The sequence below is a fragment of the Filicampus tigris genome, chromosome 10 (genome assembly GCF_054856515.1).
Source record: "Filicampus tigris isolate MCC_2025a chromosome 10, RoL_Ftig_1.0, whole genome shotgun sequence".
Classification (NCBI taxonomy): Eukaryota; Metazoa; Chordata; class Actinopteri; order Syngnathiformes; family Syngnathidae; genus Filicampus; species Filicampus tigris.
Genome location: NC_141226.1, coordinates 13,002,073 through 13,123,968, shown reverse-complemented (window position 1 = coordinate 13,123,968; position 121,896 = coordinate 13,002,073). Strand labels below are relative to the sequence as shown.

Below are 121,896 nucleotides of genomic sequence, written 5' to 3'. Positions count from 1 at the left end.
AATTTTTTTTGTTGGATATTTGGGGACGCTAACAGATAAATGGGAATTCCATTCATTTCATTCTGAATTGCTGATTTGAGATATGATTGTCTTGAGTTACGATCATGTTTACAGAACGAATTTGAGTTGTATCTCAAGGCACCAACGCACATTGTTTACTTTTAAGCAGATAAAATTCTGCCAGTTGATTTTTGACAGATTCAACTGACTGCAGAAGAACTCATAGCTTTAATTATACTCCAAATTCATTTTGGTGCAGTTGACCATGCCGACAATTCATCTCGCATAACTTAATCTAGAGCCCCCAATTATCCGGGTTGGTTTTGTCTTTTTTCTGCCAATTTAGCTAGCCTTACAAACGGCCGCATAGTTTTAGCCAGAAATCTGGGTTCATTTTTATTTTTAGGAGATCAAATTTACTATGCAGAGGGTGGCATAACTTTATCCTAAACTTGCATTTATTTGGGATATTTACATTTTTTTGACAGATTCCACTGACCACAGTGCATTCAGAAAGAAGTCACAGTGCTTGACTTTTTCCACATTTTGTTACAGCCTCATTCCAAAATACAAGAAATTATTTTTTTTCCTCAAAATTCTACGCACAAGCACCCCATACTGACGTGAAAAAGGTGTTTTGTTTTAATTTTTGCTCATTTATTAAGTATAAGATATAAGAAATCATATACCTAAGTATTCACAAGTTTTGCCACAAAGCTCAAAATTGAGCTCAGCTGCATCATGTTTTCACTGATCGTCCTTGAGTGGTTCACACAGCTTAACTCGAGTGTACTTGTGGTAAATTCAGTTGATTGGACATGTTTTGGAAAGGCGCACACCTCTCTCTACAAGGTCCCAACAGGAATTGTCTGTAGATGTCAGAGACAGGATTGTCTTGAGGTACAAATCTCTGGGGCTGGGTACAGAAAATGTTCTGCTGCTTTAAAGGTTCCAATGACCACATTATTCTCAATCATCCTTAAATGGAAGAAGTTCTGAACCACCAGGACTCTTCCTCGAGCTGGCTGCCCATCTTAACTGAGCAATCAGTGGAGAAGGGAAGTGACCAAGAAAACTATGGTCAGAGCTCCAGTGGTCCTCTGTGGAGATAGGAGAACCTTCCATAAGGACAAACATCAAATTGTGTGTCTGCAGCACTGCACAAAACAGGCCTGTGTGGCAAAGTGACCTGATGGAAGCCACTCCTTAATAAAAGCAGCCCACCTGAAGTTTGCCAAAAGGCACCTGAAAGACCCTCAGACCATGAGAAAAAAAATTCTTTGGTCTGATGAGACAAAAATTCAATTCTTTGGTGAGAATGCCCTCCCTATCCCTACAGTGAAGCATGGTAATGGCAGCATTGTGCTTTGATGATGCTTTTCAGCGGTAGGAACTGGGAGACTAGTCAGGATTGAGGGAAAGATGAATGCAGCAATGTACAGAGACATCCTGGATGAAAACCTGCTCCAGAGTGCTCGGGACCTTTGACACAGTCAAGGCAACAAAGGAGTAGCTTCAGGACAACTCAGTGAATGTCTTTGATTGGCCCAGACTTGAATCCGATTGAACGTCTGTGGTGGGATCTGAAAATGGCTGTGCACCGACGCTCCCCATCCAACCTGATGGAGCTTCAAAGGTGCTGTAAGTAGGAATGGGCAAAACTGCCCAAAGATATTGTAGGTGTGCAAAGCTTGTGGCATCATCTACAAAAGGACTTCAGGTTGTACGTACTGCCAAAGGTGCATCAATAAAGTATTGAGCACGGGTTGTTAATACTTAACTACGTACATTCAACTGACTATTTGGATAGCCGCATCGGTTTATCCATATCCCGCACTTATCTGGGATATATATATTTTTTTTTTACCAATTCAGTGGACTATGTGACCAGCCGCATAGCTTTATCTTCATCATAAACTGACTACAGTATGTGCCTACAAAGTTTTTCCAGCCTAATAGACTAAATTTGAGTAAATAAAGTAAACTGTCAATTGACTTTAGTGTTATTGTTGTCGGTCATGTATATTTGCATGTCTGCCATTGTGTCGGCCATTTTAGCAGCATTCAGCGTTGCAAAAAAAAAAAAGTAATGATGAGCATCTCCCTTTTGCAGCGCTCATCCTTGACGCGTTGACGTGTGAAAGTTGCGCCCACACGCACACACACACACAGAGTGTCAATATTGTTTGAGAGAATCATAGATCCTGGCTGCCGCTCTGCTCTTCAAGTGCTATTTACATTGGTGAGCTCTGGTCCCTCAAACAGATGGTGCCTGCCCCCCCTGTGCAGTTTTATTCTAATGGCACCAACATTCGGTGGTCAGGGTCACACGAAAGCAGCTGCATGTTTTATTATTTTCGATGAAAGGTTGTCTCGGTTATGTGCAGTTCCTCACCTATATAATGCATTACGGCAGCCTTCGCATGTGAGACTCAATGTTTATTTGGATGTTGGTTTTGTGTGCTTTAAGCTGGGTAACTGCAGTGTGTGGTGGATGGTGGGGAAACACAAGTTCCAGAAATTATTTCAAAAAGTTAAAAAAACAAACAAACAAAAAAAAAATCATATTAAAAATGTGGCGTGATATTCATATTAAAATATATTTGTTTTCTTTTTTTATCCATCCATCCATTTTCCCACCCGCTTATCCTTACTTGGGTCACGGGCGATCTGGAGCCTATCCCATATATAAAGATACTGTATGCGTTTGCCTTTGTTTTTTGGTTACATTGTGTCCTCTATTATTATTCAAAAAGGGGAGGTGTGCGATATACATTGAAAATAGATTACAAATGCATTATTTCTATTTACATGTTTAATGATGATTATTTCTTTAATTAAATAAAATTTCAATGTATTTCAAAAATATTACATACATGCTGTATCGGCATTAAACATGCATTTTTATCATGTGCTTATTTTTGTAAGTTTTTTTTAATGCATTGTGTTAAATGTAAATACAAAAATATAAAATTCAAAATATTTACATATATATGTCCACAAAATGATACATTTGGGGATTTTTTTTTACGTTTTATTTGCTTATACCTTCTATACTCTGAATACAACCTTTTCCATAATATAACCCCTTTAAAAGAGCATACGCTTTCATAACATACATGCTGTGTATCAATTTTTTATCCTTACAGGCTTGGCTGCATGATTTACACACATCACTTTGTCATGCTAATACAGGTATGTGAATCTTTATTATCACTTTAATTAATATGAAGTTGTATTAGAGCGTCATTCGGTATAAAAAACACCTTTCATGTTTATGTAAGCTCAAACAAAGCATCATATAATCAACATGAAGCCATTATTATTATATTTGTCATTTATAGTCAATTAACACCATCAAAGCTCCCATTGACAGCAGAAGGATGCCAATTGTCCTTATTAGTTTTATGAGTCATTTGAATATTACCAAGCAAGTAAATATAACTTCTTATATCTTCCACATTGGAAAGTAGAATGGGTTGTAATACAGTCATTTTGGACATTTTTTTTTTAATGGAGCACACTGATGTTAGAACTTGGCGGCTAGCAATTATCTTAATTGTACTAACATACAGGTAATTGCACTTAAATACAAAATTCCACCAGCCAATAATGTAAGAAATGGGCTGTTAACTACAAGAGACAGCTAGCTAATGCTAGCAGCAAACATCGCGGCCGTTGTTAGTTTATAGCGTACCATAAATCAGCTTCTATTATTTATATAAATATAAGGGTATCCCAAAAGTCACAGGTTTTTAATAACTTCCGTAATTTTACAGAAAGATACATGAAATTTTGAAATTATTTATAGAACCAGGATCCTTGTCACATATACATTCCTAATGGAGAATCACATCTTTGAAAGGGTGTCCATTTTCTGCTTTCATAATGTGCTCCATAACAGCTGCAAGGTTGTCAGGTACCACTTCCCTTATATTTTTTATTTTGTATTTTTTTATTGATGTTCTTTTTCACTTGCTCCAGGGTCTCTGGTTTGTTGACATAAACTCTCTCCTTCAGGTACCCCCATAATTGAAGAAGTCAAGTCGGCCAGTTGACATTGCCGTAATGGGAGATTATTCTCCCTCCAAAGCACAAGAACTACATTCTCTCTCTTGCGGTTTGAGCAATTGGCCCATCTTGCTGGAATCACAAGATCATAGTCGTCCAAGTCTGAATGGCTGGGGTCAAAAAGTTCTTTAAAAAAAATGTAATTTTCCATCCAAAATGTATTTGTGTTACAAGGACTGACTCATGCAAAATAATTTCCATTCCGCTCTTTTAATTGTGTCAAAATCGCATCCGTAAAATTCTGCATGTTTTTCAAACTGTAAAAAAAAAAAAAAATATATATATATATATATATATATATATATATATATAAATAAATACACACACACACTTCTCATCTTATTTCTTCTGGAACACACCACAATGGATTTTAAATAAAATGAACAAAATGTGCTTTATCTGCAGACTTTTATGTTTAGTGTGAGGGTATTTACATCTACTGTAAATCAGGTGAACGGTGTAGGAATTACAGCAGTTTAAAAGTACTGTATACCTCCCACTTTTCAGGGGACTAAGATTAATGGGACAAATTAACAATCATAAATTAAACTTTCACTTTTTAATACTTAGTTGCAAATCCTTTGCAGTCAATACAGCCTAAAGTCTGAAACACATAAACATCACCAGATGCGAGATTGGTGCTCTGCCAGGCCTCTCTGTAAACGTCTTCACTTACTACTGGTTCTTGGCATGTTTTTCCATCAGTTTTGTCTTCAGTGAGTAAAATGTATGCTCAATTGGATTCAGTTGAGGTGATTCATTCACTGCCAAAGACAAATGTATTTGTCTTTTCACAGTCCAGCCATTCAATACCAGGAACCTATTTATATATGTTTTTCAAATGTTAGACTAAAAGAGGTTCTGAAAATGTCTGGCAGTGAATGAGTTAACCAGCCCATTGCATGACATTCCACTTCTTTGCATTTTAAAAATGAATTGGTTGCTTTTGCAATGTGCTTCAGATCATTGTCCATCTGCACTGTGAAGCACCATCCACTGAGAAGCATTTGGCTGAATATGAGCAGATAATATTTCCCAAAACACTTCAGAATTCATCCTGCTGCTTTTTTCAACTGTCAGATCAATAAATACAAGGGAACCACAATCAGTTCCATTGGCAGTCCTACGTGTGCACGCCATTAGCTGCTAACTTCAACTGGCTTTCGTACACATGGCAAGCAAACGCTTAATAAATGGATGGGTGGGTTTTTTGGGTTGTTTTTATTTTAGCACATGACTGAAAATACACGATGCAACAATGATGACAGTAGCTAGCTGGTATAAGCTGCTAGCGTTACAGCTAGTCATCAAAGCAGCAGCAGCGTCTATTTTCAGTTTTAGCCGTTTCCCTTCATCTAAAAATGAAAACAAAAACGAAGAACAATACGCTAGCTGATTATGAAAAATAGCTGACACTAGCCACTGACTTACTAGCATCCTCAGCTAAGTCATTGTGGCAGCAATGTGTATTTTGTTTTTAGTCGTATCCCTAAAAATGAAAACCGTTTAAAAAATAAATAAAAAAACACTGTACCCGAGCTGCTTGTGAAAGCTTTTGCATTAGCAGCTGTCATCAAAGCAGTGGAAATATTTTAGGTTTTAGTCATGTCCCGAATAGGAAAACAAAACAACAAAATATCAGCACAGCTTTTCAACAGTCATTAACACAGCTGCGGTAACCATGATAATGTGGGTTTGATTTTGATCAATGCTAATTAGCAACACCTGCTAACAAGAAGCAAACAGTCTTAAAAGTAGCATACCATTGGCTATTTTCTTCTTTCCAGTATTATTGCTGTAACTAGGTGGCAGAACTTGTACTAAGTTAACAGTGCTGATCTCATTCTTTGGTTATATGTCTGTGTCCAGGTTTCATTCTTTAGTTATTGTGCTTTACTACGTTTCTGTGGCCTGCGGGCAATGAACATCTGTAGTAAATTCACTTTGTGCGATATTGTATAGACCGCGTGGCCTTGGCTGTTTTTTTTTTTTTTTAACCATTCCGTCAATAAGTGTGATATGTCTCTAGGCAACCGGTGCTAAGTGACAAACTGCCTCTCTCACAAAGAGCAGGATCCATGCTATCATTTTATTTTCATACATTCATAACAAAACCATAAAAATGTTTATCCTTAACATGAGTAAAGATGCACTTTAGCTTCCCTAACTAAGTTTGTCTCATTTTAAATACCGGTAGTCCTGTGGGGCAGTTTCGTGTGAGTGCTACGAATTTTGCGTAGCAACGAGCTATGGTTGTATCTGCCAGCTACAATTGTGCTTATAAGTTTACATACCCTGGCAGAATTTGTAAGATATGTACCACTATTTAAAGAAAGCATTAGTGATCAGGCAAAACACATTTATTGTACTTTTAGGGGAAATAAAATCAATCCAAAGGCATTTGAGAAGAGCACCATCCTTAAACAATAGCAATAGCAACAAAGAAAGGGCTGATAAAAGCAAACATGCTGCATTCATGTTGCCATCAATTTTGATTACATTCCCTGTACCTTTGTTCATGCATAACCAAAACATCTGAGATGTACCTCTATGTTTCACAGTAGTGATGGTATACTTTTTGTCATAGGCTTTGTTGACTCCTCTCCCAACAGCGTTTATGGTTGTGACCATAAAGTTCCACTTTGGTCTCATCACTCCAAATGACTTTGTTCCAGACGTTCTGAGGCCGCTAACTGCTGTTTGGCATATTGTAAGTGAGCTACTTTATGACATTGGCGCAATAATGTTTTTTTTTTCTGGCAACTCAACTGTGCAGCTCATTTTTGTTTAAGCACTTCCTAATTGTGCATCTTATATAACAGCCACACAGCTTTTTTTTTTTTTTTTTCTTTTTCAGAGAATCTTCTATTGCAGCTGAAGTTTCACGGTGGGTTTTCTTTTCATCTCTAACAATCTTCTTGGCCGTTTTCTGCTGAATTCTTTGTTGGACTACATAAGAGTGGCTTGGTATCAGGTGCAGTTTTGTTTTGTGGGGGGGGGGCTCTGGCGACTCAGAAAACCTGTCAGTACGGTACGGAAACGGGCTTCCGTTAGCGTTTCCATCAACAAAACTCCACCTTACAGAGTGTCCTTTTATTGTGGGCAGTCTAAAGCACACCTGTGCACTAATCATGGTGTCTAATCAGCATCTTGATATGGCACACCTGTGAGTAGGATGGATTATCTCGGCAAAGGAGAAGTGCTCACTATCACATATTTAGACTGGTTTGTGAACAATATTTGAGAGAAATGGTGATATTGTGTAAATATGTAAGACCTTTGAGTTCATCTTATAAAAAATGGGAGCAAAAACAAAAGTGTTGCATTTATATTTTGTTGACTATATTTTATAACAGCTGGCCCGCACGCAGCGCGAGAGCCGTACGAGACAATATAGGTGCTCCACCAACTGTTTCTCATTTATTTATGTGACATAATTTACACTCAAATATACTCACAACTGAATTTGAATCAACACGGGATCTTTATAAGACCGTCAAGCAGCAAGTAATAATCATTTTAGTCACTGACCTTATTGCCAGAGTGCAACAAAGCGCAACCCATCAAAATGACTGCTCTCGTCGTTCCAATAGTTTCAACATTTTGGTAGTGTTAGTGTAAAAGATATTAAAGTGATAAACACTATGAAAAAATAAAATACTAAGATGCAAATGCCCCAGGTTAGCTTGTGTTAAAGGGGTACTCCCCGCCAAATCTATTTTTTTATTTTTTTGCAGATAAACTGTATAAATGGGTGTCTGTAATGCTGTCTTCATGTCCTGATCATTATTTTTGACATTTTAGGGCATGTTTCTAGAAATTTTTAATTTAGGGCAAAAACCGTCTGTGTGGAGCCATCTTCCGGTTAAACGTTGCATGTACTGTATGTGAATTTGGCTTTCTGTCCTCTGATTATGCTAGCAGAGAATTTGACTTAGTCACTCTACGACCGTGAGGTATAAGCAGCTCGGGCTTGCCGTTTGCAAACATCTTTATATCATTTGTCAGGTTAGTGATTTATTAGCATCGTATTTGGTTAGTTTATTTAGCAAAGTTTGTCGTAGTAGAGAAATTATTTAGGTCATAGTTTGTCAATGCTGCTGTCAATCACAGCCAGACCACGCCCAACTCTCTCCCCCTTCGCAAGTCCAGTTTTCCTCCATGCAACGCCCTCTTTGAGTACCTTTTTCAAATCTTAGTGAGGGGTGGGTCAAGAGTCTGCTAGGGGGGTGAATGCCCCTTTAAATACCAGCGCGAATAAATGTCTTTTTCAGAAGGACTTAAAACACTCAATACTGTAGATGAAGCAGAGCGAATACTCAGAGAGAGCTCATTCCAAAGTTTAGGTCAAGCGACTGCATATATTTCAAATAAGGTCAAATTAACTTTTGGTTTTGAATATTTGTTTTCCATCTTTTAATTGTTCCTATGAGTACCACACTGTTAACAATGTGATAACAAGAAAAACAAAAGAATATTTATATGGTCCAGTTCATTGTTGTTGGGTTATTGTTGTTTTTTTGCAAATCTCTCTTTTTCAAAATATTGTTTTTAAAGAGTTAGGCAGGACTGGACACACCACCTATGTGACAGACCGGCCCACCTACCCGCCTATGATGTACGCCCATTTTGTGCGCGATAAACCAAAGATGGAAAACTTTTAAAAATGGTCGGACCATTTTTTTCCCGTCTATGTCGTATGTGCATCGTCTATTTTCGTATGTGTGATAAAGAATGTTTATTGGTGATAGAAAGACAAACAGATTACCATGTGCATGGTCACTGGAGGCACCGAACGTCCAAAGCTATTTTGAATTTTGAGCATAACGTTTGCACCGGGTGAATCTTCTCCGGTGATTTGTCGCAATGCAAGCACATTAGCACAAAGTTCAATGCGAGTGTTTCACCGTGCTCTTTGTCCACAACGTGAAAAGAGCACAGGTACAACGTTGAGGTTGTCTTTACAAACGAAGACTCAAAATGTTCTGTGATCCTCCTCCCTGGGAAGGCGCTGGAAACTAGCGGTTATCACAACAACACCCTCTCCCTCACGTCTGGAGTGCCCGTTCATTCATTGAGCTGTAGTCACAGATTCAACTTCTGCTTGTTGGTACAACCGCCAACAGCGCAACAAGTTCCCAACCTGTGTAAGACATGTTTCAATGCAATGGGGGCGAATGATTGATTAGAAAAGGGGGTGAGCTTCAAATAAATCTCTGTGAAACGAAACCTACTGTAGCAAGTACCAAAAAAAAGTACCACATACCGGAGGTGTCTTACAGGAAGTCGCCTACATAATTGTTTCTCCATGTGAGCCCTCAGGAATAAAGTTTTCTTTTTTTTCAGCGCAGCACCCTTAAAGCTACGACCCAGAGGTGGAAGTCTTTTGTTCTCCTCCTAATTGTTCTCCTCCTAAAATAACATTGCATTGTTTTGCAATATGTTTTTTTTTGTTGCAAAATAACGCAATTAAAAACTGAAAACTTATTGCGTTATTTTGCAAAAAAATAATTATTGCAACAAAGGCAATGTTATTTTAAGAGTAGAATGAAAAGCTTCTGGGTCATAGGTTTAAGTGTACTGCGCTGACATGGATGACGGATTGGAAAGATTTTTACCCTCTTTGTCCCAGACAAGAACATACTTCACATGCAAAGGGATAAGGTATGTACTAAATGTTAACATTTAGTTAACAAAACAAAATTGCTATATGACAGAAAATGGGCGTCCTGTGGCGTAATCCATGGTATTACATGTGCTGAACCACTAGAGGTTATGTTACTGCAGATCTCGAACAAGAAAACGAAAAAAAAAAGTGACTCCAGTGTTGTGCAGGCAATTAATAAAGGCGGCTCCATGGTATCGCAGAAGAGAACAGTGGTCTTTTGTTTTAAAAGAACCCAACACAACACGTCATTCGGTACTTGACCCTGTTAGGGATGATTACAGATTACTTTAATCAAAGTTACTAATTACGAAAGTATGTTGCTCTTCTATAATAGGCTGCTGTTTAAAAGAAAAAAAAGCAAGGCTACGTGTTTAAACAGATTTAAGATGTTACATGCCTTAAGATAAGATATCTTACACAGCTACATTGGGTTTATAACGCAAAACTTACATTAAAATGTGAAACTTATGTTAAAACATAAAAAGACATCAAAGGTGAAATCACATTATAACGTGATTGCCAACTTTTTATCTGGTATAGCAGCAATACTCTCCCGTTTACAGTACAGTATAATACAATATATAAAGTGTGTTGTTGTCAAGCCGGTGATGACGTCATTGGAGCATGAGCGCTTAAGCAAACTGCACACTGAGCCACGTTCACTTCACCAGCTTCTTCTCCTTCTCCACAGCAATAAGCCTCAAACATTATTGCGAATCATTTTATTAGCGTTTTCATTTATTCTTCGTCAGCTTTGCATTTGCATCAACTTTTTGGAAAGCTGGGACAACAAAGGTAAGGTCGTGTTGATGCTGTGGTGTGGTGCCTATTCAGTAATTCGTTTTTGCCTTTTTTGTCGCCAAAGTGTATGAAATGCCCATTTTTATTTTCATTCATTCTCATTCGTTCTCCCCTATACCGTCGCGTACACGTCTTTAAAGACGCGATAAATGCATAGCAGAATTTCTACAGATAATTATTTCTGCTCATATTCTCGCAAATAGAGACCATCCATGTTTTTTTACTGTCGTAAATGTCTTCAAAAAGCGTTTTTCCTTTAAATTTGAGCGCACCTTTTCCGCCATAAGGTTCCCCTCTTATATCGTAGAATTGTCTTTAAAACCCATTCTTTTTTTCTCGCAAGAATAATCATTTTTACCCTCAAGAGTGCCAAGATCTCAGTATTTTTACGTTAAGTCGCTCAAAAATATATTGCAATTAAATTTAAGGATTATTTTTGCCGCTAAATATAACACTGAAGACCACATATTAATGAAGCCATTCCATGCCATTAAAACTCATGTAATTTCTATTTGTACGGTCATAAAACGTCATTCAAACTAATTAGTTTTCCTTATATTGGTCGTGAATTTGGGATCCATTTGATATCCAAAAACTGCTTTTTATCTACGCTTGACACACGTCGTAATTATTTGCATAGAAGTAGATGCAGCTTATTTTTGCTTATCTTCAATTGCAATTCATTTAACTCGTGGTGCTTTTATTGTGGTAAACACCTCTAAATGCCTTTGTGGATGCTTTTATTGTGGTAAAATTAAAAAAAAAAAAAGCCAGCGATAAGAACGCATTTCCATGGAGACCGGCGTGGTGCACATCCATCGAGGAGGAGGGCCCGAGGACTTGTGTCCCTGGGACGGCGAGGGGGAGGCGGCGCCGGGGGGTTGCACCTGGCCGACTTCTGCCGCCTCCTCCTCGGTCTTGGAAGCCTTCAACGGGACGTTGGAGAGCGAGGCCCATGATGCCGAGCCTATGTCGCCCATCATCCCCGTCATCGTGGCCGTGTACTCGCTGGTGTTTGTGGTGGGCCTGGTGGGCAACTGCCTGGTCATGTACGTCATCATCAGGTAAGATCATTTTGCAATTGTACCTTTTTAATGGGTGATACAATATTATTATAAGTCGCTCTGATTTCTTGAACAATTTAATTGCTGTACATGACTTTTGAAATACAAAAGAAAGTTTACAAAATTAAAGTGAGAAGTGTCATTCAGTTTTCGCCACTAGATGGCAGTCTTGTAAAATCCTGTCAGATTAATACTGATGAGCATGCATGTGCTCAACCTGAAAGAGCCGTAAATAATGAATCCAAAGTCGAATTTTGGAGGTCAGTCAGGCCACATGTGGTTATACTGTAATATACAAAACAAAATGTCCTTTTCATTCATAACAGCAAAAACTGTTGTGAATTCAAAACCACTATACAACCGTGCTGCCTACTTTCATAACATTGTTTTTGAAAACTGTCAACATGTAAGACATTGGCTCATGTTGATAAAGAGTGAACATGGGGGTAAAATAGGACAAATTAAGTTTATGAAGGCAACCATTTATAACATCTCCAGCACACACGCGCGCACTGCCCCCCCCCCCCACACACACACTTCTTAACAAGAAAGAAAGGTTAATCTGAAGCAAGAAAGGGTGACAAGAAAAAGGAAATTGGTGAGCTCGAGACAAATCATGATAGGAGGTGGATGTTTTATAACAATATGGATATAAAGAGAAGAAAGAAAATGAGTGGTGCATTGATAGAAAAAAGGAAAGAAAGAAGAAGCATGAGAAAAAACAAGAGAATGGATGGATGATTGATGAGAAGAAAGGAGGAACAAAAATGCATGATGGTGGAAAGAGAAAAATACAATTTATACGTTTAATCAAATGCAGTCGGGTTACGAGTACTGTATGTTTGTTTTATATGCGCGTCAGGTACACGAAGATGAAGACGGCCACTAACATCTACATCCTGAACTTGGCGGTGGCGGACGCGCTGGTGACCAGCACCATGCCCTTTCAGAGCACCGACTACCTGCTCAACTCGTGGCCTTTTGGCCAGGTGGCGTGCAAGGTGTTCATCTCCATTGACTACTACAACATGTTCACCAGCATCTTCACGCTCACCATGATGAGCGTGGACCGTTACGTGGCCGTGTGCCACCCTGTCAAGGCGCTCGACTTCCGCACACCTGTCAAGGCCAAAGTCATCAACGTGCTCATCTGGGTGCTGTCATCCGCCGCCGGCGTGCCTGCTATGATCCTGGGCAGCACCAAGACCAACAATGGTAGATAAATCAAATGTTTGGAGAGTTTGGACGCGCTTTTCACTGGCGGGTTAGGACACATAGCAGGCTTTACATTTTTTTATTTTTTTTAAAAAATGATAACCGATCACCTATCCAGTCAGAAGACGTATCAATCCAGCTTTAAAGCAACACCGGGTAAATATTCGACATTAATAAAATATTTTCATAACGCTTTTGGGTGGAAACACGGTTCGAAACCAAAGTTAAACATTCATTTTCAACATCGTTGCATTTTATTGTTTAGACACAATTAGATTTGCATTTGCCATTGATTCCAAACACAGCCACTGGAAACAGAAATGCAATTCAGTACAACTGCAGGCGAGTGAGGGCTCAGGATTTCACGTCAGTACGACACTATGTGTCGCTCATGGGAAATGCGGTTGACTTCAGGAAAAATACTACCGTTTTTGTCCAAATGGTGCCACCATAATCAACGAAAACTGAAAACTTACCCGGTGTTGCTTTAAACTTGTTCATTTACTGCCGCTATTAGTGGGGGATTCAGAGCGGCCCAGTCCACAAATTTCCACAAAATTCGAGTATAATTATATCATAATACTGGTGTTTTTTACCAACATCTCTTGGTCAGCAATTCTCTATCAGGATCAACAATTTAGTCAGTTACAAACTCTATGCTAAAATACATGCAATTGTCTAATAGAAAGGCACCGTTAGCAGATACCACAGTATCTCCGAAAAGTGGAGCAACTGTACATCTCATATTGTTGTTTCTGACCACCAGGGACAACAGAATGCACTCTCCAGTTCCCAGAGCCGTACAGTTACTGGGACACGCTGATGAAAATCTGCGTGTTCATCTTTGCCTTCGTGGTTCCCGTCATCATCATCAGCGTGTGCTACACGCTGATGATCCTGCGCCTCAAGAGCGTCCGCCTGTTGTCCGGCTCACGCGAGAAGGACCGCAACCTGCGCCGCATCGCCCGCCTGGTTCTGGTGGTGGTGGCTGTCTTCGTAGTGTGCTGGACCCCCATCCACATCTTCATCCTGGTCAAGGCCCTGTCGCCCCACGTGCCCGAGACCACGCCCGTCATGGCCGCCTACTTCTTCTGCGTGGCGCTGGGCTACACTAACAGCAGCCTCAACCCCATTCTCTACGCATTCCTGGACGAGAACTTTAAGAGATGCTTCCGGGACTTTTGCTGCCACGGCACCCGGAGGGACTGCCAGGGGGTGAGCCGGGTCAGGAGCACCCTGAGGGACCACTCGTGTCCCCAGGGCAACCGCGGCGACTCCGGGCAAGCCAGGCCCGTATGACTAGCCATGGACATGTCCACCGTGCCGGGATTGGAGGACTCCAACGAATTGTGCTTGACGCAAGTCACTACCGCTGTCTGAACCTCATCCTTGGCGTGCGAAACCTGTGAAGGCACATTGTGGTTTGCTTGTGATGACACAATGGTCGTTATGTCACCATGGTGGTCCACAAATTGTCATATCAACATGGTGGTGGCGTGGCCATGGTGGTCCACCAATTGTGATGTCACCATAGCAGTGATGTCACTATGGCAGTCTGCAATGGTGGTTCACAAGCTATGAGATCACCATGATGGTCCGCGCCTTGTGATGTCACCATCCGTAACTAGTGATGTAACACCGTGGTGGTCCAAAGCTTCGGTATGAACTGTGGTGGTCCACCTGTGATGTCACATCAGTGGGCCGCTTGTGATGTCATCGAGCAGTCTGTTTGCGATGACACCATGGTGGTCATCAACTTGTAATGTCAACCATGCTGGTCCGCTTGTGGCGTTGCTGCAGCGGTCCGCCAATTGTGATGTCACCATTTTGGTCCGCAACTGGTGATGTCATCATAGTGGCGATGTGACTATGAATTCGGTTGAACACAAACGGTACAGCGGCACATGTAGGCAGACAATATAACAGTAACCACATATATTCTACATATACGTGCAAAATGACCCTAAGTAGAACAGCAAATTTTAATGCCATACTGATGAGCTGAGAGGAATTGAGACATCTCAATGATCAGCATATCCATCTGTCGGACACTGCCCCAGCTGGCCAAGGCGGGTGCACCATAAGTAGCAGCACAATGGCCGTTCACTCGATGCAGTGTGGCGAAAAACGGTATAATTCCTTTTAATGCAAGCTAATCACGTTATTCGGTATGTTTTTATAAAGTACAATATTATGGAGTACTATTTTTCCATTATTAAAATACACATTGTAATAATTATTGTTGTTTTTTTGGGGGGGGGGGGCAGAACAGATTAATGGCATTTCCATTCATTTCAGTGAGAAAAGATAATTTTAGATATGAGTGTTTTGCATTTATGAGGGTGGGCACCAAACAAATTGAAAGAGTCTGCATTAAAGCACTTCATGACTGCTGCATGGTCTCGTACATACTGTAAATGAGCTTCGGACCAGATCATTATGCTTCCATTGGTTTGTAATGTAATACAAAAGTATTGATTCCTCATGATGTGTTTCATATTGTGACATATTATAAGATGAATTGTGAGCGTATATATTAAACTCATTGCTGTATCAATTTGAGTGTGCCAATATGCGTATTGTGACTGCTTCTTTCATGGTCACCAACAAGTCGACTTTGAACCACGCGGCTCGTTCATCGTCACTGATCGAGCAATGCTATTCACCTGAGACACAAAGACGCAGCGTTTCCACAGCGACGCCACTGTGAAAAGCACTTTTCGCATGCTATTTCTTAAATGGAACCCCATATCATTTGGCCTTGTAGAGGAAACCACAAGGATGTGCTTGAGTTAATGATGATGATGATGATGATGACACTTGTTAAATGAATCATAAACCAAATCCAAAAGTTCACCTAAGCCCTTTTTACATTGCCTGTAAAACACGTTTTCTTTTTCTCGCAGAACCTTTTTGCAGAGAACAAAATCTCCAAAACGGAAGATTATTACTTTATTTTTAATTCAGACTTTATTATTATTGTTATTAATTATATAATACATTTCTAGAATATATACTTTTCTAAAGGAATTTGGGTAGAAATTGTGTGTGTGTGTGTGTGTATATATTTCAAAAAGTATTATAATGGACTACAATAATTTGATTATATTTTAATCTAGGACGTAGTAAAATATTAAATAACGTCGGGTAAGGGTAATTATTTCGTAAGATGAAAATATTTTTAAATAATGCAACTTTATGATGTTCGTGTGAGGAATATATGTACCAAGAGCAAAGAACAATGTCCTTTGAGCTGTTATGTTGTCAAACAAAGCGAATGGGAACAGAAGCGAAGGGAAGCTGCAATACTGAAACGTACCTAACCCGCTCATTGGCTGGCTCTGTTCACGTCGACCAATCGCAATCGTTCACCACTTCTGCTTACTTCCGGTTGTCTTCAATTGAGAAATCTTTTCACTTTTAACGGGAGATATTGTGGGTTTTGAAGCGAAAATAACGCTTTGTCCCCCAGTAAAAAAAAAAAAAAATGAACAGACTTTTCGGACGCAGTAAAACAAGAGGACCTGCTCCGGATCTTTCGGAGTGTATCGGCAATGTGAGTAGTAACTGGCAACCTCAGACATATTGTTTATGCCTTCCGTTAATTTTCTCGGGGCGACAACTCGCCGTGCTATTTATAATTGTTTAAAGTATTTAATCGCAATTAACATCCAACATCTATTTATGTGTTTTGGGGGTTATTTAAACGTGCTCTGACCACCCTGAAGACTAATGATAATCAGTGCCTGAGAGTGGGGAAGCCATTTTAGTCTATATCAAGGCGTCCCAGTAGACATAAGTTTATGGGGAGGGTAAAATTCACGCTATATGACGTTTCAGGTGGACGCCAGGGGCGAGTCTGTCGAGAAGAAGATCAGCATGTTGGACGCGGAGCTCGTTAAGTACAAGGATCAGATGAAGAAGATGAAGGATGGACCCTCCAAGGTGGAAAATACTAAATGGTGATCCATAAAAGCTAAAATACACCAGTCGTGGACTTTTTTTAATTTTCCTTTGTTTTTGTAGAACATGGTGAAACAGAAGGCCATGCGAGTGCTGAAGCAGAAGAAGATGTGAGTACACACAGAAACTTTGACACTCAGACACTTTAATAAATAAATACATAAATAAACAGACGAATAAAATTCCTGGGGTGGACTGAACTAGAGATGTTCCATACCATTTTTTCCAGACTGATGCCTGGTACCGATACCAAGTCACTGATACCACTAGTACTTTTGATACTAAACATTTCTGTTACTCCAATAACAGATAATTCTAAAGAAAGACTTTTGTTTAGTTCTGACAAATGGCAGAACATTCACGCCGCAACTGAGAAATTAAGTCCAAAATAAAACACAAACAACTCTGAATTTAAGATTAAAACAAAAGTTCAAAATAAAACTGATAAGTCATTGGATTTTTGTGTCTGTTCAAAATAAATTGGAGTGCAAAATAATACAGGTTCAACTGACATTATGAAGTTGGCAATAAGTGAGTCCTGTACAGCGCACTATATAAAACGCAGAAGTAAAAGCTCAATGTTGCCTGTACTGCATTCAGCAGGAAAAAATAGAACATTGCATAGACATTTTAATGCACTGAACGGAGAAGCCTGACAGCGCTTACAGCCCTTTTTTTTCCTTTTTATGACAGCCACATGAATAGAATACATGACCAAAACAACTCAATACTTGCATGGGACGTAGGGTTTGGGATATCGGGTGGGGACACATGTAACAGCTCAGACACAGCTGCAGCCTTTCAAGGCATCCACAGGGCACGTCGACTGTCACTCGGGGGAGGAGAATGGTTGGGGAAGGAAGCTGACGAAAAGGAATTGATGATAGGGTTGTGTTTTGTTTTATGTGATCATATGAGTGTGTGTGTGTGTAAGTGTGTGTCGTTGGTCCCAGCCAGCAGCCAGAAACATATCGTCTCATTGCCACGGAAACGATCTCACTGGCTCCTAACAGGCAGAGGTGGACATTCTGTCAATACTGATGAAAGGTCTGTCAGTCTGTCACTGACTGACACCCGTTTTGATGACGAGTGATGGAAAAATAAAAAATAAAGAAAATAAAAAATGCCGGACTGATTACTGACAGAAGTGGCTTCTCGTCCATCAATGTAATTATCACCAACTGGGTCGCCACATTTCCAGTCCGTCACTAACGGACTCCAGTTTCGCTGACGACTGACAAACATGCGCCACCTGTCTCAAGTTTTTTTTGCCTTCTGATAGAATTTATATTAGAGCTGTCGGCCCGGACTTTTAGCTCAGCGCTCCGAGCTTGCAAACCGGAGGCGCGGTTTCGATCCTCGAGTTGGGTGGATGCCGCAACAGTAAAAATGCCACCGCCCATTAAAAGGTTGTTACCTCTCTTGTTCATCGTGGCTTCATATTATTAATTTGGCAATACTGTACCACTAAACGTCATTGGATCCGGGACGCTGTTGCGTACACACAGACATTAGAGCTTCAACCACTGAGCCTGCATGCGAGCTCGTCGCCAACCAAAACAGCAGCACCGACCGAGCCATGTGAACAATTTCCAATCCAGTGTTTTTAACGCGGTACTTGTTGTTTGCTGTCACTCAGGTATGAGAGTCAGCGAGAGCAGCTGGCTCAGCAGTCTTTCAACATGGAGCAGGCCAACTACACCCTGCAGACGCTCAAGGACACCAAGTCAACCGTAAGATTTGCTGCCTTCTGTTTATGGGTGCAATCATTTCTCTTCCTACCTTGTAGATGAGGATCACCCTTGTTGTTCTTTGGCCAGGTGGACGCTATGAAGCTTGGTGCCAAGGAAATGAAAAGGGCATACAAAGAAGTCAAAGTGGACCAGATTGATGTATGTATGTCTATCTATCTGCATCCATCCAAACTTCCAAAGTCGTCACTAATTTGCAAAAGTTCAAGTCGACGTCGACAAGGCGCTGATTATGTCATTGTTGTCATTTGTTCAGTACGGTACTATTATAATCAAATAAAAAAATCGTATTTCACATGCTAAACGTCATTGTGGAGAAGTTAAGTTGGCAAATCGACTTGTCTGTACAGGCCCTATCTATATCTATCAATCTTGTGTCTGTTCATCCATTCATCAGTTCATTTATCCATCTACACAATTAATCAATCCATCAGCTATCCATATACCCGTCTGTTTACCTCACCATCTATTTATCCATCTTCCCATCCATAATTATCAGTATCCATATCTTTCGATTTCTGTCTACCTACGTATCGATCTACCTGTTCATCTATCTTCCAGGACCTGCAGGACCAACTGGAGGACCTGATGGAGGACGCCAACGAGGTTCAGGAGGCCATGAGTCGCAGCTACGGCACTCCTGACATTGACGAGGAGGATCTGGAAGCAGGTATGCTTCAGCGGTAGCTCAGCAACTCATGCGGTTTGACGCCTCATTTGATGTCATTTTATGTAATTTATTACTCTACATGTTTTGTCAAAATTTTACTTGTTTTATGTAAAGAAAAAATATCTATATTTCTATTATTTCTGTGTAAAATGATGCAAGTTAATGCTGGGGGAAAAAAAAACGTTTCAAAGTTTGTCTGTTATCAGGAGAAATCCAGAGGGGGGAAAAAAAGTGAAACTTGTTTTGAATTCTGTAATCTTCTGCATAGATGCAGTTAATTATTTACAATTTCTCACATTTTTTCTGGGGGGGGGGGCAACAGCCATTATACACTGACTCACCATTCACTTTTTTTGTACTCTTTCTAAAATGCTCTCATCTATCACAAGATAGCGCCAAAGTCTAAATGGAAATTGATGTGAAGGAAGTGAAGTGACCTCAACCGAGAGACAAACTTTGTATGTCAGGGAGGAGCTACGTTTTGCCTGGGTTAATAATGGAAGTTCCAGAGACATTGCCACCTGTACAGTATGCGCGTTGCAGTTGCTTTCTTAGACCATATATATCATATAACAATACGCCCAGTGTCCGAGGCGTGTATTCTTTATCCTCTGCAAGGCACGACTAATATTACGGTTGTACTGAGAAGCCAAGAGAGAAGCTGAGCCTCCAGTGTAGTACAGGAGATCCATATGTCTTTCTTTCATTGCCTCAAGGTGGCCAAAGTGCTCACACTAGAATGAGCAGCACAATTGAAGGTGAAGTGACAGAGACGGTGTAAATCTTTTTTTATTTTACTTAACTGTCATTATTATGCATATGGGATTTTATTAAAGTCATGAATGAGTCTTTTTTTTTTGGTGTGTTTTCAGAGCTGGACGCACTGGGTGATGAGCTGCTGCAGGACGAAGACACCTCTTACCTGGACGATGCTTCGACTGCTCCCTCCATCCCGGAGGGCATGCCTGGAGAAAGCAAGACAGACAAGGTAGAGTCACCAAATGTCTACGACTCATTTTTGGATTATTTCTATATACCGGGTAGATATTTTTTAACAAAACTCATATCTTTCTTGCGTTTGCAGGATGGCGTCTTGGTGGATGAGTTCGGCCTCCCGCAGATTCCGGCCACTTAAATGCACGTGTCAGCTGCACTCAGGCTGAAAACTCTTAATATTTATTTATTTATTTATTTTTTATCATACTGTAGATTAACACAAATACATGTGATCGGCGACTACTACTACGTCCAGCCACGTAACATGTTTTTATTCCATTCAAAAACATAATTTCAGATCATGTTTGGCAGTTAGCTAAGGTACCGTATTGATTTCTCAGTATTGTTGAGTTTTGAATTCTCAGTATTGTTGTTTTTGTTTTGTGATGGTGTCAGGGAAGTCCACTCGGAAGACCGAGACAAGCCTAATAGAGGACTGTAAAAAGGAGACTATGTGGGTGAGGTCAACAAACGGTCACCCCAGGACATTCAAGGAAATGAAACTTTTAACATGATATTAATGTAATTGTTGATTTCTCTCACAGATGGGAATTGAGAGCGTCCGCAGATTTGAATGTTTGAATTAAATCTTGATTTGTTGGTTATTATGCCTCACCTGTGTCCATTATTTTAATTGGAGGAGTTATGTAGGAGAAATTTCCAAAATGTTTTGGGATCAGGGGTGCCATACGACTCGCTCCGTCCTTTAATCTGGCCCAATTTGCATTTACGTCCTATTTTTATTGCATTCATTTCATAGTTTCTCCCGCTTAACTTTTGTTTTTTTTAAATACACATTCGATTTTTATATATATCATTCAATAATTTGGTAACTGATTCATTTTAAGTTGATTGATAAAATACAAATATAAAAAAATGTTTTTTGTATGGTACACATACAGCGTATAGTCTATTAAGTACTTGGTGTATGTATTGTAATATATATGGTACATATAACATATATTTTATTAGGTAATTGGTGTATTTACTGTACATAAAGTGTTAGAAAATAATACAGTATAAAAACATGCAGTTCTTAATTTTATTAAGTTAGTTAATTGATTAAAAATAACAGTAAAATAATGTATATGTATTGTATGTTTAACATGCATTTATTTTGTTAAATAATTGATCTGATTTATTGTAAATCTTAACAAATATTAGGCAAGGCAAGGCTGCTTACATAGCAATTCATGGTAACTCATTGTGCTTGACATAATTAAAAGTACAACGTTTAAAAGCGTTTATAAACAAGAGTTAGATATTTAAAAGCAAAGCAAAGGAATCAAAATTATCTTACTAAAATTACAAAAACAACATACAGTGCGAGAAATACCAAGGACCAAAACTGCCAAAATAAAAGCAAAATCAATTATAAAAAAAATGTCATTGAAAAAAATAAAAGATGACTAAATTGACATTTAATTGCATTTATATATTTTTGTATTTCCATATTTTACTATTTTTAATGTTTTGATTTTTTTGGTATTTATTTTTACTTTTATTTTGTATTATATATTTTTGTTGTTCTTATTGCCATATATAAAATAAACTAGTTTACGTATACAGTTAAGATCGATTTCTTTATTAAATTACTGTGCATTGCATTGTATAGTAAAATACAAATTCAAGGATTAAATATATTAGTAATACTGTAGTCAAATTGCATACAAAACATCCTGAAATAATTTGCAATGTTGAATTATTTGTAATGATGAATAATAAAACTTGGTTCTTAAAGTTAGTTTGCCCATCAATGCCTTTGAAGAATTACTAAGTGTGCATTCAAGTTGTTTATCAAAACTCGACTCTGGTGGGACTCGAACCCACAACCTTTGAATTACTTCACCAGTGTTTTGCTAGAAGTCCAATGCGCTATCCATTGCGCCACAGAGCCCTTGCAACTAGGAAAAGTACAATATATTGTATCAATAAAATAGTTTAAATATGTGAGTTAACTTACTTATCTAACTTTGCCATTGTTTCCAACTGAATAAAACAATGCTTGTGTTGTGAAAGTAAATCGAACGTTAGCTATGGGACTGTATTTTTAAACGTAATCGAATTATTTTATGGTCATTATTATATATAAATAATAGTGCAATACTGCAATATTTATAGGGATGTTATTTAGGAAATATTGTTCTTAGTATTATTTAAATAAAATTCCGTTTTCGTTAAAGGGGTTAAATGAACTGCTTCTGGTGTTACCCGGAAGTAGCTAGCTTGTTATTAGCTTTTAGCATTCATGCCACGATTAACGTAAACGACGATAATTAAACATGTCGGCGCAAGCTATCAGCGTTGTAGTCGCTTACGGTAATATTATGATTTTGCAATTGTTGAAAGATATTTGAAAGAAATAATTATGCTTAATTTAATGTCGTGGGTGAATTACAGTCGCCGGAAATAAATGGCTTGCTAGCGTGTTTGCTATAGGGGTAAACATTAAAAGGGCATTAATAGCTTTGTAGTACAGTGGGAATGCTGGTCTACTTAATTACACAGTGACCACCGTCTTCAATGGGCTGTTTTGTTGTTTATTTAAGGGGGTACATTTCAACTGCTTCATTTGAAAAGAATCTCATGCTAGTCTGTGGGTGTCATTTGATTCTGCAAAGCATGTGGCACACCGGCACCATGGTCGACTAGTGATTATCACATCTGCCTCACAGTTCTGAGTTTATGGCGAGCGTTTTTACCTAATATTTTTGCATTATTTTTTAATCTTTGTGTGTGTTATTGCTATTATTTTTCTATTTTTCCTATAATGTAAATATTAACGTTTTATTTTGCGACATTTGTTCCAACATTTGTACACCCCCACCTTTTTGTATATATTTTCTTTGTTTCAATTTTATTTCTGGCGATTGTGTATTTTTCCATCCAAGATATTTGAGTATTATTTATTTTGTTTAATAGTTTTGTATTTTCCACATTAACATTTTTGTATTTTTGTAATATTCGTTTTCCCCAAATATTTGTGTACCTTTTCAATATTTTTGTATTTTTTTAATCAAATTCTTGCATCTTTTCAGATTTTTTTTGTATTTCTCTACCAATGTAGTTCTTTCTTTTCCCCTCGCATTTCTTTTTACTTTTTGTATTTTTCCCCCCTTCCTTCCTATTTTTATGTAATGTTTGTTTATTTTCTAGTATTTTTTAAAGTTTTCTTTTCATTACCCCCTTTTACTAATTGCTACATTTTTATCTAATATTATGTGCATCATTTTCAAATCTTATTTTCCAAATATATTTTTTATATTTAATATTTTAGCTTTAACTTCTTAACTTAATTTTTGTGTAGTATTTTCTAATATATATATATTTATATATATTTATTTCCCCTGTAATGTTTTTTTCACTTTGGCAGTGAGGCAATCTAGCTATTAGCACATCTGTCTGGCAGTTGAGAAGTTCTGGTTTGTAATCTCAGCTCTGGCTTTCCATTATGGAGTTTGCACGTTCTCCGTGTGCTTTTGTGTTTTTCTCCAGCTTCCTTCCACATACATGCATGTTCTTTGGACACTCTAAATTGTCCGTAGGAAGGCATTTGATTGTGAATGGTTTGGCTGTACGCAGTCTCTCGCAAAATAAATATTATAGAAATCATATGAGTCAGCTGGCATCGGTTCACGGCACGCTCATCTCCTGGTTTCTAATATTGACAATTGCTATGCAAATAGTGCAAGGATATACGTTTATTAATATTGCCAATTCCCCACTCCAGGTTCGACAAAGCACAACATCACGGTGACCAGTCAGGAAGATGGCAAGAGTCCCACTGTCAAAGACCTGTCAGATTGTCTTACCGAGGTCACCGGAGTCCCTCCGGCCTCTCAGAAGCTCATCTTCAAAGGTAAGAGTCGCTTTTGGACGGCTGTCGCTATGATCGTTTCCCCTCATTTGAATTCTGCTGACGTTACAGGGAAGTCACTGAAGGACATGGAGCAGACACTGTCCAGCTACGGGATAAAGAATGGATGCAAGCTCATGATGATTGGAAAGAGGGTGAGACTTTCAAACTTTCCGTATGTGTGTGTGAGATGGTGTATAAAGGCGTATTGTGCCAACAGAACAGTCCCGAGGAGGAAGCTGAGCTGAAGAAGCTGAAAGATATTGAAAAGTCGGTGGAGCAGATGGCAAAAAAGCTGGAGAAGGTTGACGGAGAGTTGACTGGACTCAAAAATGTACGTTCTTGTGTCTTTCCTTGCATCCCCTTTGTTCTGTTTTTGTCAGATTTAGCATGAAAGTATCAAGAAGTATTAACATTCCGCTCAAAATACAAAACGTACAGTAATTACATAATTTAATAGAATTAAAAATAATTAAACAGTGTTTGTAACCCTACATAAATAGATTCGCCATTGTGTAGTTCCTTCTGATATACCTACCTTGACCATGGGGGGGCAGTATAAACAGACATACACATACTGTTCATTGAGATGTCTCAACTCCTCTCAGTTCATCAGTACGGCACCAATATTAGTCATTGCTCACAAAGGATGAAGAATATATAGCTGAGTACTGTTTTATATGATCTCTCCATGTGTTATGCTGCACCATATGTGTCCAATCCGTTGCTTAAAGGGAAACTTAACATATATACGCTACTTGCAGCAGGAAAAAGTTCATATTTTGTCTATAATGAATTTGATAACTTGATTAGTTTCCATGATTGATGATTATTGTTTCGTTTGATGCAGGTAAGTTTGCTGCCTGATTCATGTAGTTTACATCAGGCATGTTTTTGGTCCGCTAATGGTTCCTAACAGTGTGCCGCGTGACGTCAGGGTCACACCATAGGCTATTGACAATAATATATGCGCGCTTGCAGACAACTCCTGTTAGTGCTGCTTGTATTCTGCACCTTTACACTGCTCCTATGGAACTTGCAGAAACAACTCCAGACACTACAACCATCCACATATGAAGGGTGTATTCTTTTTTCGTTTCCCAAAGCCAAAAACTCAGAGCAATATACGTGAATGATGGGTGCGGACGTCCGTTTAAAATCATAGGCGGTCCGGCCCATAAGCGGGTTCTATTTTTTCCGGCCGGACAAAATGGCAGATAAATGGATGGCGGAAGGGTACCCCGGCGATAAACCTTCAAATTTTTGAGTAAAATGCCCAGCTCTGCTCATTTGCCAACTACACAAGCATGGACAATGCCGGAATGAATACAATATGTCCTCCTATCTTATGATGAACAGAGTGCTGCTTTGGCCCGGTGTCTCAGCGGCTTAATTTACGAGCGCGGCTCTGCTCCCATTGTGGACATAACCGCCCACAAGCCGCCGCCTGCGGGGATTGTGAAGGGTTGAGACTCAGAGGAAGCACAGATCCTCCCTTGCGCAGGTCAGCCCGCCCATGGTTCGTTAAAAATACCCAGCACGGCGTTGGTTTTTAATTTCTGTCACCTGCGTGGCGGGTCCCCTCTCAAACTGTAAACAACTCCTCTTGGCTGAAATGTTCACTGCACACACACGCGCGTGCCTGCCTCTCCTTTTGCACACGGGGGCTCTGCAAAACCTGTGCAAGTACGCTTTTTGTGGAATAACATGCCAGTGTGCACCTTGTTTGCTGTTTCTGGTCGACCCCTTTGCGAATATTTGCAATGCATCATGGTGTTGCTTTTCTTTGTGTCCTCCTCGTTGGCCATTGAGCGTCTATTGTCCAGCAGTAAATTACACACATTACGTCTCGTTGAACCCATCACGGTCGTACCCATGCGTTGACAATGTTGCCATAAATGTGAAATATATCAATATGGAGGTGTGTTTTTCAGCTCGTGTGTGTTTTTTGTCCAAGCTAAGCTAATTAATTACTACCAATCAAGCCACACATGTAAAATGAATGAAGCCTTCCTTTGAGGAGTTATAACCCCGCTACATAGATGCTATTTACTGTTAGCATTGAGCTAGCAGACTGGAAGGCTAAACTATGTGTTTGTTTGTGGTTGTTTGAAATACACAAAGTGTAGTTCTGTTTGTGTCAATAAATATCTGTAAGCTCCTTTTTTTACATCGTTTTATTATTGCATACAGTACCGGTACTCGTATCTCATGTTTGCATTCGCAAGACAAAGCAAAAAATCTTTAAAATCTGAAAAACACCACTACATAAAGTGTTTAAAAAAAAAAAAAAAAAAAAAAAGTCATTCTCATGAAAAATTATTTGTATTTAAAAAAAAAAAAAGAAGCTATTTTCACAGGGAAAAAAATGTCTTATATTTTAAAGTTTAAAAGTACCAAATGTATATTTCCAGGGCAAATTTTAAATGTTATGGGAACATGGTTGTGCTGGTCAGTGTATTTTCAGAGGCAACATTATAACATAAAAAAAAAAGTTTCCCAGAAAAACTTACAGTGGCTGAGGAAGAAAATGTCTGTGTCTAGAGATGGATTCATACCCAACTTTCGTTTCTCAAATGCACTCGTTTTGTTCTCGGAAGATTTTGACTTTAATCTGTATCTTCTTTCTTTCTTCTTTTCAGCGTAGCCCCAAATTCTCCCTTGTATAAAATACTCTTTCAAATCTTTTTATTTTATTTATTTTTAATAAACCAGGGCTTCCTGGCCAAAGATCTTCAGGCTGACGCTCTGGGCAAACTGGACCACAGAGTGAAAGTCGCGGCCGAACAGTTCATGAAGATCCTGGAGCAGATCGATAGTCTGGTAACCTCTTTCACCCTTACAAATGAATCCATTAAAAAAATAATTGTATAGTGTTGCTTTGACTTGTGAGTTTATTACGGGCCCGTGGCCACGTTCATGACCTCAACCTCATTTCGCGTCATTCCTCTGAGCGTGGAGGAGCTCCCCTTGGGTACTTTTTTCTCTTATGGTTTCTCTGTGCCCTGCCATGTCTCTTTTTCCAGTTATATGTGTGTGCCTGTGTGTAAGTGCCGGTGTGCTTGTGGATGTCTGTCTTTGTGTATATTGTGAGGGGCGAGGGAAGGCGGGAGCGAGTTCTCCTTTTTATGTTGTATTTTGATATTTTTAGTGCACAGCACTTTGAGTTGCATTTTGTTCATTTGTATGAAAAGTGCTATACAAAACAAATTTGATTTGATAACTAAAAACACTTATATATCTCTAAACTTCTTTCCCCACTGAAATAAATATACAGTAAATCTGTTACAGTTCATCATGAAGCACGACATAGTTTTTGTAATGTGTTTTTTAGCAAGAAAAAAACATCCCTCTGCAGTATTGTACTTGATAAAAACATAGTATTAACACGATTGGCAACAGGCGGCATAAAATACAGTGTCCGCGTAACTAAGTCTTTTTTTTTTTGCAACCTTAATTAACGATTGAACATTATTTCAGGGCGTCATTGTGTTGTTGTCGTCGGTAATGAGAGTTTTTGACGGCAAACGGCAGCAAACGGAGTTTGGAAGACGAGACAAGTCAAGTTTTTGAACAATTGTCTGCTTCTACTAAATGACACCGTCAGCACACTGACATGAAAGCTAGTGCTTGTAACTCAGGTTTTTTACTTGCAACTCAAGACTGCGCATACATCGAAAACCTCGCACGTCAGGTCACTAGTTGGTTGAGGTGCAGTTGTAATAACAAAAGTGGCTTTGAGCAACCTCAGAGGCAAGTGTTTCCTGAGAATTTGTTTCCAATTTCCGATTGTGTACTAAAGTTTGTGACTTTGTTGCCCTCAGAGCGTCCCAGAGAACTTCAATGACTGCCGGCAGAAGAAAAAGGGCCTCGTGAAGACGGTGCAGGTTAGTGCTCGACTCCCATTTCCTCTACTATCCAATGAACCTCGTCAGAAAACTACCAGTGTTGCTCACAAGATGTTTCGCGTCAGGACTTCTTGGCCCAGTGTGACAAGATGGAGGCTTGCATATCAGACCACCTGACAAAGATCCAGTCTAAAAATCTGGCCCTGGCAGATTGAAGACATACTGTTTTAATACTGTTGTTATTGCTCTGTGAGCAACTACTATGCTGTGTACAGAGAGCACCTCCCTTATCTCTATTTATTACTACAGTGGCACCTTGAGATACGAGTGACCCGACTTACAAGTTGTTGAAATACGAGCTGTCATGAAGACAATTCCGTTTTTGCTTTGACTTGTGAGGGCAAACTTGCAATACGAGTGCTGTATGGTGGCAATGAACACAACTCACCTCACATCAACAATAACATCATAGTTTAGCTTTTCGTCCGCTAGCTTAATGCTAATGCCAACACATGATGGGGGGGGGACATATCGCTGCCGTCGGGCAGAATCCTTATACCTCCAAAATCCTCACTTTTCAGGAGACCCCAAAAATGTTTAACAATTACATCATTACATATTACATCGTTGAAGAGAGCAAGCCATTTTCAACGCTTTAGATCGGTCAGTAATTTGTAAAAATAACACCCACATGTGTGGACTGACCAGTTGCATAGATAAGTGGAAAAATATGTGGAATTTACCGAATTTTGACATAGGAGCGCTCGGCTTGACACCAGCCGTATAAACAGTGCAGCAAGACATTTACACATTCAACGTACTGTAACAGTACTCCCAGTCATATATTCTTCATCCTCTGCAAAGAGCCAAGAAGTCTATTCCCCATTTGCAGTTGTTCATGTACAAATCACAGCACAGTGGCCATTCAACTGAAGCAAAAAAGGTGGCAAAAATGGTTTGGTTCTGGTTAATTCAATAATGTGTAGAGGTGCGATGAACAACTAATCTATTATTCAATTAATAAAGTTTTTATAATATTATTTGATATATATTAAGCATTTAGAGACCTTTTTTTAAAGATTGTCGAAGTCCTCTGAATTTCAACCTCTCAACCGTATTAGAGGTGCAACAAAAAACAGTTTGAATCCTAAAATCGGTTTTGATTTAAAAGATGCGAGTGTATCAAATCGAATTGAATCATTGCACTTAAAATTCAACCGTCCTTGAATCGTATCGCACCCCAAATATCGAGATACGTATCAAATCGTAATTTATTGGAAGGATGCGCACGCCTAGTAAATATTCTCAGTAAAAGGAAGGAAATTAAAAGTTTTTTTTAATCCGATTCATTGCTTGATTGCCAAAATAATCGACTGATTAATTTATCATTGAAATAATCGTTATTTGCCGGCTGCAGCACTAATTATGTCATTAATGTATGTTTTTATAAAGTACAATATTATAGACTGCTTTTTTTTTCCATTAAAAAAGCACATGACAAAACATTTAGTTTTGGGGGCGTAGGCTGGAATGGATTCATAGCATTTCCGTTCATTTCAATGGTGAAAGATGATTTGAGGTTTGAGTGATTAGAGTTATGAGTGTGTTCACAGAACAAATTAACTCGGAACTCATATCTCAAAGTGCCACGGTAGCGTGCTTGGTCCTTTAGTTTTGAATGATTGTAGTGTACTTTACGTCCACATGATTTTCATCATGGTCTCATCCCAGCTTCAACGTGTGTGTCATATTGCCGTGAATGTGATACTCAAGACAACGGAGCGTTTTTGATTAAAATATATTCAAATGCTCTGAAGCGGTAGTTAACTTATTTTTACTCTTGTATGAGTTGAAACATTACCTAAAATATTGTCACGATTATGACACTAAGTCTAAAACAAAATCAAAGGAATTCAGTAGTTTTATTTTACATTTTATTTTGAAGAATTCAATTGCAATAGCAGACATTTTTTCATATTTAGTAAAAAAAAAAGAAATTTTTTTTTTTTGCAGTTTAAAGCTAATATTTTTTTTATTTAGAGTAAGTTAATCACTTAAGCAATTAATATGCTAATTTGGGGGGAAAAAACTTAATTTTTATGGAATTAGTCTTTATCATTTCATTTCAAAACCAGACAATTACAACAAACAGAACAAAATTGAATTTTCAAATATATAAATTACACTGGAAATGGTAATTACTAGGTTTACTTTACGTTTTACAGCCTGCTGCAAATAGTGAAACTCAATGAGTAATAACCCCCAGGTTTGTAGTTGCATATAGATACCACAAGATGCATGCAAAGCACTACTTTGGTCGGAATGAAGCTGCTCAACTCAGTTTACTTTAGAAAACATGGCCTGTACGTTACTATGGTGACAGCTTGAGCCTGCAACAATAACAAATCATTCAGTAGTTTTATTTTATAGTGGTTTAACTTATTTTTGCATGATTTAAGTAAAAATCTTAATTGCTGTTAATAAAGGTTTTACAGTAAAAAGATATCTTTTTTGGCCTGGAATGAAGTAATTAAGTAGTTTTACTTTATTTCAACTATGTTATGTAGTGGTTGATAACTCAAATATACTTTTTTTTTTTTTTTTGCTTTATCATTTGCCTGAGAGTTGAAATGTTGAAAATATCTCCTGCAGCTGCTTTATGTTTTTATTTATCTAGGTAAGGCAATTGAGAATATCCTCACTTGCAATGCCCATCTGGCTGCAGACATCAGCAGAGTAAACCAAAAATAATGCTTCTATAATGGTGACAGTTTGAGCGTGAAATCAGTTAAGTCAGTAGTTTTTTTTTTCATTTTAGTTCAAATTTTCAGTCACTTTTTTACACTTGTATGATGTTACTTAAAAAAACATTTTGTTTTTTGTTTTGCAACAATGAATTTTTTTTTACACTTAAATGACAGGTAAAATATTACTTCAAAACATTGTTGTAGATTCGGGGCAACAGTTTGCAGCTGAAACAAAATAAGTCAAGATATTTACTTTATTCTCATTATATATTAACCATTAACGCAAGTATGTAAAAAAATTAAGACTTCTTTTTTATCTCATGGGAAAATTCAGGTGTTAAAGCAGTTTAATTTTTTTTTAATGTAACTGAAAACACGTTTTATGAGAGTGACTGTCTAAACCTGAAGCAGACACTAATACTGAGCATTTTTTATTTTTTAACACTTGTATGACAATTAAAATATGGTGACAGTTTAATAAGCCTGTAAAAAAAAAAAAAAATCAGTTTGTATAGGTGTGGCAAAGTTCCGCTTCTGCTGGCATAAATGCCTAATTGTATCAAGGTCATCGCTAACTAATAATAGTCACAGTAACATGCAGAGTTTTTAACATGCATGACATATGTTCAAGTTTATACAGCTTCTTAGTAATGTGCAAATGAGCAGGAAGCAGCTACAGTACATGACAACCTTCCAGTGGGCTATACAAAACACATAACGGTCATATACACAGGAAAACTCCTCCAATGTTTGGTTGGGTGGGTGGCCTAATCGTCTTTGTCCTTGGCGCCGTGCTTGAGGATACGGGTGAACGCCATGTAGTTGAAATTGCCCTTCTTGTCGATGGGCGCCTCCCGGAAGAGCTCGTCCACCTCCTCGTCCGTGAACCTGTCGCCCATGGTTGTCAGAAGCTCACGCAGCTGTTCCTCCTGGATCATACCTGCAGTATCCACAAGGGAACACCTTGTTACACTCAGTCTTGAATTGTGAGTGCAAATACTTTTTCCCCCCCCTTATTATTTGTTGTTGTAACTGTACTTCAGTCGAATTTTCCTGTAACGTCCTTTATAATTCTGGCAACTTACACTTTAACTCCGTTACATTGCCGCCTAAATGAAATGTGGTGCCTTGAGATATGAGTTTCATTTGTTCTGCGACCACACAGTTAATTCAAAACGCCTACATCTCAAATTAGCTTTCACCATTGAGATGAATGAAAATGCCATGAATTTGTTCTACCCCCCACCCATGTTTGTTTTTGTAATAAGGAAACTATTCATTCTATTAACATTGTACATAATAGAAACAGACATACCATAATTAAATAAAATGTAAAGAATTAAACAGTTTGTGCATTATGATTTAATGCTTCAATGCAATTCATCAATTCATTATGCTGTTCCTTCTGGCCTTGGCTCCTTTGCTCCTTTTATTAAATGTGAAATTATTTACTCCTGGTCATGCTTAGTGCTTCGTGAGTCTGCAGTGAGTCAATGTGGAAAAAATATTCACAGAAAAATTCCACAATGTAGCAAATAATGTGTGATATAAGTACGATGAAAAAAATGCAATGCCGTATAAGTACAACTGTGGTATGGTGAGAACTTGGAATGACTAATGTGATTACAAATCAATGACTGTACTAACGCACTCATACAAAACACAAAACTTATTAACGCCAGCAATACATTGTAAACACCACTAGGTGACAGTATCGCTTTGTAAATAGTAAAAACCTTCCTTACATTCATTATCCGAACCACTTATCCTCACAAGGCCGTGCTGGAGCCTATCCCAGCTGCCTCGGGCAGTAGGCCGAATACACCCTGAACTGTTTGCCAACCAATCACAGGGAACAAAGAGACAAACAAACATTCACACTCACAATCACACCTAGGGGTAATTTAGAGTGTCCGTCCAATTAACTCACCATGCATGTTTTTGGAATGTGGGAGAAAACCGGAGTACCTGGAGAAAACCCATGCAGGCTCAGGGAGAACATGCAAACTCCACACAGTGAGGCGGACGTGCTAACCAGTTGACCACCGTGCCGAAATTGAATACCTTCCTGTTCATTTTTATTAGCAACAGTCCTAAGGGTAAGTACTCCTCCACCTTTGACTGTTAGGAATGTTAAGCATCAGGGTCACGCCTGAAACAAATAGGTAATTCTACTTCATTGTGGGATTGATACAGGTTATCTAAACTAATGCTTGTCTCCCTGATGGGATTTCTGGTGGGCAGCGCTAACCTATAAAGAGAGAAACAAGGACCAAAGAAGTTTCACTTAAAGAAATGAGATTGGCCCAATAACTGATCTGTACTGCAACTATTTTTGGTAACACTCTGTTGAGGGGTACAGGTCAGAGCATTAGACGTATGACTTCAATCGCGCTCACCAGTGCCTTCCTCATCAAAGCAGGCGAATGCATTACGGATGACGTCCTCTGGGTCAGTGCCATTCAGCTTCTCCCCGAACATGGTGAGGAACATGGTGAAGTTGATGGGTCCCGGGGCTTCGTTCATCATGGCCTCTAGGTAGTCATCAGTGGGGTTTTTACCTGAAGAAAAACAGTGCGTTAGCTAGTCATAAAGTTCTGTTGTTTGTGTTGTTTACGGTCTACCTAGAGAGGCCAACATGTCGTGCAGGTCCTCCTTGTCGATGAAGCCATCCCTGTTCTGGTCGATCATGTTGAAGGCCTCCTTGAACTCCTGGATCTGGGACTGGTCGAACATGGCAAACACGTTGGAGGTGGCGCGCTGAGGGCGCTTCTTGGTGTTCTTTCCCTTGGCCCTTTTGCTCGACATGTTGGCGACTGAAAAGTCCCTTCCTCCTCCTCCTGGAACGAACATATCCACAAAATGCATAACTCATACACAACAACAGCACCAAAAATTGAGTTCTTCCAGTTTTGCACTCATGCACGCTGTGACTATTTTATGCTTCATGCAGTTATATCTCTCTTTGAACTGTTCAAAGCGATCACAGAATGGTTGAGCGATTCATCTTCATTCATTACGCTACACACCATCATCACAGTATGTTCGCTAGCTACGCTGACCTATTTAAACCACCGATGACACTAGGAAAAACGCGCACAATTAGAATTGCGATTAAATTACTTAAATGAGTAATATTTGTAAATCAAGCCACGCACCTTGGAATACTGACGCGTAGTTATAAGTCACGCACAGATGTCTGCACTCTGCATGCAATCGTCGTACCTGGCTGCTAATGTCGAAGGGCGGAACTGGCAGTGCACTTCCTGTTTATCAAACGGACCAATCAGAAACGCGTCTAGCTGTGTTTAACTTCCTATTTGCGAAACCGACCATTCAGAGACGAACCGAAAGTACCCTCCGATCGGATTTTTTTTCTCCTTCTTGTCAAACACAGATGATACAAAATTAGAAAATAAGGTGCAATTATAGTAACCACTACAAATACAAGAACAACGTGAACAATCAGTCAAGATGACCGGGAGTTTTCTGTGTAGCTCACAGGGAGGCTTCATACGTCACCATACCATATCAGAAATTCCATCCTGGATTGCGCGCTCGAAAATTATTTGTCTAAACAGAACGTTACTACAAGTCGTATTTTACAAATATATCCAATGACTTGTCCGAAAGTAACAAAGTTGGTGAGGTATGCTCCCACAAAATGTATATATCTCTATATCCAATGATGTGACCAAAAGTAACAAAATAAACTAGTCCATCTGTGTGGACTGTTCTATGTAGCTGACCCTCGTTGCATGCCTGTTTTATTTGTCAGATTCAATGTAAATATGTAATTTTCCGTGATGTATACCGATAATTTTTGTGGGGTTTTTTTGTGTACAGTCTGTGGAAACGAATTTCCACACGGGGATCAATAAATCTAAATCTTGTCACACGACATTCCTCGGTAACTATGTGATTCACCAAAAAGACGTATGTGTCCAAAAATGAACTTTTCCGATCATCTTTTCCTTGACATTCTCCGTGTAACACTGCATTGCTTTGAGGGGCGCTATTGCACATTTAAGATGGCATTGGAGTTTGAAAGAAACCGTCAACGGGGAACGAAGAAGTACTGTAGTCACTTTCGCCAAAAGACAGCGGTTCCAAGTTTAGGTAGTCTTGGCCGATTAGTCACGGTCAAACATTTCGTTCGTCTGATTATTATTATTATTGTTGTTAACGAAATAATACTGCTTAATTTATTTAAATAATATGCGTGCCTACCATCTTGAAAACCGACTAGAGCACGAGTGAAAACAATTCAAATAGCCACAATAGTTTCCATACGCACTTTCCAAATTTTTTTTTCGTGGCGGCCCCCTCAAATAAATGATTAAAAATATATTATTTATGTTACGCTTATTTTTAGGGCAACAATGTGTATAACGTACAGAAGTTTCAGCGACCCAACACTTCCTCTATAAAGTTAGAGGGTGGTGGTTTAACCCAAGGAGCTCTCCTTCTCCTTGTGATCTAAATTTAAATGTATCCCAGCCTTAAAAGGTCCTGAGGGTGTCTTGTGCGTTCTGCAGAGTGGCAGCATTATTTTTGGTCTGTGGACCACTCTCTTTTGTCCACTGGCCTTCATCCCTGCTTGCCTTCCCTCGTCCTGGATTTGCTTGATTTAATAATACTTTTAACACTTCATATTTATCCATTGTTGGATTTCTGGAGACTTGGTTGTGGTAAGTCCTGTATATCTATTGTATTAACAAGTCGTTTGTGTGCTAGGTAGTGTAATATATAAATTAGAAGGCCCCTCTAGCTAGTTAGTCATGTTATATTTTTACTACTGTATTGGGAATGTTAACATGCTACCTTGTTTATGTAAGAACGAGGCTGCATGTGTCATTGTTTTGAAATGACATTGACAATAATGAAATACTGTATTAAATTACTGTACTTATGATTGATTTATGCAAAAGTGAACTGATACATAAACGGGCACAACAGAAATCCATATGAATATGAATACCACAATGATCTAATTCTGGAGATTGCTAAGCATGGAAACAGGGATAGTTGAAGTTGATAGTTGAAGCAGGAAATGATTTGTGTAGCTGACAACTTTATACCCATAAAAGTGGCAACATCTTGCTTTTTTTTTTTTCATTATTCCATTATGTGTATATATTAGGGCTGTCAAAGTTAAAGCATTAACTATGGAGATTAATTAAAATTTTATAATGCACTAAAAAAATTAACTCAGTTAACTCAGTTTTATTTACTTCCTGCAGCAGCTGACCTCTGATCACTGTGCAGCCAAACTTAGAGGAGAGTCACAGTCGCAAGGACGGACGTTTACTTTAAAAAGTTGTAGTTTTACTTTAAAAAGTTTTATTTTTTGACTTTATTGTTATGTATTTATGTTTAAACTAGCATCATCTCTTCAATTATTTTATCTTATATACTTATGTATATAAGCCATAAACAGGCATGTGTTTCATCATTTGTATAGTTGTACATTAATTGAAATAATGCTGTTTATTTTATTGTATACCATATATATATATATATATATATATATATATATATATATATATATATATATATATATACATATTAGTAGATATATATATATACATATTAGTAGATACATATATATATTTTTTTTTTAAACATGCACCATTTTAAAATGTGTTTTTACCTATTATATTAATTTTCCTTAAACACTCGACATTATTTATTAGAATTTATATTTGTGAATGTATACGTGCATTATTTGTTTTTATATTTTCTTAAAATTGATTTCCAAGTTGAAATTGTTATTTTATTAATTTTCTTGCTTGTAATAAGACACTTATATTTTCTATTTTGTGTTGTCTATTTTTATGACATTTTTGTTTATTTTGTTGTTTCTTTTTTCCCCTTCTTTTTGGGAATAATTTTCTCCCACTAATTAGAGTTTAAAGTACTTTTAGCATGATGTAATAAGTACTAGTCACCCCTTCGAACACCTGCAAGATAACACGCTGACGTCACAAATACAAATACAACTACAGTATAAGACAACCTATGTGGTCATAAATCAATATACAATGGTCATACATCATTCATACAAAGGTCATATATCCATCCTTGGTGCTAACAATGATGTTTTTATTTGCAGAGCTGGTCCAGACGTAAAGTGTGTGACGTTGCGGAGCGGCCTACAAGATGTCAGGATCAGTGCAAGTGTCACAGAAGGAGCAACAGCTTCAACATCGCACGGAGCAGCATAAGAAGGAGCTTAATCACCATCATCATCATCATCATCATCATCATCATCGACAGCAGCAGCATCAGCAGCATCAGCAGCATCACTATGAGAGCAGCAGTCACTTGAGCGCCAAGTCAACTGTCAGCAAACAGTCCTTCTCCACGTACAAGACCACTACCCGTCGGTAAGGGTCAGAAATATCAATTTGAGAGGGTCCTGATGTTGTTTAGTGGGATTTTTATTAGCGATGCATGCTTTTCAATAGGAACCATATACAGTGGTGCTTTAATTTATCAGGGCCGTAAGAACACCCTAGTACTTTTGAGTCATCCACAAACCTTGGGGACAGGTTCTGCAGCTCTGATAATTATCCGATATCAGTCAGCTGTGTGAACCATCAATGGCCTGCCATTCTTCAATAGCAGACAAGTGCTCATGTTTTATCTCCAATTTTTCATTTTCTGGCATTTTCATCAGGTAGTGTTAACTAAAAAAAAACTCTCATGGTAAAATCTCCAGTTTAGCAGCTGCAGCATCATCATCGTTAGGTGTGTCCAAGCACGTGTGGACCTGTGTCTCACACAACACAAGTCAATACAACACAAGTCACCATGTATTGTCGTGTTTCACTGTCTCTATAAAGAGGTCAGAGAAGGAATTTGAGCTGGAGTTGAGCGCTGCCGGATACATTCATGACCAGCTGGGCTATTTGTGAAGGCTGACTCGGACACTTTACTGTATGGCACTGAAGGGACCTAGCTTCCCTGAAGTTTGATAACACTGGTCAAATGCACATTTTAATCAAAGATGGCATTATGTGTCCCTAAAAGTAGTTTTGATGCTGATTTGGAAAAAAAAAAAATGTGTGTACTTTTTTTTCCCTAGCACATCACATTGGGATATTTTCATTTTTGTCTTAAAGTTTTGGCATAAGTGGTAAGTTTGTTTATGTACCCAATGAAGTGGGAACCAAGCTAGCTCACAAAATACCAGAAAGAAATGTTGTGCTTGTTTAGAAAGACGACACGGAAGCGGAGAAGAGGAAGCCCCTCCTCTTTTCCGTTATGGCGCGGCGCGAGAGCAAATATTTCACATCCGTTCTGGATATAGTATTAGGGTCTGCAGAATTAGAACCTTGTAGTTACAGGAGCTATTTTACTGGCTCTGTCAAAAGACCTACCTCCGTAGCAGGGTCTTTTTACAAGTTGGTAGTACTTTCAAAAAGGTCCAGGGACCTTTGTAATGATGTCTGCAGCACCGAACATATTCCACTGGAAACTCTTTGGTCCAGAGGCCTTTTTTGTCTCGAGGTATTTTATCTGGGCAAAAAGTAGAATCTCATATTTTGGAGAGGTTCCTGGAACCTTTGGGGTACTCTCTGGAGAGGCAGATCCGTATTGTTCCAGAATATTTCTTTGTCAGGAGGTCACTAGCAGTCATTTTGGCAGAAAAGCTGCGAGACATGGAATATAGAATTAATTGCTTGAACTCTAGTACTAAACAAAACAGCAGCTAGTAAACTGTAATTTTGATTAATTTAAGTTTATAATCTTGTATGTTATGAACAAATTCCCTGTGCAGTATTAAAATAGAGTAAATATTTATTGAAAAAAAAAGAAAGATCCTGCCCCTAACAGATGCCTGGTACAGCCCTGGCCACTTGTAGAAGAAATACATTTCTTTGTGCTATCCTGTTATGTATTTATAAACCCATAACCAAATGGTGTCCGGGGTCAGGCTTAGGTGGACTGAAATACATCTTTCATTTTTACATTCAGTGCCAAAAGATACACTACATGCATGCCAGAACCTCTAAAATAAACACATGCACATTTCAGTCATTCTAACAAAGACACAGACACAGGCAACACGAAGCAAATGGTGTGTATGTATAACAGGTGATCTTGAGTCAATCCCAGCGAAGCCTGAACTTCACAATTGTGAACCACATGTGCTCAACCCTAGCGCCCCGTGCAGCATATTATGTATAAATAAATTACAGTGGTGGCTTGAGCTAGCTTTGTCTTGGGAAAGTTTGCTTAGCTTAATATAACAATGCAAAGTCCTGCCCCTGACATGCTAATGGTTAGCAATCATTAGCATCGCATTTTTGTTTTGTGGTGGAGCGGGGCTGGATTTGAGATATGAGCGCTTTGAGGAAACGCGTGTGTACGTAATAAATTAAACTCGAATATCACGGCACCGCAGTGTAATGTTTTCCGTCTTACTTTCAAGCGTGAAAACCACTGTGAAGAGCGAGAAGAAGGGTCTGGAGCAGGTGGTCAAGTCATTGAGTCCGCTACCCAAGCGAGCCAAGCGCACCTACCTGGCCACCGACTTGGATAAGGAAGTCATCGGCTATGTGATACCGATTTTCAGAGCCAAGTGAGTGCCGACCATCATACACCACTCACAAGAAGTTAGCGATATTTTTGGGAGGAATTTCAGAATGACCCTAAAATGCACTATAACCTTTACAGGCAAATTTAATTTGACCTCCTCTAAACTTCTGGATGCACAACACAGTTCTATTTGCACAACTTGCTGTTCTCCAACAAGATGCTGAAGGCAAAATTCTTCCTGAAATTTCACCCAAAAGCTCAATAGTCCAAACTTTTTGTGACCCGTGTAATTGAGCCGTGTCTCAGGATTTGTGTGAAAATGATGTTTTCATTGTAAAGCCATGAAGAGGTGCGCGGGTTAATGGAGGCCCGCGAGGACGACCTGACAGAGGAGGGCATCAACTATGTTGCCATGAGGAACCTGTTCGTCCGCGAGGCCAGGGAGGTGATGGAGGTCAGGGTAGAGAAAAAGACCAGGACCACGCAAATCCGAGAGTCGGCCGAGCGTGTGCAACTGAATAGGACTGTAAGTAATCCTTTGTCCCATTTTTTAAAAGAAATCTATCACATTCAATATCCTAATGCAAATCTCTATGTGTGGCCACAGTTGGATGAGTGGACGGAGTTCCGCAAGAAAATGAACCCGGATAGCCTAACGCACCCCCCGGAGATGACCACTAAGCCCCGCGGACAGACCGTGTGGGAGGGCCAGACCATCAGGCTGCACTGCACCGTGGCTGGGTGGCCCAGACCAAGGATTGCCTGGTAATGGTAGTATTTTGTGTATTAAAGCTACAGATGTTCAATATCCCTTTTTTCAGGCCGATACCAGTACACATATTTAGTTTTGAGTGGTCACCGACACCAAGTGCAGATACTTCCAGTACTTCTGACATGTAAAATTTCAATCAACACAATGAAAGACCATTATGAACAAACACCTTTCTATCTTTCGGACGCACATCATGATTGGCCGATGTGTCAAAATGTCTTACTGTACCACCAAACCACTGGAGAGTAGGTCTTCTTCAGTGTCAGAGTTTTAGGCTTTACGTATCAGTAGCTGGTGACGACAGCCTTCACGAGTACCCGATACCTTGGAATAAGGCCGGTAGGGGCTGATACTGAAATCTGGTATTAACTAACTTATTGCCAGCCAGGGGACTGCAGATGACAAAGAGCCTTTTGGCAAATTCTGGCTTTTTTTTAAACTATGATTTTTCATGTGTTATGTGAAAGAGCACTGTGCACTGTATATCCCTCCGTCAAGAACTACTTTTTTACTTTTGCTTGAGTAATATTTTTTAAAAGCAACAGTAGTCTTACTTCAGCCCAATTTTTGGCTATTCTGCCTACCTCTGGTGCTGTTTTATAGGTTATGTTGTAATTAACTGAAGTGTTATGAGTAGGGTTGCCAACTGTCCCGTATTAGCCGGGACGTCCCGTATATTGGGCTAATTTAAATAAATGAACTCTTGCAAATACGGAAAACTGCAATCTACTGATCGTGTAATATAAGATGCTTTTAGTAAAGCTTTGGATGGCGATCGATTGTCAATAACGACGGACACAGACGGTTGGCAGCTCAATGTCTTTTACTTGTATACTTGCTCGAACATATATTGCTGGTTCTTAAACAGTGATAGCACATTACAGCGCTCCTAATGGAGACTCGCGGTACTACACATGACAGATCCTAGATCAAAGCGTCAATCTCAGAACAAGCGTCAATCACTCCACCTGTCATGTAAGGGCTTTTCTCTGGCTGCGCAAAAGGATAGAAGACTGCTCGAGTCAGTCAAAAGCAGCCAGAAGTATCCATGGAAAAAATAAATTTGGTGAGTGACACTCCTCTTTTACATTTCAGATTTCTTACACCCGTTTTTTGATGAAAAGAGCCAAGTTGTGGTTTCATATGAGGTTTCATATGAGGTGACATATCGTCCTGTGAAAAACACTGTCCATTTTTTTCATTTGTTTCTTATTTTTACGTGAATGTGGTTTCCGCATTAACGTGAAAATTAGAAGAAAATCCCAAATTCATACACCGTGGCACCGTGCACCTGTCCCTTATTTAGGAGTGAGAAAGTTGACAACCCTAGTTATGAGACTTTCAGTTAGCTGGTTGCTAACTACCAAACAGGAAGTGGAGCAGCAATGTTGATTTTTCACAAAAAGCCCTGACTTTGATTTTACTGAAGAAGATTAGGAGGAGACAACAAGCGTCCGCCTGACATTTGGTATGAATGCATCTCATTTTAAAGGTGCGGCAGGATCTTAAGGAGTTCAAGTTTGTCTGTGAGCTACAGCTATCAGATTACAGGCTCGGCTAGAGGATTGTTGTGTATGATGTTACCTTGAAGTTTTGTTGGCACATTGTTTCCTGAAAATGGTCTGACTTTGAGTGTTCTGCTGAATAATTGAAACATATGTGTGTGTGTGTGTGTGTGTTTGTGCTACATTCAAGGTACAAAAACAACGTGCTGATCGACGCCAAGGCACACCCTGAGAAATACATTGTGGAGAGCAATTACAACATGCACTATCTGGAGATCAAGAAGTAGGTAATCACCAAGCCTCGTTGACACGGGCCCAAAAAGTCACATTTGTGTTCATGTAGCATGAAGCTGAATGTGTTCCACCCCCCCCCCCCTCCCCCAGCTGCGACTTCCTTGACACTGCCGCATATCGGGTGTCTGCTCTCAACGTGAAAGGAGAAATGTCCTGCGTGGCCACTGTGGTTGTCAAACGTAAGTAAATTGCAGTCTAGGCTATTTTTTTTTTTTTTGCAGTAATTTAGCTGAACAACCCTAACGCCCCTACACACACACACACACATGGGCAATTGGTTTATTAAAAAAAAAAGATTTATTTATATATCAAATAAAAATATTTGTTTTATATTAAAAAATATTTGTATTCCTTGATATTTAAAAAAAAAGATATATATATTTTTTAAGTCAAACTGTTTTTATATACCTTTAAACATTCAAAGAAATGAGAATCACGTTTTGTTTCACTTTAAAATAAACGTTTTTAACATTTTTAAAGCATTTTATTTTTTTGATAAATATTAATTTCATATATTTTATTATTATATTTTATTAATTATAATAATTTAAATAGTTAAATTTGTAATTGAAATTCATTACACAAACAACGTCAGTTATACATAGCATTTAAAAATGAAAACGAAAAATGATAGGAATGATTGAAAATTATAGATTGATAATTAAAATAAGCTTAACATATTTTTACACTCAATGTTTGTTTATTAAAAAACTACTACTATTTTTTAGCTGACCCATTTGTCCAATTTAACAATCAAATATGTCACTCGGGCACAAAATTTTGCCCACCCCTCCTTTGTAGTGTTTAACTTTTAATTAAGTATGGCTATTTTTTCCTCTGCAGGCTTCCATGATGAAGAAAGAGGTCTGATTGTGACCCAACCTCGTGAGTTAATCTGAGTAACATCTTAATAATGATTACCATAACTTTGGGAAAGACCATTGCATGAAAACCATTATTATCTTTACGGACGTGTGAGGTAGAAGGGTGCATTAACTTTCTGTAGATGTAGAAGGGAAAAAGATCTGCAAAAGAAGAAGGGAAAAGCTTGTTAACTTTAATTGTGTTTGAGTTCGATAAAGTTGTGTGCCCACACTGTCAGGTTGTCAAAGGGGTTGCGTGGCTTGAAAGGTTTCCGTGTGTGTTTGTGAAAGCATCTCCTGTTTCGCAGGCGGCTTCAGCTCTGAGCACGGCGTCACATTTGAGACCACCATCCTGGACAAATTCAAAGTGGCATTTGGTCGCGAGGGTGAGACGCTGAGCCTGGGTTGCACCGTTATCGTGTATCCCACCGTCAAGAACTACAAGCCCGAAGTGGTGTGGTACAGAAACGGTGAGTTGACCCACTTTCGAGACAATGTTACCCACCTGTTATGAGCGTTGAATCTAAAATCTTTTGACTTTCCCCACCCACAGGTGTACCCCTGAAGGCATCGCAATGGGTGCACTCGCAGTGGGCCGGACAGCGTGCCACCCTTACTCTGGTCAGCCTCAATAAGGAAGACGAGGGCATGTACACCATGCGTGTCATCACCAAGTCTGGCTATGACACCTACTCTGCCTATGTGTTTGTCAGAGGTAAAAGAACCAACACCAGTATATAACAATTTAGATCATGCTAAACTGGGTCTAAAACAATTTAAAAATGTCAATTTTGGAGAAATGCATATGGGGAAAAAGAAGTGTGAAATATGTTCCCAGCAGGCCCACTAGTTGAAACACGGCATTCTGATTAATTTTGCGTTTGTGGAATATAAATTAAGCAGCAAAATGCACTCGTTTTTAGACATCCATGGGGGCGGCCATTTTGTCTTCTGTCGACTGAAAATGACATCACAACTGGTCACAACGACCAATCACGGCTGACCTGTTTTCTGAATCTTAGCCGTGATTGGTCGTTGTGAGCAGTTGTGATGTCATTTTCAGTCGACAGAAGACAAAATGGCCGCTCACAGAGATGGCTAAAAACGAGTGGATTAACACTTATTCCACAAACGCAATATCTATCAGAATGCCCTGTTTCAACTAGTGGGCTTGCATAGAATATATTCTTGAAAAAAATGTGTTTGCGTTGACCTCTTAAAGTTGATGATGCACCCGGCGTTAATCGGGGAACAGTCTATGTTTTTAGGGCAACTACAGGAAGTGAAAACAACAAAAAGTAACATTTGTCTTAGGATTTATTTTCCCGATGGTCAGAGCTCTAGTCATATTCTTCCTCACCAAGTATCCAGAACTTGAATAATTAAGGAGGGTAGCCGAGTCATCGATTAAGCCCGTATCTCACTGAGCGGCTAAGACTTGCAATTGTTTGCAAAAGTGGCGAATGTTCTTTTTTCCCTGATGAAAAAACAAAATTCAGGCCGTGCGCAAACACTCGCAAACCTTCTCTGCTCAGTGAGATCCTGGCTTTAGGATTTGTGTGCCAAGACATTTGTCCAGAAAGCATACACTAGTCTACACTGAGTTTGAAAAAGTAGGTCAGATAGTGGATACTGAGTGCGTAATAGAAACCAGACAGATTTAGAAACATGACTGCTCACATATGTGTGTGTGTTTTCACCATGCCAGATGCTGAAGTGGAGGTGGAGGGGGTCCCTGTAGCCCCCTTGGATGTGCGCTGCCACGATGTCAACAAAGACTACGTGGTGGTGACCTGGAAGCAGCCCGCCGTGGAGGGCAGTAGCCCCATCCTGGGCTACTACATCGATAGGTAAGACCTCCCCTCGGTTACAGTGCCTTGAGATATGAGTGACCCGACCAATGGCACGAGCCATCATTTGGCAGATATTTTGATTTATTTATTTATTTTCGCTTTGATTTGCAAGCACAAACTTGAGATACAAGCACTGTATGTTGACAGTGAACTCACTTCACAATAAGTAGCAGTTTGGAAAATACGAGTGAACAATTAATTGAAAAAAAAGAGCTTCAAGTTGTTTAAAGCGGAAGTCAACCCAAACTTATTTTTTTCAAGAATATGTTCCCAGAAGGCCCATTAGTTGAAACACGGCATTCTGATTAATTTTGCCTTTATGGAATGTAAGTTAAGCAGCAAAATTCACTCGTTTAGCCATCTCCGGGGGCGGCCATTTTGTCTTCTGTCGACTGAAAATGACATCACAACTGCTCACAACGACCAATCACGGCTGACCTGTTTTCTGAATTTAAAAACACAAACACAACTTTTTTGGACAATGGGGGGTGGCTGGAACGGATCATTGGTATTTCCATTCATTTCAGTGGGGAAATATGATTTGAGATACGAGTGTTTTAGAGTGACAATCGTGGTCAAGGATTGAATTAAACTCGCATCTGTATTAAAACCCAACTGCTGTGTTGTGGTAGGTGTGAGGTGGGAACGCACCACTGGGCGCAGTGTAACGACACACCGGTGAAGTACGCCCGCTTCCCCGTCACGGGCCTGGTGGAGGGCCGCTCGTACGTGTTCAGGGTGACGGCCCTGAACAAGGCAGGGGTGAGCCGTGCGTCACGCATCTCCGACGCGGTGGTCGCCATGGATCCGTTCGACAGGGCCCGTCTCCTTGGTGAGGAACAATATAGGAGGTTCTAACACTAAAAAAAAAAAAAAGTGAACTTCTCAAACTATTCGTGGCCTTTTTTTCTGCCACCCTGCAGGACCTTCTGCTCCTTGGACTGGCATGATCAAGTTCACGGAGGAGGATCACACTGGTATTATCTTACTTACTCATAGACAGTGCATCTAGAAAGGCTTCACTTTTTCCACATTTTATTCGCCAATGGCTAAAATCTGCGAGTAATTGATGCCTCCCCTGCTCTTAAAAATGATTTATAATTACATACTTCTAGATGCCAGAAGATGGATTCACTGTATATTTTTCTTAGATTAATATATACCTTGTCAAAGTGTATTCCATCATCATCATCATCATCGTCTTCTCACCACAGCTGGAGTGGTGCCCGGAGAACCCACTGAAGTCGTGGTTACCGAGGCGACCAAGAGCTACGTGGTGCTTGCCTGGAAGCCGCCTGTCCAAAGAGGTCACGAAGGAGTGATGTATTACATTGAGAAGGTGAGAAGTGCTCGATGAACCGCCAAAAAAAAGTCAGCATTTAGTCGTATTATGAGAATAAAGTCATGATTTTTAGAGAAACGTCACAACAATAAAATAGTTGTAGTCCCACCAGACTAGATGTAATTTCACCAGGATAAAATTGTACTATTACAAATTGTATTCTTTTGGGGGGCGGGGGAGGGGTTGTTATCTACTGAGAAGTAGTCGAATTAAGTGACAATCATTCATGAATGAATTTGTATTTTGAAGGGGGTTCAAATCTTAAGAAAATGAAGTTGGATTTTTCAGTACAAAAAGTCCAAATCTGAAGAAAATAGTCATAGTTTTATTTGAATAAAGTTTTAATTTTCAAAGTTTATATGAGATTAAAGTCCTAATTTTTGTAACAGAGTAATGTCTTTGGTTTAAAAAAAAAAAAAAAATTCCCTGAGAAATTAAGAAAAAATGTTCATAATTTTATCAACATTCCAATATTAAAAGAATAATATGATTTCATATGAATAACATAATAGTTTTTCAGGAAAAACATTGTACTGTAGAAAAATTGTGAGAGAAATTTCATGAAAATAAAGTTGTATTTTACAAGCATATGTTGTAATTTCACTACAATCTTCCTCAATTTACTGGAACAAATTTGTAAGATTACATTAATAATTTCCCAAAAATAAGATTCTTCATTTTATGAGATTAAATTGAGTTTAAATTGGATCTGCACTGCATAATTTGCACGTTTACATTTAATTCAAAATGGTATTAAAAATATCTGTTGGCTGCTATTTGCGTCAGTGCGTTTCAGGCTCCGACACGTGGCAGAGGGTGAACACCAGCATGCCCGTCAAGTCTCCTCGCTTTGCCCTGTTCGATCTGTCCGAAGGCAAATCGTACAGCTTCCGCGTGCGCTGTTGCAACTCCGCGGGCGTGGGCGAGGCCTCCGAAGCCACTGGCGACATCACTGTGGGAGACGTTCTCGGTGAGAGGGCCCGACATTACGTAAAGCTTTCATATTTATTGAAATGAACATCACAGTTGCCTTTGCTCTGCTTCTGGACAGACTTGCCTTCTTCTACGGGCACGCCCGTGGCAACCAGGAACACCAGCACCTCCATGGTGGTCTCCTGGGGCGCCTCTAAGGATGTCAAGAACCTGGTGGGCTACTACATTGAATACAGTGTGGTGGGCACCGACGTCTGGATCCCGTGCAACAACAAGCCTATCAAGGAGACCAGGTAAAACACTTTGGCAATGGGGAATTTAGCACAAATTATATAGTCTGCTGTGTATTATTTGGATAAAGGTATTCGGACACCTGACCCCTATTTAATATATCTTGGCTACAAATGGAAGGCGGGAGCTTTACAATATTTGAAGTAATTCATTTCTATATAATGAACTTAAGTTATGTAAAGTAAAACAAAAACAAAGTAAAAGTACAGTATTTTCCCTTTGAACACGATAGCAGTTGTAATTTTACGATTAAAAGGCACATTCCCCAAGGCAATAACGTAACCTTCGTAAAATATTTACAATTTCATGAGAATAGTGGTTCAGAAAATGGATGAATGGATAGTTTTGTTGGTCAAGAAAGTTTTTTACAGAAATATTTCCCTTTCTTTATTATAACTTTAGTATAAAAATTTTGAATTTGACTAGAATTGAGTTAAGAAAATGTATATTTTCAACCAAAAAGATGTATTCCGGTGAGAAAAAGTCAAGTTTTGACTCAATAAAAAAGTTTCAGTAGAATAAACTTGTAATAATATGAGGACAAAACTGACATTTTTGAGAATAAAGCGTATTATTTGAAAATTAAGTCAGAGTTTTTTGGGACTAAATTATAATGTAGGAAGATTTGATCAAAAAAGTACTAATCTTACAAGATTGTTTGATGTGCATTTTTTTTTAAGACTGAAATATGTAAAATTGCAAGAATAAAGTTGTAATTTCATGGGAAAAAAGGGCCACAATTTTACAAGATTCAAGTCATAGAGTAAAGAGAATTAATTCACTTCATTCCAGAAAAGAATTCAGGAAAAATAATGGTAATTTGGGGGAAATAGAGTGGTAATTTTAAGAAAACATTGCATTTTTTCTATGCAAATAAAGTTGGATATTTTAACAAATATGAGAATATTATAGTAGTAGTTGCATGAATCAAGTCACAATTTTATCAAATTGAAATTGTGCTATAGTCCTATTAAAAAAAAAAAAGAAAAAAGTCATATTACCCAAAAAGTGTTAAATTAACAAAAAAAGTAAAAGTAAATCATTTGAGGTTGAAGTTGTATTTTTTAAGAAAAAAATTATAATCAATCAATCAATTATAATTTTACAGGTATAAAATTGGAACATTGTAATGAATAATGAAAGAGCTGCACTGCCTTAATCTCACGATATAATCTCACTAATTCCTGTTTGATGGTTATCATCCCGCTTTCCCTGCATTGGTATTCCGCATGTTGACAAAAAAAAAATTCCCCCCAAAAAAACAAGATGATGATGATGAATTCCAAATTGCAGCACTTGAGTCTCCTGTTGTATGAGTAAATAGATAGCATGTTAGCCCCATATCACCACCGCTGTGCCACACCTTAGAATTGCAGTTCGTAATGTATAATGCAACAACAACAAAACTCACTTCAAAATCCTTCTTTTGTGGCTCGTGTTTAGGTTCGTGTGTCATGGCCTCACCAGTGAGACGACGTGCGTTTTCCGAGTGAAGGCAGTCAATGCCGCCGGCTACAGCTTGAGTTCGACAGCTTCGCAGCCAGAGCTGGTGCGAGCGGCCATTTGTGAGTCTCCTCGCCGCCATTTTTTTTTTTTTTTTTTTTTGGATTGGCGTTTAGTCTTTCTCTCTCTCACCACCTGCACTCCAACTTCATCAACTTTTAATATACTCCTTAGAACACATTCTTTCCTTTTTAAGTTCATGTGCTTTTACTGTCCTCCTTCTGTTTTTTATCACTGGGTGGAAAGCTTTACTTTTTTTTTTCAATTTTTCACCAACCTTGTTGTCTTCAACTTCTTTTTCCTCCCTTAATGTGGTCTGGCTGGGCATGTTTGGCTTGCTTCTTCTCTTTAAGGGGACATATTAAGGAAAATGAATGCTATAATGGCTTGTATCCCAATAGTTGGGTCGCTGCCTGCCCACTCGTCCATTGTGAAATTAAACATTAAGAATGAAAACAAGCTTTGTTGGTTGCAAAGATTAGTGTTAGCTTCTTATAAGCAACACTAGCATCTAAGTCTTATAATATGTTCTATGTGCACCTACGAGTGTAAGCACGGCATTCAGATTAAATTGAGTTTGTGGAATATGAATTATTTAGCAAGATCCACCCATTTTGATGCATCTCACCGGGCGGCCATTTTGTCAGTTGCCATCAACTGAAAATGACATCACAGTGCCTAAGGTATCAGGTAACGACCAATCACGGCTCACCTCTTATCTGGGTTTGAGGCGTGGTTTTTTGTTACCACACCACTAGTTCCGAATCTAGAACCTTAGTAAAATAAATTAAAAATTTTCAAGAACAGAGCTGCAATTTTAGGAGAAAAAAACAACAATCTTCTAAACATAGAGTGCTAATTTGATGGTAAAACACAATTGTATGAGCAAAATGAAGTCAGAATCTTACGAGTGGGTGGGTGGGGTGAACTGTGGTTGTCACGCGCTGAAAAAAAAAATTGGTGGAGGGGGGTTGTGGCTTGGGAGAGGGTGATGTGTGGCCGTCATGCGCTGAAAAGTTGTCGTAGATGGGCTGTCATGCGGCGAAACATAGTCGGCGATGGTGTGCGGCCGTTTGGGAAAATTCACATATTTTTCCCAAATTCATTTTATATATATATATATATATATATATGATCTACATTTTTTATCCTTGGGGTATTTTGACAAAAACAGTCATGTTATTAAGACACCTGGGAGCTTTTTTAAATTGTGAAAAGAAATGCTTAATATGTCTCCTTTGAAAATAGTGCCTGCTGACTAATGTGCATGCGCAACCCTAGAACCTGTCCTTTTTTTTTTTTTTTTATTTTGGGCCAATTTCTGTGTGGTGTCAATGTTGACGTAGCTGTGTGCTAACTCTTCAGGAGGCCTGGTTGGTGCATGGACAAGGTGAAAAAGGCTAAAAACATACTTAAAGAGCATGAAGCTTATGAGTCAAGCTCCTGTGTAAGTACTTTATCCATTATAATGGCCCCTTAAAAAGTGTGTGTGTGTGTGTGTGTGTGTGTGTGTGTGTGTGTGTGTGTGTGTGTGTGCTCAAAGCATGTTGTCTGTTAAAGCTGTAGTAGACCATTGACAAACAAACAAACAAAAAAAAGTAATTTGTGAGGAAGAAACTTCTTACAAGAGTGACAAACTTCTTTAGAAGCCACCCTTATAAACATATAAGGGCATGAGAATGTAACGGGTATATACCGGTATATATATTACGAAAGAATAATAGGGTCAATGAAAATGAATAAAAATAATAATTTCTGTACAAAAACAGAGTCTTAATTTTATGTCAAAGTAGTAATATTGCAAAAATATTTTTTTTCTTTGTGAAGAAAGTACTGTGTGAATAAAGTGTCTTTTTTTAAAAAAGAAAAAGTTGCAATGAGAAGAATATTTGTAAGTGAAAGAGTAGAACATTTATGAAGTCATTTTTTTTCTCAAGAAAAAGTCATTAAGGGAATAAAATGAGAATAAAGTTGTATCTATTCGCATAATTCATATGTATAACATAGCAATAAAATCATAACCTTCTGTGAAAAAAATCTACGAGTATAAAGTTGGATTATTTTTCCCAAGAAAATAATTCAAATTTTATGGGAATAAAATCATTATTTTACATGAAAAGCAATTTAAAGGGGACAAAAACAACAAAAGGTAGTAGTTTTATGAGAATGATGTCATATTTATTTTATATTTAATTCACATCATCATATGGAGTCTTACAACGATAACCTTTTTTCAAGAAATAAATTAATAACATCAATATAAAACACAATACTTTAAGAATAATTTTCTTTAGGTAGTCATCACAAAAATCAAAGTCATATACTTTGTATTTATGAGAATAAACTGACCAAAATAAAAAGTTTTATTGTGAAAATCAAGTTGAATTTATTTGTATGGTTCTCTTAATCTTGCGACAATAAAATGAGAATTTTGCAAGAGAATAGGATCATAATTTTATGTGAGAAAAGCCAGATTCTTTGCCGATACACATATGAAATATACAAATGTAAAAATATATAAAAGATATTTACGAGAATAACATTTTTATTTTTCAATAGAGAGGCAATCTTACGAGAAGGAAGTTGTAATTTTATGAGACTGAAGCAAGAAAAAAAAATCAATCTCACGGGGATGAAATCATCATTTTTCTTGTAACATACCAACTTTATCATCACAAAATAAAAATCCTTTTCAACGTGGCCCAGCTACTCCATAATATATTTATACAAAAACAATTATTTTACAGTTGTGTAGGCATTGGTCAGCATTCAAAAGAGAGGCTAACAAAAGTAATCGTGACAATATACAAAAACAAATTTGAACTGCATGTGAGTGAAATCCGCTGGCCCATCACTCCGGGTTAATTTGTAAGCTCTCGTAAATAAAGAGTGTCCTGTACATCTGTAATATGTCTCAGCCGTCCCTGCGATGCCAACCGATGTGCACCTGCTGGAGGCTCACAGGGACACCATGGTACTGGGCTGGAGTGAGCCCACCAACACGGGAGGAGCTGACATCAGAGGATACTTTGTGGACTACAGGACCGTGAAGGGGCGCGTGGTCAGCAAGTGGCATGAGCTCAACCTCCACGCCTTGACCACCACCTCCTATAAGGTGAGCTCAAGTCCAAACCCGTTTTTCTCTTTGTCTCTTTTCGTGCTGAACTCATCTGCATCTGTTTTTGCTCAGGTGGAGAACTTGAAGGAGAATGTAGTTTACCAGTTCCAAGTCCGTGCCATGAACATGGCTGGTGTGAGCGATGGCTCGGTGCCCAGTGCAGCTTTGAAGTGCCAAGAGTGGACCCTTACTGTGCCAGGTAGCGTACCAAGGGGGCGCTATTAAAAAAAAAAAAAAAAAAAAAATTCCCTTGCTTTTTAAATTGCCAGTTTTAAAGATAATTATAGAGTAATTCAACATTTTATTAACATACATTTCTTTCATTCATTTCAAACATTTTTATTCAACAGTACAACAAATGCAGGACGATATAAAAGAACACAGTGAGCTAGTAAAAATCGACCCTTCACGAATAATGAGTACCCCTTAAAATTTAAACATCATTTAATGTGTTAAAATTATCATCCTACATACGGCGTTAGCATCATTGCTAGTTGCAAATGTGCATGATCAAAAGAGGACTCGATTGATTGCTGCTTTTATCCAGTGGGTGGCGGCTAGTTATTAGCAGCTAATTTTTGCGTGGGCATTCTGTACAAACGCTGCTCGCATTTGCATGCTTTCCAATTGGGTGCTACTTGTTCAAATAAATCAACAGGTTCGTTAAGATAAGATAAGATAAACTTTATTGTCCCAAATGGGAAATTTGACTTGGGCTTACTGCCCACAGCTGCCAGTACAATACAGAACACACATTTGCCTTGTTTTGCCTTACACAACTGCTGCCTCCATGTCGCTCTGGAGATACCGTCACAAAAGTGATGGGAAGGTACTTTTCTTGTCAAAATAGCTTCATCGTCGGATATTTACGCCACTGCCATTGTTACTATTGCTTTCCGTTTACTGCTTCTTCTTTCATTTATTAGCAGATTCTGTTTACTTCAACAATGCAAACCAAAGTTAGAAGGAAAAGCTGGACTCGCAGCAGTCACGCTCATTTCCGCCTCGTTTAATGGAGTAAATATGCTCACAGCTCACAACTGGTCACGTGATATCACGATTCTCAATCATATAATCACCCAGCCCTACTTGTATTGCTCTTTGGAAGGTAATCAGCGGGTTGGGCAGTTGGCTGACTCTCAAATGAAAAAATTAAAAATAAAAAGGGCCGCGGATCCGTACCAGTGGTTGGGGATCATTGCTCTAAATTGTCTTACGGAACTGACAATGTTAGGTGCGTTGAAGACTAAATTGTCTTGTGTTCACAAAAACACACGTCATTGAAGACTTTAATTTGTCTTTGATATTTAAGAAAAGTGTACGTTAAGTTCATTGTAGATTCTAAATTGTTAACAAAAACATACATTATATTCATTGTCGACTCAACATTTCTTCCAATCGTTATGAAAACGTGAATGGGAAGTTCTCTGAAGACTTCAAGTTGTCTTTAATGTCTCCAAAAAAAATGGTGCATCGAGCACTAAATTGACTTCAATATTTAGGAAAATGCACATTAGGTTTAAAGAGTCATAATTGTCTTTGCAATACAAACGATCAGGCTCATTGAAGATTGTAATTTTCTTTGAAAATGGATGACTGTCTCCATGCAAAGTGTCCTTAAAATGCCCACCACTGGTTTCCTCATCCAAGGTGCTCCCGTTGGTCTTCACGTTCTGGAGGTCCGGGACTCCTCCATGGTGGTCCTGTGGGAGCCACCTTCATTCGATGGCCGCTCTCCCGTCAATGGCTACTATTTGGACTTTAAGGAGGCATCAGCCGGGGAAGAAGGCTGGACGGCTGCCCACGAGAAGGCCAACAAGTCCACGTTCATGAAAGTGAGGAGCACTTTTTTGAAGTGAAAAGAGAGAACCTCCTTATGACTGTTGTTGTTGATTTAGGTGACCGGGCTACAGGCTGCCACATCCTATGTCTTCCGTGTGCGTGCTCAAAACATCGCAGGTGTGGGGAATCCCTCCGCGGTCTTGGGTCCCATCCTGGCCGAGAGTCGCCCCGGTGAGTGCATTTGTTACGTCCGGAGAATCTAAAAAAAAATCCCAAATCTTTTGTACACTAAAAAAAATGTAACTACATATTTTATTACCAAATTAAAAACGACACTAAACATCCAATTAAATTACAAAATTACGTCCACAGAAAAATAATACAAAAAAAAATTAAACATTTAATTTAATTAAAAAAATGAATGTTTTAAAATAAAATATGTGACCGTATTTAAAATTACAATAAAAGTTTGTTCATAAATTAAACATCACACAACACGGTAATTTAAAAAGGTAATTCAAACTTTTTCAAAATGAAAAAAATATAACTGAACACGTTATTAAATCAGTGCTTCTGAAATAGTTAGGTGGACCCCCTTGGGGGGGCACGGTGCGATGCCAGTTGGCGGCGCGTGTGACCTCGGGGAAAATAATTTTGTTTTGTTTTTTGGGTCGTACTAGAATAAAGTGTAATGGCACATCCATTACAGTAGAAAGCAGTGCTGCTATCATTTATATATTTATTTATTTATTTGTTTTTTATTCCAGACAAATTGATTCACTATAAATTACACCCTAAATTTTTATTTAATTACAAACAACAAGGATTCTATTGAAAATTTCACTACATTTTTAATTATGTATTTAAAATTACACAACAGAGTAAATCGTAATGTTATTAATTTAAGAATTATATGAAATGTTAAACTAAAAATGGAATAAAACGTTTAATAAAATAAAATACACTTAATGTAATTGAAATAAAAATGTAAAAAACAACATTTTATTACATTGTAAATTACAGAACAAAATCTCACCCACAAATTAAAAATTTAAATACTGTGGAGTAAATAAAAAATTATAAACGAATTGAAAACAAGTATACTGAATTAAAAATGACACAAAAATAGATTGAAAATTTAATGGAACAAAGATTAAATACAAATGTAATGAAATAAAAAATGACACACAAATGAATAAATCATTGTATTACAAAAAAAAAAAATGACAATAATAATTGCAAGTTTAAATAAACTTGAAAGTACGCCCAAAAAATGACACTACAGCTCGATAGTCTTTCCATTTACTGTTCCCTTAGGCACCAAGGAGATGTACGTGGATGTGGACGACGACGGCGTGATCTCCATGGTCTTGGAGTGCCCCGAGATGAGTGAAGGCTGCGAGTTTGTTTGGTCTAAGAACTACGAGGCCATCACAGACACCTCCAGTTTGACCATCATCAACGAAAAGGGCAGGTAGGCATCAATTTCTACATCTGAAAGGTGTTCTGCAGGGTTCTATACTTGGTCCATCAATTTATGGCACCGGACCGAAGTGTACCGTGGTGGAAACATGGCTAAAGATCAATCGCGGGGTATCTCTCATCAGCTTCTTTTTTGGTGCCCTCAATTTTCCAGGTCCAGAGCTATCTTGAACAACCCCTCCCTGGAGGATCTGGGCATTATCTCCTGCGTAGTCACCAACATGGAGGGCGTCTCGTCCAGCTACCAGCTCACAGAGGAAGGTGAGCCGTGTCCTTAAATGCACTTTGTGCTCTGTTGGGCATGTGGAAAGATGCTTTGTAACTGATACACACAATTCCCAGCTGCCAGACAAATGGAAAGTGGCACTCTGTTGCAATGAGGAAAATGCTGAGGTCGTGACAATCACCTCTTTGTTCTGCTCTTGATGTTGTTGACAGGTCTTATGCATCTGCTGGACATCAGCCACGACCACAAGTTCCCTGGTGAATATGCCGCACCATCAATAACACAGGCTTCATCCCTTTTCACTCATCACATTCTCAACACATTGCATCATTCTTTGACATTGATCAAAACAAAATACTTTCATGTATTCATTTATTTAATTAGTTATTTTTACTTGTATCTATTTATGTATACATAGTTATTTTAAAATTTTAGCAGTCTTTTTCTCTTCATTTATTCACCGGTATTTATTTATTTATTTTATCTGTTTCTTTTTAGCAGTTTTTATCAATGTGTTCCATTTGTTTTATTTATCAATTTGATTTGTATTTATTCAGTTGTATTTTCAAAATCTGATTTTATTTTTTCCTTTTTTATTTTGTATGTATTTTGCATTTATAAGTTATTGTTGTTTTTATTGTTTCTCTCCCTTATATATTTATTTTAACAATTTCACATTCAGACCAGTTACATTTGGAATTTGTTCCATTGTCCAAACCGTCACCGTCATAAAACCTTTAATAACTGTACAGAAATAGTTTGTACACAAGAATAATGTCGGCTACAATACCGGTAGTTAAGTTGAACAACTCAAATATTCACTTGTTAAAAACAATAAGACATTCTTCAACATCTGTCAAATGAAATCAACCACTAATGTAATTTTAAGCATGCACATACTACACTCTACCTTTTTAGCACTATTGGCTAGCATGAGATGCTAACGTCTCCGCCCATGTCTTCACTTAATAAACGGATGCACTCAAATGCGTGGCAGCAGTCACAGAATAAACCCACACAACTTAATGTAAAGTAGAAAGCTAAGATACCCTATCAAAATCAGTAAAAAGGTACAACTGTTTACAAGAACTATGTGTCCAAGCATGCTGTGTGTCTGCTAGTGAGTTCTCTCTTTGTTGGTCCTCAGTTATTCCCTTTAAGAACGAAATGGCCATGGAATTGCAAGAGAAGGGCCGTGTGCGCTTTTGGACTCAGGTGGAGAAGTTCAGCAAGGACTGTCAAGTAGAGTACATTTTTAACGACACCATCATTAATCAAGGAGAGGTAAGAGCCAACCCTACTTGTGCATTTTCTTCCCCATCTCTTCCACAAACTGGAGGAGTCAGTTTTTTTTTTTTTTTTTGCTGGTCTCTAAGAAATACACCATGAACTTTGACAAGACTACCGGCATCATCGAAATGTTCATGGACTCCCTGGAAGTCCCCGACGAGGGCACGTTCACCTTCAATTTGGTAGATGGCAAAGCAAAGGGCGCCACCAGCCTGGTGCTCATTGGCGAAGGTACAACCCACGGGAAATGTGAAAATGTGATTTTTTTTTTTTTGGTAGGAATTGAGATACGCGTATAGTGGCAGTGAGCTCAATTCAATTCACTTCACAAAAAGCAGTAGTTTGACAAATATTTGCGAATTAATCAAAGTGCCACTGCTAATTGAAGTTTACTGTCAAACTAAACATAAAACAAAAAGAATTACGCATGACGTAGGAATATCTGCACACGGACATACGGGCACAGATAATATAACAACACTCACAGGCATATATTCTTGATCATGAAATGACTTACAGTATGTTGTAGTATCTTACTGAGTCCTTTACAGTAGTAGTGTTAGTATTCCTACGAGTACTTTGTTTTTTTCAACATGACTTTACAGTTATACTGCCTCCTGGTAGAAACAACACAATGGAAAAAATTGAATTAAATCACATTGCACAAAGTGTTTAATTCCTTAACAGTCTTTTTGATTATGTTCATGCGCTATGTTTTTGTAAAGTGCAATATTATAGAGGGCTATTTGTCTTTATTCAAAAAAAGGTCAAATTAATGGCATTTCTATTCTTTTCAATGGGGAAATATGATTTGAGATACAAGTGTTTTGAGTTACAAGCTTAGTAACGGAACGAAGTGAAGTCATATCTCAAGGCGCCACCGTACATGTCACGACTACGTGACTGTTCGTCTAACCAGTTACTCATAAACAGAACGGCTAGAAATAACCCACAGTCAGAAAAACTGCAGTAATCCAGCATTGAGTAATGAAGCAATAGCCCACCGAAACGGGTACATTGTAGGGTTGAGCGATTTATTGTTTTGAGATGTAAATCGTGATCTCGGACAACATGATTTCGTGATTGTCATACCTGCGGTATGATAAAGCGCCCTTAACCTCCCAAGATCACCGATCAGACAGGGCATGCAACTCTTGGGAAGGTCACACTAACCTATTAGCTCCGAGCTGGCTATATGTTTTTGTTTTTTTTTCTAAATTGATTTCATTAAATAAAAGAAAAGGCAGACATGTTTATATGAAAATGCAAAAGGGGACTGAAAAGAAGTAGAGAAGAATATATATGATACTTTCTGATTTATTTGAATATTTACCTTTCACGTTTAAATCACCCATTCAGAAATACACACTCACCATTACTGTGAAGGGATTTTTTATAATTAATCAATACCATGATACGAATTTCAGGCCATATTGCTAAGACCTCAGTCTCCATTTGAAGCACTTTGGTGTTTGACAGAAATATGGAAAAAAATATTTACAAATAATCTTACATTTATGTACAAAGAACATGTACATTTCTGAATTTACACTTTTTTTTGATAGGTAAAAATGTATTTTTTTTACAATACACAATTGCATATATTTGCATATGTATACATGTATGACAGCAAGCGGTAGGACCTGCTTTATTTTTGAAAAACCTTGAAAAATGATTACCTTCCTCACATAGCGTTATCTTTAGTGTCTGTGAATTATTAGCGTCATGGATTTTCAGGTTTTGATGGTATGATGTAATCTGTCAGAAAAGTCGCAATTCAGTCTTTTCCCGAAATCATTCGGTATACTCTGTAAGATGCTGGTCATATTTGCGTGTTTGCTTTTTCTGTATTTAACTTGTGTGTCCATTGAGGGGCAGCAGAAGAACACTTTCTCTTCCTATGTGCAGAGTTCAGGGAGCTGCAGAAGAAGTCCCAGTTTGAGAGGGCAGAATGGCTCAGGAAACAAGGTATAAGTGCTCCCTCTCATATTCCGCCATATGTAAGCGTGCGTGCTTGTGTGACCCGTTGTCATCCACAGGTCCTCACTTTATCAAGTATCTGGACTTCACCGTCACGCCGCAGTGTGATGTGTTGCTGCAATGCACGGTAAAGAGAAAAACGAGCAACAAATGAACAAGTCATTTTGTGAGAACACGTCCTCATTTCTCTCCGCAGGTAGGAAACATGAAGGCGGACACGGAAATCATCTGGTACAAGGACAGCCTGTCGATCGGCAAGCGTGATGAGGCCGCCAAGAAGCTGGAGAAGAAGGACGACGTGCTGACCTTTAATATCGGAAAGGTCGGCCCCCGCAGGGGAATGTGCTTCCATTTTGTCCAATTATATTGTTTATGCTACGCTGTCTAACACAGATAAATCAATGACAAAACTGCTTTTAGGGAAAGTTATCATGCTATGCACTCTTTGGCCTAATGTATTGGAACACGTCTCTTAAAGTTACACATCTTCAGTAAAGTAAATAACATTAGCTGGTAACAGCTAGCCAACTCTACATTGTCACTCAATATCTATTAAAATGAATACATATAACGATAAGTGGTTCAGAAAATGGATGGTTGGATATAAATAATCAAATAAATGTATAATCACTACTTGTTGGATTTAGTCTATCGCAGGGGTGGTCTGGAATGTAATCCCCATTCTAAACAGGGATTATTGTATTCTTTCCAAATATTTGTGTATTTTTTGTCCAATTAGTTTTCCATTCTTAGTATACAGTTTTGTATTTTTTTCTTAATATGTTGCTGATTCCTCTAATATATATTGTTTCTGTCTAATATGTGTGTATATCCCTCTTTGTCTAACAGTATTCTAATAATTGTTTTCTATTTTCTAATAGTTTAGAAGTCCCCTTACTGTTTCCTTGTATTTTAGTCCAATATATTTATACATCTAATCCAATAGTTTAGAATTTTTATTTTTATTTTTATATTTTTCATTTTTTTCATCGTTTTTTTGTCTGTAATATTTTTCCTAATATATTTTGCATTTTTCATTGTAACATTAATATAATTTTTCAATATTTTCTTTGTATTTTAAAATATTATTCTCTAACAGTTATGTTGGGCTTTTTTTTTCACTGACGTTAGTATTTGCATCTAATGTTTTTATTTTTTTGTCTGGTATTTTTGCATTGTTTTTTTTTGTCTTCAATTTTTCTTTTCCCCCTAATTGTTTCTTATAATTTTTCAGTACACTTACTGTATATTTCTATAATAGTTTGGATTTTTTTAACTGTGTAATATAGTTTAAATTTTTTCCCCCAACATTTTTCTTTTAAATATTCTTTTTATTGTATGTATATTTTAATTTTTTTATTTCTGCACGTTTATAAATGTTTTCTGTGTTCTGTGGGGTAAAAATGCATCGATTCTTAAGCATGTTCTATTTCCTATATTTTTCATAGAATATTTTGTTGTATGTTTGTGATTTTGAATACCGGTACTTTAATTGTTTTGGGCATTATTGCTCATGGTGTACCTAATGTTTTGGCTTGTAACATAGAAGGAGAGTAATGACAATGATAAACATCATCATTTTGCTCTCTCTATTTTTTTTTTTAAATGAAGCCTTCTTATGTTTTCATCACCATTATTTCTTGCGGAAAACAGCTAGGTGTCCCAATACCTTTGTCCACATCGTGCATTTAACAATGGAAGTTTTTTTCCAAGCATAGCTGAGGCAAAGCAGTTTGTTGTCCGTGTGCTTCTATGTCATCACCATTAACACTGTTTTCAAGAAGTCACATTATCGTCCATCATGTGCTGCTGTCTGTTGCCATTAATGTGCTCATGTGTCTTAATTCGCAGTGGGTTATTGAACAGGACACGCAGGCAGAAAGTGAAGAGATAGAGCCACCCGCTGAGGATGCTTCGCCGCCGCTGCTTCCGCCAAGACCCAAAGTCTGGACCATTTGGCTACTGATGCTTTTTTCATTGACTCCATGCTGCCATTCCATTGTTTGCCATGTCACGTCTGCAGCGTTGCTTTGTCTGTTATGCCGACTGTGCAGTTATCAAAGAAGCTCCGTCAGTGGACACCACTGTTGTCTCTCTAACGTGAATGCCTTTGCCCCTCAGATTTCGAAGGACGATGTGGGCATCTACGAACTGTACCTAAGGGATGAGCGAGGCCAAGACAAGAGCAGGTTCGATATGACTAATGAAGGTAAGTTCAACTCCACATTTTTTCTAATACTGTATTTATGTTTGTGTCATGGGTTTTTTTCCCCTGCTTTTACATTCTTTTGTAATATTTTCAAAAATATTTGGGTATTTTTGACAGGCTCACATAATCACTGTGACATCTTCCGTGCTGTAACATGCAACTGTTCATTTTGGACTTGAATGAAAATTAATTTGGGGTTGTGTGTTGAAATATTTTGCGTTTTCTCTTAGTTAATCGCTGTTTATTCGATTTGCATATAAAGTTTGTTTTAAATGTTTGAATTTGTCATCTACTGTGTATTGTTGGTCTAATATATTTGCATTATTTTACTAATTTTGTATGGTAGTTAGGTAATTTTGTATTCTTTCCTAATGTGTATTTTTCTCTAATTTGTGCATTTTTCATCCACAATGTGTATTTTTGTGTACTAGTTTTGCATAATATTGATTTATTTAATATGTGTATATAATAGCTAGGTATTGTGTGGAATAGTTTTGCTTTTTCAAATTTGTATATTATTTTATATATATATATATATATATATATATGTATGTATGTATGTATGTATGTATGTATGTATGTATGTATGTATGTATGTATGTATGTATGTATGTGTATATATATATATATATATATATATATATATGTATGTATATATATATATATATATATATGTATGTATAGATATACAGATATAGATATTTTTTTGTGGAATCATATTTTATATGTTGATTTAGTTTTTCTAATATTTACAATACTTCGGGGTTTCCTGGTTTTGTAGTCTTTTCTAATATTTTTGTATTTTTTTAATTTTTGTCCATTTTTTTCATAATTAGATTTTTACATATTTTTCTAATATATATCTTAATATTTTGTATTTTCTAGTATTTTTGTATTATTTTCATGTTTAAATGTTCGTATTATTTTCACGACATTGTGTACCTTGTGTAACTGACGACGGACACAGACAGGAACAACAAACATGCAGCGGGAGCTCATTGCTTTTGCTCGGGAGGCGAGTCTCTTCACGTTGGGAAGTTCCTTATCCTTTTCTGTGTTTGTCTCTAGGCTACCAGGCTGTAATGAATGAGTTGTTCAGGGTGATTGGTGAGTCATTTAAGTGCACATACAATCTCCAATGATGGATGTATACAGTCAAAGAAGTGTGTATTATTATTAACTATGATAAACACTTGTTCTATGATGTTTGATTTCCTTCCTCCAGCCAACTCCTCCTCTCAAATCCAAGCCATCAGCACAGAACACGGCATCATCCTCTCCTCCGACGTAACGTACTACCACGAGGACCAGCGCATCAACTGGCTGCACAAGTATGTCCATAGCGATTTAGTATTTCAGCTAACCTCTAATTTATTTTACAATCCAAATGTGTTTACTCAGGCATACTGGTTGTGTACATATTGTATTGGCCAGGGATGTTCAATACCCCTTCTTTTTTTTTTTTTTCAAACCGATACCAGTACAAGTAGGGCCCCTTTGAGTACTCACCGATACCGAGTACAGATACAGCTAATACTTTTGATAAAATTTCGTTTAACACAATGACAAAAAAATGTGAACAAAGAACTTTGTTTCTGACCCAGGTGATGATTCGCCGATGTGTCAATCTGCCGCAGGATTTACTCGATGTCAGATTGTTTTTAGCCTTAAGTTTCAGTGGCTGGGATCGGCAGACTTCACGATTATTTGATGCCTAAAAGTAAGGCCATATTGCCCGATACAATAACTGAGATCGGTACTCACCCATTCCTAATGTTGACATTCAAATTATTTAGATTTTTATTTAGAAGAAAATTGACATTTTGCTTATGGGGGTCATCTTACCCAGCTCTCTCCTCCAACTTTTTTTTTTTTTTTTAGGTGGGTGGGGTGTTTGGAAAGGATTAAAGGCATTTCCATTAATTTTAATGGAAAACAGTGATTTGGATCACAAGTGTTTTGCGTTACAAGCGTGGTCACGGAACAAGCTCTTACCTTGTATATTTGTGTATATGGAACTTTCACTAAATAGAGGAAACTCTCCAATCTCATTGTACGCTGAGTATAATGACAATAAAGGGCATTCTGATTCTGATTCAAAATAGTCATATCTTGAGGCACCACTGTACCAGAAAACAGGAAAAGATGGAATGCTTTCTCTACCCAGGTTGCTATACGCTAGCATACCAATTGTTTGTATTTGATCATTTGAAATAGCACCTAATGATACTCTGCTTACTCTCTTCCCATGTTTGTATACTAACTGTTAGCATTTTAGCCTTTTATCAATTCTCATTAGCAACTGCAAACAGGTCAATATTTACAGCGAGTGTACATTAGTGACTTTTGATGCTAGCATGGAAGCATTTATCCAGTCGAGTCTTAGCAAAAGGCCAACTGTTGTGAGATGAAAGCTCACCAAACACAATATTAGGCTAACCCCCAAAGTCTCAAAATAGCAATATTTCAACAAGATTCTTTTGTTCCCGCACCACTAAGGGACGCCAAGATAGCCGCTTCAGAGCGCGTGAAGGCGGGAGTGACGGGCGAGCAACTGTGGCTCAAGATCAACGAGCCCACCGAGAAGGACAAGGGCAAATACACCATCGACCTGTTCGACGGCAAGGACGGTGTCAAGCGCGTGTTTGAACTGTCTGGACAAGGTGAATTTTTCTTCTAGTTTCAAATTCAATTTTCTGATGACTTGTTATTAGATGTAGTATTATTAATGTGTGCGTGTGATTCCCTCATGCAGCATGGGAGGAAGCGTTTGAGGAATTCCAAAGGCTCAAGTGAGTAAACAAACTCATGTGACTGAGTGCAAATAAATGCTTCCAGGTGGCCTGAACTGAAAGTAACCTCCTCTGAGTGCTTTCAGTGCGCAATTCCTGCCATTGCACATTTTTTATTCTTTCGAAACGCTTCTGACATTGTGACTTTCCTTGTTCCCTTCCTTCTGTAGGGCGGCAGCCTTCGCAGAGAGAAGTAAGTTGAGCCTGTGCCAAAAGATGTCACTTTCTTCAGAAGTGTGTCCCAAACTTTGAGCGAAGGCACCTATTTTATATAAGAGAAAAAATGTAAAAAACGTATACATACTGGAATAAAGATGATATCATCTCAATTTATTTACACAGTGTGAACTCTGGGCCTGTTAGTTTTTTTCTGTTGTACTGTATTATATTGGCCCATAAGTTAATTGGCAATTCTGCCATCTAGTGGAAGAGAATTGTTTGACACACTTTCACTGTACAGTGGTGCCTTGAGATTAGTTCAATTCCAAGACCTCGCTTAACAGAAAACTGGAAATATCAAAAGGACTCCATCTAGCACATACTAGTGTATACAGTATAAACAAATACCAAACTAATTGTCCCATCTTATATGCATATTTTTTGTTTAGATCGCGCTCGTGTCATTGGAGGCCTCCCAGACGTGGTTGCTATCCAAGAGGGCAAGGTAAACTAATCTGGTTTCTTTCATATTACATTACCTCCATTCCTCACTGTGTATTTTTTTCTCCTCCAGTCTCTTAACCTGACCGGCAACATATGGGGGGAGCCCACGCCTGAGGTGAGCTGGACCAAGAACGAGCGGGAGCTGGTGGCTGACGAGCGCTACGTGCTCAAGTTCGAGCACGGCAAGTACGCCAGCATCGCCATTGCGTCCGTCACCCGCGCCGACTCGGGCAAGTACGCATTGGTGGTGCGCAACAAGTACGGAACGGAGGCCGGCCAGTTTACGGTCAGCGTGTACAACCCGGAGGATGATGAAAACCTTGCGGAGGTGAAGAAGTAGGACTTAGGGTGGAGAGTGGAAGAGTGAATAGCCTTTGACGGCAACGTAGAGGCAAGCAAAGCAGTGTTTTCTTAGCACGTACGTCAATATTTTAAGTAAACTTTGAAAACAGGTTGCCACTGTGAAGAAAGAAAAACAATAAAAGAACTTCTGATATCTTCATCCACTGTTTGTTTTGTCATTGAGAAACTATGACATTTGCATCAGGGGTGGGCAAAATTCAATGCGTGGGTAAAAAATGTCCCTTTAAAAGGACGAGGACAGATGGGGACGGAGGACGATAATTTTATGAATAACGACAGAGACATTTACAGAAGGGTGCCCAGGTCGCAAACGGAGGACGGACCGGCAAAATAGTGTGCCCATCTCTGGATATTTGTGTATGTTTCCATCAAATATCTTTGTATTTTCTTTCAATATTTTCGATATATTTAACTGTTTAGTTTTCCCCCATTATTGTTGTGTTTCTTTTTAATACTAATTTTCCAAATATTTGTATTCTTCCCTGATATTTTAGTATATTTTTCCAAATATTTGTGTATTTTTTGTCTAATATTTTTATATTTTTGTGTATAATGTTCCAGTTTGTATTTTTAAAAGAGTTTTTCGGAATGTTGTGCTGCCAAAATACAAAACTATGACGAAAATGACAAAAGCAGTAGCTGGAAAATAAACATTTGAGGATGGTAAGAAAACATGAGCATGTAGTACAAAAAAAATTACAAAATAAAACAAAAATATTTGGAAAAAAGCAAAATATTAACATAACAGTAATAGAGAGAATACACAAATATTAGATGACAATTACACAAACATTTGCTGGAAATACAAAAATATTGTGAAACATACAAAAAAATAACACACAGAAATATTAGAGGAACAATACACAATTAGAAGAATACACAAAAGCATTAGTGAAAAACATACTTAAGTAGACGAAAAAGCATAGAAAATACTCAGAAATATTACAGGAAAAATACTGAAACATTACTTTAATTTTGATATGGGAGACGGGGGACAAAATGCTCACCTTTTGATAATATTTTGGGTTGCAGCTGTCATTGAATTGACCCAACCTGTTACAATACTGGTCAAACTCATTATTTTATAAATAATGTAAAAAACACATTTAAAAACATATTTAAGTTTTATTTGGGGAATTTGCATAAATATTGACTACCTGGTACGTACATGTCAAAACTGAGCACTATTATTATTATTATTATTATTATTATGTGCGCGCTTGTTGTCACCGTCCGACCGCCACTGTCACCAACATCAACATCTCGGAGCTCCGCACAGAAGCGGCACCTCTCCTCCCCCTTCCACAACCCAGCTCGGTGGTCCAGGCTGGGAACGCGTCAGTCGGAGACCTTCGGGAGCCCGGAGTAGGCGGTGGAGAAATAGTAGTATTAGTGCTGTACTAGGAATAGTTCCACCCACGGGGGCGAGGACGACATGGAGGACACGGGGACTCGCTGATAAACAAACGTCCGCGGAAGACAACAAAAGGTAAATTATAATAAAGAAGGAAAATACATACATATATTATTGTCTGAGAGGAAAATATCTTCTTCAGGCGACGTTTGTCATCTTGTCACATCGCCGAGGCAGGTAGCGGTAGTTAGCATCGAAGCTAGCTGACATTTTTTTTCACCCAGCTGCGAATGGTAATTTCGTTTCATTCATTTGGGGGAATGGAGTTGGCAAGTAAATACACATAGACGAGTAAAAAACGCTTGTGTTAGGGAGTGAACAGAGGGCGTGTGTCGCTTATTACCGGTTGTCATTTAACGATGAAATCGTAAATCAACAGCAGCTAGCCGACGGACGACCACAGATCACATTCATTTTGGGCTACTTCCATTTCAACTTGCTTCACTTGCGTCTCGAACGTCCACCATTAGCTACCGCAAGAGAGTTTTCCCCCCACTTTGTCCCTTGGTGTCCATTCCCACAAATCCAGCCGCGACGTTCAAATACTGCGGTGACGTTCGTGAGGCATGTTAGCTTTAATGTCCACATCCTAGCTTTTCGCTAATTCGCTGAATTGGCTTTTTTTTTTTAAACGTGACATGTGCACAATATGAGGCGGCGTTTTTTTGTTGTGAGTCAGCGGGAGCAATCTGAAGCCTCGGAAGGGCCCCATAACTGTAAGTGGCAGCTTCTCAAAAGTGTGGTACCTTTTTTTTTAGATTTTTGACCTCTACTGAAGTGGAATCTCCCCAATTATTGGACTGTGTCCTGTCAGCCTCGTAAAGGCAATAATGGTGTGCAATACTGCACTCACTGCAGCCTGTTATCGAGACAATACCAAGTAGGTACAGGGTCACTATTGCCCTCCAAAACCATTTCAATATATTTTTTAATGTTTATTATACTCACTATTATCCCTATAGAGGCAGGTGTGGAGTGCCTTGCTAAAAGGCACTTGACAATACTTAGAAGGCAGACTAGCATCACTCCAACGACTTGCTATTGTTTTGTCCGAAGCGAGACATGAACCATGACCCTCCGATTCTAAAGCCCAACAAGTCCTTAGAGATGAGTTATGGTCACTTGCTCAAACCCATTTTATATTAGTGTTAAAAATAAATGGCTGACAGATCATGTGATTTTGAAAAAATGCACCGTAACTGCTTTCCTACTAGGCATTTTATCACGTTTTTGACAGTGTTACCAGGATGTGGACAGTTTGTTTCTCCTCGCCTGCCTTTCAAACCTCTACTATTAGCCAGTGGTCAATGATAGCCAGCACAGCCATATTTTCATGAACTAAAATGCACACATACCACCCTTGCCCAGCACACTCATACTACAAGTAGGAGCAAATTGAAATAGCAACATTTACCTAAGCTTGATTTACTAGATAATGCCTTTGTTTTTATTGTTTGTTTGCGTTTGTCACTTCCCGTTTCTGATCCCCAAGCTAATAGGCTACAGCCAATCAGAGTGATCAATCGCCACAGATGGCCGATCAGTGATGCCGATAACGCTCTTCTCATAATGGCTGCCATTTCGAGAAGCTAGTAATGGAACGTGTTACTATAGCTAGTATAGTAGTCTGATTAAAGCTGCTATTCAAAGATTGAATGTGTTACTTTGTGACAAAACAAAGCTGGCAAAAATATGCAACTGTAAATTGTCAATGTTCAAGGATGACAATAGCAGACCACTAGGGTGGTCAAGTGAGTAACATGAGGTGTATTTCATTAATCACCACACCAAATTCAGCCATGGCCTGCCATGCATTGTTTGCACATGCAACACAACTAATAATTCACAAATAATTAAATAAAGCAGGTAAAATACACCCTTTTACAAACTAACGGGCACACAACAAACCACTGTGCATTATGGAACATGAAAGTATTAAAGGAAAACCATTTACTCAACTAAATGAGAAAAACGGGCTTCCACTAAAGCATTGGCAAAAACAGTTTTCATGTTTAATCATATTTTTATTATGAGTTGTCAGCATCTTCTGAAAGTAACTAATAAGGTCACTTGTAATATACCTCAGTTACTTTTAAAATCAAGTAATCAACAAATTGCTTTTAAAATCAACACATTATATGACAATAAATAAACACACCAACTTAAAAAAATTGTACGTTTCCTTACATTCTAAAACCAAAAAATAGGACAATTGCATATCATTGAATGAACAAAGTCAACAAAACATCTTATGAGCAAAAAATAAAATATAAAATAGGGCAGCAAAAGAAAGCTAGACCCATGGGTAAAGTCCTGTAATAAAAACAATTTAGATTTCCTCAAATAACGTTCATCTTTTCAAATACCCGAGAAGAGAACCGTGAAAAAAATAATCGCATGTAAAATTGCATTTGCAATACTGAGAAAATGAATTGCAATTTAATTATTTTCCCAAATGGTTGAGCCCTAATCTCAAAGCACCATTGTATTTTGGAGGGCGACTTGCAAGATGAGTATGAAATGATATTTAAGTGTTCTGGGATCATCATTTACAAACAACCCATTGGAAGGTTTTCACGTCAATCAAATATTCACCTATATTTGAAATTCAAAGCAACAGTCTCAGTACGCTGGTATCCATCGACATCGTTAGTATCGACGTTATCGGTAAAAAGAAAAAAAACATTGAGGTAGTAGGGTTCAAGAACAACATCGACAGTCTCCCTCAGGCATTTCATGTAAATGTGACACATGAGCTTTCCTGTTTCCTAATCAGGTAGTTACACAAGCTAGTCAAAATGTCTTAGTCAGCACGTATTAGCCAACATTTACAAGTGTGTTGAAGATATTTCTGCCACAGCGCATGACGTCTGCAAACCCCACTAGACAGCCACTGCTGAAGTTACTGTGAGGTAAGCCACCTCATTTCAAGCAAAACAATGTTGGCGAGTCTTTCAATGCACAAGTGTTGGTTCTTACTTGATTTTGGTGGTACTTTGTTTTTGTTTTGTTCCTGTTCCTATTGGCCAGAAAGGACTCTGGTATTGGACAATGTTTTGCCAGCTATGTACTTTTACTTGAATCTTCTGTGACCAGTAAGGTGCATTTGAGTCCGTTTGCCTGTGCCGCTACCAGTTTTATTTTGGTAGGTTTCTATTTCCTGTGTGAATTGATTCCCTTTCCCGATGGCTTGACAAGGCTTTTGGCTCGTATCGAGCAACTGCTTGTCAACAAATCACTCTTTGGTTTGGATTCTTTCTGACTGGCGTTGAGCATCTGAGTCCATCTGTTTGTGCTGCTTCAAGATTTGTTTTGGTAGGTTTCTGCTTCTTTTTAGTTCCACTTGACTTTATGGGGCTCTCACATTTTGTCAACAGAGGACTTAGATTTAGATCTTCTGCGACTGATGTATTGCATTTGACTCCATGTCTTTGGCTTGCTACTTGTATTTTGCTAGATTACTACTTTGGCTGGTACCAACGAGCATTTTGTTTCAAAAGGATTTTGATCAGGCTCTTCTTTGCCTGGTGTTTTGCATTTGTTTTAATCTATTTACCGGTACATCTGCTTCCTGTTGGTTTTATTGTGGTAGTTTATGTTTCAACATAGGAGTTTGAATTGGATCTTCAGTGACTGAAGTGTTTTTATGTTGATTGGTTTCTTTTTGCTATTTTTGATCCCTTTACTTTTGGCTTGATAACACTCCGCTCGTAGCTAGTAGGGCTGCAGCTGCCGAATATTTTGGTGTTCGGATATCGAATAATCAAATAATCGGATAAAAGAATCTTAACACTGGCAACAGGCGCCATATACAGAGGTTGTTTTTTTCTTATTGGCCCTAATTAACAATTGAATGTTATTTCAAGACGACTTTGTGTTGATGGGTGCTGGTGGCAAAAGTTTGTGACGACAATATTATTAACTGGTCTCTGACTATTGAGCATCTGAGTCAAATCAGCCGCCATGCCACCTCACACTACCAGGATTCAGAACAACGTCAAACCAAAAGCGTACCAAGGCATTGCTGTCCATGTATTATTTCGTAAGATTTTATTTTGAAGTTGGTCTTCTCACCACGCTGGCGGCATGTTACTGTCATATAAAACATGAATGTGTTGCTGCGGATGGCTTGCCTTGTGTAGATCAATTAAATGGGTAATACCTGAGGCAGAAAAAAATCCTCTAGCTATTTTTTTTTTTTTTTTAAATAAGGAACTGTCAACAAAGCATATTGATTTGGGTCTCTAACTGATCTTGTGAGTTTGAGTCCATTTGTTTTGTTTTATTTATTTTTGTCAACCTAGAACTTTGATTGGGATCACTGTAGACTGGTGTGTTGCATTTGATTCAATCTGTTTGCGCGTTTGCAATTTTGTTGTTTTATTTTTTTTATTATTATTATTGTTTTACTGGCTTTCTTTTGGTAGGTTTCTTCTTCCAGTTTTCTTTATTCCCGCTGGTTTGATAGTAGCCAACATCTTCAGACCATCAAAGATTAAAAAAATAATCTTGTGTGACTAGTGTGGAACATTAGAATTGTGCCATTTACCAAGGAGAAACACTCAGTCAAGATGTAGACTGATTATTTTAGCATCTCACGCTATGTCTTGCGCACGTCACTTGTGATCACAAGATTGTTAGGTTTCTGTTTGAGCAGTTTAAATTGTGTTAATGATTGATTTCATGCATATTTGTGTGACGGTTAATGTTCAAAAAGGAGCTTCCACTTTCATATTGCTGTCAATGATTTGAGAACCGATGTTGTCTGTCTGTGTCGCCCGATATTTGCATTCAACTCACTTGTTGATGGTGTAACCTCAAGATCAAATGAGTGCAACATGATCCTTGCGTGTCTCTCTACTGTCACTTGGACAGATTTTTGTCTGTTGTGGGACATCCCAGCACAAACAATAGTAATATTGTTAGGATGCATATATGCTGTATTACTCAAGTGCTTTCTGATTTAGGCATGACATATTTTTTTCCGAATCAAAACCAGAGGATTTTAATCCTAATGAAAGGTTGGTTGTGTATGTAAGGTTTTCAGTGGTGCCTTGATATGAGAGACTCAAATAACTAATCAAAAAACAATTGACCGATTAATCACTTATTACAGTAATTGTTATTGAGCAGCTCTAAAATAAAAAAATGTGCAGCTAATCCATGTGATTGGTATCAGAATCAGTATTGGCCGATGTCACTCATGGATGATCGCTATCAATATCGGCAACAAATAATCCTGACCTGATTAAAATATGTCACCACAATTTTTGTTTTTGGGAAGGGGCTAGCCTGGTACGAATTAATGGCATTTCCATTCATTTCAATGTAAAAAGATGAATTGCAATACAAGTGTTTTGAGTTACGACGGTTGTCACGGAACAAATTAACTCCTATCCGAAGGCACCACTTATAATAGATATAGAAGTACCTTGGAAATCTCTGAAGTTGTACAATTGTGAATTTATGAGGAAAAAATAGCGTAGAGATAGATCGATATGTTTTTATCAGATTATTAGTAGTAGAGGCCGACAACCAATATTTGAAGCGGATATCAATTTTCAGTAAAAAGGTAAATATTGGTGTCAGTCTTAAAAAAAAAAAGACCACATTTTCAGATGTGCATAATGTTAATTTTTATGTATTTATTTTTTATTGTTATATTTTTTGACAATATACATCTTTGTTGTAAAATTCTAACTTAGTTCCAGAAGCTCTCAGGGTCATCAACATGTCATAAAAAGTTAGATGAAGTTCTACAGTAAATAAAGTCCAAAATTCCAAACTGACACAAATGTTAATATTTCACTTATCTTTGTTTTGATATCAAACAAAAACAAAAGGTGCAGAGTCTTTCCAGAGTCAGTAGAATATCTTATAAAGTTAACTGAAAATGTAAATAGTTCCTTGACGTTAACAGTTTTAAATTGGCCATCCGATTTTTAACAAATACAGATAATCGGCCTGGCCGATAATCGGTCTATCCCTACTCTGAAGTCACTACAAACTTCTGAATTATAATATTCCAGGCTCAGGCATATTTTGCGTTTTCTTCCGCAGTTGCATGTCCAGTAAAACTTAAACAATTTCTTCCATCGGAAGTAATGTCAAGAATCTGTTTGATAGTCAAACGTGGTTCTGTAATAGATTATGTTCCCCCTTGACGTTCCACTGCATACATCTTTCCTGCTTTGTGTAACTCGATATTCAGTACTATAGAAAAGTTGTGCTCATTTTAGCACACGGTACTGGTATGTAAGTGGAATAATCCCTCAGCAATTACCCTTTTTGACTGGACTCTCATCGTCCTGTATTTACTGTCACATGTTTTGGATTAATGTGCTGCGGGACCTCCCGGCCATTGTACCAATTTATCCTATTGGTCCATGCCCGCGGCCAACAAAAAAACCCACTAACTTCCCTGATTAGTCACAATAACAACAAGCAGACGCAGCAATGATCATATCGTGCATGTGACCGTGTGTGTGTGTGAACGTCAGACCGCAGAGTACACCTTGTTATCAGGGGGAAAAACACTGTGCGGCGAGTGTGGCCTTATCAGACGTCAACACCTTATAGCTTTCATCTCATTGGCTCAACTCTGAGCACCCTGTCTGCTGGTGGAGGAAAACAAAAAAAACAAAAGACGCCATAAATTATAAAGTTTTATGACAGCATTTCACAAGAGCGCAGTGAGCCAATGAGGTGATAAGTCAGGGGATAAATAAAGAAGACGTTCAGGATGGTGGATTTAAGTTATACAACAAGCGTGTGGTGGTCATGGTGGTGTGTCATGAGGCCTTGTGGACACCATGAAGAGACAAAGATCCTCAGGAACCACCAGCTCGGAGGACAACACTGACAGCAGTGAGCTGGATGACTTGCCATCACTAAAGTCCTCTTGGTCCTTGGTGAGTCGGTTTACGGCACATTTCCACCACAGGACGTTTACCCAGGAACTTGGAACTTTTAAAGCTTCGTTGTGTGTTTGCACCAGAACTATTGTCTGAATTTAGTTCCATGGCCAAGAGACGACTGTTTGGAGTTGTACAAAGAGCATTCTGGCTACCGTTTTGATATAACTTGTAAGGTGGAATATCCTAACTTCTGCTGTCCAGCCGCTTTGCAAATGGTTGACACTTTTTACTTTCAGAGACTACTACGCGCTTAAATTCTTTCTGAGACTGCCATGCTGGGTGTGCATCATTTCTGTGAATTTTATGTCTCACGAGGCCTTTTGACAAATATTTAACCTGTTTGGTGTTTTTCGTCTTACGGGATAAAAACAATTCTCTGTGTGCACACTACTTAAGTTGTGGCCACATCCTCAGGTCACATCTAACATGATTTGTAGATGGCATCACTTAGCGAAGTTGCCAGCAGCTACAAATTAGACTAGAGGAAAAAACGGTCGATATTTTGATGCTCGGAAGATTTTATAAAATATAAACAGGTGTTAATCTGGGAAAAAAAATCTGACCTTTATTCTCCTTACTTTTCATGCACTTATGCGCAACGTTGCTGACCGGAGATCAATTAGCTTGTTATAGAATGTTTAGTTACGTTTAGTGGTTAAGAAGTGCAGTCCACATGTTAGCATATCATGTTTCATGAAACATGAAAAGTTGGACATGATGAAGTGGTGAAGCCACAGATTTGTTTGCATTTTTGTTGTGATCTGCATTCTGCACTTTAGTTTGTGTGATTTATTACTGACTTTTATACTTACCGGTATGTTTACGCTGCCCTCCTCAGTGGTGGTGAATGCTTGATTGCCAGAAAAAAATACTTAGTAAGTTTGCAACTGTAATTGAAGTACATAAACCCTCTTATCAATTCATGCCTCATTTGCCTTTTATTTTATGAGCCTAACCTATAAGAAAGAAAATTACTAATTGTAATACAGATTAATTTATTGCTATTTTGTTGGAAAAAAAAAAGATCCCCCAAAGGACCTTGAAAACAATCTCATATTAAATCACAGTCGCAATGTTGGCGGGGGAGCCTTCACATGAAAAATTTCCACTGGTTTTACACAGTTGGTCATCTTGTTTATATGTGGTTTAGCCGCAAAACGATGCCACTCTTGCATGTGTTTTTCATCGGCAAGCAGCTCCCCTCTCCCATGGCTAGTCTCTGTCTGAAATAAAGGTCAAGGTGAGATGCAAACATTTCAGGTTATGTCAACAAAGGCAGTGGGTTTACAATCTCCACGGAACGAGACCCTGGCCTCACTCGCAGTCTTTGTTTACTCCCTTTTGCAACAACATCACGTTGCTCTTAGATATAAGCAGCCAGTTTGTGATCAAGGACATTTTTTATTTTTATTTTTTTATTTTTCGTAAACCTGCCAGGCTCACTAGACGTTGCACTTTGCTCACAGGTGGACACCATGAACTACGTGGGCCAGCTGGCCGGGCAGGTGCTGGTCACTGTCAAGGAGCTGTACAAGGGAATCAACCAGGCCACGCTGTCGGGATGCATCGACGTCGTGGTCGTCCGCCAACGTGACGGCACCTACCAGTGTTCGCCCTTCCACGTGCGCTTCGGCAAGCTCGGCGTGCTGCGCTCCAAAGAGAAAGTGGTGAGTTCCCTTGACGCTTAAAGAGATTTGCACAAGGTCTGACCTTGTGGAGCCGATTTATGATTTTCCTGTATTATGGCAAGCTTGATAACGTGCTCCAGCACCACACAACAATAAATACTCAAAACTCAAGACAATTTAGCGTTGCTTTATCTAGGAGACTTGGTTCAAATTTGGTTGCCATCCCACAAAACGTCTATGGATGAGTTTGCTTTTGAAGGATTCCTGGAAATGGCCAAAATGACCCTAACATGGATGCTTCAAACAAAATGTCGGACTTACCGGATCTTTTTGGTCTTGATATATTTTGTCATCGTAGCAGAGTGAAAATGGAAAAGTTGAAGAGACGCGCTAGAATGAGCCACTATGATAATGCATGGCCCCATGTTGCAAGGATCTCTGCACAATTCCTGGAAGCTGAAAACACCCCGGTTCTTGCATGGCCAGCATAGTCAGCGAACATGTCACCCATTGCGCATGTTTGGGACGCTTTGGATGGGCATTTATGACAGCATGTTGACATTCCTACCAATATCCTACCAGCAACTTTGCATAGTCATTGAAGCGGAGTGAACCAGCATTCCACAGGCCACAAGCAACAACCAGATCCCCACAATAAAGCAAAACTGCACATTTCAGAGTGGCCTTTTATTGAGGCCAGCCTAAGGCACACCTGTGCAATAATCATCCTGTCTAATCTTGATACCACATTTCACATTTTATTTATATATCACTTTTCATACATAAAAATGCAACTCAAAGTGCTGAAAAACATCCAAAGCAAAACACTAAAAAAAAAGAAGACAAAAAAAAAATGCCACACCTGTGAGGTGGGATGGATTATCTCAACAAAGAAACAATGCTCACTAACACATATTTAGACAGATTTGTGAACAATATTTGAGGGAAATGTCATTTTGTGTATGTAGAAAAAGTTTGAGATCTTTTAGTCCAGCTCACGAAAATGCGAACAAAAATGTTACATTTATCTTTTTGTTCAGTGTGTAACGATTCTATTTGAAGGCCATATCCCCCAGCATTACTGAAGACCCTGATAGTACTTGCTACCAGTAAAATTGAAGGGTCAACTTTGACCCTCACCCTCCCTCACCCACCGTGGCCCCCAATTCTATTTTGGTGCCATGTGTGCAGAGTAGCAACATAGAAAAAGGCGGAAAAATTCAACCTTTTGCAGTGTGTGCCACTTTAGAATTTTTTTAACGACTCACTCGTGCTAGTATTTTTCGTATTTCTTTCTTAGACTTGATGAACGGTCAGTGGGGGATCAGTGAAAGATTTGGATTTTCCCACAATCTCCCTAGAATGCTGATGGCCTTGTCGGAATGAATGAATGAATGAGCCGTTCCCATGGCAACAAGCACTAAAACTTGAATGCGTGGGCAGGAGAGGAAACTGCAACCAGCATCTTATCTTTTACTGCACCAAAATAGACAAAAAGACATGGGCGATTATAAAACATACTTACTCAACTTTGCACTAATAGGTATTTTTAGATGTTGCTCTCTTGAAGTATACACCATGGGCCTTCCTTACTATATTCAGCCCACTGTGGTGGAGCTGCCTCCAGCTGGCCGTTGAAGACGACTTCTGATGAATGTGAGCCGTCACCCTCTTGGCAGGGTTAAAGAGGGCGCTCATTTATTCTGGCTCATCAGTTAATTAGGCATTAAACTCGGCAGTCATCCCTTGCGTTGTGTAAATTCCCATTTAGGGCCCAGAGGGTGGGAAATTAAATCTTGTGACTGCCGAGCGAGCCCCATTTTCAATGCAGCACGCTGAGGTTGTGGTTCGCGCGTCTTTTTTGAGAGGGTCTGGCTTCAAATCCTGGTTTGCTCCCACTTTCCAAAAAGATGTTCGGTTCATTGAAGGCTCAAATTTGGCAAAATTAGTGCAAATGGCTGTTTGTCCATATGTGCCCTGTGATCGGCTGCTGACCGATCCAGGGTGTTCCCCGCCTCTCAACCCAAAGTCAGCTGGGATAGGCGCCAGCTCACCCGCAATTCCAATGACAAGCACTAAAGGAAAGCGTTGGATGGCTTCCAACTAAATCCAACTGACCCTCATTCAAGTCTGGCTTTCATCTTGCTCAATGGTATTGATATCTATCTTTGTTTTATTTTTTTCTTGTCCAGATTGACATTGAAGTGAACGGCGAGCCAGTGGAGTTGCAAATGAAACTCGGCGACAATGGCGAGGCTTTTTTCGTTCAGGAAACCGAGCAGCAGAATGTAAGTGTGACACAGTAGGATTATTTTTAAAAGTTATTACACCACTGTTGTGTCCTTTTTCCTCCAAGTTTGTGACATTCAGTCTCACCAGTGACAACCACCAACCTTCAGTCTGCAGCATGTCGCTACTGTCAATCATTTTTGGCTGCAAAAGCCTCACAATATATCTGCGCATATTATAGATTTGTTTACAAATAGTTTGGTCTCTGGAGTGCCTGCTCACTGATTAATTGGAAATAATACAGCTAAATTTGTGTTAGCTGCCTTTTTCCAGAAAATGTGTCTGTGAGTAAGCCATTCTCGTTTTTACCACAATAGAGATTTTTACATAATACCGCATCCACCCATGAGTTAACAGCGAGGCTGGGGGTACTGTATATCTGCCCTTTCATCGTCAGAAGCCAAGTAAAGCTGCACTGTTGTTCAATTCACAAATTAGCTTTAGCTTCTGATAAACAGCCCATACTCAAATATTTGGCAACGTTGATGAATTGGTGGCAGGGAGGTGTTTGTTTGGCAATGTCAGTTGTAATCGTGCACCGATGAAGCGACAACTTATTGATGATCAAATTAATAGTTAATTATTTTGATAATTGGTTACCGTAAATATTTTAATTTAAAGTGGTCCAAATCCTCAGAATTTCAGCCTTTAAACAGTAAATACTCTCAGATTTTCAGTCATCCATGAAAGCAGACTGATTATCTTTTTTTCAGGATATTTACATCGAAACATCTGCTTTTACTTTGGAACACAGTGATCAACATTTTTGCATTTTGAATCAATTTATGTTGGTGCATTTTCTGCACTTTTAATTTGAAATGATGTCTTGTTTTGGTACAAAGGGATGGGGAAAAATAGTATCAGAGTCGTCGGTTAATCGACAAATCAACAGATTAATCGATTGTCAAAATAATCATTAGTTGCAGCCCTAGTCAGTTGCAGTCTGCTAGCTTAAATGTGAAAAGTGTGATTTGCCAGCTCAGTGATGAAGTGCTGCCTCCATGAGTGAAAATACAATTTGTGCTTGTATAGTTTATGGGTGCTTGCTTTTTTTCTTCTCGCTCTTGGCTACAACTAGCCACCCGCAACCTCCTAGCTCTAAGTCGTCATGGCCACTGCTGTGCTTGGGTTTGAAGGGCTGTGGTGAGCAATGGCTCATAGGCACTCTCTTGATCTAGCAGTATTTTGATGAAAGCATGTCACAGACATGGAAAAAAAAAAAAAAAAAGAAAGCATAATATGTCTCCTTTTCAGTTTGTGCCTTCTCTGTCCTCCAGCAGATTGTCCCCGCCCACCTTGCCACATCCCCGATCCCGACAGAGAGCCACCTTTTCTGGATCTCAGAAGTGGAGCACCGGTCATCGAAAGACTTGGAAGACGACGACCCGGCCGACCAGGAAGACCCACCTGATCCGCCGGCGCCCGCCACCGTGTCTACGAAAAAGAAGAAAAAACGGAGGAAGAAGCACAAAGGAGACCCCCGCCGAGAAGAACTGACTCCCCCCATGTCGGTCACCCCCAGTGTTGCTGCTAACACACCCGCTGCTACGACCAACGAGGAAATGTTTGAGATGGACTTGAGCTCTGACGAGGATGTCTCGGTGCCTCACGTGTCCAGATCACCTTCGGTGTCCACAATACGAGATGTTGACCCCAGACTACCGGCGGCCAGACGTAGCTTGGATGGTTACGCACTGTCTGATGGCGACTGGGCAACAAATGACAGGTGGGTTTTTGGCCGTTTGTAACGATTTGTAATACAGAACGTAAATCGAAAGGTACGACTGTAACTACGGTTCTATGAATCCCAAATGACTGCCAGAGCATCCTGTCATTCGGAATGTTCGTGTTCATGCGAGACAATTCTGTAGGAAACGAACCTCTGGTGACATCTGAAACTTTTCCAGGGTCATCCAGGGGTCACAGGTGACTAATTCGGTATGCACACTCGAACAGCGCATGGGCGAAAGGGAGCATTCAGTGCTTTAAGAACTGTCTGCTTGCGCTGTATGCAGGGATGAAATGCCATAGTCTATCACTAACCTATACAAACACAGTTGTAAAGTCACAGGAGCAGTAAACATTTCAATGTAAAATGCTTTTAGGCTGCCAATAGAAAACAATCAAATAAAAAATGCAAACTGCAAAATGTGCAAACTAATTCTTAACCCCGAAACATGTTTTCCCACTTTGTAACAGTTATCAGATGACTTTATGAACTCCTAATTATACCATTTTGTCTTTGAACAATTAGTTGCACCTCAACTTCCAATGTTGACATCATAATCCCGTTTTAACATAGAAGTAACAATTCTCCGCTGTCCAATCAACGGGTAGCGGTGTGTGTAGCTCCACCCTTGCGCAGGTTTTGTACAAATAAGGCCTGGGAGTGAATAAATGGGAAGTATTTGAGGAAATACGGCACCCACGGCAAACTGCTCCTTATATATGTCTTTCTTTGTACCTTCAGCCATGGCTTATCTCAGGCCTTTTCACCAAAGAGTGACTCTGAACTGATGGTGAGACCCTCTGAGACTTTGCTACGAGCCGAGTCGCACATGCAGTGGACCTGGGGAGAGTTTCCGGAAACAGCCAAGGTAACAAATTAATCTTCAAAATGACATTTTCTTTGGATATTTAGTGTTGTTCCTCCCTCTCCTTGGATCGCCAATATGCAGGTGACCAAAAAAGACAAAGTGGAGCTACTTAAAACAGTGACCATCACCCCGTCGGAGAGCACCCATTTCCGCGTTATCCTCAGCTCCGAGGCCATGGAGGACTACGGCGAAACGGATGATGGCGACCATCCGACGTGTGCCATCATCAAACCCGAGCCGCGCACACTCACGAGCACCTCCACTACCACGTGTGAGAGTCTTGCCCCTCTCACGGGGTCCGTGGACATGCTGCCGTACAACGTGGTCACCTCTACCCCTGGCAACAGCCAGCAGAGCGACTCGCCCTCTAAGAAGAAAGGTAGGTTTGATTTCGCGTTCGGCATAAGAAGGGCTGGGCGATTAATTGATTACATTTCTCTGTTGATTTGACTTTATTGCTCAGGATTTTTTTTTCTTTACTGGCTTCATAGCACAAAGGGTGTCTTTGCCGACATACTGCTTGCTCTAACAACATGGCTGCCCACAGAGAGGAATTAATTGACAGACGCTTAGCCGTCCCTCTCTGCCTCCGCTGCAGCACTGACATCTACCAGTGTACTTGTGTACAAGTGTGATGTACTTCACTTTACTGTGCCCAAAAGCAAAATCAGTGTTGACATTTTGCTTGCTATAATGAGCGACCTTTCCAACCCCTCTTGCAGCTATTTTTAAAAGAGCAACTAGTGCCTTTAATTCCCGTGAAGGAACAGACAACATGAGTGCAATCATTTTTATGTTCGCATTGTTTTCCTACGACAAGAAAGGAGCCCCATGGAAGGCAATGTTGAGCTGAACATTGCCAAAAAAAAATGGTGCCTATTTAATGTTGCTCAATAGTGATGTACCAATATGTTGGAAACTTTTGATCCGAGGTATGTGCTTCCAAACTGCAAATATTTGGCCACGCTTGGAATACCTCACACCTACAACTCTGCGATAAAGACGACTGTGCGAGAACTGGGGGTTTTGTACTGTTTCTCTTCAACATCAGCAGTAGAAATACAGCCCAGCTGAGCCATGCAATTTGCAATTTAAATTGTAATTTAAATTTCATTTGCAATTTAAAATGTTGATTTTCATTACATAACTGTAATTGTTATGATGGAAATTTCATTCCAAGAGGCCACGCTGTTTTTCCTCATAATCAGTTAAAAAAAAAAAAACCATACTGGAAAAAAAAGATTTCAAAGCTAATTTAGTATCAGTCAGGAGCACTAGAGCAAATTCCAAATAATAAAATAATTGAATAATGCTGTTGTCATTTGCATTTACTATAAGCAAAGGGGAAAAATCGATTTCCCAATTTCTGGCAAATCAATCAAGGCCAAATCGCCCAGCCTTAGTCGTGAACTGGCGTCGAATTATTTTATTGAACGCAGGTGTCCCAAAGAGGAGCCATCATCAGGGTCCCGAGGACATCTACCTGGACGACCTAAATGCACTTGAGCCCGATGTAGCTGCCAGATACTTTCCCAAGAGGTTAGACTGCTGTCGATGTTAAAAAAAAAAAAGTAATAAGACATGATCTTACCTCCTCTTCTCTTGCTGCAGCGAGGCTGAGACAGCTGGCAAGCACTGGATGGAAACAGAAATTCGCTCAGGTTCGCAGTCGCCACAGTCGGTCGGCAGCGCTGCCGCTGACAGCGGCACCGAGTGTCTGTCGGATTCAGCCAGCGACCTCCCGGACGTCACACTGTCTCTGTGCGGAGGCCTGACGGAGAACGCAGAGATATCCAAAGGTAATTGAAGTGCACGTTAGCTGTAATTGCCCCTGGTTGTCATGGTAACAAAAGCCATTCTTGGGTTTTCGGACACCCAACATTAGATGGGTTGGGCTGAGCATGGCCCCCTCAAAACAGGCTGAGTTTAAGTTTAGTAAGGCTGTAAAGCAGTGAATTTAGTTGTAGTTCATTAACCAAAATGTTTTTAGACATATGTAATATCTATTTTTTGTTGTTGTTTTTGTTTTGTTAACAGTAAATCTATTAACCAGTTAGTTCATGACATAAATAAATAAAAACGTAGTATTGACTTCATGCAAACACAAAGTGTAGGTGTCGCCTAATAGCAAAGCACATTATGCTCAATACAGTATAAACATAATTATTGTTTCAAATTGCATAACTAATCCTTTGAAATTTCAATCACAATTTATCTGTTAACCATGTCGTCGCTTCCACAGATATGCTAATACCAATTGGGTACTTTTTTAATCTGAAAAAAATGCAAACGATGTCTTAAACAGCTGACAGCTTTTTAGAACCCCAGTAACGGTTCTCTTCTCTCTTCAGAAAAATTCATGGAGCACATCATCAGCTACCATGAATTTGCTGAAAATCCAGCAATTATAGATAACCCCAACCTTGTTGTTAAGATAGGAAACAGGTAAGCATTGTTTTTTTTTTTCAACACTGACATGAACACAATCGACTATAGCAGTAAATAACTGGTTCTCCACTCTTTTGGCGCTCAGATATTATAACTGGACTCTTGCCGCACCCTTGATTCTAAGTCTACAAGCATTTCAGAAGAATTTACCAAAGGTAATTAGTAGTTAAGACAGTGCTCACATTGTACTATTGCCGCTGGCACGAATTTGAAGACTGCCTCGTATGATTCAGGCTACAGAGGAGGCCTGGGTGAAGGAGAAGATGCCAAAGAAGTCAGGCCGCTGGTGGTTCTGGCGAAAACGTGCGGACAGTGCAATCAAGCAGGTTTGTGCGACGTTTGACAGTATTTTTTGTTATAGTATGAATATAGTAACATAGATTTGTTTCCATTTTATTTCAGTCTGAGACGAAGCTTGAAACCAAGGAACAGTCTCAGTCGGCGGAAGAAGGACCCGTCATGACACAGGAGAATCTCACCTTACTGTAATTGCCAGTCCCTTTAAACTAATCATATATTGTTTGCATTTTTTGCAGTAAATTGAATAAAGTAAATGTGTCTTTAAAGGACTAAAAGCACAGACTCGTCCAGTGACGAAGAGTGCAAGGAGGTGAGCGCTGCTTCGTGTCAGGATCGACACCATCTTCACGACAGTCAGCAGCATCACGCCTACAGAAAGTCTCTACGCCTCTCCTCTGATCAGATCGTGAGTACGGTTATAAATGGTGACGATAATACACTTTGTAAACAACGTGGTTTGAGGCTAGAAAGTACAAGGTACAAATAAGTGCCTGTTTGTAGTTCATTTGCCAGTTAGGAGCGCCATCTGCTGGCTGAATACTGCAGGTAGATTGATGGATGGATAGGTAGATTGACTTAAATAGATCAAGAAGTAGGTAGATTGAAAGTTGGGCAGATAGATTAGTAGATAGGTAGCCAGATTGATAGTTGGATACATTCATTGATAGGTGGATTGATATACTGTAACATACATTGATAAATTCATAGATAGACTGAGGGATACTGGATACTGCTGCTGTTGCTCAAAACAGTGTTGTGGTTCACCAGTCTTACAGAGAGTGGTAGATACAACATCGTATGGTCCACAGTACACCCTATACATGTACAGAAGGTATCTGAACTAGGCATGGGCGATTCATATAGTCAGATTTCTTTTTTTTAAACTGCCAGTTTTAAATCATCTGTTCTAAAAACTAAAGTAACTAGAGAATAGATCAATATTTTATTAATGTATTTAAGTTGTTTTAAAACAAAATGAAATAGATGAAAAAAGAAAAATATTTAAATAATCTTTACTTAATAATTCAATAAATGTAGAACAATATAAAAAAGTGTCTGGTTTACAATATATAGTGTCGGGCTGAACAGTTATGGAAAAGAATCTAGTTGCAATTTTTTCCCCCCTCAAAATTGTGATTGCGATTTAATTTGCTATTTTTGTTCAAGGTCCTTTTCTAATGTATTTCTAAACAAACAGTCTTTATTACAACAAACAATGTAATATCTATTTTGCATTATAGGATACTAAGATGAAGGCAAATGAAGCATTCATTAATATCAAAGACAGTTTATCTACAACAATTGCAGGTATAAATTTATTAAATACTTTGATGTGCAGTTTGGTAAGCGTTCACCATGACAACATAATTCTGCCACACGTGTGCTGTAAACCTAAGTATATACTATACTGCAAAATCAGTAAGACGCAAAGTGCAACTAAAGTGCATATTACAACAACAATACAAACAAATCTGTAGCTTTACCCCTTCCTACATATCACTTAAGATTCATGAAGCATGGTATGCAAACGTGGACTGCGCCTCTTAATCAACTCAACTCAATTAATAAATAAAAAAAACATACAATGTAATTACCCAGCCCTAATATGAACAAATTTTGACCTTGATTTAGTGTGGATTATTTTGCACGATTTTTGTGCTTTTGCTACTAGGCCAGTCTGAAACTGAAGGAAGGCCCCAATGACGTGACGTTCAGCATCACCACGCAGTACCAAGGCACGTGCCGCTGCGAGGGCACCATCTACCTGTGGAACTGGGACGACAAAGTCATCATCTCTGACATCGACGGAACCATCACCAAGTAGGCCCCACGATAAGACGCTGACACACGCTCCACATTAAACGTTCATCTGATTGTAGATTCTCAAATCACGTGTTACGATACCGTGTAGAAGTGTGCGATAGGTACTTAAATTTATATACCGATACAGTTTATTTTTATTTATCGAATACAGTATATATCCGCATTTAAATTTTAAATGTATAGCAATTTTCTGTGATATTTTCTCCATTTGTTTGTAACAGTACTGGGAATTTTACTAAAATTTCCCTGTCCGTTTATCGCCTTTCGCTTGGCAGCAGGGTTACTTTCCGCCATCCGTCTGTCCGCCATTTTGCTCTGCCGGACCAAATAGTAATTACCTATAGGCCGATCCCACTACGTGTTCTACCCTCCCCACCCGCTGTGGAGGAAAAGACAGTATAGCATTCCTTCAGTAGCAACGAGGGAAATCTACTGATAGATGGATTACATACATTTTCTTTCTGCTGAATCGGATGCAAGCATCTCCATGTTTTTTGATACTGTCTGTTCAACCAAAAAAATCCACAATATACTGCTACATTGTGAGATAAGACGTTTTGTATCGTACCTACGCTGCATAACATTATATGGCGCAACTCAATTATAATGTAATATGCCCACCTGCAAATGGTTTGTAATTGTATCTTCTCCACAAGCATCTGTTTAATTGAGAATGACATACAATGGCTAGAGCCCACTCATGATAAAATAAGACTTTTCATGTCCCAAGTTACCTTTTTAGATGACGGCAATTATATGCCGAGGTGTTATGATGCATTTTCTCGAATGAATTGTTCTAGACTTGTTTACCCCTCTCAAAATAGCACATAGTGTCTCATTCTAAAAGGATTTTTATTTTTGGATTCACTTTTTAATTAGCTTTAAGCTCACCTGCGGCACACCACTGATGTTGACTTCCATTTCCCACATAGCCTGCTCGGCAAGGACGCATAGGTGGCCCGCACATCAAACGAGTCAGATTGGCTGCGGCTTATTATCCGCCGTGACCCCGCAGGAGACTCGTGACATGTGGCTTCCATTAGCGTGGCACTCACAAGGCTCCATAATCAGCTCGTTTACATTTGAGATCCTCCAGCCTTTCCCACGCGCAGCTAATTTTACTTGAAGCAAGAACACTACGTTATGTTCTCATCTCTGATGGTCGCTTCACTTCACTTCTGTCGCTTCCAGGTCCGACGTGTTTGGACAGATCCTGCCGCAGCTTGGGAAGGACTGGACCCACCAGGGGATTGCCAAACTCTACCACTCAGTAGCTGAGTAAGTGCAGAATGACAATTGATGACAGAGGAAGAAGCTTCTGGGCTTCTTTCGCAGTTGTCACGCTGCAGGGTTTGTCTTTATTGTGGCCCAGCATTCACGAGGGTTCCTTAAACTGAGACATGCTTTGTTATGATTTTTAAAAAATATATACAATTTAGAGTTCCAGATGTCTTCATAAAATGTTTCTCACATTCCTCTGTCAACATAGACAGAGAAAGAATAACAGAACACTTGAAGGGGTCATATCGTAAAAAATACTTTTTTTTTTTTGCAGCTTTTAACCGTGTTAAAATGCTAGTTTCTCCCAAAAAACACAAAGTGGTGTTTTCCTCCATTCAGCCATTTCTGAGCATTTCTGCTCATTCCCCCTCTCGAAAGGCCGCACGCATCTCACTGAGCAGCGAAGGTTTGCAAGTGTGAGCCTACCTAGCGAATGTTGTTTTTCGTCAGGGCTCAGTGAAGACGACGAGCCGTTGACTGGGAGAGGCGGCCAAATGAATGACAGTGAGCTCGGAGTGGCGTGGGGCTGTTTAGGACAAATGGAAAAGCGGCACTAGCCTACCTAGTGAGAAGAACTGTTCATTACTGTTTTGTGTTTGGTGCGCGTAGCAACCAGCTTTAGGACGATGTCATCAAAGGGTTGCGGCAGCCACAAAGAGTCAGGGTTTTAGTCTTACTTCCGGGTTCGAAAAATCACCACCACAAATTGGTTCCCGGGCTTGAGTATGGACACTCCTGTTCTTTAATAATGAAGATAAATTGGAAAGAGTTAGTTTCACTTTCTGAATGCTCCAATATAAGGCAATCTAATTCATTGATAGCGGTTTGCAACGTCTTCTCTTTCTCCCCGTTGACAGGAACGGCTACAAGTTCCTGTACTGCTCAGCTCGCGCCATCGGCATGGCAGACATGACGAGGGGTTACCTGCAATGGGTCAACGACGGTGGCACCATCCTGCCCCGCGGGCCCCTCATGCTGTCCCCCAGCAGCCTCTTCTCGGCCTTCCACAGGTAACCCAAACACACACACACACACACACACACTAATCCTCTTGTCTAATGTATGAAATCACAAAGTGTCCCATCCTGTGTTCCAGTTTGTTTACTTGGACAAATAAGTGCTTTCCTCTCATAGACACCTCCTCTTTTCTTACCAGGGGGGAAAACAAGTATATCTCATTCCAACATTAATTGAGCATTTCAGCTCTGTTGCTAACCAAAGCAGAAGCACGTTCCAATTTACTCTGAAATATGGTTGCTTCCCAATGTTGTGTGCATCCAAGGTTGTGGTATTTTATCTGTGTGATTTCGTTCTAAACTCTGCTTTCACTTGACATAAATTGTAATATAACCCCTATCATTACCCACGCACAAAGGTTTGGAATTGCTTATAGATTCCACAAGATGGCCGCAAAGCACTTTCATTCTTTTAGACCAGGCGTTGGCAACCCGCAGTTCCGGAGCCACATGCGGTTCTGCGTGGCCTGCGACAATAAATAATGAAGTGTCCGACTGAAGTGTATATTATTTGTCTCAAAAAGGTGTATCATTTTCTATTAAGTTTTGGGCCACTTTCATATGTGGTCCTTAGATCGGATACCTAACCGATCTTTTGCAATGCGACCGCAGTCCGAACCGCCAGGTCGCATACATCCGACATTGACGTCAGGAGATCAAAATGTCCTCTGCGCAGACAGAGGGATCAGTGCTGACAGCGGGCAGATCAACTCTGGAGTTGTTTTGAGTAACAGTTTTGGCTTTAAATTTGACTTTAACCCCATTTGAAACATTAAGCATAAAGTGGACATTTATGGTGATAGTAATTCAGCCACGGCTCGATCGGCTCTTTTTTACCCGTGGTTATGACGTGACGACCCCTGTATTAGACAAAGCTTTGGCCTGACAAAAGCTCCTCCCTTCAGTTTAGCATAGGCGCCTACCACCAGATGGCGCCAAAGCAATATTTTTATGAGACATGACTGGAATCTTTCAGCAGAAAACAGATTCCCAAACAAATTGAATTTGTGAATTCCAAACCGCAAATATTTGGCATCCACTGTATTGTGCTAAAAATACGTGCCTTTCCTAACTTCATTTGAGTAAATGTATTATTTGCATAAATATGATGTTTGTCATGGTTTATTTTACAGATACTGACCATTTCAATTCTAAATAATCACAATAGTACATTTGATTTTACGACAGATCTCAAAGCTAACATTTAATAGCTTTACAAAATAAACGGAACAATAACGAACAAATGAATATTGAAAAACAGCCTCAAACAGTCATGAAAAGGTCACCTCTAAATAAATATGGTAGCCTGTGGCACCCTCATATGGTCTGGCTGAGAATACCACAGCCTCTGTCCCTAATTGTGAGGCCTCTAGGAAGAACAACATTTCCCTGCACTCAAGATTCACTCTTCTCTTCCATCAGTTGATGATAATAGAGTAAGCCTTATTTGCTAAGAGAGTTTTTAGGATTATTATGTGCCAGTACAAGTAAGTTTGGTGGTAACATCATTCAGATTTCGTTTTGCTCCCTATTGGCGCAATTGGGACATGCATCAATGAAGGGGGGAAAAAAAACGAGGAATTGGATATCTGTAGTATCGTAACAACAGGCTTAGTGCTTCTCATGTCTCATCATGGACTTTTGTGTATGTACAGTCCTCTCCAAAAGTATTGGCACGGCAAGGTCAATACCTTTATGTTCTACACTGAAGACATTTTGGTTTCAGATCAAAAGAAGAATATCAGATAGTAGTTCAGAATGCCAGCTTTATTTCACATCTAGATGTGTTAAACAACGTTTTTATTGAAGGCACCCACTTTTCAAGTGAGCAAAAGTATTGAAACAGACATTATTAGAATAACTTGAAGTTGCTGTATTTGGTGGTGTAAACTTTACTTGCAGTACTTGCATCAAGCCTGCGACCAGACTGTTGCATTCTTCATTTGAAATGCTTTTTCAGACCTTTACTGAAGCCTCTTTCAGTTGATGTTTGTTTAAAGAGCTTCCTCCTTTCAGTCGCCTCTTCAGGAGGTGAAATGCATGTTCTATTGGGTTAAGGTCCAATGATTACTTGGCCAGTTTGAGACCTTCCACCTTTTCCCCCTTGATGAAGCCCTTTATCGTGTTAGTAGTGTGTTTTGAGTCATTTTCTTGTTGCATGATGACACTTCTCCTGATTAGTTTGAATTCATTTTTCTGTAAATTGCCAGACAAAAGGATTTTGTAGACTTGCTGCCATCACAAGTTACATCCTCGATAATGAGCCCATTCCAGAAACAGCCATGCAAGTCCAAGCCATGGCATGACCTCCACCATGCTTCACAGATGAGTTTGTGTGTTTTATAAGCAGATACTTTCTTTCTCTTTGGCCTTTACACCACTTTGATAGAGGTTAAACTTGCTCAGTCCATAAAACTGATCTCTGTACTTTGCAAAATCCAATCTGGCCTTCCGATTGTGTGGTTTGCATCTTGTGGTGTGGCACATAATTCTTTCAAAGTTTTGCTCTTTATTGAAAGCGGATGGCTTCAAACCAAAGGTGCTTCGTCCCGGGTTGTTTAACACATCTAGATGTAAATGCCATAAAATAAAAGCTGTAATTCTGAACTTTTGTCTGATATTCATCTGTTGCTCTGAAATCCAAGTGTCTTCAGTATACCACAAAAACATAGAAATTGAACTTGCGCTTCCCAATACTTTTGGACGGGTACTGTAGACTGGACCCAATAAGATTTGGAGGACTGCTGCTGTTTTGACTTTTTTACACACAGGAAGCGCCAAAGCCCATTGGCATCCTCTGTTGACATTTGTCCCAAATGTACAGTGTTGCCCTAACCGGAGCTCTCTATTATAGAGCATTTTCATTTTAATTACACTGGATGGGAGCGGGCGTTGACCGCTGTATTTTCTGCTGCTATGTCGTTGTCGTCTCCGCTCGTAACCACAGCAACGTCCAAGGCCTCGCCTGCTACGTCTGTCATAATAGCCCTTCATTGTGTTTGTACTGGGCACGAGGAAATTCTTGCTACACGTCATGTCATGGTTGTCCAACGTGAGTGAGACTATAATCATCCCCGGCTTGCGTTTCTTCAGGGAGGTCATCGAGAAGAAACCCGAGATCTTCAAGATCGAATGCCTGACGGACATCAAGAACCTGTTCCAGCACAATAAGCAGCCGTTCCACGCCGCCTTTGGCAACCGAGCCAACGTGAGTTTTCACCAGAAATGACGCAAACAAACGACGCCTTGTGATGTAATGCAGTGAATATCTAAAGCCGCACCAACACAAGCAGATGACTGTGTCTCTCCCAAGAAAAAGTGACACGCTCGCTTAACGTCTAGTCCTGATGTGTCATCATAACACGCATTAGGCGGCAGATATCTGGAAACCTGTTGCTAATATGATGCTGCGTATTATACAATCCAGTATGAGCTCATTTCAAGTATGTTTATACTCTTAAATTGTGTGTTTATGAAAGTCCTTCGTGCCGTGAGCTGTTGGGATAAACGCACGTTGTTTACATCTTAAAGCGGAAGTCCACCCAGACATATTTTTTCCCAGAATATGTTCTATGCGGGCCGACTAGTTGAAATACGGCATTCTGATTAATATTGCGTTTGTGGAATATAAGTTAAGCAGCAAAACGCACCCACTTTTAGCCATCTCAGGGGCGGCCATTTTGTCACATCTGTCGACTGAAGATGGCATCGAAGTTGCTCAGGGCTCAGGTAACGACCAATCATGGCTCAGTTTCAGAAAACAGGTGAGCCGTGATTGGTCGTTATCTGAGCTCTGAACAGTTGTTTTAATTTCAGTCGACAGAAGTGACAAAATGGCTGCCCACTGAGATGGACAAAAATGGGTGGATTTGTCATATTCCACAAACGCAATCCTAATCAGAGTGCCGTGTTTACACTAGTGGGCCTGCATAGAACATAAAAAAAATATGTTTGGGTTGACTTCCACTTTAACCAATTTTGAAATGATGATTTACTTTTACTTTTACTTTTACATCCACTGTCTAATGCAAAGTGCAACTTTTCTTCATGTTGTCTGTGTAGGATGTGTTTGCCTACAAGGAGGTGGGAGTTCCCGTTTGCCGGATCTTCACAGTCAACCCCAAGGGAGAGCTGATCCAGGAGCAGACCAAGGGCAACAAGTCCTCGTACGTACACCAGCCAGTTGTCTTTTCGAACCGTTTCTTCTTATTAAAAAATAAAAGTTTGGATTCTTTTTCGGGGGGAGGCTGGCATTTCCATCCGCTTCAGGACGGAAAGATTTGCAAGTATTTTGAGTTGCGAGCGTGGTCACAATCAATTCGACTCATATGTCAAAACGTCACTGTACTTGGTTGTTTAACTTAACAGTTGACGGTGGGTCGGCACTCAAGACACACAACCTTTTTTAATACAAGGAATTGAAAAATGAATGTTCCGTAAGATGTCCCCGTTTTTAAGATGAACTGTTGTTTGTCCAGTTACTGCAGGCTAAGCGAGCTGGTGGAGCACGTATTCCCGCTGCTGAGCAAGGAGCAGAACGAAGCTTTTGCCATGCCCGAATTCAGCTCTTTCTGCTTCTGGAGGCAGCCCATCCCTGCCGTGGACCCCGCGGACTTGCTCTGAAAATTGCTCAGGTACTCTCTCGCCCTCTTGCAACATGGCGGGGACCAAGACGGACGACACATAACACTTAAGAGGGTGGCCTGGAGGAACAGAAGACCCGTGGTTTTTTTTTGTTTTGTTTTTTTGTTTTTAATGGCAAATGCACAAAAGAGACACGTGAGAGACTTTCGCTTTTGCCAAACCAAACGCCGCCTTAGATGCACTTCTAGACCGACCTGCTTAATGGCTGCCGCAGTTGCGGTGCAGCGAGAATGCGTCACGCTCAATATTCAAGGTCATGTCTCCAATCTCAATATGAAGCAGCTACTCCTCACACGGAATCTTCTCACTTAAAAGATGAGAGGACAGTGTAGGCATATAACGCTCTATTTGTGGTGCTCAAAACCACCTCTGCTGAGTCATTGTTATTATTATGATTATTATTTATGATGAGAAGTGATGTGTTTAAGTTATTACTGATAGTGAAGCCTTTTGCCTCGTCTGAAGAAGTCCTTTATGGTCACATGGTTGAACAACATGAGTACTAAATACTAACAGTCAGCCTTATACGTTGAAGTCAATAGTACATGTTTCATAAGGTGCACGCATATTCCTGTGTATGGGTACATAACTGTTCAGTTCAATTCATTCAGTTTGGGGTCGCTTATTACTCATTTAAAAAACAAATCATTTTTGAAAGAAAACCACTTGAACTAGACATACAGTATACTAAACGTTTTGGCTTGTTTAGATATATGGCTGTCATTTATTAAAGGAAAGCTGTTTTTAATGAAGATACATTGAATTAATCAGAAATACAGTCCAGACTTTGTTAGTGTTTCAAACAAATAAAAAGACATTCCTAAGTGACCCCCAAACTTTTGAATGGTAGTACGTATAAATATTTACTGTATATACACTGATAGTGTGTAAAGAAGTTTCCATTTGAAGGATTTTGCCAAAAATGCAAAGGAGTGGTTGTTACTAAATGATCCAAATCCCACAAAAAAAAAGAAAAGAAAAAAGTCCGGCATTTCAATTTGTCTTGTTTTCCATTACAAAGCAGCTTAAATGACATTTAACACAAACACGCTGTGTATTCGGGATGCTAATGAGCATCAACGCTAACCTACAGAGAAGGGTTGGGCGACCTAAGATCGAGCAAAAAAATAAAACCTCAGAGGAAGTGTTATAAAAAATTCAAAATAACTATCAAAATATCAACGATATTGATACTAAAATATCAACCATATATAAATGAACATATGGCAATTTTTCATTTTTTAAATCAGAAAAAAAACAAAAACAAAACACTGATTCGATTCAACCTTTGCAGTCCATACTATGACTTGGATGACTAAGAATCTACACAAAGAAAAAAAACAAACCACGTTTTAGTAAGCCCATTGGTATTTTTGTTATTGATATTGGGACAATACCATAGTTTAAAAATGACTTCGGCCATTAGGCACTTTGTTTTCTTGTATTTTTATTCATACGGCAAAAGCAAATCTCCAGCCCTGCTCCAGCGTGTTTGTTAGTTCGGAAATTCAAATGTATTTATTTGTAATTTGTCTTAAGTTGTATTGTGTTCAGCTACACACAGAGCGTGTAATGTGCTAGATCAGGGGTCTTCGATCCCCTCCCTCGAGGGCTGGCCTCCTGTCTCCTGTCTAACACACACCTGATTCAAATGATCAGGATCGCTCTCCAGCTTCTGCAGACCTTTCTGATTATCTGATCATTTTAATCAGGTGTCTGCCAACACGTGGAGAGCCTGCGAAATGGCCGCATCAAAGAACCACTTGCTGCTTTCATACAGAGAGCCTGCAAAATCACTGCCTCAGAGCCCTATTAGAAGATCGGGAAATGTATCTGCCTTTATCTACAACTCGCCGAGGTGGAACTTTGCCCTTCGCACAGCTGTTGTGGCTTCCCGTGTTCAGGTAATTACATGTGTGGCCCTTTATGGAACGGCAACCTTTTGCCACAAAGGGGCGTGGCCTGTGAGTCTCTGGTCACAGTCCCCCGAGACAATAGGAAGGAAGGAATAGGAAGAAACTGATGAATCAACTTTAAGGCCCTCATCGTGTATACCCATCGGTGCCTGACACACAGGAAAAGTTGGGAAAAAGCCTCTCTGGATGAAAAGATTCTTGACGGACCACAAGAATTTGTTTTGACCACAAACTTGACAGCGACGTCCACTTCAAACCTCTCATACCTCAAACGGGTGAAAATGCTGAGGAAATCCCTGCTTGGATGATGTACAAAATACCCTGATAATTACTTTGGATGAAAAGGGGCGGAGCCAGTGAGTCTCAGATGCAAAACTTCACACTCTCAGCTTCCTGCTGTCATCTGATAGTACCTAGGAAGGAGGCAAATTCACATGTTGACTTCATTTCCCCTCATCCTGCTTGGACATAAAATACTTGATGGACAGTGACAATTTGGACACATGCGTGGTCTCACCTCTGTTATGGCTCTGATGCGACCTCCGTAGGGTGGAAAATGACACTTATACAAAACAGCCGCATGCTGTCAGAGCAGCTTTTTTTTTGTGCTTATCTTGTCAAAACAGCGAGTGGCAGATGTGCACAAGGAAGTGTTTTGTGTATATTTGTTGGCGCGTGAGCAAGGACCAAGCGTGGCAATAAATTTTGGAAAAAAAAAAAAAAAAGCAGGACTTTAAGCACAAATTGACGCTCACGACTGCATGGTCAGTATCAGCTGTCGTTATTGCATTCAACGGTTGTTTCACGCGTGTCCACTAGTTCGCGATAAATTGTTCAATAATCCATTCTTTCTATGAAAGTAAAGCATCTTGTGTGGACAGCGCACACCATCCCGCCCACATCACACGTCTTTGTTATGTTATACTACAAACCTACAAATGAAAAGATCCTGTGTTTAGGATGGATTACTCTGTTGGCTTTTTTTGTTGTTGTTGTTCTGTTCTTTTTTGTCGTTTCTTTTGAAGTGAATGATGCTTGCATACGCGTGTGTCCCACCCACACGGAATAACCACAGTGTTCATTTGTAGACCCAAATGTGGTTTGGAGTGTCTTTAAAGGAACACAATGTAAAGAGGAAGTACATTTAACACAAGGAAGAAAATAGGCCTACTGATGCTCACAGATTGTGGCTGTCACGGTCTTGTTTGTATTCAATAAAGTTTCTAAATGAAAATATTTGTGTTTGGGACGCCATTTTCTCTTGTCCACAGTTAAATTACTGCACCTAAAAGTTGTACATTGAAGAGGAAAAGTTTGACAATAAAAAACCATAGAAGAGCTTATTAAGCTTAGGCGATGCACGTGTCTCTGCCCTGGCTGGTCAGTACAAAACCAAAACCAAAAGGTTGTGGCTGGTTTGGTCCTTAGCAAATGAAGAATGGTGTTTAATCAGTTATCAATTATGAATTAATTTGAGTTTTTGTCAGGATGATTTTTTTTTTTTTTTTTTTTTTTTTTTTTTTTTTTTAAGAGTTCCGAATTTCAAAGCATGTCCTCGCTGATGTGCACCGCTTCCGCTAACAATGTGGATGCAAACATAGCGAAGCTAGTGTAGAGCACAATGGGACACTTTGTGTCACTTTTCCGACTCCTCTAGTTGACAATTTCATAAAAGAATTGCATCTACACCACAAAGTTGGGATTTGAATCCCTTAGTCACTGTGTTCAGCATAAATATTGGTGAGGGCACATTTATTTTTTTCAGCAACATTTAGCTCACAGTATAGCAATATTTTATTATTTTATTGACGAAAGAATGGCCTTTTGGGGGCTTCGGTATACCTGAAAACGCACCAATTTCTGCATGCATATGTATCCTGGTGAAAATACGTATTTTTAGGAGTCCCCACTACTAAATGCCCAAAACTCACTTCATAGCGGCCGCTGGAAGAAAAAAAAAAACCCTAAGCACCTGTTTATCCGAATGAAATGAAATTGGGTGGATATGCCTTCCGAGCGTGGTTACGGAAGAAATTAAACTTGTATGTCAAGGCACCGCTGTATGTACTTTGCTGTTTTTTGGGGGGCTTTTTTTGCAGCCATACTATTCTCCCAGGAGTCGAGAGACCTCTACCATTTTTTACGCATGTTGATGAATCATGTTATTGAGTTCATATGACCGTTTATTGCCGTCACGTCACAGATTATAAAGTGTTAAATTATTAAGACTTCCACAATCACAGTGGGCGGTACAAAGACTGTCAAATATATTAGATGGGGATGTTCGTTTGTTCGTATGCACACAGTTCACATTCCAGTCTTTTAGCTTCAGCTATCTGCGGTGGGCCGGGGGTCCGTACAGGAAGAGGGCGCCAAAGGTAGAGAGCACCTCGCGGGCCTCGCTGGTGGCCAGTCGGCCCGCTGTCCTCAGCAGGCCAACGCGATCGCCTCGCTTCAGGGGCACGACGAGGCCGAAGGACACCGAGCCGCCGCAGCCGCACATGTCCCGACCAGACGCTGCCGAGCTGCGCAGCCTCTGGACGCTGCGCTGGGACACGGACAGGACCGCCTCCACCGACTCACCGCGCTGTGCTGTCAGAAGTCCTGAGATCAGGTAGCGGCCATCTTGCGGGACTGTGAACAACCCTGCGGATGGGGAAAATGGATGACGCCTTGCATTGTGTGAAAACAAATGGCCTATTTTCCCAAAGTTGTTTTTTGGGGGAAAGTTGTCAAAATTATGATTTTTTTTTTTGTTTATGACTTTCTTTCATCAACAATGTATGACTTACCAAAAAGTATACTGGAAAGTTACAATTTCTTAAAAACGCATGAATACTATTTCTCAAAAATGCACAACTTGATTTTTGGAAAATTACACCTTATACCTCTTTATTGTGACCACGTCACACGCATGAGGGCCGATTAGTGGGCCGGACTAAAATCCACCTCCGCCCTTGCTTAGTCCGTCCCTTTTTTAAAACGTGTTGTCCTCCGTCCCAAAAATAGGCGTCCGTCCGGGACGCAGGGACAGACTGTTCCGCCCCTGAGACGGAATGCCCAGCACTGTCAGTTCGTCACAAAAAAAGACGGCGTTACGAATGACGAACGGTTACCCTGGCCGATGACGGATGTCAAATGACGGACCAGCAAAGTTTTGTACAATGCCCACCTCTGAAATATATGTCATGTTTCGTAAAATGTATTCATATGAGGTCTTTTTGTTGAAGGTATAAATTGTGGAAGTAGAATTTCTCGTAAAATATCAGCAAATATACGCACGGTACCTGTGTGGGGACTGTAGTGGCCTCCATCGTTGAGCAGAACCTTGTCAAAGCGAATGATGCCAAACTCTCCGGAGAAAGGCTGAAGAGTGAGGCCAGCTGAAAAGGAGAAGGGATCGGCCAAGGCGATGCGCTCTACTGGAACGCCTAACAGCAACAACAAATTATGTCACGAAAAAAAAAAAGATTAATAGGCTTTTGTCTGATTGGTGCCCTCAGTGTAGTATTTACAAGCAAGCCTTTACCAAGTGATTCAACTGGAGCTTGGTAGGCTGGGTTCCAGGGTACTTTAGCTGCTAGTGGACCTGCCAATTACAAATGTAACAGATGAGTTGCTGTTCATTCTTTCTGTAGAAATACTACCTCTTCCAGGGATGATTTTAGCACTGATCCTGGTGGGATTACACAAAAACAATGTATCTGATTTCCTGTACACTTTTAGGAATTATTTGCATAAAGTAGTACAATTTCAAGGACTTTGTTGTAATTTTTAATAAGATAAAGTCATAATATGAGAAGAGTTGTGATTTTACGACAAAATTGTATTGTCCTAAAATGCCAACATTTTGTGTATTTAAAAATTTAACTTAAAAAATAAAAGTTTTAATCTTTTTTTTTTTTGCTACTTTTTTCTTGTAATGACTTATGCCACGAATGTATTCTCATATCACAGCTAATTCTTGTAAAATTGTCTTTTCTGAAGTAATACAGTCGTTTTCTCAGTATTTTAACGACGTCTGTATTCTCATAGTCACTTTGTTTTTGCTTCTTTCAATACAGCTTTTTTGGAATGACTTATTCTTACAATGTTGAAATTTGTCATGAAATTACAACCCTCTAAAAGCACTTCCCCTCTAGTATACAACAACTTAGCTTACCGTTGAGCCTTTATCTCATAACATTTTATTTTCCTTGTAAAATTACTAGTATTTATGTATTTATCCTTGTGGCCTTCATAGTCATTAAAGGTGCGGAATAGAAATGAAAAAAAAATCTGTTTTTATTTTCACTTTTGTTAACCACCTTTCGTTGCATTCTTATAATTGCCTGACTGGCTAAATCGGGGTGGGCAATTCCCGGCCCTCGAGGGCCGGTATCCTGCATATTTTACATGTCACCCTGGTGCAACCCACCTGATTCAAATGATGGGGATCGTTATCCAGCTTCTGCAGACCTTGCTGATTATATGATCATTTGAATCAGGTGTGTTGCAGCAAGGGCAGATGGAAACCAGGCAGGGCACCGTCCCTCGAGGGCTGGAATTTCCCACCCCTGGGCTAAATGATGAATGTCAATGATCCAATTCAGGCCTATGCAGGAGTGGTGATAATTGGTGATCACGATTAGGCTTGTTTGGCCTTGGTGGAGGTCTGCTCAGCTTTATTTGTAAGATCCAGACGCAAATATGCATGGCGAGAGTGCGTTGCTAAGCAACCGAGGAGCAAATTCTTATGTTGAACATCTGCAAATGGGCTCCAACTCCTTCCACGGTGCCTCCACACCTACTTCAATCCAAACATCCTCTTCCCTCACGCTCGTGAAGCCTACACCTTATTCAGAGCTTTACTTCTCACTGCATACAAGCAGAGTTTAACATGTAATACAGTAGTAGCACCTTGAGATGCCAGTTTAATTTATGTGACCACACTTGTAACTCAAAACACTCATATTTTCTTATTGAAATGAATTCAAATTCCATTAATACGTTTCAGGCTTTCACCAAAAAACAATAATTCTTCATTGAGACATCTCGGTCATTCTTCACAGAAGATAAAGAATATATGACTGTGAGCAAAGTTGTATTGTCTATCTACAATTGTTGCTACATTACATCACCTGTGTTCAAACTGTTGCTTGAAGGGATATAGCACCATAACATAGATGTAATAGCGTTAGCATTAGAAGAGCAGACTGAAAGGCTAAGCTATGTGGTTGTTTGAAATACACATTGTGTAACTGACTTCTATGTTTCGTTTGACAGTAAATTTCAACTGAGAGCGGCTTTAAACTGTTTGAACAGTAATAACTTGCTCAATATTTGCCAAGCTGCTTCTTACTGTAAAGTCAGTTGAGTGTAGTTCACTCCCACCATACATTGCTCATATCTCAAGTTTGTGCTCGCGAGTCAAAGCAACAAATCAGCCGAACAACAGCTTATACTCTATATGCAAAAAGCCTTGTAAGACTAGTTAGGTACTCGTATTGCATGGCACCTCTGTAATATGTTATACCTGTGGGGCTGCTCCACTCAGGCTTGAACGATACCGGCTGCAAGGGAGGATAGCCTGCAAAACGACAAAAAAGGTACACTTTCAACGTAATGCCACTCATCACAGGAAGTGTCGGGAGACTCAAAAGAAATTGACGAAATTATTGGCTTGCTATTATCACAGTGGGATTTTACTACTACTAAATCAGCAAATAAAAATAAAATATGGATAAAATCATGCATGTCTTAAAATTAGATGTATAAACATATATGTAAGTCTTTTTTTAATTTTAGAGCTGGATTTGCATTTAAAGGGAATGGAACCATAATTGCTAACTTGAACCAAAATGAACACCACAAGCCTTATTATAAGGCGGGAGAACCGTACGATTTCTCCCACCCAATCAACATTAAACATTAAACAAATAACCCAATAAATTGTCAAATCATACATAATTTACATCCAACAAATGCAAGACATTTTGACACATACATTTAGTTCCTGATTTGCAACAAATGTTTTTTTGTACTGTCATTCATTTTTATTACATTTAAAAATGATTTTAAAAAAGTTAAAAAAAAGACTCCATGAATCGTTATACGGTCAGTATCTTGCATGTTTTAGATTTCCCTTCTCCAACACAACTAATTCAAATGATCATCAGCAAGCTCTTCAGAAGCCCGATAATGACCCTGATCATTTGAATCGTACGCCTAGACTATGTAAACTTATGAGCACAACTCTATGTTGTATAATATATTTTCTACAGGAAAAGTATAAAACTACATTTAGACGCACGTGATTCCTCCCAGCCAATCAGTGACGACATCTCATAACGGAGCCCTACCTGGAGCTCCCGCGAACCCGGTGAGGGGCGGGCTGGCCGAATCCTCGGATCCCCTCCTCACCGTGACCCTGCGCATGTACCCGGGGGGTCCGGCCTCGCCCGTCTCCACCACGGGCCTGCTGGGCATCACGGGGATGCCGTGGCTTCCGGGCCACTGGGGGGCCGCCGGCCGGCTCGGGGGCGCCGTCCTCACGGGGTGCGTGTTGGGCTGCCTGGGCGGGGGGATGATGAGGGGGATGTGGATTTGGTGAACTCGACCCCTGCCGGGGTCCGGCGGGGAGGCCGGCGGCTCGGGTCCGAGGAGAACTCCTGGGGACAGGATGAAACACGTTAAGGCTGATTCACAGTTTGAACCCCGCATGGTCATGGGGGGGTGACGGGAATGGAATGACATCACACTTAGAGGAAATCACACTCATTGCTAAAGTTTACATGAAGTCCATCAGCATGTGCAGGAAAAGGAGGGAGGAAGATCATCCTGGGAGATGCACACACACGATAGGCCTACATTCATTTGGTACACCAGACTTGAATGACTTTCAAACAGTAAGCATCCAACCCATGCTTGAAACTACTTTGAAACCCTAAACCTAATCATTTTAAAAAGCTTAGACTGAAACCCTACTTTTATACCACAACCCTGGCTTGAAACCGTAACTCTGATTAGAAACCGTACTTTGAAACCCTCGGTCTGTCTTGAAATCCTAACCCCAAATTAGAACATTCACCCTGGTACAATACCCAAAGCCTAATTTGAAATCCTAGACCAGCCTTGAATCTCCAAGCCTAGTTTGAAACAAAAAATTAAAACCCTCTAGCCCGACTTAAACCCAATGTTGAAACCCTTACAAGAAACCCCAACCCTGGCTTGACACCCAAACCTGGTTTGAAAACCTACCCTGAAACCGTAACCCTGGTTTAAAACCCTACTCTGAAACCCTAGCCCTCACTCTGGCTTTATCTAACAGTTCCTGTGAGGTTTTCACTGCACACTTTCACACGTTGTTCTTGGCGCTCAAGTAGTCACAAATGTAAACCCTCTTCAGACATTCAGGAATCACAATTAGCAACTTTAATGTCATTATACCACAATGTGTGTGTGAATGATGTTCCATCAGTACAAATAAGAAACAGTTTTAGGATTAACAGGATGGAGCCAGTGTTGCCAATTTAGCAACTTTCTTGCTATAGCCTAATTAGCGAGTTTTCAAACCCCTTTAGCGGAAAAATAGCGACTTGCGACAACTCTAGCGACTTTTTCTGGGGTTTATGGAAACTCTGATGTGAAAGCACGTAGACTATCGTTCTTATCCTCGACATGCTGCGGGTGCTTTCGTCGGCCTCTCCCCCGTCCCAGCGCACTCACAGTCACAGGCGGCTCTCGCACAGCCCCTCCCATCTGCAGTCAGAGCAGGAGATGTGCGCCCCTCTGTGTCCAGAGTAAACTGCAAATAAATCGCGCATGCGAACCCGCTGCTTTTCCCCCGCCTTGGTTTACAGCCACGGCGGGATAAATGTGAATTGTTTTTTTTTGTCTAAAAAATAACTGCATTAAAGATACTCATCTCGTCCAGACAGTTCAGTGTGTGTTTGCATTTCTCCATGACACAAGCTAAACCTCCAACGTTAGCTCTCTAGCTTAACATGGCTCAGTCTAAACTGTACAGTCAAAAGTACAATTATGCAAATTTGGCAATGGCGTCATTTAGCGACTTTTAGGACAGCTAATAGCTTCTTTCCCAACTGAGGAGTTGGCAACACTGGATGGAGCTACCTACCTAATACAGTTTAACAAGCTAAACGAGAGGGTCAAGAGCCAGTCGGTATGCCGAAGTGCGATTGTACACTGCATCCCAACTAGCACCTCAAAAATAAAGTGGAGTAGTACGAGTCAGTTTGAGTGTTAGCCAGAAGACACTCGGCTCGCTTGGCAACCGGCCGTGGAAGCGGAAGCACAAATAAAGCCCTTATTAGCTTAAACAAATGTGTCTGCACGATCCTACGACGCAGATTGCATTGGTTACAAGCATGAATTAATGTTTATACAAGACGAGGGTAATGCTATTCTGTCTTAAGTCTAGCCAAGAACATCCAGGCAGATGGAGATGGATGGATGGGAGTCCAACAAGACTTTTGCTGGAATTGCAAAAAAAGTGACAAAAGCTAACTTATCTATTTAGCTATCTAGCTAGCTAGTATCTATCCAATTATCCATCCATCTATCAGATCTACTTGATCTATTTAACCGGTCTGTGTGTCCTAACCTGGCTGTTGGGTATTCAATCAAACGTCAGAATCCACATTTTCTTTGGCACGCTATTCGCTCCTAAACAAGTACCCTGTTGATTTTGATTGACTTGTATCCAAAACGGCCCAATAGGGTAAAGGTTAAACATCAAACACTCAAGCACCCTCAAACAAAATTGCATTCTTCCACTTTGATGCAGACGTGAGTCTGTATTGAGTTATCACAAATCTCCACAGTGGTAAGCTGTTGCATCCAAAGTAAATAACACACGCCGTCAAATTAAAAAATAATAATAAGTAACCTTCCCGCATATGAAACCATTCACAAACCACGTCTAATCCAAAATAAATTAAGTTTGTGCCGCGACAATTACAATCGGTCATTTCCTCTCCATCTTATCCTCGACCTCAGGATTGCCTGAGTGCGTATTTCCCATGAGTCCTCTGAACTATAACCACCATGGGCGACCCTAGATGCCACGCAAATGAATTATAATTTTTCATTACATTTCAATCTAAATATTCACGACCTGATTAATAAAAAGGAACTAAAGCAAATTCAATTGAATTAATTTCACTATTTATCTATCGATGCTAGCTGATGTGCTCTGATTCCACTAATAACAGGGCAGCAAACAGAGCTTAGCTAGTTTACAAAAGTACAGTCGCTGTTAACAAATTAGGGGCTTTTCCAACTCTTCTAGCGACAATTTTTCCAAAAGGAATTGACCAATGACAGAAACAGACAACTTAAACTGAATCCTTTTCACATTGTTTGCTTATGACAATCAGTCGCACTGAACTTTGTCAAAAGCAGTCATTTATTTATACACATGTTGAAACTTTCAACCTGAGCTATGTGCTTCCAAGTCGCAAATATTTTGCCAAGGTCACCTTGCCTCACCTGTACAACTCGACGTGAGAAAAGAGTGTGAGAGAGCAAGAAAAGGCCGCCCGGGTGCAGGCATGTCAGATTTGCTGGATGTAATCATATCAGACCATTTGAAATAGTGCACCGGTTGTCATATGGCCTTTTTTCTAATGATATGTCCTAATTTACCCCAAATTATTTTGAGCTCTCTCAATTTACAGCTTGCTTGCTTCAATTTGAGATCCACCGCGTTACTCTCTTTGCACACAGACAAAATCCCCTCGCCACACATTAGCTAATGACGACAGGAGGTTGGACACCTCGAGGGACTCCCGTTGTACATCTGGCGAGCGCTCCCCCTCTGACGACTTCCAGATGGGCTGCCAGAGCTGCTGTCATGGGAACAAACGCCTCACCTTGCCGCTGAGGAAAAAGGCCCCTGGATGCTGGCTATATAAAGCGTAAAATATTTTGTAGCATAATAACACAGCCAATTCTCGCTCGTGTGATCTCAAAGTTTAAAGAGGTGTGTAAATAAGGGAATCTTTTATTCTTCAACATGAAGGCCATCATTATTCGCACTCGTCTTTGCATCTGTAAAGCTGTGAGGTGTAACAGTGTTGATATTTGATTTAAATTTAACCCCGCTTGAAAAATCAAACATATAGTGGACATTTTTGCTGATAGTAATTCTGCCACGCGGACACAATGACGAGACGTCATCTTTGGTAGACGTCTCCATCAAATGACGACATCGGGGAGCGATTGTCTCATTTCCCCAAAATATTTTTACCTCCTCCCGCCTCACTTCTCTGTCAATCGATCCCATTCCTCGATGGAATTTCTGGTAGGAGGTGCTAGCATGAGAACAGAGGAGCGAGGACCTAGGAAGTCCTGTGTACAATCGGAGGACCTCAATATGTTTACCCAAGTCATTTCGGCACATACTTTTACTTGGGGGTTTTTGTTAAGAAGAAAAAGTGCTACTTTTATTTTGATCAATCTGTTTGCTTGCGTGATCTATTTTGTTTTGGCTTGACAGTTAGACTTCCGCCTTGGGTGCTGTCACATGACTGTTTCACTAATCCAACGGAACTATTCTTATTTGAGTGCAATTTTGTGGCTAATCTACCCCCCTCTGTCAATGTAGTCAGGTAGTATAATAAATAACGTCCAATTGTTGTATTGTCTATTATACAGCGGGTGCCGCGCCTGTCGACTGCCATTTTCCCTTTCTTCTCCCTCGGCACCCTTTGACTTCAAGAAGACTTTGATATCGTTGTTTGTTTCTTCTGCTCCCCGATTGCAAGAGACACTTCAGTGGAGAGTCCTAGTCTCTCCGTTTAGACACGCATTGACCCGCGAAATCAAAGCAGTTGTTTGAAAAAATTCATTTGCTGAGGCTTCCCCTTGGGGTGGGACCGGGAGACGTCCTCTGGCACCCGTGCAAGGACACGTTTTAAAGGAGAGCGTGAGGAGACAAGGAAGTGGGGAATGGCTCAGAAAAAAAACCCAGCATGAGAATCGAGAGAAATTAAAAAAAAAAAAAATGTGGTCAGGGTTTTTCTTTTGTGTTTCGACATCTCCTAACAGGCTGCAGTTGAATTTCCCCATCAGCGATTCATTTAAATAACATTAGTTTCAAACTAGGGTAAAGGTTTCAAGCCCAGAGATAAGGGTTTCCAGCAATGGGGGGGGGTTTCAAATTGGGGTTTGAAGTCAGGGTTAGGGTTTCAAATGAGCGTTTCAAGCGATGGTTGGGGTTTCAATCATGCCTTAAGGTCTCAAATTAGGGTTTTGAATCATGGGTGGGGTTTCAAGCCAAGGTTGGGGTTTTAAATTAGGGTTTCGTGTCAGGAGTGGGGTTTTACATTAGGGTAAAGGTTTCAAACACAGCCAAGGGTTTCAATCAAAGAGATATGATTGGATTTCAAATCAAGTTTAGGGTTTCAAATTAAGGTTTCAGGCCAGACTTGGGTTTTCAAGCCAGAGTTAGGATTTCAACAAAGTTGAAATTCTCAAGATTTTCAAATCAGGGCTAGTGTTTCAAGTTAGTGTTAGGGTTTCAAATTAGGGTTTTAAATTTGGATCAAGGTTTCAAATCAGGGTTTCAATTCAAGGCTAGGGTTTCAAATCAGGGTTAGGCTTTGAAATAGGGTTTTACCCCCAGACCGCCGGTACAGAGAGACATGCCAAATTCCTCCACCATGTTTTACGTAACCCCGCCAAGCAAGGACCGATTTTAATATACAACGGCTGGTGTGTTTACAAGCTTCCTCGCGGCCCTCATATGAGCGCTACGAATGTCACAACGCCATCTCGAGCATACTTGATGATTTCATGGATGTTTTATCCCTTAATAAACAAAAATAAGAAGCGGGGCATTTAGTTTCTAAAGTTTCACATACAAACAGGAGCGTTGTCAAAACAATTTCCCGTTGGTGCAGATCTTCAAATATGAGCAGGCCTGCTGACTAGTTGGTTATATGTCTTTGTCAAGAAACATGACACACAGCAATACTTGCCATACCACGTCTTATCCCAAATTTTGGCAGACGCTGTAGACGCGAGGCGATGTCATCCTAATTTGTACATCAGCAGGAATCAGTGTTATTTTGGGCAGCCTCTTTGAACAGAATAGAATTTATTAATACAGTAGAGTTTATTGTCACTGTCACAGTAAAAAATAAAAGCACACATTTATCTCATTTTTTGTCTCAGTTGGATGCTTAATTAAATGCTTATTAGTTTTAGTCGCATTTTTATCAATTGAATATGTGCTAGTTTATTCAAGTGCTCAAGTTTTTGTTTAAAAAAATATTGGTCTTTTAACAAATACACATCATGCATGTCAATTTCAACAAATCATTTTGACTAAATACAGTTACACACTCGTAAACTCATGAATTGAGGCTAGCACAACATAGCTAACTTTAGCCTGACGCTGGCTTAGCAGTCCATTTACACCATTATTTGTACAGAAAACTTAAAGGTTACTCAGAACTTAATCACGAGCTGATTTTCAAGTAAAACATTAAGAAGACTTTGTAATTTACGTTCGGATGAACATCGCCGTGGTGACACACTACCAACTAACTTTTTCACCAAGTCTCGCTTGTGAAAACTTACACATATTTTGTCATGGTTTAATGATCAGAGCCATGCTTAGCTTGTCATCATCATGTTATCAGCAAGGAATAAAACGAGTCAAAACGACGTAGACAAAATGGTTTTGTCATCGTTGACGAAAACAACACTGGACAGAATTCATTGTAGTATACACTATTGCAGTAGTAAAGTCATAATTCCTGTAAGTATTTGTAGGCCGTTAATATAAAACAATCAAAATGAAAAACGGTTGTACGGTATACTGTATTCTCACGTAGCTGCACAAGCCAGTTCATGGCGTGCCTTTCGTAAACCTCAAATGTCAGGATTGACAGAAAGTGAGGACCCCTCATAATTCCACTTTGCTGGATACTAATAGCTGCAGCAACGTTATGGGCTGCCGTTTTTGTTTTGGCTGTGACACACTTACACATATTAGTATCCACACTCCACGTTTTACACGCATGTTCACACATTAACTGTTTTGTTTTTAAAACATGACTCCTGTATTTGCAGGTTCCAAAACGCCTCCCAAACAGCTTTCGGTAGAGTTCTCATTCATTTTATCTCAAGAACAACCTGAAAATGTCTTGCTTTTCTGATACAATTTTGAAAAACATCTGAGACACACAAAATATTTACACATTTCCATCCATTTACACAACCCCCCCCCCCAATAGTAACAAATTGAATACGTGGCAGGGAATGTAGACAGGAGAAGCTAAAATGATGCTATGTCCCACCATTATTGCTATCTGCTTTTTACAGAAACAATTTCCACTTTGAGAGCGGATTTTCAGGCTCCAAAATGTTGACGGATGGCCAAAACATCACACTTTGTACCCATTTGTACTCATCGGTTAAAAACAGCCTCGTGTCCACGGTCACTGAATGATCCAGCTATGACAAGAGCTCATCTGTTCGCAGCCTATTTGAGGCCCTCATATGACTGTCGGCTGGACTGCTCTGGATTACACATTTTCATACTTTATCTCTCATGTAGACTATTTTGCTTTTCCTCTGGGCGAAACTAAAGCATCTTTACAGAATAAGCGCAACAACTATTTGGGGTGGTAACTTGTTTTGAGGGATATGGTTATGTAATCAATCAGTGGTTGGGCTGGGGCCATAAAACACTTTTTGCACAGCATGGTTCCACCTTCCAAAATTTGTTAGGTAACTGAATTCTTTTTTTTGGTACAAACAGCAACAATGGTGTACAGACCACAGCGTCCTGTTGCTATGATGTCACACTATTTACGTAGTTGACATCCAGAATCCACACCCTACGGGGGAAACACAGGCCAGATCAAGGTTTAACCTGAAGAAGACACTTTGGATGTTTGTCTACTTCCAGACAGCATGATGTGCTAGTAGTTAGCACGTCTGCCTCATGGTTCTGAGGCGCCGGGGGTTCGAATCTCAAATCCAGCCTTCAAGGAGTTTGCACATCCGGCCTGTGCCTGCGTGGGTTTCCTCCTGGTACTTAGGCTTCTTACTCTTCTTAAACATGTATGTTTGGTTTATTGAAATCTCTAAATGATGTATTGAGTATGAAAGTGAGAGTGAATGCTTGTGTGTCTACATGTGACCTGTGATGGGCTGGCGAGCAATCCAAGGGTGTACCCCGCTCCTTGTCCAAAAATCAGCCAAGATGGTCTCCAGCGCACTAAACGGATGGCTGGACATTCAGCCAGTGGGTACCTTGTCTCTCGCCTAAAGTCAGCTGGGATAGGCTCCAGCTCACCCACAACCCTGAATGAGGACAAGTGTTGTAGAAAATGGATGTCCTGTAGGCATTTTGATGAATTGAATTCTCACAACTGTCTGCTCACAGTTTGGGGAAGGCCCCATTTCCACCTTTGTTCCCCATTACTACATTGTTTTGGTTTTTGCATTGACAAGAAAAAGGGAGGCAGCAGCCGCGGGGCCCGTCGCCATGACATCACAGCTAAGGGCAGTCGCCGCATCTGGTCATGGGTGCGGAGCCGTGCTTAACCCCTCCTCTTCTCCATCAATGCAATGAGTCAGGGCCCTTAATGAGGACCAGACCCCGACTCGTCAGGCTGAGGTCACCCAACGGGAATCCCTGGAGTTTGATAATGTGTGCATGTGTGAGGTGTGTGCACCGAGTGACTGAGCGCTGAGGTCGATGTCGGCGGCGCTGCGGTGTATATGAGAAAGGAAAACCCAAAAAGGCGACATTACTCAATTTGTTACTCATGGAGGAAAAAGACAGTCGGCTCGAATGTCCTGATGTCTCCTTCAGGGAAGCAAAAACTGGGCAATTAAATCACTGCAAGCAGTCAGCAGGGGCTACGATCCAAAACTCGGTTTGCCGCATAAATATTTTAGCTTCAATTTACCTGCCACATTCCTTCTATAAAAACTGTGGAATTCTTGTGATAACAACATCATAAGTCACAGGAAGTTTCCATTATAGGCCTCGGCGGCCTGGCGGCGTGGCCGCATATTGAATGTCATAGGAGGAGGCCAGCCAGCCATCCAGCGAGAGGCCCAGTGAACTCGTGTCCTCCCACTCGGGGAAATACCCTGCGGCCATTTAGGGGATGTGATCTTTTCCCTCTGAGCCTCCTTGTGAGTTGTGCAGGCAGAGTGCATGATATTATGCAGGATTATCTGCAGGAAGGCTTTGTGTTTGTACAGATGTTAATCACGCTTGATAAAACTCATGAATGCCGGGAGAGTTGGGAAGGAAGTCCATGGAAGAATCAGATCTCTTCAGTCAGTCCATTTGAGAACTCCTGGTCATATTCTATCTTTTGATTTTACTTTCTATTTCCAGTAGAAAGACTTGTCTTCTATAATCCTTGACAACTTCATTTGGTAAACCTGCATCCTCCACAGCATGTCTCTCCTTCCTTCCATTTTTTATAGTGTGTATTATTTGGGTCACAGGGGCGTTGTTTGGGGCCTTTTCAAACTGACTTTGGGTGAGAGGGAACCTTGGACTGGTTGCCAGCCAATCACCGGGAGTACACGGCGAAAACCCAAGCAAAAAACCTGATCCGATCCTAGAATCTCTGACTGGTGAACCAAGCCGTATTGTGCCCTTAAAGTAGTAGTTAGAAAGAAGTCAGAAATATTCTCAGAAACAACAACACTCGGTTGTATGTAAAGGCCAGGCAATTCCTAGAAATCCATTTCTGGGCAGGGTTAAAGAATTCTACCCTCTCTTTCAACAATGCTCCTTCTCGCTTCTTTGCCAGTCAAAACAACATGTATAGGTGTATTTCACTTTAAATATCTTCAGAGAGCCTACTTTATATTGGAATATACGTATAGATATATGTACCGGTATGTTTTACTTTATTCTGTCTGGTAGGGGGTATTGACGAAAATGTTACAAATAGCAAAAGAATTTGTTGTTGACATATTGTGTCCCCAGTTTCACAAATTTCAGTAAACCCGGCAATCTGCATGAAAGGTTGGTTGTTCTTTGTGAAGTTTTGTCAGGAATGTTTAACTGATGCCATATTTAGCACAAGCTGATAGGGAGGCCTCTGCAACCTGAAATTTCAAACATGACCTCATTCAACCTCAATCAACCCAGAAACTCACCTGGGTCCTTGGCGGCGACATCTTTGGAAACCTGTCTGGCCATGGCCGACAGCTGGGCTTGGAAGCGCCGCAAGGAGTTGTGCAGTTCGGCAATGTCTGCACTGTGGCGTCCGCAGGTAGCGTTCATCCTCCCCAGGCCGCTCTTCAGTTCTTCAATGTGAGCAGAGATGCTGTCAAACCTGAGGAACGCCTTCTCGAGTGCATCCACCCGCCCTTCCATGTGTTGACCCCGACTCAGGTCAGCTAACACCTGCTTGCCGAGTGCCTCCATTTGCTTCCTCAGCTCATCCATGTGGCGGCCGGTGATGTCGGGATGACCGGCGAGCGCCGGCCTCCCGGGGCCACTTCGCTCTGCCTGGCAGCACGTTGCGTTTATTTTAACCATGTCCTGGTTGTATTTACTCAGGGAATCACTTAGTCCAGTGACGGCACCGGCCAGGCCTACAGCATTATCTTGGATGTTAATCAGCTCCTTCTGGAAGTCGTCCATGGTCTTGGAACGTCTCACGTTCCCGGCTGATTCTCTTTCGACACTCTCTAACAACTGCTGGAGCTTGTCTGTATTCGTGCCAACGTCGGCATGCAGAGCGTCCAAATCGTTCCTGTAGCGACGCAGATCCTTCCAAATTATATCCAGTCCCTTAGGTGAGGAAGAGGAGCTTCCTTCAACAACAGTAGTTTCTGAGCCCGAGCACCCTGCTGAACACAACTCTCCAACGGCGTTGATCTTATCATCCAAACCCTGGAGGAGGAACTTGTTGTTGTTGACTTGAGCCTGCACGGTATCTACGGAGTTTCCAAGCACCCCCGGGAAGGAATTGTTGCTCATTTCCACCAGCATGCTGGTGAACTGGTCCTCCATGCTGTTGAGACGCTCATCCAGAACTTGCCTCAGCGACGCCACTTCTTCCGTGATGATCCGTGTCAACTTCTCTTCTATGTAGAAGCAGTGAGTTTCCGCATTTTGTTCGGTGATATTCAAGCGGGCCTCCAATTCTTCTATCAGAGGAATAAAATCGTTGTTGTCCTCCCGAGGCTCAGACAAGTGTATTAGCTCGTTGTCGATACGAACGTTCAAGATGCGGTAAGCCTCGGTGATGCGGTCGATCTCACGCCATAAATCTTTGTTGTCACTATGGTCCTCCTGCTTCTTAATCGGATCCGTTTGCCGCAGCGTCCGCGATGGCCCATCTGCAGCTGTCATGTCCACCCGCAGAGCCCGAATCTCTTTCCTGAGGTCGGCCTCCTTGTTGTCCACCAGTTTGGTGAGGCTATCCAAACCTTGGTCGCGGCTGTCCTCGTAGGTCTTCTGCAAGGCCTGGATCTTGCTACTGCATGTTGCTTGTATCTTGTCCAACTGTTCTCTCATAGTCTGGTCCAGTTCATTCTTCATCTTTTCGACTTTACCATCGATGTAGCCCTGCACTACATCAAGCTCCATCATGGCCGGAGTCTGTGATTGCGAGGCGTCCATTAGGACACGAATCTGACCCTCGTGACTTGTTATCGTCCCTCGCAGGTCTTCCAGCAACTCCTCCTTGCTTTTGAGCGCGTCGTTGATATCATCTAAGCGGCCTTCAATTTTTTCTAAGACCTTGTCTCCGGCAGTTCCGCCTCTGGATGTCTGGTGGCCATCCAGCACTGCAGGACTGTCCTCGGATCCTGGTACCACCGCACTGTCAGGAGGCTGCATGTTGTTAAAGAGGGTCATCAACATGTTCTTGGTGTCCTCCTGCAGGTCAGCGCGTAGGTTGGCGGTTAACCCTTTTAAGGCAGACTGCAGGTCCAGGACTGTCTGGGAGAGGCGCTGAACTTCACCTTCCAGAAGGTGAACCTTGTCGTTCGTCTCATGATGGCCCGTCTCTCTGCGCTCTGGCCCTAAGAGTAGGTAACACAGTGAGGCTATGCAAACAAAACATCAGAATTGACACTAAATTGGCACAAATGGTGTCTTACTCTGTACGTGTCGGTTTGAATATCCAGTACTTGATGGGCCATAGGGCTGAGTTCCTTGCACTATTTGACGTTCTGGAGTGGGTTTCAAATCTCTACAGCCAGGTCCTTGGTAGCCCGGACAGCACCGCCACTCCAAATCCGTGACTTTCTTGTAGGCAATCTTGTACGTGGGTCGGAACCGGGTTTTGTATCTGAGAAAGGGTTGGGATAATCAGACAGACATTAACTGCCAGAACACTATCCACCCTCTTTATAAATGTCTCAATATTCAAACAGCTACAATTCTAATACCGAGGGTTCTCAATTTGCAAAGGTCTCGAAATAGAACGTTTCGAGGTTACGAATTAATGCACAATGAACTAGTTTGCGGAGCACTATAGGAATACGTGGTTCCGCGGCAAAATTACTGCCATACTTACAGATTTTCATGTCATTGTTTTATATTTACACACAAGAAATGTTTTTCGTCAAAATATTTTGCGCAATTCTGTCATTACTACTGCGTTAGCATAGGTTAGTGATAGACCACTGCTCTCGCCAACTTGCGTACAAATCCATAGCCTACTGCATGGAAGTTCCGAAAATATTTTGCTTGGAAATTACGTGTATTTTGTTGTGATTATTCATCTTCTGAGCTGCGCAACTCTTCATTCAGACGCAATGCAGTTTTCCGGGTGTGCAGCCAAGACAAAAAGCTCCCAGGGAAACAATAAATGACATCACTCTTCTGCTCATGTCTTGGGGAACATCTGGTAAGTTGAAGACTGATTCTGCCTTCCCCCACCTCTCTACACTAAATTTGACACCCATAACGCCACTTCGCTCACTGATGACAACTAAAAAAAAAATTTTTTTTAAAACATGACCCAATTTTAAAGGCAGCTCGTCGTCATTCGCATCCATTGCAGACTCACATCACTTGATGGGGACAGTTGGTCATGAAGGGCGGACAGGGGGCCACCACTGGCTCCTGGAAGCTTTCCACGCTGCCCTGCACAGCGCAGCTGATGTTCTTGTGCACCACGTAGGCGCACCAATTCCTGAGCCACAGGGGCAGACAAATAACACGTTTTACAAAGCACACATTGCAGCAGTAAACAGATGTTATCTAGTAAAAATTATGATTTGACTATGTATGTAAATCATCGGGACCACCCCCCGAGCAACTCTTGAGGACTTGCATGCTGCAAGAACCAAGACAAAGCCGGACAAAATCCTCTCAGCCCCTCCACGTCCAGGTGGACCTTTTCCGGCGCAATCAAACTAAATCCAGCAGACATTCTTATAGCTGAACAGTTGGCCCAAAATTCCGTAGTACCACTTTGCAAATGTTTGCCAATTTTGCTGTGTGACAAAATGACCGTATTGATTACTGTAGCTTCAGCTCTTTACATGTTTGTATAACTGTTGCTGACCAATATTCCACACCAATAGACACTTTAAAACGCTCAAGGACTTTTTGCATCATTGCACATTTGACATTTATAATTACCGCACAACTGGTCACTTTCAATAGTGCAACGATTATCTGGATCATCTGCACAACTGTTATTGTATTGTAATTATCACAACATGGTCACTTTATTTTTGCTTGATGACGCTCCGCGTAGTTTGCAGAGCTGTCATTGTTCGGTACAACACTAATGGTGCCCTTACGTTACGTAAAGACTCTCTGCACTTATGTGTCACAACTTTTTTTTGTCATAGTTGCTCGTTACATACTAATGTAACACTTCTCGCAGGTAAGGCGTCAGCTAGCTGCTGACTCGCTGGCGCTGGCTCGTTCTGAGTTGAGCCCATATTGTTGACAGTTTTAACGTCGACACACTCCACGTCGCCGATCATTTTGCGCCTTCTCACCTTGCAATTCAATGATCTTCTGTATCGGGTTGCCTAGCGTCTTCTCGCGTGATGTCATAGCTTGAGATGGAGCCAAATATAAGATGGAATGTCCGGATATGATTAGCCGAGTAACGAACATTGGCCTAATTTATTTTTTAAATCGTCACGCATCATGTAAAACAAAAGCAACGACCTTGTTATGAAAATGGATCTTACTGGTGGGAGGAGGGCGACTGGTTTTAAAATGTAACGGATAATAGTAAAAAGTATTTGAAGTATTTGTCGTTACTTCCCATCGCTGCTTTTCGGTTTGTCACGAAAAATTAGTGACTGACGAAAGTACCCTGGCCGCTGACAGATGACGACTGACGGACCAGCAAAATTTAGTGAAATGCCCACCTCTGGAAAAAAATACACAAAATTACGAGGAAAATCATAGACAAAAATATTAAATGGAAAATTAACAAATAATAGAAAAAGATACAATAATAATAGGGAAAAATACACACATTTTATGAAAAAATAAATAAATAAAGATTAGCCAAAACACACAAAATATTAGTCAGAACCTCAGCCCTGTGATGTTAATGTGCTACCATGCTTTGTTCCATTTCAAGAATATTCTGCTGTTATTTATTTATTTATTTTTTTACATTAATACAGCTAAATTTTCCATCCATCCATCCATTATCTCCCGCTTATCCGAAGTCGGGTCGCGGAGGCAGCAGCTTCAGCAAATGTTGTTTTTAAAAAAAAAAACATTACTTTAGTCTGCAGTGGCATTGAAGTGCACTGCATCATTCTGAGAGTCGTTTCTAATATTTACTCAGCCTTATTTTAGCACAGTATTTAGTGCATTTGCAAAAATGAACCTTTATTTCACTAACTTTATCGCTGACTTGTGTCTTTGCCTGTACTGACCTCTTCACTTGCAACTTTTGCAGACAACAGATTGGGCGTCCACTATCACACACATTCCCCAACTTGTATCTTATCTGTTCTGGATAAACCACTTTCTGTCGTATTTGGTCGTATTTAGGCGATACAATAAGTGCATAGACGAAGGGGGGTACTTTTTTTTTATTGGCATCTGCGCAGCATGTGCGCACCCAAAATTGGACCAAGCAGGAGAAACGCCCTGAGTGAACTCTTTAGTCAGGGCGAAATATGAGAATTAAAGTGACTTTACTGACCTGTTTCTGTGTCTGTGCACCACTCCGGCGTGAAAAGGATCATAAGGAGGTGGAGGAAAGCCATGCGTGAAAAAGTTGCAAAACAGTGTGAAAAGCGTCCACCGCAGCGCGCCTCCCGTATCCATATTGGCATAAAAAAAAAAAACCTTAAAAAATATAGATATAGATATATTTTTTTTAATTGTGGCTTGTCTTTACGCTACTGTGACATGCTTCCTGCGTGGTGAGAGCGTCTTAAAAGAGGGGGAAAAAGTGAACTGTAACAACTTGACTGCAACTCCCTACTGGCGTGACACGAAAGCTCCACGCCCTCCTCCCAATAAAACAACACAATGGAAGCAGAATGAGCCGAGGAAGGGGGGAATCAATGTTAAATCAAATTGCCTTCTGGGGAACAGTCGCTCGTTAATTACCCACAACGATTAGATTAGGAGGACTTTTTCACACTTACCCACTAACGGGACACTTTATAGGTACACTTTCACAGTGAAATCCAATTTAAAAAAAAACCCGTTTTATTTCATTTTTTTTAATCAAATATAATTGATTAAAATAGTTTAAAGGGAATTAATTTGTTCCAGTATCACTGTCATTTATTAAAATCACATCACATCATATCAAGTAACTTTCTTAACAATCATAGAGTGTAAACCCAATAACTTAAAAACTGTAAAACAAAACTTTAAGTACAACTACTCACCCACTGAAGACCGACAAAGGAGGAGAAAGAGAAAGAGAAAAAATACACTACTACCAGTGATTCACAAAAGTGTGGTCGAGGTACCATTAGCGGTGTGATTGCTCCTTCTAGTGGTATGTAAAACAAGTACAAGCCAAGTTTGACCCATATACAGTATAGTTGTATTTAACTTTTAAGTTCAAGACATTTGTATTTTACATTTAAGAATTGTTTTCTTTTTAACATTTATAGAGGTACAATTTTCATTTTACTTTTTTGTGCAATACACCTTAAATGAATCATTATTATTATTAAGTGTCAGTTGTTTTTCCCCTATGTATTTAAGTCTTCGGTGGTACTAAGAGAGCTAGGATTTTTTGGGGGTTGTATTTGTATTTATTTATTTGGTCACATGGCATTGGTTATCCACCAGATCCAAGGTTCTTCTTTGGCCTATACCTATGTAGACTACGACTTTTACGTAGTGCCCCTCGTGTTCAGACTGAGACACTACGTAAACTTTGTGCCTAACTACTGCATGTATTTTCTCAAGATACAGTTCGGTGTACCTAATATTGAGCCAGTTGGTGCTGTTATGTTCTTCTGCTGCAATCCCAAGCCTTTCACAGGCCCTCTAGGCATAGACTGCGCTCCAGGCAGGAATTCATTGTTGGTACTTTGCTGCTGTGTGGAAGCCGTAGGAGGGAACCCAATTTCCACACACACACAGCAGTGCCGTTTTTTTTTTTTTTTTTTGGGTCATGGAAGCAATGGCCTCTTTGTACAATGCAATGATTTAAGTAACAACTGAATCCTTGAAATAAATGTCAAACGTTTGACACCATGGTGCACCCACATTAGAAGGCGTAGGCTTAAAAGCTACCCTATTTAGCATTGCCTCTCTGTCTAGGACAGTGTTTCCAAACCTTTACTGAGCCAAGTAACCCATTTTCTAGTAGAAAACTCTAAAGGCACACAACCAAACAAAAACTAATAATGTACTTATCAATTCACTAAAAAATGAACTTCGTATGAAATCTGGGCCTGTTTAATTGAATACACTCACAGGAGACTTATTCTGGTGTATAGGTAGATTCACATAGCTGGTATTGATGCAGTAGTAATACATTTCAGACAAATTTAGTGAAATTGCGACGTGTAACCAACTTCCGCATTCGGTACATTGAGGGTGAAGTACTTCCTTCCGGTTCAGGTCTCTGACACAGCCCAATGGCAGGAGATAGGAACAAGCACCTGTGGAAATGCAGAACGTCAACATCACTGTTTCTCAACCTTTATTGAGCGAATTATTTTTTGTCCAAATAATTGACAATGAATACTTTTCCATGGCACACCTGATGATTTCTCATGGTACGCTAATGTGCCATGGCACACTGGTTGAGAAGCACTGGTCTACATGTCTTTTTACCTAAGATGACCATACCCAATGTTTAGGCTATGTTCGTACTTACTTATACTGTATCATATCATATATCGTCGCCATTCCGTGAAAAACACTTATGTCCAATTTTGAAAAAAAAAAAAAAAAAATTCACATTAATGCGATGTCTGTAACACGGGAAACACCATTCACGTAAAAATAAGAAAATTGAAAAAAATTGACATAAGTGTTACTCACAGGACAGCGACAATATGCATTACAGTATTTCATGATAGTGTACAGATTATTTAAGTTTTGTCAGAGAAAAAAAAATGACATTGGATGAGTTCCACCCATGATGATGTCTCACGACACACTAGTGTAACACTAGTGTAGCACACTGGTTAGGAATCTCTGGTCTTGGATACCAGCTTCTGATTAGGGCTCATAAAGTTGAAAGTCAAGTAAAGGCCTTGGAATTTGCCCAAAATGGCCAGTTTTTTAGATTCAATTCATGGATTCTTAAGGCTTTTTTTGTGTCCTGTTCTGATAGACATGCCCACCAAGTTTATGTCGATTGGCCAAGCTGATGTCAGTCAGTTTTTTTTCTAACTTTACAGGAGTGCTACTGATTGTTTAGTAACCCTAAAACCAGTTTCACCAGTATACATGCTTTCAAATAGTGGTGCATTTCTAGCCAATTGAAAGGCCCCAAATAGTCAATTCATTTGTCGGAATAAGAATATGCACTGAGTTGCTTGGGCTTTCCCTTTGTTCTGAGACGTGGTCGATCCAATCAGTGACATCATATAAACTGCAGTTGTTAGGAATTGGCCTCAGATGACTTTCCATAACTTGAGCACGTCCTTCTTCTTGGAAATTCAAAGAGTTCCTTGGGATTTCCCATTGATCTGAGTAGTGATTGATGCAATGTGCGAGGTCTTGAGATGGACAGTTGTTTTGGAAATGGCTCCAAATGACTCTCCCTAACTTGTGTAAATCTGCAATTCTTCTTTGATTTTGAACAAGTTCCTTGAGTTTCCTGTTGTGCTGAGTAGTGATTGCTGCAATAATCGCAGTCTTGGGAGCCGCAGTACTTTAAAAATAGTTCCAAATTGGTTACAAACGACTTTGCCCAACTTGCACATAGCTGCAATTCTCCTTCTTGGATCCTCACTGGGTTCCTTGGGCTTTCCCATTGTTCGGAGTTATACATTTGTCTGGAACTGACTCCAAAACTTGAGTGAATCTACAATTCCCTTTGGGCATTTATTGAATTTGCTGGACCTTCTCACTGTTGTGAGGAGTGGTCGATCCAAAAGCAGGTTATAGGCAGAGCTGGGCACTTGACCCTTTTTTTGCCGGTCCGGCCGCGACCCTCCACCCTTGACCTGGGACCTTGTTCATAAAAATTATCACCCAAATTTTTTTTTGCTCTGGTTATAGGGATGTGTAGTTGTTTGGAAATGGCACCGGAAATCGTTCCCCAAAAAAATAATGACAATTCTTATTTTTAGATCCCATAAGTTCCATGGAATTTCCTATTGTTCTCAACAGTGGCAGATGAAATGAACAGGGTCTTGGGATCTGTAGTTGTTTTGGAAATGACGAGCAAGGACTTTCCCCAATTTGTGTAACTCTACAATCCTCCTTCTTGGATCTTTACCAAATTATTTGGGCTTTTCCATTGTTCTGAGAAGTGGTCCTACTCATTCCTAAAATGGTTTAGGTCTTACTTACAGGAAAGGAGTTACATTGTGACCATTGGATGTTTTGAATCAGATCGGATGGCCATGACATGTGGGGTTCCTCAAGGGTCAATGCTTGGGCCCCTTCTGTTCAGCCTCTATGTTACCTTTGGGTCAAATGCTTCAGAACACCAATCTTGGCACCAATCACAGTTATGCAGATGATACACAGCTATATATCAATGTCCCCCAATGACAGCAGTTCAATCAGCGTATTGTGTCACTGAGCAAATTAAAACTGGATGAACCAAAATGTCCTTCAGCTAAACCAAAACATAACAGAGGAAATTGTCTTTGGCAATGAAGCAAAGATAATTGCTGTTAGAAAACACCTGGAGCCATTGTCTTTAGAAATCAAAAAACAAGTCTGAAATCTTGGGGTGCTGATAGACTCAGTCCTGACTTTCAGCAATCATCAAGTTAATCACTAAAGCAGCCTTTTACCAGCTGAAAAACATATCCAGACTGAATGGTTGTATGCTCCAAGCAGACCAGGAGAAATTTATCCATGCTTTCATCTCCAGTAGGCTTGATTATTGTAACGGTCTTCTTACTGGTCTTCCTCAAAAGAGCATCAAACAGCTACAGCTCATTCAGAACGCGGCAGCTCGGATTCTTACCAGAGATCGCAACATATTACTCCAGTCCTAAAGGCTTTACACCGGCTCTAAATTAACTGTAGAATAGATTTTGAAATTTTACAACCGGTCTAGAAATCACGTAATGAAATGCGGATTGAATATAAACCCTGTAGGGCCCTGAGATCTGCAGACTTGGGAGCAATTAGTGGAGTTCAGAGTTCAAGGTAAATTTGGTGAAGTGCATTTAGCTGTTATGATGCACATAAATGGAATAAGCTGCCAACTGAAGTGAAGTCAGCCCCGAGTGCAAATGCTTTTAAATCCAGGTTAAAATCTTTTTTTCCTCATACCTTTGATTAAGGTCCTCTAAACAATTTTAAATATTTTGTTTTGCTTTTATATAATTTAGAAACCCACTTTTGTTTCTTTAACTATTAAATGGTTTTTTAAAAAGTTTTCTGTTAATGTGTTTAAATGTTGTCAACGTACATACATTCACGTAATTTTTGTCAGCTACTTTTGTTTTCTCTGCTTTGCTTTTGAATATTGATCGCTGTTGTGTTTGTGTTTGCTTGTAGGTGTTGTGTCTTTGCTTGTGTGAAGCACATTGAGTTGCCTTGTGTGTGAAACGTGCTCTATAATTAAAACTGCCTTGCCTTGGTGACACCACTGACACCACTGCTTTGGACCGTCAAGCTATTGGGACACATTTAATGAGCTTGATCCTGATGAGCTTGATCTTGAATCTCTGATTCAAAGGTGATGTTGTTCCTGTTGTGTCCAAAAGAGGGCAGCAGGGCAACAATAAAGAACGCACACGGTGGCTCGACTTGTCCCTGGCACAAAAAAAAAAAGTGTTGGACGTTTCATTAGTGAGAAGGCCATGTGCCAAAACGTGTGCCTGCCATGCTGTCATCATCATGCCTTAATTATCATAATAAAAAAAAAATATATATTTCACATTGAAAGGACATAAACTTAAATCATTAGGGACGCACCCCAGCAGGATGTTCCCTTCATTTCTTTGGGTGATTTTAGTGGGTTTGAGGGGCTGCTTTGGAATGACAAGCTCCAATCCTCTTTGTCAGGCTTTTTAAGATTCTGCCTGCATGCAGACAAAGTCACCTTGAGTTTTCATTTTCAAGGAAATACGCAGGTGGGCACTAGCAAAAAATGGTCAACTATCAACGATAGGGTGAGGGGACATATAGGGTGAAGTTTTGTGCAGGTGTTTATTTATTAAGGTGGGCTCAAGTATGAGATGCGATAAGTCCTGATCCACAGAGCAGTATCCTCTGGAGTGTTGTCATGGTGCTGCAATATATTCAGGTTAAGTATTTATCGCATGTGAAACTTAGAATATTTCTAGCGCAACAGTAAAAAGTAATGGAAGATGGACATTTAGTTGCAACATCGAGACTTTGAACCGACATTTTTCTAGACTTTCAATTGAAAATCTTGGTGAGACTGCGAAAGCTACGTTGTTTACATCAATAGCAGATATCACAGAAGTGCGACACGTCGATTGCGGCTCATGTAAATCTGCAGAGCTTTCATTCCGACCGGATGCGCAGTCCATACATTTGTGCTTGTTCTGGGCATTTCATTGTCAAGAAGCTTAGAAACGTTCCAAAAAATGGGCACTCTGAAAGGTGCAGTTTTGTTGACGGAAACGCTAACGGAAGCCCATTTCCGCACTGTACTGTATTGTACTGGTGGGATGGATTATTTCGGCAAAGGAGAAGTGCTCACTATCACAGATTTAGAGTGGTTTGTGAACAATATTTGAGAGAAATTGTGATATTATATGTGGAAAAATGGGAGCAAAAACAAAAGTGTTGCGTTTATATATTTTTTGAGTATATAAGCAGGATGACTTGTCAAGTCATTTGGTTCAAGTCTAGGTCAAGTCACTTAGATACCAAGTCCAAAGTCAAGTCAAGTCATTCCCATGTTTTTGGCAAGCAAGTAGCAAATCCTAAAAATAACAACTCGAGTCAAGTCATATGACTCGAGTCCCCCATCTCTGCAATTCAGTTCGTCACGAAAAATGACTGACTGACGAATGACGGATAGCTACCCTAGCCGCTGACTGATGGCGAATGACGGACCAACAAAATTGAGTAAAATGCCCACCTCTGGTGTTTTCTATTTGCATAAAACTAGTGGACTTTAAAACAAAGTTGCGTGGTTTGGTTTACTGTAATACACAACGTGTAATGTGTTTTGATTTATGTTTGAACTTGAATTGGAAATGGCAAAAGAGAGCCTGACGCAAGCACTTGGCCTCATTTTGAAAACAATGCTCACTATTGGTCGCTTGCTGTGAAGCGGTGCCACCATTTGTCGGCTAAGTGACGACTCTAGAAAAACCTCTAAGTTGAGGTACTACTATATGTAATTTTGTGCGTGGAAAAAAAAGTTTTGAACCTTTGAATATTTTTTATTGCAAGGAAAAAAGCTGAATGCATAAACATTTACTGTTGTTGTATTTTTACATTCATTTGGTAAAATGACAACTTTATTCTTCTGACATTGTGACTCATTTTAAATTTTTGTAACTGAATGCATCGAGCCTGTGATCAACTCACATCGTCAAACCTTTTCAACCCTCAGACCTAAACCCTATAGAGTAGCGATCACCAACGTGGTGCCTGTGAGCTCCAAGTAGCCCCCAAGGACACATGAGTTGCCTGCGGGCAAAATAGCTCACCAGGGATGGGTCAATGTGACTTTCTAAGAAAGTTGTAAAAGTGGCCATTTCGAAATGTCAACATTGCCAGAGATTTGGAATAAGGTGTTGCCTGCTGCTTCCTAATGTGTGAAATCATTAACGTGACCAGTGTCTTCTCATTAATGAATATCAATAAACATTAAAAATAACATAAAGGTAATGTGAGCAAAGTCGTTGTTTCACAGGTGTGTACTATCAAACTATAGCCCTTCGCTTTAATCAGTAGCAAAGAAGTAGCTCTCATTTTTGAAAAGTTTGGTGACTGTTGCTATCGACCATGCATTTACCCCCCTCAAACAAAAAAAAAATAACAACACAATGTATCGTGACACTTTATTCTCGATCATAGCACGACCTGACTGACTTCAGTCACAAAGTAAAGGTTGTTCTCTCAACTTTTCCCTTCCTTATTCGATGATAGACTTGGCCATTACCCCATTAGCGACTTCATAAGTTGCCGCTGTTACGCTCGACACGTGCGTCTGCAGTCATCTCGTCAAAATGTAAACCTTTCAGATCACCCGCCGCCTACGCACACACATACGCATAGCAGATTAGCAAAGCTGATTTATTGGCTGTAAAATGTTAATATAGCTTTGAGCCGCTCTCATGAATTGTTAATTAAGGCTGCGACAGGCTCGTCACCTAAAATGTTAATGAGGTGAGACTACAGTGTCAGGGCCACCAGGTCTCGTCGAGCCGCTGAGCAAATACCGCAGATGAGCCAAAGTGAGCTATAATAAGCGGCGCTCGTGGCAGCCATTCCTCGTGAAAATAATGAATGGGACAAAGTGAATTAATCATAATGTGAATATTATGTATTGTACCTTCACCGTTACCATATTTGGTCGCTTCTATTTTGGGAACCAACCAGTATTTGGGTGGCCAAAATGTATGACAT

The 121,896-nt window shown here is 39.9% G+C and overlaps 7 protein-coding genes, 3 long non-coding RNA genes and 1 other non-coding gene across 21 annotated transcripts; 6 read left to right on the top strand and 5 right to left on the bottom strand.

Annotated features, from left to right (window-relative positions):
* Nucleotides 1-866: 866 nt before the first annotated feature.
* Nucleotides 867-3,897, top strand: LOC147140886 (uncharacterized). Its single transcript, XR_015088366.1, has 3 exons — nucleotides 867-900; nucleotides 3,150-3,195; nucleotides 3,812-3,897. It is a non-coding gene; the product is annotated as an uncharacterized LOC147140886 (long non-coding RNA).
* A 6,474-nt stretch (nucleotides 3,898-10,371) lies between these two features.
* Nucleotides 10,372-15,365, top strand: oprk1 (opioid receptor, kappa 1). Of its 2 annotated transcripts, XM_086042904.1 has the most exons (4): nucleotides 10,372-10,534; nucleotides 11,311-11,604; nucleotides 12,467-12,819; nucleotides 13,586-15,365. In XM_086042904.1, exons 2-4 carry the CDS (start codon nucleotides 11,333-11,335, stop codon nucleotides 14,116-14,118), a joined length of 1,158 nt encoding a protein of 385 aa, XP_085899030.1. In that variant the 5' UTR covers nucleotides 10,372-10,534; nucleotides 11,311-11,332; the 3' UTR covers nucleotides 14,119-15,365. The 2 variants fall into 2 exon arrangements, with proteins under 2 accessions (XP_085899030.1, XP_085899029.1); XM_086042903.1 differs by having other exon boundaries at nucleotides 10,372-11,604.
* Nucleotides 15,366-16,113: 748 nt separating this feature from the next.
* Nucleotides 16,114-20,804, top strand: chmp5a (charged multivesicular body protein 5a). Its single transcript, XM_086042911.1, has 8 exons — nucleotides 16,114-16,375; nucleotides 16,660-16,764; nucleotides 16,846-16,892; nucleotides 18,422-18,515; nucleotides 18,603-18,674; nucleotides 19,095-19,203; nucleotides 20,076-20,191; nucleotides 20,288-20,804. The coding sequence occupies exons 1-8, from the start codon at nucleotides 16,307-16,309 to the stop codon at nucleotides 20,336-20,338; spliced, it is 663 nt and encodes a 220-aa protein (XP_085899037.1). The 5' UTR covers nucleotides 16,114-16,306; the 3' UTR covers nucleotides 20,339-20,804.
* A 1,200-nt stretch (nucleotides 20,805-22,004) lies between these two features.
* On the bottom strand, nucleotides 22,005-22,096 carry trnar-ucu (transfer RNA arginine (anticodon UCU)). The gene is given in 2 exon segments: nucleotides 22,005-22,040; nucleotides 22,060-22,096. It is a non-coding gene; the product is annotated as a tRNA-Arg (tRNA).
* Nucleotides 22,097-22,391: 295 nt separating this feature from the next.
* bag1 (BCL2 associated athanogene 1) lies at nucleotides 22,392-29,719 on the top strand. Its single transcript, XM_086042912.1, has 7 exons — nucleotides 22,392-22,518; nucleotides 23,930-24,058; nucleotides 24,128-24,210; nucleotides 24,276-24,389; nucleotides 26,771-26,878; nucleotides 27,880-27,942; nucleotides 28,029-29,719. The coding sequence occupies exons 1-7, from the start codon at nucleotides 22,482-22,484 to the stop codon at nucleotides 28,116-28,118; spliced, it is 624 nt and encodes a 207-aa protein (XP_085899038.1). The 5' UTR covers nucleotides 22,392-22,481; the 3' UTR covers nucleotides 28,119-29,719.
* Nucleotides 29,720-31,068: 1,349 nt separating this feature from the next.
* Nucleotides 31,069-33,959, bottom strand: myl12.2 (myosin, light chain 12, genome duplicate 2). Of its 2 annotated transcripts, none has more exons than XM_086042913.1 (4): nucleotides 33,809-33,959; nucleotides 33,275-33,490; nucleotides 33,050-33,211; nucleotides 31,069-31,590 (listed from the first exon to the last, which is right to left on the bottom strand). In XM_086042913.1, the coding sequence occupies exons 2-4, from the start codon at nucleotides 33,456-33,458 to the stop codon at nucleotides 31,418-31,420; spliced, it is 519 nt and encodes a 172-aa protein (XP_085899039.1). In that variant the 5' UTR covers nucleotides 33,459-33,490; nucleotides 33,809-33,959; the 3' UTR covers nucleotides 31,069-31,417. The 2 variants fall into 2 exon arrangements, with proteins under 2 accessions (XP_085899039.1, XP_085899040.1); XM_086042914.1 differs by having other exon boundaries at nucleotides 33,876-33,933.
* Nucleotides 33,960-34,742: 783 nt separating this feature from the next.
* myom1a (myomesin 1a (skelemin)) lies at nucleotides 34,743-64,597 on the top strand. Of its 5 annotated transcripts, XM_086042530.1 has the most exons (38): nucleotides 34,743-35,341; nucleotides 36,766-37,039; nucleotides 39,091-39,240; nucleotides 39,537-39,723; nucleotides 39,805-39,962; nucleotides 41,665-41,757; nucleotides 41,859-41,947; nucleotides 42,612-42,653; nucleotides 42,940-43,101; nucleotides 43,185-43,346; nucleotides 44,340-44,481; nucleotides 45,117-45,316; nucleotides 45,408-45,461; nucleotides 45,699-45,823; nucleotides 46,613-46,796; nucleotides 46,878-47,052; nucleotides 48,494-48,615; nucleotides 51,472-51,668; nucleotides 51,744-51,870; nucleotides 53,322-53,506; nucleotides 53,570-53,684; nucleotides 54,771-54,927; nucleotides 55,090-55,196; nucleotides 55,374-55,418; nucleotides 56,309-56,445; nucleotides 56,538-56,682; nucleotides 58,360-58,419; nucleotides 58,491-58,558; nucleotides 58,628-58,753; nucleotides 60,283-60,375; nucleotides 60,553-60,640; nucleotides 61,709-61,747; nucleotides 61,866-61,971; nucleotides 63,140-63,303; nucleotides 63,396-63,432; nucleotides 63,603-63,625; nucleotides 64,041-64,096; nucleotides 64,166-64,597. In XM_086042530.1, the coding sequence occupies exons 2-38, from the start codon at nucleotides 36,813-36,815 to the stop codon at nucleotides 64,433-64,435; spliced, it is 4,617 nt and encodes a 1,538-aa protein (XP_085898656.1). In that variant the 5' UTR covers nucleotides 34,743-35,341; nucleotides 36,766-36,812; the 3' UTR covers nucleotides 64,436-64,597. The 5 variants fall into 5 exon arrangements, with proteins under 5 accessions (XP_085898656.1, XP_085898658.1, XP_085898655.1 ...); XM_086042532.1 differs by lacking the exon at nucleotides 60,283-60,375; XM_086042529.1 differs by having other exon boundaries at nucleotides 60,283-60,640.
* A 448-nt stretch (nucleotides 64,598-65,045) lies between these two features.
* Nucleotides 65,046-66,468, bottom strand: LOC147140879 (uncharacterized). Its single transcript, XR_015088304.1, has 3 exons — nucleotides 66,216-66,468; nucleotides 65,979-66,096; nucleotides 65,046-65,808 (listed from the first exon to the last, which is right to left on the bottom strand). It is a non-coding gene; the product is annotated as an uncharacterized LOC147140879 (long non-coding RNA).
* lpin2 (lipin 2) lies at nucleotides 65,686-93,966 on the top strand. Of its 5 annotated transcripts, XM_086042535.1 has the most exons (20): nucleotides 72,532-72,783; nucleotides 74,256-74,456; nucleotides 76,610-76,705; nucleotides 77,984-78,432; nucleotides 79,177-79,303; nucleotides 79,385-79,682; nucleotides 80,743-80,842; nucleotides 80,915-81,102; nucleotides 81,655-81,748; nucleotides 81,837-81,906; nucleotides 81,985-82,077; nucleotides 82,154-82,236; nucleotides 82,319-82,457; nucleotides 83,724-83,872; nucleotides 85,067-85,153; nucleotides 86,014-86,166; nucleotides 89,266-89,380; nucleotides 90,235-90,338; nucleotides 90,651-90,806; nucleotides 92,529-93,966. In XM_086042535.1, exons 1-19 carry the CDS (start codon nucleotides 72,685-72,687, stop codon nucleotides 90,793-90,795), a joined length of 2,790 nt encoding a protein of 929 aa, XP_085898661.1. In that variant the 5' UTR covers nucleotides 72,532-72,684; the 3' UTR covers nucleotides 90,796-90,806; nucleotides 92,529-93,966. The 5 variants fall into 5 exon arrangements, with proteins under 5 accessions (XP_085898663.1, XP_085898664.1, XP_085898665.1 ...); XM_086042537.1 differs by lacking the exon at nucleotides 72,532-72,783 and adding an exon at nucleotides 65,686-65,947 and having other exon boundaries at nucleotides 90,651-93,966; XM_086042538.1 differs by lacking the exon at nucleotides 72,532-72,783 and adding an exon at nucleotides 66,481-66,588 and having other exon boundaries at nucleotides 90,651-93,966.
* Nucleotides 73,864-85,732, bottom strand: LOC147140878 (uncharacterized). The gene is made up of 3 exons (XR_015088305.1): nucleotides 85,583-85,732; nucleotides 80,895-81,074; nucleotides 73,864-74,012 (listed from the first exon to the last, which is right to left on the bottom strand). It is a non-coding gene; the product is annotated as an uncharacterized LOC147140878 (long non-coding RNA).
* A 936-nt stretch (nucleotides 93,967-94,902) lies between the features above and the next one.
* On the bottom strand, nucleotides 94,903-114,101 carry emilin2a (elastin microfibril interfacer 2a). The gene is made up of 9 exons (XM_086043210.1): nucleotides 113,873-114,101; nucleotides 111,752-111,877; nucleotides 110,838-111,028; nucleotides 108,882-110,759; nucleotides 99,074-99,382; nucleotides 98,248-98,301; nucleotides 96,262-96,321; nucleotides 96,020-96,163; nucleotides 94,903-95,378 (listed from the first exon to the last, which is right to left on the bottom strand). The coding sequence occupies exons 1-9, from the start codon at nucleotides 113,995-113,997 to the stop codon at nucleotides 95,065-95,067; spliced, it is 3,201 nt and encodes a 1,066-aa protein (XP_085899336.1). The 5' UTR covers nucleotides 113,998-114,101; the 3' UTR covers nucleotides 94,903-95,064.
* Between the last annotated feature and the right edge of the window lie 7,795 nt (nucleotides 114,102-121,896).

Bases quoted from the DNA above. Each gene is read 5' to 3' on its own strand.
- chmp5a (XM_086042911.1), top strand. From the start codon at position 16,307: ATGAACAGACTTTTCGGACGCAGTAAAACAAGAGGACCTGCTCCGGAT. The intron at 16,893-18,421 runs GTGAGTACACAC...GCTGTCACTCAG, and splicing joins GTGCTGAAGCAGAAGAAGAT to GTATGAGAGTCAGCGAGAGC. The intron at 19,204-20,075 runs GTATGCTTCAGC...GTGTGTTTTCAG, and splicing joins CGAGGAGGATCTGGAAGCAG to AGCTGGACGCACTGGGTGAT.
- oprk1 (XM_086042904.1), top strand. From the start codon at position 11,333: ATGGAGACCGGCGTGGTGCACATCCATCGAGGAGGAGGGCCCGAGGAC. The intron at 11,605-12,466 runs GTAAGATCATTT...TATGCGCGTCAG, and splicing joins GTCATGTACGTCATCATCAG to GTACACGAAGATGAAGACGG. The intron at 12,820-13,585 runs GTAGATAAATCA...TCTGACCACCAG, and splicing joins CAGCACCAAGACCAACAATG to GGACAACAGAATGCACTCTC.
- lpin2 (XM_086042535.1), top strand. From the start codon at position 72,685: ATGAAGAGACAAAGATCCTCAGGAACCACCAGCTCGGAGGACAACACT. The intron at 82,237-82,318 runs GTAATTGCCAGT...GTGTCTTTAAAG, and splicing joins CAGGAGAATCTCACCTTACT to GACTAAAAGCACAGACTCGT. The intron at 86,167-89,265 runs GTAACCCAAACA...GCGTTTCTTCAG, and splicing joins CTCTTCTCGGCCTTCCACAG to GGAGGTCATCGAGAAGAAAC.
- myom1a (XM_086042529.1), top strand. From the start codon at position 36,813: ATGTCAGGATCAGTGCAAGTGTCACAGAAGGAGCAACAGCTTCAACAT. The intron at 46,797-46,877 runs GTGAGAGGGCCC...GCTTCTGGACAG, and splicing joins CACTGTGGGAGACGTTCTCG to ACTTGCCTTCTTCTACGGGC. The intron at 56,683-58,359 runs GTACAACCCACG...TCCTATGTGCAG, and splicing joins CCTGGTGCTCATTGGCGAAG to AGTTCAGGGAGCTGCAGAAG.
- bag1 (XM_086042912.1), top strand. From the start codon at position 22,482: ATGTCGGCGCAAGCTATCAGCGTTGTAGTCGCTTACG. The intron at 26,879-27,879 runs GTAACCTCTTTC...TGTTGCCCTCAG, and splicing joins TGGAGCAGATCGATAGTCTG to AGCGTCCCAGAGAACTTCAA. The intron at 27,943-28,028 runs GTTAGTGCTCGA...GTTTCGCGTCAG, and splicing joins GCCTCGTGAAGACGGTGCAG to GACTTCTTGGCCCAGTGTGA.
- emilin2a (XM_086043210.1), bottom strand. From the start codon at position 113,997: ATGGATACGGGAGGCGCGCTGCGGTGGACGCTTTTCACACTGTTTTGC. The intron at 111,878-113,872 runs GTCAGTAAAGTC...CCTGTGGCTCAG, and splicing joins GTGCACAGACACAGAAACAG to GAATTGGTGCGCCTACGTGG. The intron at 99,383-108,881 runs GTGAGTTTCTGG...TCCTGTCCCCAG, and splicing joins TGTCGCCGCCAAGGACCCAG to GAGTTCTCCTCGGACCCGAG.
- myl12.2 (XM_086042913.1), bottom strand. From the start codon at position 33,458: ATGTCGAGCAAAAGGGCCAAGGGAAAGAACACCAAGAAGCGCCCTCAG. The intron at 33,212-33,274 runs GTAGACCGTAAA...GTTTTTCTTCAG, and splicing joins CGACATGTTGGCCTCTCTAG to GTAAAAACCCCACTGATGAC. The intron at 31,591-33,049 runs GTGAGCGCGATT...TGGATACTGCAG, and splicing joins CTTTGATGAGGAAGGCACTG to GTATGATCCAGGAGGAACAG.